The sequence below is a fragment of the Mus caroli genome, unplaced genomic scaffold (genome assembly GCF_978045245.1).
Source record: "Mus caroli unplaced genomic scaffold, Mus_caroli_1 scaffold_1, whole genome shotgun sequence".
Taxonomy (NCBI): domain Eukaryota; kingdom Metazoa; phylum Chordata; class Mammalia; order Rodentia; family Muridae; genus Mus; species Mus caroli.
In genome coordinates, this window is record NW_028227256.1 from 117,559,362 (window position 1) to 117,703,540 (window position 144,179).

Below are 144,179 nucleotides of genomic sequence, written 5' to 3' on the forward strand. Positions count from 1 at the left end.
GGGATTGCTGCTGACCACTTTTAGGGAGACCTTTATGAAAGTAGCTAGCACAAGCTGGGAATATGGCTCAGTCAATAAAGTACTTGCCTTGCAAGCACAAGGATATGAATTCCATCCCCAGAAGCTATGTACAAAATGGGGGGGGGGGGTAGGTCTAAGGCATGCTCTCATGATCCCAGCACTAGGGAGGCAGAAGCCTCAGCTCATTGGTCGATCAGTGTAGCTAAATTGGTGACTCTATCCCCCCCCCAAAAAAAAGAAAATAAAAAGAAAGGAAGGAAGAGAGAGAGAGAGAGAGAGAGAGAGAGAGAGAGAGAGAGAGAGAGAGAGAGAGAGAGAGACTAAAGGCAGGCAGCACCTAGAGAGTACCATATGACATATTGCCTGATGAAGTTGTCATTATGTTCTGCATACACAAGAGGCATACATATCCACACATATAAATACATGCTCCCACACACAAGTGCTAACACACATGTACACACACACACACACACAAACACACAGTTTAGCTAACATAACAGAATACTTCTTCCCTTTCTTACAAGTGTGTTTTTTCTACAAAACTGATTCTATCTGGGACATATTTAGACCAAACTGCATGATTTTGCAATTCCAGCATCTGCACTGAGGATGGATTGTTGTACCACTCTTTACAACATGAATGTGGGAACTGCTGCCACACAGGATATCTCCCAGCTACTCAGAGACCTTGCTGGGACTTGAGCCTGAATTTCCTTGATGCTCCAGGTCATTTGCCTCCCAGAAACCTGCAACATTTTATACACAGCAAGACTGCAGTTAATAGGGCATATTTGCGACTTTTCTCATTGCTGTGACCTAATCGGCAAGAAGTAATTTAAGGGGAGAATTGTTTATTTCGGATCAGGATTGAGAGTAGAGTCCACCATGATGGCAAAGCAATGCTGGCAGGAGCTTGAGGCAGCTGGCCACAGCTGCCCATGGTCAGGAAACAGAGAGAAATGGTGTTGGCGCTCAGATCACTGTCTTATGATTTCTTTCAGTTTTAGGTCACAGTGGTGGAATGATGCTGCCTGCACTGAGTTGGGTCACCCTACTTCAATTTAAACAATCAAGACAATCCCTTACAGACACGCTCATGGGACAACCCAAACTAGGCAAGTCTTCATTGAAAATCCCTTTCATGGTAAGCCCTAGTTGTTTCAAATTGATAAATGATCACCAGTCTGTTGTGTCAGATAAAGCATGGTGGTATGAGTCCGAGGCAGCTGATCACATGGCATCCACAATCAAGAAGCAGAGAGATGGGCTCTGGTGCTCAGCTTACATTTTCCTTTTTATTCAGTCCAAACCCAAGGCTGCACAATGGTGCTGCCCACAGTTTAGATGGCCATGTAATAATTTATTAACTAAACTGAGAATGCTGTGATAGTAAGCTGGAAAGCTATACGTAATTATACAGAGACAGAATAACTGCTCTGACCCAAAGCAGACCTGGTATTCATTACATTTACTGGGGAAAGAAAATTAGGTTGTCACTAGGATCTAGTATACCAGGATTGTTTTTAACAAAATATAAGAAAATAATATCACTAACACACTGAAGACACTAAAATGCATTTCAATGTTTTCTTTTTAAACTTACTTTTTACAAATTTTATGTGTATGAGTGTTTACCTGCTTGCATTCGTGCATGGTGACCAAGGAGCCAAAAAGATGCCATCAGATCCCCTAGAGCTAGAGTTACAGGAAATTGTTCATAGCTATGGTATTGCTTGGAAGTTAACCCAAGTGCTCTGCAGGGGCAAAAAGTGCTCTTAACCACTGAGCCACCCCTCTAAACCCAAAGACAATGCTTTTTATATTAAATTTATTATTTGGCAATTTCAGACACGTGTATAACACATTCTATTACTCTCACCCCACCCTCTCTTGCCATCGCCCCACACCTGCCCTAGCTTCCCCAACAAGTCCCTTTCTTGTGTTCATGTCTTTTTGTTTTGTTTTGTGATCCACTCTGTTTAATTAGATGGCCATGCATGTAGAGGTAGCCTTTGGAAGCCAGCGGGGTTGCTAGTTGGTAAACAACTGAAGAAAATAGCTCCCTCTTCCCCAGAATCCATCAAAAGCCTAGATTTCCCCCAGGGAAAAGTAGGTCTCCATGAGTCCTCCCTATCCATAGCTAACTAGTGACAGGCTCAGTCTTGAGCAGAACCAGTGCGAGCAGGTGCAGCTGCTTCGAGATCATGGTCACAATGGCACTGATGAGAAGGTAGTGCTCCAAACCCTTCTCCATGCTTTTCTCCTCCCTCTTCTGTGATGTTCTCTGGGCCTTGGCAGCAGTGGAATAGACATTGCCTTCATTGCCGAGGACTCAACATCACTGATGCTGAGTCTTGAGCAACCATGATCTCTGCCTTTTGCTTCTCACTGCACAGAGAAGCCTTTCTGACCAAGGCCAAGATCAGTGCAGAGATGAGGACTCTATATGCAGCCAAACTGATCTTCATAAGAAATCTTGGGAATAGTTATTGTCTGCAACAGCTCAGAAAACATAGTTTCCAGGTTACCCAAGAACTGCAAGTGTCTGGAATGCACATGGAATGAGTATCACATGATGCTTCTGGCCACAGAATGGAGGCTAGATAATGCAGATGGAGGCAATGTGGCATAGATTCTTGCTATAATCTGTTCTTGCAGTGGAGATAGAGCACAGACATCAAAATGTTCCAGGTAAAATAAAATATACAGAAAGTGAAATGAGCTTGTTAATTGTCTTATCGGTATCAACTGGGAGTAGAATATTTACTGAGGTGGGAAAGGAGTGTGAATCAGATAGAAGATAGAACTGGCTTGTTTCAATACTTTTCATAGGCAGAGACACACAGATAGCATCTAATAAAAAGGAAATTAAAAGTATTGTATGAAGGTATTTGTTGGAGGGTAATGAGTGTAACCAAAGCGGGGAGTGGGGAACATGTGAGCCTGCTCACATAGCAACAGAAATGTCAAAAAGAGAAAGAAAGCAAACCATTCATATGTTATATGGCACATGCACACATATTCATATAAACACATTGATGCACACATATACACATATAAAGATACATACATACATATACACACACAACATATGTATCATATATGTAACCCAAACTGAGGGAAAAATGACTTTCCAGTTTCATCAGGAATTGTAAATTATCTATAAATTAAAGGAAAAATATTTTCAAATTTACCCAGGACAAAATCCAGCTGAGTGTATATACAAATTGCCTCTAACATTAAGAGATTTTGAAGCTTACAATTAAAATAATGGACAAAGACAATTCAAGAAACTAAAAATTAAAATATTACATCTATATAGACCACAGCATTTCATAAGGAAGAATGCAAGCCAATAGGCATTTTTTTAAAACTTCATAAAATATATAAAAGGTATAATTGAAAATACAAGATATAATTATTGTAGTGCCTATACATTTAATGAAATAGCAAAAACTTGCATAAAACCAAACTACAGGAAAAACAGGAGAAGTGAACAGAAGTGCATTAATAATAGACTCTTTAACATGTTTTTCTAGTCTAAGGATGGTGAAATTTAGTACAGATCAAAATAACACAATAAGCAATGTAGATTTTACAGAAGACACCAAATTCTAAAATTCATTCAAAGAATGAATCTTACTATGAAGTGTGTATGAAGGTGGTTATTTCCTGACTCACATATCTGAGAAATTTAGGGTTAGTCACCCTTGTGCACACTTGAAGTATCCAGCAATATCAAGAGCCTATTGCTTTATCATTTGGCCCAGCTTTGTCTACCTTGGTATGCTTTGGAGGGCAGGCTTTTCCATGAGATCCCATTACCACCAGAAGCTCTATTCTACACTTCAATTATGTAGAGGCTCTGTCTTCTGGTGTCCCTATGAATCCATAGAATTCTGATAGGCTATTTAGTCATGGACCTATCAGACTTATCACTGTAGCTGAGGTACGAGGATGGTTCAACTTCAGCCATATACTAATCTCAAAAGTGAGGAGTCCAAGCAACTGAAGTCCTCATTTACATACAGTACAGTAGAAGAGACTTCTAAAGAAAAAATAACAAAGAGAGGAAAATAAGAGGTGTCTGTCTCATTATCATTTGACTTGGTAACTCAAGGAATACAGAAGCAGGATGCAGGGCTAGAATACATCAAGGACTGAACACTGTTATTCTAAAGAGAGCCAAGGAGAGAGCTTCAGCTTATAATGCTGGGAATTGTGCTAATTGTAAGCACTTTAAAGGGAGTGAGGGTTGATGATCACAGATTGAATGAAGAGCAATGGCTATTCATCCTTAAAACTAGGAAAAAAATGCATTTGGGAAGTTCTGGGTGGCTCACTACGGCTGGGAGAAGAAGCTGGGGAATGGAGAGATTTTTATATGGTTGAGACAATGAAGGTCTTTATCTGCCACTGAACTGTTCATTTCTTCCTGGCCCTCAGTTCCATTTCCACTCTTCTCCTGATCTGAGGGAGCTACAGAGTAGAAACTTTTGTCAATTGGCTTTTTAGGAAAGTTTGTTCAACATGAGTGTGGTGGCTATTCTTGTTGTCAACTTGACCACAGATGTAACTGACTAAAATCCAAGCTGCTAGGTACACTTGTGAGGGGGAGAGGTTTTCTTCAGCGGTATGACCACTGGGAAGTTGCCCATGCTACTGTAAGCAGTCAATCTCATTGGATCACCAAAAGCCATGTAAATAAAAAGATACTCCCTGGGAGGGGCGAGGGTGTCTACATGAGGAGAAAGGGACAAGATGGAGTAAAAGAGGTAAATATGGCCAGAATAATTGTATACCTGCATGAAAATATCATAATGAAATATTATTATTGTATTAAATATGCCAATAAAAAAACTTTACAAAATAATATAGCCAGCACAGTTTGCCAAGCTGACTTCAGTAACTGGAAAAGGGCCCATAGACTGTGTGGACGGAAGTATAATCACGGGTTAGAGACTCGTGAATATAAATGTCCCTGAGTTAATATGGAGGCAAACACAGGTCTCTACTTCAAGAAACATTAATTAGAAACTATCGAGAATCTTTTATAGGCTTTCCTTTTTTCTGAACATCTTAATTAAAAGTTAAAATGACTGACAACCTTGGCCTCCTCAACAACAAAAGGGGGCATCTACAGACGTCTGGCGAAATGTGTGGTGGCTTGCAATTCTTGTAGAGGGCAAGGCAGCCCCATAAAAACAGTAAGGTAGTAACTATTTATTATAGGAGGGAGGGAGGAGCCAAAGGGGCCTCTTTCACGTGAGGAATTGGGTTGAAGTTAGAGGACAAAAGAAATAATATTGAAATGACAGGAAATTGGAGACAGGGACTTTTAGTTTTGGTCAAAAATCATGCTGTCTCTTGATATATGTCACTTGATGAACCTCAGTTTTATCGCAGGGAGCGGCGACTGTCTATAAGCTGACTTAAGATCTATGTATGTTCCTATGGGCAGATAATAAGGTGTCCTTCATAAGCAGGATGATAAATGCCTTTCCTCATTCACAGCTCACAGTCTCATAGATTGGGAACAGTATCCCCCACCAAAGAACCTTACCACGCACACAATGTGTAGAGACCCGAGACATCTGTTCTTGATTTCAGAACAGGGTGGGCCTGCGGGAAGCTGCTCGGGCAGTTCATAGAGCTCTGGGGTCTGTCCCATCTCAGTGAGGATGGACACACGAGATGAAAGAGGAAGGCATGACCATTTTGTGGGAAGGCAGGGTTGACAGACATCATGGAGTCCTCTGTAAAACCAGTAAGTGCTCTTTAACACTGAGCAATCTCTCCAGCTCCTGATTCCCCCCCCCTTTTTCCTTTCAAGACAATGTTATATATAATCCAGACTGTCCTTCATTTCTAGAGTTACTTAGATTACAGGTATGCGCACATGCCCAGTTCATTCAGTGCTGGGGATCAAACCCTGGGAGAAATAACCTTAAATTCTCATTGATGGTCAAAAACAAGTCATGTGATGTTGTCTCGAGTGCTCTAAAGAAGACACAGGCCAGCAAGGCTGGGATTTGGACCTTGTTCTCATTGGCCACTGATGTGGTGCGTGACTTTAAGCTGGCCTTTTTAACCTTTTCTCATCTTCGCCTGAAATGGGACCGGTTGCTCACAGTTCCCTCCCGCCCAGGTGTGGAAATCTAATGAGCTCATGTTGTGAACATGATCTCAGGTTGCAAAAGCAGCACACCCTTGCAGAGTCTGTGGGCTATTATTTGAGTGTTTATAGCTCTAGGTGAATGGGGCTCATTACTGCTGTGATTAGTAGTAATTTACTGCACTAAACCACACCATAGAAAGGAATCTTCTCCCACTGGCTTCTTCAGCAGTATCTGTTGTGTAATATTTCAGAAAAATATCACTATAACCACAGTGTAATGGTATATCACTATAAACTAACTTAGAAGAGGAAATTTAGAAGGATGGAATTTGAGCATTAGATGAAGGTCTTCGCCTGTTATAAAAGCAGTCTGTCACATGATGAAGACCTTTCCAAAATATGGTTCTCATCTGGAAAAATGGCACCAAGATTGGCTTTAGCTCCACTGGTGATTCCAGTGGGAAATGAAGAAGACGTATGTCTTAGGATCCTAAACAGAAGAACCTAAAAAGTGTTCCACATGAAGGGCTCCCTGTCACATTGTCACAAGCAGGGTGTAGAGCCTTTGCTAAAGGTCTAGAGTCACAAAGAGTCCCTGGGATCCATACAAAGCTCTAGACTCAAAAAAGGGCTGGGGAGGGACTTGGTCCTTGAGCTTGCTGCACAAAAGTGAGATCACACCTTCAATTCTCAGGAAGGCAGGAGTGGTGTCACATGCTCATAATGCCAGAGCAAGGCAGAGAGAAAAATGGGGTTTGTAGGGCTCATTAGCTTACTGAAATCAGTGAACCCCCAAGTGCTTTGCAGAGACCCTGTCCCAAAAACACATGACAGGTCACCATCCTCAAGAATAATACTTGAAGTTGACATCTGGCCTACACACACACACACACACACACAGAGAGAGAGAGAGAGAGAGAGAGAGAGAGAGAGAGAGAGAGAGAGAGAGAGAGAGAGCAGATAATATTGTCTACCCAGAGGATAGATTGCATGTTCCCCGATTCTCTTCAGTTGTTCTGTCCATATATAGACCTTGTAGACTTTCAAGTTGAGGGTCTTCATCTCCATTGTCAGACAGAAAAGAGTCAAGCATCTCTTCACAAGTTATTGGACCAGATTCATGTCATCATTCCTTTCCTTATCCTTTTTCCTCCCCAAATTTCCTTTTGCCTACATTTGGCAACATACAATATGGACCTGTCATAAAACTAGATAGAATACTGAAAGAGGCATGTGGCGTTGTCACCTGAAATCACTGGCAGCAGTGTGTAGACCCATGTCCTGACACACTGCAGCTGAATGACTTTCTGCCTGTCACGGGCTTAAATGTAGAGTATAAGGCAAACAGAAGGAGGCACTGAGGCAGCTGGAGCAATTGGGGTCTTCAACGGCATAGTAATTAAAGCATAAAACACATGCTTGTGCTGGTGTTGTGTCTCAGGCTTCCACTTGAGCACTTGCTATGTGACCTGAGGTCTCAATGACCTTAACAGCAACCTGATGGTACAAATCATGATGCTGATGGAAAGGACCTGATGCAGTACCTTACACATCAGCAAAGATAACACCCAGCTAGAGGCATCCACCAAAGAGTACGCCCTTCATGTGTCCAGATCTGAAAGTTGCGTGACTACAGGCTGGCTCCTGGCAGTCTGCACAGTCTTGCCCGAGTCACCCCATGAGTCACATAGCCAAATGGCTCCATATTGTACTCATTGGATACTAGGGCCTCCTTGTTAGCACATTGCCTCTAGGGACACTAGGAGTCACAATAGAGCAACATTGACACACCCGGTGAACCCTGTCTGCCTTGATGGTAACAAAGTCATAGCTGGGGGAGAATGTTTCTTGTTTTTCTGAGCCTCCACAATGCAGGGACGAGAGTCTCTGAGTGTCTGGGAACCTCGTGAAATTTTTAATGAGCATATGCATGCTTCCCACCAAGCTTTCCTTAGGCAGTTCTGAATGACTCATCCCCAGAGTCCCACATTTAAGTCAAAATAAAAGACCTAACGAGTTTTAAAAGTTCTCACATCTACTGCTAGCCAGTGTCGTGAGACGGGAGAACCCCACTACACTGCTGTTGGGGTGAGTTTGCTATTCCTTCTCTGCAAAGCAATTTGATGACGTGCCTACTGAAGTTACTTATAAAAATTTACTTTAATAATAGATGTGCATAAAGAAGTTTTTAGGATGCTTGTTGTGCAATCCTTCATAGTAACAAAACTTTGGGAGTGGCCTACATCGTTGTACAATCTCATCATATAATAAAGCCTCACTAGATACATCCTGCTGAAATAGAAACTGGAATTTTACTTGCAATCCCTAGACATGACCTTGTAGGGAAACACAAAACAAAACAAAAATGTGGGTAGTCTGTTTTCATGGTTAAAGAGTAGATAAAAACACATTTTGTAGAATCTTGTAAAAATAGTTTAAAAACTTATTTTTATGTGTGTGTGTGTGTGTGTGTGTGTGTGTGTGTGTGTGTAAGGATGTGCACATAAGGGCAGGTGTGGATGGAGACCAGGCAAAGAGCTGCAGTTACAGGTGGTTGTGAGCCACCGGACATGGATGCTGGGAACAAAACTCAAGACCTCTGCAAGAGCAACATATGCTCTTACATGCTAAGCCATCATCTCTCCAGCCCCTCTTTTAAAAAACTCAGCTGCTTAAAAACAAAGTAGACAAGTTCAATCCAGTATGTCATCAGAAGGCTGAGCAAGCAGCCCAGTAGATAGTGCTAGCCTAGCATGCATGAAATTCAGGGTTCAATCCCCGATGCCACATAAACTGAGTGTGGTGGTACATACTGATACTTCCAACACTGAGTGGGTAGAAGCAGGAAGACTGGAGGTTCAATGCCCTCTTCAACTATATAGTTAGTTTGAGGGCCAACATGGAATACATGAAACCCTGTCTGAAAACAAAATAAACAACAAAGACAAACCAATAAGTCAGCAGTTACTACCTCCCAGGTGTGCGTTTTCTAATGATTCATGTGCTAGCACCCCTAATGTTTTTCATGTTTAGTGAGAAAACTAGAACAAGAAATGTAAAAGGCCAAAGCTTACAGGGCTCTGGGGGTGGGGAGTGAGGTTCAATTCAACAGCAATTTGCTCTGTACCAGTTTGTCTCTGGATAAACTACTAGACTATTTTGAGCCTCGTAGTTTGTTCCATCAATAAAAAATAAATAGTACATCCATGACAGGGTCTGGGGGAAGCTTCCATTAGACAATGTATGTATAAGAACTCAGCAACTGTATCTCATAGTAATCTCCACAGCACTCATGAGATGATAGTGCCAGCTACCTCCAAGGAATGTATACTGGAAAATCTAGGAGTGACCTCACAGGGAATCCCAGTCCTGTTGCATGGTAAGCATTCTAGTTCTGACCTAGCAAAGTAGTAAGACAATAAACTCCACTTCACCGTGTCATCTGCAAGCTGGTTTTCTCCAGCTACAGAGCCAGAACGTAAGGACCACCTCCCTCCTGCCTCTCTGAGTGTTTCAATGAAACAATGCTTAGGGAAGTTCTCTGGGAAATCACTACACAGGCACACCCCACAAAGAAACCAGCATTAACTTCTCTACCAGCCGTTTCTGACACACTCTGCATCGCGCAGAAACACTTACGGGCTTGCTGGAGAGTCGGACAGACCAAGTAATGCATTAGGAAAGCTGTGAAGAATGAGAATACATTCTTTTAAAAAGCTGGGGAAGCTTCCGGACTTTCTAAACACAGGCTAACTTCATGCATAAATCAATGTGTACCTAGTGCCAATCTGCCCAGGGTGGGCCACCTGGACGCATGATGCTTAAGTTGACACCTGAGTGGAATAAAACAAAAATGTTGTGGACTAGGGGACAACAGATGTGACCTTTCCTGGGGTCTTCCTCATCTCAAGACCTTGCTTTCTTCGTTGTAAAGCAAAGTCTGAAGAATGCGACTATCTTCCCCATTTCTTTGAATGTTCCGACAAAAGGACAATATCTAAATGAGGGTCAGTTTTAGGATGAAAGGTCAAGACAGGACCTCTAAGAAGATATTTTCAAGGGCACACTGTGCTCACACTTTGCTGTAGAAAGGACGTAGAATCTCTCAGGTGGCAAGCCTCTGACCTTATCTTTGGATGATCTCCCAGGTGTTAGGTTCATTGAGATGAGAAAAACCCACTCTAAATGTGGGAGGCTGGATTTTACAGGCTGGGATTTTAGATTGCATGCAAAGGAGAAGGGAGCTGAGAATCCATCATTCACCGTTTTCTGTTTCTTAACTGTAGATAAAATGTGGTCAGCTGCCTCATGCTCCTGATGCCCTACCTTCAAACCACACACCTCACATAGTAAACTCACCTCTCTCACATGTTTCACCACAACAAATAGAATAGTAAGTAGTACAATGTTCTGGATGGATATTGTTACTGTATCTTTAGAGGACACCGAGGCAGAACAATAATAGATGAACAGCTCATTGATGATAGCTGTCTTAGTAGGGGTTTACTGCTGTGAGCAGACACCATGATCAAGGCAACTCTTATAAGGACAACATTTAGTTGCGGCTGGTTTACAGGTTCAGAGATTCAGTCTAGTATCATCATGGCTGGGAGCATGGCAACATCCAGGCAGATGTGGGGCTGGAGGTGCTGACAGTTCTACATCTTCATCCAAAGGCAGATAGAAGACTAGCTTCCTGGCAGCTAGGAAGAGGGTCTCCAGGCCTACCCCCACAGTGACACACTTCCTCCAATAAGGCCACACCTACTCCCAACAAGGCTATACCTCCTAATACTGCCACTCTCTGGGCCAAGCATTTTCAACCACAATAGCCTTTGATTTGTTTACAAATTCTAATATCAGTCCTTCAATTTGGCACACCAGACTGTTTTGTAAAATAGCTTTCTCTGGCATGATGTAATATCAGTCTGTGGCCTCACACACACACATACACACACACACACACACCACTTAGAAACAATAGAATAAATCTAAATCACAAAATGCAGGAAGAGGCTTCTGTAATTGTAGATAATGATAAAATGTTACAAAGTACAGAGCACATGAGGTTCAAGGAGATGGGCTCTTGGATTGTGAATATCATCTAATGTAGCCAAGGCAAATCAGCAGGTGGAGATGGAGACTGGGCCAAGCAGAGGTGATAGTGATATACTCGGAGCAGAGCTTCCACAGTATCCTGTACGCACTGAGATGAATGGCATCTACTATAGTAGAGGTAGGATCCACAATTCCAGAACAGTTAAATAGCTTACTGAAGATCTTGGGTTTCAGCTGGTTTCAATTTCTTTAGTATATTCAAGCTCCGTTACCAGAGACAACTTTGGAATACAGGATCTCAGGTCTCTCCAGATGCACTTGAATCAGAAACTGTTTTGAACAAGATCCCAAGCACTTTAAATGTGGGGAGTGCTGGTCTAAAGTATGTACACCTTCTGGGGTGTAAAGCTCTTGCTTGCTGCCAAACATCTACATAAGTGATCTTCTTCTACATCCAAGAGACACAGGACTGCTGGGAAGGTAGCACTTTTGGTAAAGTGTTTACCATGCAAGCTTGATGATCTGAATTTGCATCCCCTGGATCCATGTAAAAATCTGGCACCTTGTAATCTTAGCACTGGGAAGGTTAAGATAAGGGGATCTCTGAAGGTAGCAGCTACCTTCTTGTGGTCTTGCAGAGTCAGTAAGTTACAGGTTCAGTGAGAGACACTGCCTCAGGTGGTGTGAGCTAAGCAGATGGCTCAGTGGACAGGGGTTTGCTTGCTCATATACTCAGCATAGATAAGCCAGGTGGATGTGGAAGACTGTGTAATCCTAGCTCTCAAAAACACAGAGACAGCAGAGATTCCCTGGGGCAAGCTGGCCAAGTGGGCTAGCTGAAAGGCAATGAAAAGCCCTGACTCAGTAAATAAGAGGGAAGGCAATTGAGATCCCTGGTGTCAACCTCTGTCCTCTACTCACACATGCACCCTCATGCATATACACGTCACATACATGCAATCATGTATAACACACACACACACAAATATACACAGGTTAGTCATAATGTAGGGGACAATTGGAGAAGACACATGAGGCCATCCTCTGGCCCAAACATGCACACATCCACATAAATATTCACCATACACACATAAAAAAGGCACAGGGGTGCTACAAGTAGATTTTATTTGGAGGTGACCATGGAAACACCTTCTGTTGTGTAACACTATTCCTGTGGAGATATGAACAAATGGAGATAGAAAACTAATGACTAAAGTACAAATACCACCAAAACCCATCTTGATGAACCAATGAGTTTTATTAGAGTTTCTCACAGGAATATGGGTAAGGGGTTATGTATAGGAGCAGACAGCTACATCACCAAAGCCCACCCAAGCATGGGTGACAGCTCACAAAGCTGAGAAGCTAGAGCACAGTGCATAGCCTACAGGCAGCTCAACAGGCTGGAGACTGTCCTTTTCAGGTGCCTCATGTGAACCCAACCTCTTACAGGCAGTTCAGCTGGTCATTGCCTCTTACAGGAGTGTTATCTAAGAGTGTCTCATCTAAGAGTGTCTCTCAGTATTCCTTACTACTATCTTTGTTTAGATATTGGGGAGACCCTAATGAATCGAGTCAGATTCGGGGACTTCCTGAAGCTTTTAATTTGCCAACTTTCTAAGCTTAACAAGTTGTCCTGCAGAGTGGGTGTTTCAGCTCCCTGTGTCTGAAGGAGATTCCTTCCAAGACTGAAGGTTTTATCTACAAGGAAACTGTTACACAACACCCTCGGCTACTGACTCCATCCCTACCAAAGAAATAATTATCAGCTCCCATGCAGGTGGAGCAAGCCCCCACATGGCCCCACTTGTGGTATAATGCATATGATTAATCACTGTTTCCAGAGACACCTCATCCATCATCACCTCAAAGCACACAGGAGAAAGGGGTCAGGGTCAAGAAGCACTGGGCACCAAGAAGGACCGAGGCTCTGGGTCAGTGATAAGATGTGTTCAGAGAGTGGGGCTGAAGGAGGTGGGAGCTAAAGAGCATTAAGCATTCACCCTGGCCGCTCTGATTGGTAATTAAGTGACTCTTCTTCCTTCGACAGTAGTGCAAGCTCCCTAGGCATCTGTTAGTCCTTCGAAAACCACTACTGACAAAGTGAGCTTTGCCCTTGGTGCACAGATAATGAGACCAAGCTTGACAGGTGTGGCACGATTAGAAAATTTCTCCATGAAGCTCATTCTGGTAGCCATTCCGCAGTAAACAGACTCATTAGAACTTGCGGGTCCCTGGAGGCAAAGCATGTTTGACATTATTAATTGGCTTTTCTGTATAAGGAGTCAAATAGATGAAAAGGTTTATCAAGCTGAAATAATTAATTTTGCCTGAATTCGCTGACAGTTCATTTCTCCTGTAAAAGACCATTTTAAGGTTCCCCCCTTCCTTTTTTTTTCTTTCTTTTTTTTTTTTGAATTTCAAAGTTCAAAAGACATAATAGTGGCAAAAGTGAAGCTTTTTAGTAAATTATAATTAAAGGGAATTTAATTAACTTAGACCTGGGGAAGGGGGAAAAAGGAATTGCTATCTGTGTCTATACAGCAGTCTAGATGGTTGAACGGAACATGACTTAATAATGCATTAATTTTAATCTAATCAAAGTATAATAAAAGAGGTAATTATATGTTTAAAAATTACCAGACTCAAATAGTGAGTTAAAAAAAAAAAAAGAAAAGAGAAAGAAAAAACACTTGCTACTTCCTCAGCTTCCAGTCAGCGAAGTTCTAATTGTTGTTCTCAGACTCTTGCTTATTTAAAGGTGGGAGGGGCCATGGGCAGGAGGTTAATTGAATAAATCATTGTAAGAACTCTTGTTAAAACCAGGATGAACTACAAAGTTTGCATTTCCTGACTGTAAAAGATCCTGCTTCCTTTTTTCTCTCTGTCTTTCTATGTCTCTAAAAATAGCAACTGATTCCCAGTGTTTCTTTCTATGTGTTCCCTAGTGTTCCCACGCCTACTCCTTGACAAAGCCCAAGCTGGGTTTGCATGGGACTCTACAGAGTGTTCTCATCTTCTGTCTTCACCACTTCCATCTCCAGCCAGGCTCTTTGAAGTTCCTTGTGAGAGATTCTGGCCAGATATCCTGGGCATCTCTCCTTTGAGACTGGGGGATTGTTCCAAAGAACACCAGAGCCTCATTAAAAGCATTTATGAACAGGGATAGTTCACTGAATAAAGACTGAAGACTGCAGAGATGGCTTAGTGGGCAAAAGCACTTGCCAAACAAGTATGAGGAGCTCAGTTCAAATCTTCAGAACTCCTGTGGCAAGACTGGAGGTGAAGACAGGAAAATCGTTGGAAATTTGCTGGCCAGCTAATGTGAAGTGCAAAGCAGAAAAATACAGAGGCTCTGTCTCAAACGAGGAAGAAGGTGACAGCTGACATCTGAGGCTGTTCTTCAACCACTGCACTCATACCTTGGCATACACATACCCACATTCACATGCCCGAAGGTGTGGGTACACATGCTCACACTGGCAGAGACAGAGACACATGGAGAGAAAGACAGGGAGAGAGAAAGACAGAGACAGACAGACAAGCAGACAGACAGACACAGAGAAAAACAGAGACAGAGATAGAGAGAGGCAAATTGAGTCTCTTCTGCCTTTTGCATTTTATAAAGGACACAAATATTCTATGACAACGAATAATATAGATCAATCTATTAATATTAAAGTTCCAAAGGTTTCCAAGCCTCCCTGTGGTGCTGCTTACTGGCTAATTTCCCATGACTTGCTCAGGCTGCTTTCTTCTAGAATCAAGGACCGCCTGCCCGGGGTGGCACTGTCCATGGTAGTCTAGACCTTCACCTGTCAATCATTAATCAAGGAAGTGCCGTCAGACTTGCTGTCAGAGGAACTTTCTCAAATGGGATTCCTCTTCCCAGATGACTCTAGCTTGGCTCAAGTTAACAATGAAACAAAACAAAACAAAAACAAAAAACAATCAGGACCTAAGGTCTGGTTAGGGGAGCTGTGCAGAGTAGTTCTACAGTACTTGGTACTTAGTCCTGTTCCTGTTCTTTAGAGTAATCAGGTCCTTTATACACAGAATCAGATTAAGCATCCTTGAAGACCTCCTTGGTTGAAATGGGTCTCCTCACTCAAGTGATAATGGCAATAAGTTCTTTCAGCTTCTGACAGACAGAAGGACGGACAGACAGATGATAGATAGATAGACAGACAGACATATATGTAGATAAATAGATATACATAGATAGATATACATAGATAGGAATACATAGATAGATAGATAGATAGATAGATAGATAGATAGATAGATAGAATTGATATATAAATATATCCATGTATGCGAGAGCAGTGCACAGATGTGCATAATCTCTATTCCAAAAATGCCCTGTGGCTTTTGTTTTTCCCAATATATTATTTTTATCAGGGTCTCATATAGTCCAGGCTATGTAATTGTGGGTAACCTTGAACTTCTGACATTCTTACCTTCATCTCATGCGTGCTGGAATTATAGTTCTGCATTATCACATCCCATTTATGTAGTGCTGGGTATCAAACCCAGGGATTTGTGCATGCTAAGCAAGCTCTCAACAGAAGGAGCTACATCTTCAGCCTCTTCTCCATCCTAAATAGGAAGCAGGAGTTTGACTCCGTAAGATTCATCATCATTGCCAGTCCAAGGAAACTCAACAGGCAAAACCTCTCACTCTTGCTGCATTACTTTTGGAAAGCACAGGGTGATGTCCACCCTACACCAAAACAACTGCTGGCTCATGCTTTGGAACAGAGAGGCCGGCCATGAACCTGGGCAGCTTCATTCACAGGATGGTGATTAAAGCTGATTGTCAATTTGATTATATTTAGAATCATCTAGAAAACAAGCCTTTGTAAGGCACTTTTCAGATTGGGCTAATTAGGGCAGTATTCTGTGTGGTCTAGAGAGTGGTCCACAATAGTCATCCCTTCAGTCTTGAACAAGACAGTTTGAGCATTTGGCAGGCAAAAGTAAGATGAGTAGGGGCTAACAGACAGAGAGAAACATGTTAGATGGCAAAACATCATTGAAGCAGGTGCTTATGAAATCCAGCAGAAGCCCAATTGGGAGAGCAGACAAAGGTGCTCATCGAGGGCTTACAAACATCCAACAGAAACTAGCGAGGGAAACCTGGTTCAGAAAGACAGCTAACGAGGGTCATGGCAAAGTATTCCCTTGAGCAAGGCTCTGATGAGGACAAACTGCAGCAGAAAGGGGACCAATCATCACACCATTGAGAGACAGTGATCTTCCAGCAGAAACAGACTGGGGGAGTTGAGGCAGCTGGAGTCCTGGTTGAGCTTTCTTTCCTGGCTGAGCTCCCCAGTCCTGAGCTCAGCATCTCTCCCCAGCCCCAGGCACTTTTATATCATGTGAGTGTCTTCCTTTGCTTTCTGAACTCTTAGCCCTCTGCGATTTTCTTTTCCTTTTGTTACAGAGTTAGGAAGCCGTCCTGCTCTCAGACAGGGAGTTTTAGAGGAGATGGAGAAGTGTTTCCTTACTTCCCGAGTCACTTCCAACAAGCTTAAGCAGCAAAAGCCAATTTCCCATTGAATAGTAAGGAGACTGTGAGCTAAGCACAGCATTCCAGCTCTCTGCTTCCTGACTGGAGATGAGTGCCATGTAAGCAGCTGCCCCACCCTCCTGCCATCTTTCCTTCCCCACCATAATGGACTCTACTCTTGAACAGTAAACCAAATAAACCCTTCCCCCTTAAGCTGCTTTTGTTAGGTGTTCTGTCCCAGAAACAATAAAAGTGATGGGTCCATACATGGCATCACGATCCTCAAACAAACTGGTGAAATTATCCCCATGTGGAAGATGAGAACCAAAGACTCAGAAAGACAGAGAAAGTCGAAGGTCACACGCACATAGGTTTGGGAGCCCGGCTGCCTGACCTCCAAACCTGCGTCATTTGCACCAGAAAAGAGAAATTCAAAAAAGTAACAGATATCAAATTCCCAAACCATAAATACTTGTAACATTTACCAGAGAGTTAACATTTGGGGTAAGAAATGTCAGAACCCAAAAAGCAAATATCTCCTCCCTTGCACAGAGGAACGCTTGAAAAGATATATTTAAAAAAAAATTCTGGGGAAACTTGAGAGCTTCAGTCGAACACCACCCAAACTTATTGTTCCTCGTCTGTCCCACTGCCCCCTTGCGTTAGCCCCTTGATTAACTAACTATATATTAATGTCCAGGGGCCATCCCGAGTCAAGGGAGGGCACGGCCTGACTAGAGCAGAATAGAGAGGAGGCTCTCTCTGCAGAGAGACTCCTTGGGCCCAGGGCCATCATCATTCAACAGCATTTTTTCTTCTGAAGTCAATACGTTGCTCCCTCTCAAACATGCTTAAAGAAAACACACATTGATTTATTCGCAATTCTGAGCTACTTATCACATGCTAATGACCGCTGTGTGGAAAAACACAGTCTGAAAAAAATCCCTTATGCAGAGCATAGTCACTCTGCCCGCCCAGGGAGCAGAGGGAACAGCTAAGTCCCCTTGCCCTTCCCCCTCCTCTCCCCCAAACCACCCCCATCCCACCCGCCTGCCTGCCTGCCTGTCTGCCCGCTCAATCCTGTAATTCACCAAGACTTAGCCCCTTAGAAGAGGATGTGTGTGTGAGTGTGGTCATTTCCAAAGACTCCAGAGAGAGCACACATCCACCCACACCCCCGCACCCCCTTTCATTCATTAACCCCCCAGGGGCCAAGACTAATTAGATCAGCTTGCTCATTTTGAGCTGATAATTGATTTAAATAGGTTGCTCATTTGAAATAGAAGAAAAGGCTGCTAAACATTTGGTGGTTGGGTCTTTTTTTTCTTCTTCTTTCCCTGCAACTTTCAATTGCTTGTGCAATGTAGCATAAAATGTCGAGGTCTCTCTTTTCTTTTCTGTCTCTTTCTTTTTAAAGGGTCCATAAAATTAATTACAATAAGGAGGCAAGCAGCAGGGGCAGGGGGTTAACTGATGACTCTAATGAGCAGCCCCAGCTTTGGGAAAGCTGGGCCGATGCTCATGCTGGTTGCTAGCTGCAAGGGGCTGGGGCTTCAAGAAACTCTGCAAAGCCTTCCTACAGATTCAGTCTGCATGGCAACCAGAGTAGCTTCTCCGAGCTTCCAACAAAAGGTTCCTGCCTTTCCAGTGGTCAGGATGCTCCAGAATTGTCCCCTTACCATTAAAAACAAAAATACTCTTAAGACACGGTTTTATGATACCCTACACCCCACATCCCCCCTCATTTCATATACATTTGGAGAGATCGGAACATTAAGGAAACAGCTTGACCCTACTCTGAGTTCTGAAGACTTTCTTTGCTCAAAGGGTCTTTCATGACTGGTCCTGCACCACATGGGTGGATTTCAAGTGTGGATCCCAAAGTTTAGACTGGCTCTTTTTTGGAAAATAAATGGTCCCATGAGTTTATGCGGCTTCACTGACTGTATCCATTTGGGCACAATGAAAAGGTCTTTTGTCTGCAGCCTGGAGGGCAAGGGATGGATAGCATTTGTGACTTGCTCTACAAACTGTTCTTGCAGGAATTTACTGTGCCATAGTTGGGAGCTGAGAGCAGTTGCAAAATCATTAAAAGTAAATACAGTTATTGGAAGTTGAAAAATCAACCCCCGGCCCAAGCACATACCAGGTGTATCCCACAAACAAAGCTTGCCAGGGAAGCAGGTGGGAGATTGAGTGTGATGGACAGACCTGGGTTTTCATCTACATGTAGTCCTTCCTGGTGCAGATTAAGTCACTTACCCCTTTGTAAGCTTGATTTCCTTGCCTGCTAAAGGCAGACAATGAGGTCTGTTTGGAGGTCTATGATAAGAGTCGCATCATGTAACAACCCAGCAGTTCTGCACACCCTTGTGTTCTCACAATGGGAAGGCATAGGTCCTTGCACATAGCACAGTGGCTTTAATGCACACTCAAGAATTACAGAATACAGAGCCCAGGAAGGTGGCTCTGTCCCTAAAATGCTTGGTGTACACATGAGGACCTGATTTTGAATCTCTACCCCCTGAGTAAAAGGCTGGGTACATGGCTATGATGTCATTGCTGGGGAAGTAAAAATAGGGAGGTCTCTGGACCCTGCTTGGAGGCTAGCCTTGCCAAGTATGTGGGGTCTGGGCCAATGAGAGGCTGCCTGAAAGAGCAAGGTGAACAGCATTCCTGTAACACCTAAGGGACACACACCCCCACATACACACACACACACACACACACACTCACAGGAAATGCAGTGAAAATCCTTTTTTAAAGGGGGGCAGGAGATGCATTCTTTTTTGAGAATATGGCCACTGGTAGGCTTCCCATGCTCGAGGGGATGCCCCCACCCACACACATATGGCCAGCACTAACTGGACTCAGTTATCAAAGAGAGAGAGAAGATATGAAATTGGGAGGGATATGATGGGGGAGTTGGAGAGGGAAATGTGGGGTGGATCATATTTCATTGAACATCTGCATGAAAGCCTCAAGAATTATTTAAAAATTTTAAAAATGATTTAAATGGATTTTTTTTACTGCACATGGACAGACCCTTTTCAATGCTCCCTAAACAGTACAGTGTAGTGAGCGTCCACTGGCATTCACACTGCTACAATTAACCTGGGAATGAGTGAAATTGCAGACACTCGTGGGTTCTGTATACCCTTTTGGACAAGGTTTTGAGCATCTGCACACTTGGGTGGGATCTCACAAATAATAAAGGGAGAGATCGGAACATAGGTCCAGAACACTGGACCTATGATACAAAATACGTTTCTAGATCACCGAAAAAGGCCTTTTGTCCTGGATTTTTTTTTTTATTTAAACTTTTTGAGAATTCCATGCATGCATTATATTTACATCATCTCCACCCACATTTCCTTTCTTAAGACTTTTGCTGTTGTTGTTCTTTATTTGTGTGGTATCTGTGTACATGTGCATGTAGGCACCCATGGAAGTCAGAAGAGGGCACTGGGTTCCCTGGTGGTGGAGTTACAGGAGGTTACAAGCTGCCTGGCATAAGGGCTAGGAACTGAACTCAGTTCCTCTGCAAGAGCAAAAAGCATTTGCTGCCTAAAACTACTTATTATATTTAACAGAGAGGCCAGCAGTTTCTTGTTGTATCTGGGCCTTACAAATTTGTCTCATCCGTCCTGATTTGCCCACCCCCTCCTCCATACACTAAAGCTGTGAGGCTGCTCTTCAGAGACAGAGAAGCAAGGTCCTGTCCATGCTGGAGGCACAATGCGTTCATATGTACAAATCACATTCTCTCTGCTCGCCAATAAATTCCAATGGCACTGTAGCCCTCCCAGTTCCTGTAGGCCCGGGCCTGCTCACCAAGGAAAAACTGTGAAAGAGTGCATGCTAGTGGGCGAAGGTCAGAATCGCAGCTGCGACTTCCTACCCCAAGCAGAACACTGGCCTTTCAGGTGGATGACAGAGGCCCCACCCAGGAGTTGACAACAGGCTCTTTTAATTCAGCATTCGTGTGGCACAACGTTCTTGGCCTTAATGACATAGGAGTTTAGGTCCAGGTAATCTTTTTCAAACCAACCAGTTGTGAAATATATTGAGAAAACACTGCCAATTTCCAATCCTCCGGACTGAACACCGAAGGTAAATAATAATGAATATTTATGGGACACCTGATTGCCTAAATGAGTTCCCTAAGGTATGAATAATTGAATGTGCATATGCTAATTAATTGGGAAAAGCCAGTAGGTAACTCCTTTTTATTTGCATTAGCCTCATTTTGTTTCATTTCTTACAAGTATTACTGCTCTCAGTTATTTCCTATGCTTCAGTGAGGTTGAGTGTCATTGAGAGAATTCTTAATAGACACCGTGATTCTTAATTTCAGTGACTGCATAAGCAATGGCAGAGTATGAAGGGGTATTCTTAGAATATAGTTTCTTGGCTTTGCCTAACAATAAAAGCTGTGATTCATTGGTACTTCCTGTGAGCTGTCTTTGTGGGTGTGTGGAGTGAGTGGGTAGAGTGTGTGTGTGTGGGGGGGGGTATGTGTGTATATGAGTGTCTGTTTATTCACGCATACACATATAGAAGTCTTCCTCTATCACTCTCCCCCTTATGTTTTGAGGCAAGGTGTGTCTCTAAATTTGGAGTTCATTGATTGACTATTCTAGCTGAGCAGCAGGCTCCAGCCATCCACTAGTTTCCATCCCCAGCCCAGTAGTAGGGTTACAGGCATGAACCATAATGCCTAGCCTTTGAGGTAGGTTCTGGGGATCCAAACTGGGATCCTGATGCTCATGTGGCAAGCAATTAGCTTACTGGGCCATCCCTGAAACCCCAAACATCTTGCATCTGCATCTTCTGTGTTAAATCCTCAGCAACATTTTAAGAAAGAGATCCTAAGACTACAGCTCTTTTATTGGATGGGAGCTAGACACCTGGGTCAGAAAGCCACCCCTGAAGCTTTGAGCTGTGAGCACTGATGCATAGATTTATATTTTTTTTCCTGTTTAAAAGTTGTCTTTCTAGAATAAGATCCCAATCTTTTACCTCAGGCACAATGTCTGAAGAGCATCGTCTTTCTCTAATCATGATCAGTATGGTCCAACTTGGTGTTGGAGACAGGGTCTCTTGTGACCTGGATCTCATGGATTCAGCTAAACTAGCTGGCCAGTGAGCCTGGGATCCTTCAGCACTGAGAATACAGATGTAAACTGCTATAGCAGGCCTTTGCTGTGAGTTTTAGGGGCTGGAACTCTGGCCATGCTTGCAGGCTATTTCAGAGTACAATAATGCAGCTTTACCCTCCTCCAAATTTACTGACTTCAACCAGCACTGATCATTTTGATTCTGAAACTTCATCAGGGCTCAGCAGAGAGCTAATATCTGGGGTTTGCTGAGCTCAGCTGGATGTGCAACGGCTCTTAGCTGAAGTTCATCTAAGGTGCATAAGGTATTTCTTCCAACTTGTCTCTCCAGCGAGCCCATCACCACTCAGTGGCTTGATCCGAGATTCTTTAAGTGGCCACAGAATAAGAAGCTGAGAGCAGAAGCTACATTGCCGCCTAGCCACTTTACTGTGGAATGAATTGCATCGTTTCAACCTGTGATAAACACCATGACAAAAAGCAACATAGAGAAATGAGGGTTCACTGTATCTTATCAGCTAGAGTCTGTCACCCAGGGAAGCCACGGCAGGAACCTGCAGGCAGGAACTGAAGCAAAGACTGCTACTGACTGGCTTGTTTCCTCTGTTCTGCTTAGCTTGCTTTCTTAATCCAACATTGGCTACCAGCCCTGGGATGGCACCACCACAGGGGGAAAAGCCCTCCCATGTGATCGTCCATCAAGAAAGCACCCCTATAGGCCTGCTAGTGTGATGGAGGCAATTCCTCAGGTTGGAGTCTATCCAAGTGTGGTGGTTGTGAGAATAGGTCCTGATAGGTTCATATAGTTACATGCTGGGCTTTGAGATTTCAAAAGCCAAAGCCAGGCTAAGCCCCAATGTCTCTCCCTTCCTGCAGTCTGAAGAGCTGGGTGTAGAACTCTCAGCTATCTCTCCATTACCATGTCTGCCTGCGTGCTGCCATGCTTCCCACCATGATGATAATGGACTAAACCCCTGTGATTGTAAGCCAGCCCCTCCAATTAAATACCTTCTTTTTGAAGAAGTGCTGTGGTCCTGGTGTAGCTCTATGAGTCCAAGTTAGTTCTAAGCTCATCTTAGACCAAAGAGAAGGGAACCCCACTCCAGGAGAATAATGTATGACTAAGGAGATTCCTTGTTGGCAGTCTGTGAAAATGATCTATCAAACTATATGCTCGGTTGACAAAATCCAGAATAGTAACGTGAATTTCATTCCTGACCTGAATCTAATATTTATTGTGGATGAAAAATGAAATCCTTTGGTTCTAAAGAACAAATTAATTTTGAGAGACAAACTTAGCATTATCAGGTTCTGTTCTCCATTAGCTGTGAGAATTCTTGTAGCAGGTGATTTGGAGATTGATTTATGACCTGTATCCTAGAAATAATCAGCGGAAGACCAATTTGTTTATTACATGCAAATCACCTAGGTGAGACTATTAAAGACAAGGTTGGGCTGATATTAAGTGTAATTTGAGGCAAACCAAGAAGGATTAGGGGGCTTTCTGATGGATTGAGGCAGAGAGCTGAAAGTCGGCAGTGAGGCAGATCGCTGTGTTCAGCAGGATATTTTGAACCAAGAGTTGTTAGTAAATACAGATACAGATAAACTGGTTAAAAAACATGATCATGAGCAGAACAATCTGGCAAATTCTTCTAGAAGACTAAGGCAGCTGTTTGCCCACTGGACATTGTTGAAATGAAAGGTAATGCAAATGAGCAGAGTTTTACCAGGGACTGGGGATCACTGGTGATGGATAATCTGCCGATGGTTCCGTGTGCGTGTACATGTATATGTATATGTGTGTATGTACATGTATACACATATGTTTGTCTGTGTATATGTGTATGCAACTGTGTGAGTGAGATTTTTTTTAATGTTTCTTTTGTCTGGGTTAGTTATGAGCTGCCCAACTGGACCCAAACAGGAGCAGCAAGTGCTTTTAATCCCTGAGCCATTTGTCCAGTTCCACCAGCCATTTTGGAGGACAGCATATCATGAACCCCAGGCTGCCCTGAAACTCACTGTGAATCCCAGAACAACCCTGAACTTCCCATCTTCCTGCCTCCACCTCCTGAGTGTGAGGATTGCAGACAAGCCACAAGCACCAGTGCACCTGGGCTCACGCAGTACCAGGGAGGAAGTTCAGGGCTTTGTGCGTGCTAGGCAAGCATTCTGACAGAGCCCCTGCCCCAGCTAATGTCTGAGTTCTGCTGAGACAGACCTGTAGGACACCATGGTAATAAGGGACATGCTTCAGCCTGCAAGTCCCTGACATGAAGGGTATGGCTACTATTTAGAAGAGGATTTCAAGGATCCTTATTAATCAAGGTCCAATTGTATCTAATTACACCCTGACTAACTATCAGAGCTGACTTCTAGACCATTTGCTTTCCAGTCTAAACAAGAATTTCTCTGTGTCAGTAGCTTTAAGCCGTCACCAAGGAGGCTCGTCAGCAGGGTTACCAGTGTACCTTTGCCATGGGCCCTCTCCTCAGGTCTCTTCTCGTGTCTCACCTATGAGGCTCATTAGCTATGGAAAACCAAGACATCTGCTGCCAAGTGAACAAATGTCTTTGTGTGCAGGCTGCCTTTGAGCGCAGCATTGTCTTCTGGCTTTCCTGTAGCAATGGATCCACTGGAAGAAGTCGCTGGTCAAAGCTTTCTGCAACTTCCCCCTAGGTGATCCTCGAATGGTGATCTTGGCTCCACAGTTAGCTGCACTCTTTGCTTTTCTTATTTTTGTGACAAGTGCCAGGAACAATCAGATTAAGGGAGGAAGAGTTTATTTTTCCTCACATTCTTCAGACACACTCCATCATGGCAGGAAAGGCGTGGTGGCAAGAAGGTGAGGCGGCTGGTCGCATAGCACCCACAGTCAGGAAACAGAGAGGGATCCGTGTCAATGCTGAGATTTCTTTTTCTTCTTTATGCATGCTTTTATTTGTGATATGCATGTGGATAGGTCTCTCTTGTGGGACGTGAGTTCGGGTGCTCACAGGCCAGAGGTGTCACATGCCCTCCGGAAGCTAGAGTTACAGGAAGATGTGAGCTGCTCAACATGGGCTCTGGAACCTCTGGAACTCTGGTCCTCTGCAAGAGCAACACATACTCTTAACCGATGAGGCGTCTCTCCATCCTGCTTTCTCCCTTCTAGTCATTCTGGGACCTAAGCCCATTGTGTGGCACTGCCAACAGTTAGGGTGGGTCTTCTCACTTCAGTTAACCCTCTTGAAAATCTTCTTCACACACACATGCTCAAAGATTTGTCTCCTGGGTGATTCTGGACCCTGTTGAGTTGACAATCAATGTGAACCAGCACAATTCCACCCCTCATCAATTCTACACTCTAAACGATCCCTTTTGAGTCATCATTTTCCAATTCTTGTCCCCATAGGCCCGGGACCATCTCATAATACAAAATACATTCAGTTCAAGTTCAGAGGTCTTCATAGTATTTAATACTAACCTAACCTATAAATCAGAAGATATTAGAGGGGTCTGGAAATAAGATCTCTCTTTGTCATATGCAAGACCTGCCTTAGTCTGTAAGACAAAGTATCATTTGGCATTATTGTTAAGGAGGGTAGCCTAGACTGACATCAGCCTCCCGAATTCTGGAATCACAAGCATCACTATCAAATCTGGCCAAACATGTTCTTTTTCCTTTAAAATAATTATCATATAGTAATTCCAAATGCTTTTCATTTATGCATATAATTCATTTTAATCATTTGATCATGTTGTTGTCTCCTGTCTCCTCTCCTGACTCCTGATGATCCCCTCCTCTTCTCAAGTTTTCTCCTTTCCACTTTCTTTTTTCTTTTATTTTTTATATTATTATATTTTTATTTACTGTGCATGTGCATGCATGCCTACATATGTGTGAGCTACATGTGTATGTGTGTGTGCATGTGTGTTGGGGTATGCTGTGTGTGCTTGTGTGCATTGTGTACATGTATTGGGGATGTACTGCATGTGTATGTGCATGTATATGTGTATGCATGTATGTGAGGGGTGTCCCAGTGAGTTTAATTAGAGCTAATTACAGAAACATGGGTGGGGATTAATTACTGGTGTATAGACAATTTACCAGTGGTTTCACTACTGAAGACATGGGTTCACGTCATGAAGATGTGAAAACATGGGTTTATTAAGAGAAAAATAGTACTGTAGCGTCAAGCTGCACTAATCTCAAATGCTGGTGTTCCCTTTACACTCAGCACGTATGCTTCCTCTCAAGTAGGGACGATGGGATGAGACAATGTGCTACAAAGACTGGAGCAGACTCGCAGAGCAGTGCAAACACTGCTTCTGATTATTTTGTTTCTATGCTTTACTATGGGTGTCACTGGAATCTGGAAAGCAACAAATCCACCCCCAGATCAAAAGTGTGCTGAGCTGTATTTTAAAGGTGGGAGCACTGGAGAGATGGTTCCAAGGATAAAGCACCCACTGCTCAAACATTGTCATTAAACTCAGATCCCCATAGTACACACAAGTGCCAGGTGGGCATGGTCTCCTACCTGCAATCCCTGTGTGCCGAAGATGCTCAGAAGGGGGAGAGAGGATCTCTGGAGCAAGCTTCCTAGCTAGACTACCTGAGTCTGAAGGCTCCGAGTTCAAAGGAGAGATCCTGATTCAATGAATAAGGTGGAGAGAGCTCAGGAAAGATACCAGATGTCAACTTAGGACCTCAAAACCCATGTACACAAGCAAACATGCGCACACCATATCCACATAGGCATACACATATACATAGATTAAAAAAGGACCAGCCTGGGGCGTAGTTCAGTCAACACAATGCTTTCTTAGCATGCACTGTCCTGGCTTCAATCCCCAGCAGCACATAACCCTGATGTGGCAGCAACACCTGCTACTCCAGTGCTAAGGATGTGGCAACAGATGAATGAGAAACTGAAGCTCCATCTTGGACACATCATGAGTTGGAAACCAGACTGGGCTATGAGAGTGTTTCTATCACACACACGAAACAAAACCCCACAGATGAAAACCAAAACGATGCCATAATTTCCACTTAATCAAGAGCTGGTTTTCTTGATCCTTTCAGCAGAGAGGAGGTGGCATCTCCAGAGGCAAGACTCCTGGAGTGTGGGTCCTACTGCTCTGCCCAGCACAGCACCCCTGCAGAGCTGCAGGCAGGAATGGACTGGCCAATAACAATCTGCCAGCTTAGGAAGTGGAGCTTCATCGCCCTCCTGCGAAGCTCTGTTCTACGTGCTCTCACCCAGCGCTCACAACTGTCAAGAAGGCTCCTCTGGAAAGGAGAACACAATTTCACCTTGGCAGAATAAGGCATCAACATTCCAGGCAGCTAGCTAGAGATGGGGAGCCAGCTACGCTCAGAGCTTGATTTTGCATGGCGTCAGTTGAAGGGACTCTCCAAGCTTCAACCAGCAGGCTTTGTCTTTTCTTATTTCTCCTTTTGCCCCACGACTTGACACTTTACCAAGTTCAGTCTATAGCCGTGGCAGTATCATTTCTAGACAAATAGAGCAGCTTGGTCTCCGGGGCTAATTAGACCATCACAACCTCGCATTCTGGAGCTTGGCATGGGGACCACTGTCAAGCTGGTCTTGTTCTGCTCTGACATTGTCTTAGCCTGCTCTCCTCCGCTGGAGTCTTCTTTCTCAAAACACACACACACATACACTATTCCTCCGTTTTCTGTTTCCTAGCACATTTGCCAAAGTTTAACTTGAGATCAGTGTTGTTGGTAGGTATAAAGATGAAATGAGAGTTGTCAATTTTTGGACGATCTTGGTCTGATGCTGGAGCCAAGGAAAGAGAAAAGTGCAGTGCAGCCACGAATCCAAGCAGAGTTCACTAAAGTATACACTACATCAGTCGCTTAGGGTGCTTAAAATAGAATACTGGAACACTTCCTTACAAATACCACAGCTTTAATGATTTAAAATTACATTTGTTTTCTCTGTGGATATTACATGTAAGTAATATGTAAGTACCACAGCAATGAAACCTTTATCAGTTAATTTAGTGTTTGTAAAATGTATGAAGCTTTATTCATTGTGTGTGTGTGTCTGTGTGTGTGTATATGCAGTGACAACATGTCAGAGGACAGCCTGCAGGAATTCTCTCCTTCTAGTCTACGGGACCTGGGAACTGAACTCAGGTCCTCAGACTTGTCAGCAGATACCTTTGCCTACAGGGCAATCTGCACAGTCCCAGTATGGAATGTTTTTAGTACTATGACCAAAATATTTAACACATACTAGGAATTCTAGAGGAAGTGAAAATGAACACATAGGAAAGAAAATGAAAGTCACTGAAGGAACAAAAAGAAGTTTCTGGAACACATGGAAGAGTAAAGATAAAAAAATTACAGAACAGTTCCAAAATCTTTTTAAAGATGTATCCGTTTATTCCTTTAATTATTTTATGTGTATGGGTGTTTTGTCTGCATGTGGGTCTGTGCATCACATGCCTGCATGTCCTGAGGTAGCCAGAATTGCCTAGAACTGGGAGTTATAAATGGCTGTGACCTACCATGTAGGTGCTGGGAATCAAATCTGGGTCCCCTGGAAGAACAGCTAGTGCTTTTAAGTGCTGAGCCATCTCTCCATTCCCCAGTGTAAAAGTTCTGATAACGTAGCAACAGTTAACTTTGTCAACTAGATGCAACCTAGAATCACCTAAGTCAAGGGTTTTAATAAGGGATAGTCTATTTTGGATTGGCCTGTGGGCATGTCTGTTTGTGTTGTATACATGGGGGTGGGGTGGGCTGGGTCTTAATTAGATTGGCAGACTTAAGTCACTGTGGGTAGCACCATTCCCCAGGAAGGGGGTCATATGTGAGAGTAGAGAAACAGAGTGGAGCACAAGCAAGCAAGGAAACATGCATGCTTTCATTTCTGTGAGCTGTGGATGTGGTGTAACTGTCAGAAGTTCCTGCCTTGACTTCCCCACAATAATGAGCTATAACCTAAAATTGAAAGGTGAAATAAAATCTTTCTCCGCTAAGTTGCTCCCCGTTCGCGTATTTTATCATAGCAAACAAAATGGAACTAGAACACAGAAAGTAGCAGTGAAGCTGATGGGCAATGGAATGAGTGGGAGACAAAGCCTATGGAAGGGCAATGTAGGGATCTTAATCTACTGAGTACAGGAAAGCTGTCCAAAGAAAACAAAACCAAGGTGGAGATTTCTGCATATTTTTAAAAATTGTAAATATCTAAATATCATCAATAAACACAAAATAACCATAACAACTTCAAGAGCAGCCTAGAAAAGCAGAAAAAGTTGCTAGGAATAAATAAGGGCAGTTCATCTTTCAGATAAACACATCTGTAAGTGAAGATGGCTAGGTATGATTTAATATTTGGATGACAATAAATAGAAAAAGGGAACTTCTAAGAAATGAGCATAGAAGAATGAAAATAACTATTTTTTGGTCACTTTATCCTGTATGTTCATTTTAAATATTTTTCACTTTTAAAGAATTGGGAAAGGATCTTTACCTATCCCAAATCAGATAGGGGACTAATATCCAATATATATAAAGAACTCAAGAAGGTGGACTCCATAAAATCAAATAACCCCACTAAAAAATGGGGCTCAGAACTGAACAAAGAATTCTCACCTGAGGAATACCGAACGGCAGAGAAGCACCTGAAAAAATGTTCAACATCCTTAATCATCAGGGAAATGCAAATCAAAACAACCCTGAGATTCCACCTCACACCAGTCAGAATGGCTAAGATCAAAATTCAGGTGACAGCAGATGCTGGCGAGGATGTGGAGAAAGAGGAACACTCCTCCATTGTTGGTGGGATTGCAAGCTTGTACAACCACTCTGGAAATCAGTCTGGTGGTTCCTCAGAAAATTGGACATAGTACTACCGGAGGATCCAGCAACACCTCTCCTGGGCATATATCCAGAAGATGTCCCAACCAGTAAGAAGGACACATGCTCCACTATGTTCATAGCAGCCTTATTTATAATAGCCAGAAGCTGGAAAGAACCCAGATGCCCCTCAACAGAGGAATGGATACAGAAAATGTGGTACATTTACACAATGGAGTACTACTCAGCTATTAAAAAGAATGAATTTATGACATTCCTAGGCAAATGGATGGACCTGGAAGGCATCATCCTGAGTGACGTAACACAATCACAAAGGAACTCACACAATATGTACTCACTGATAAGTGGATATTAGCCCAGAAACTTAGGATACCCAAGATATAAGGTACAATTTGCTAAACACATGAAACTCAAGAAGAACGAAGACCAAAGTGTGAACACTTTGCCCCTTCTTAGAATTGAGAACAAAACAGCCATGGAAGGAGTTACAGAGACAAAATTTGGAGCTGTGACGAAAGGATGGACCATCTAGTGATTGTCATATCCAGGGATTCATCCCATGATCAGCTTCCAAACGCTGACACCATTGCATACACTAGCAAGATTTTGCTGAAAGGACCCAGATATAGCTATCTCTTGTGAGACTATGCTGGGGCCTAGGAAACACAGAAGTGGATGCTTATAGTTAGCTATTGAATGGATCACAGGGCCCCTAATGGAGGAGCTAGAGAAAGTACCCAAGGAACTAAAGGGAACTGCAACCCTATAGGTGGAACAACAATATGAACTAACCAGTACCCCAGAGCTCTTGTCTCTAGCCGCATATGTATCAAAAGATGGCCTAGTAGGCCATCACTGCAAAGAGAGACCCATTGGACTTGCAAACTTTATATGCCCCAGTACAGGGGAACGCCAGGGCCAAAAAGGGGGAGTGGGGGGGTAGGGGAGTGGGGGGGTGGGTATGGTGGACTTTTGGGATAGCATTGTAAATGTAAATGAGGAAAATACCTAATAAAAAATTTAAAAAAAGAACAGTGTGTGTGTGTGTGTGTGTGTGTGTGTGTGTGTGTGTGTGTGTAGAACTTCCACCATATGTCCAGGGGCTCGAACTTGGATCAAGCACTTTTATCCACTGAGATCACTCATCAGCTGTGGTAGGGTGAAGATGCCCCCATAACCTCAAGCATATGAATACTTGGTCTCTACTTGGTGCCGCTTTTTGATGAGGCTTATGTAGTGTCTCTTGATGAAGGTAGTATGTCAGGCTTGGAGGTCTCAAAACTATATGCATTTCCACTGGGTTCCTTCTGATTCTTGCTTTTGGTCCAAGATGTGAGTTCCAAATATCTGCTGTCGGTTACCTCCACCTCAGCATCATGGACCTTAACCATCTGGAAACATAAACCCCAAATTAACCCATCCTTCTATAAGATGCTTTGGTCATGGTGCTTTATCACACCAACAGAAAACTAACTAATATACCAGCCTTAGTTGTTCTTTTCTTAGCTGTGATCTTTTACACATTATAAAATAGTGATAACAAGAAAAAATATATTCCCCAAGAGATAACCCTTAATATTGCAGAAGGGTTGGTCTCCCTAGTACAGCTTTCATCAGCATACTTAAAAATTATTACATATTTAAACTAAAATTGTGATATCAACTCAGTAATAAGAAAGTTACTAACATCCCACTTGGCTAAGACCAGGATTCCAAGTAAGATACCAGCTACAATAGTCATACTAGGTGACACCAAGTGATATCAGCAAGAGATGGTATCAGGATTTACAAAGTTATATGTCTGTATAATAAAGTTCTGGAGCAGACAAGAAATTATGAAGCCCAGTGGTGGGATGGAATATCACCTGTTCGCACATAGTAAAGTATTTTCTCCCCTGAGTATAACATGGTCACCATCTTGGAGTAGAAACCACCTTGACCAGTATCCATGGCAACTAACTGAGCAGAATAATATAGAGATAGCCAAATCTACAAGAATGGTGATGAGTTGTTGACTCTCTCTAATAGGAAAAGGAGGAGGAGGGGTGAAGAAGAGGAGGAGGAAGCTCACAGGACCTTCACCTGTGATTCTAACTATTGAAGTTAATGAAAGGGGAACTCCATGATGCATCTTCTATGAGGTTATCATTCATGATGGGGTAGGACTTTGTGGTAATTCAGCTGTTTGAGGGTTACCCACATTCCTGTAAGGAACCTCTTTATTAGGCCCTGTAAAAAAAAGTCAATAAGTAAATTAACTGGTGTCAACAAGCTGCACCCTGGTAGAACTGTTAGTCAGGTCTGCTGTAGGTGCCATATTGGGTGAATAGATATGTGCTCATGTCTCCCGAGGGAAGCTCATAATATGCACCAGAGTCATGTGTTACCACTTCTACAAGTAACCTCCCTCCTAGTAACCTTTCCTGACTCTCATCCTCTGATCTGCAATGTGCAGAGATTTATAGTAGGTATTGAATATCCTCTTCATCTGACAGCGCTCAACCCTTCCAGTCCCATCTCCTGCTATTCCCATTGTCAGCTGGAGGCAAGACGTAAAGTGAAGCAGCTGTGTGCAGAATCCTAGGCCATCAGAAGTGCACACCAGACCTTCTTTCTGTACTCTCCAGTGCCCAGATGGCGGCGTTTAAACAGCACTTCCCACTAAGACGAACCATGGCCTCTTGGAGAAATGATCTGCTACAGGTTTAGGGCCAATTGTGTAAAAATGAGCCAAACACATTTCTGTTGTGCTCTGTCTCTTTTCCCTTATATATTAAAAAGGAAAGCTTTGGTTCCTGGAATAACATTTTTTTCCATCCTATAACATATATTAAACAGTTTCTAAAACATTATAACACCAGTATTGCTTTTAACACCAGACTTCTTTTTGTCTTTAGACTATATGTCACTATAGTTGCATAATCATAGGACCCTGCTCAAAAGTCACTTGTTAGTTCCCTTTCATGTCATTGTGTAACTAAAGTGAGTCTTCCCCCGATGGGAAACATTCCAATGTTTGAGTTCGCTTTTTCTTTAGACATATACAAAAATTCAACATCCAAAACTTTACCCAAAGGTGACCTATCTTCATTCTTCCATTTTCATCTCCTAACACCTCGCTAGCAGGGTCCTTACCACCCTTCTAGCATTTGCCTGCCAGTTAGCCTGCCTCTCATCTCTGGTGCTTCATTTACTTAGCAGCATGTCATGGGACTTGTGGCTCTTTTGATGCAGAGAGATCTTTCTAGCACAACATTGCTCTCGAGAAAGTAATCATAACAAAACAGAGGTTTCTAATATTTTATTTTTAATTGCATGTTAGTGTATGTGTCTGTTTGTGGGTTGGGGCACACGCATGTGCTCATGGAGGCCAGTAGATGACATTGACTCTCCTGAAGCAGGAGTTACAAGCAAGTGTGAGCAACCCAATTTATGTACTGGAAACTAAGCTCAGGTCCTCTGACAGGGTATCTAGAACAGCGTCTCCTCAGGTTCTAAATAAAACTTTTAAGTTGTATCCCGATGACAGATAGGTTTCTTCCTAAGCCAACAAGAAGAACCCTCCAGGTTGGCGCAGCTGGTACCTCCATTATAAGACAATGGCATTACATCCCCAAGATTCCTACTGGGAACATGGTTCTCCTTCATGTATCCTACAATAGAGGCATAACCATATTCAAACAGAAGTATCTTTCCTACACACACACACACACACACACACACACACACACACACACACACACAAAATGGGTCATTCTCTCCGCTGTATGACTCTAATCCTGGAAAGACATGAACAAACTAGCTACTTAGCTCAGATGCAGAGCTGAAGATATACAAAGTAAAGATACCATCAAAGGGGCTAGAGAGGTGGCTCAGCAGTTAAGAGCACTGACTGCCCTCCTGAAGGTCCTAAGTTCAAATCCCAGCAACCACATGGTGGCTCACAACCATCTATAATGAGATCCGATGCCCTCTTCTGGTGTGTCTGAAGACAGCTACAGTGTACTTAGATATAATAATAAAGAAAGCTTTAAAAAAAAAAAAAAAAAGATACCATCAAAGACCAACTTGGTAAGTCAATGAGTTTATTGGGGTCACTTACAGAAGCAGAGGTGAGTTAAAGGTGGTAGCATCATTGAAAACCAAGCCCAGTGTGGATGGTGACTCAACCCTGGAAAAGCTAGAAACATGGAGGTTGCTTAGAGTATGCTGAAAAGAAGATAGAGATTCCTCTTCACATCAAGCCTTCTCGACCATGTAACCATAGGAATGGGGAAGCCATTTAGTAAGTTTCAGAGACTTCATAAGGCTTGTTAGTTGTTTACCCCCTGCCTATTAATGGGCAGTCCCCTACTCTAAGTTCCTTTAGAACCTTCTGAGCTTTAACAAGTCTTAATATCCCTCTGAGAAGGAATTTTTCAAGTTGGAGAAAATCATTCCACAATATCATAGCTGACACATAACAGCTACACATACTGACAGTTCATAATGTAGAAAACAACTACAAAGTAGCACAGCAGAAGAAGATGGGCTTGCAGAGCCAACACTTCCTAAGCTCAAACTCCAGCTCAGCCACTGGTATCTGCATTGGTTATCACCACGTAACAAATTGTACCTAAACACAGCAGATTAAACAGATAACATTACTTCATAGCTTCATATAGGTGAAGAGTCTGGTCCAGGGTCTCTCACAGGCTGCCAAAAAGTGTCTGGGTCTGTGTTCCAAGTCAGAGGTTCATCTAGGGGAACATGCTTCCAAATTCATCCAGGAACTTTCTTGTTCTTTTGGGTGGTCTGAATGTGCTTGGCCCATCAGAAGTGGCACTATTAAGAGGTGTGGCTGGTTGGAGGAAGTTCTTTACTGTAGAGGTGGGCTTGAAGTCCTATGTTCAAGCTCTACCTAGTGTGTAAGAGAGACCCTCCTCCTGGTTGCCTGCAGAAGACAGACTTCTTCTGGCTGCCTTCAGATCAAAATGTAGAACTCCTGACTCTTCCAGCACCATATCTGCCTGCACCCTGCCATGCTTCTTGCCGTAATGATAGACTAAACCTCTAAAGTTGTAAGCCAGCCCCAATTAAATGTTGTCCTTTATAAGAGTTGCCTTGGTCATAGAGTCTCTTCACGGCAATAAAAAACAAAGACACACCTTGTTGAAAGGATGCCTCGGTACCTCAGGTAGTATGAGCCGGATGCCTCTTTTGCTTCTTAGCCATAAGAACTGCTCTAGAGAACATGTACAATATGTCACCTGGCTTCATCAGAGCAAGCAAGCAAGAGAAATGCCTGAAGGAGAAAGGATGAGGGAGGGTGGCAGTTACAGTCTTCATTACCCTAACTCTGGAGGACATGCCTCTCTAATGTCTTATAAATCTAGCCTAGACTCAAGTGCTCCCAAAACAGAAGCAATGATCACAAGATACACAGGAGAAAACTGCTGACCACCGCAACTTCTTAACTTTAAACCAATGCTTCCAGCTATTTCTTTATAAGAGGAATACAAAAATAATAAGTGCAGCATGGTAGCATTGTTGTAAATGTGTGTGTGTGTGTGTGTGTGTGTGTATCACTAGAAAGATCAGCTCAGTAATCAGTCATCATTGTAGTGAACTTGGCAATGCTATCTACCCAACAGCAACACCTCCAGGCTGGAGAGAGGGCACAGCAGTTAGGAGGCTTGCTGCTCTTGCTGGAGACCTTAGTTCAGTTCTCATTCGAAACAGACAGTTCCCAGCCACTGTAATCTCAGCTCCAGGGAATACAGCACCCTCTCCTGACAACTGCAAGCACCTGCATGTATACACACACACACACACACACACACACTCACACACACACCACAGATATAATGTAAAATTTTAGAATTCTTTAAAAAGGACCAATTTCTTCCTACCTCTCTGAGCTGGCTTTGTGCCTTTCTGCTCCCAGTCCTCTGAACTTAAATCTGTCTGTGTCTTTCAATATTTCATTAATAACATGTCTCGTGTGACCAGCATGAGAGCAATTACTGAGATAAAGTGTGTTTTGATAGCTTAGATTCACCAGTTCAGTGTGATAAAAATCAATCAATTTTTCTTGTGATTTTCTTTTTTAATCCATTGTAATCAGTGAAAAGAAAACTGCACTCACTGGCATTGAAGAAGATGCTGATTTACAAACTCAAGTGCTCTTTATTTTTCTTATAAACTAAGGTGCAAAAATGATGCATTAGAAATCTGATAAAGAGCCCGTGGTCTTGAAAGGTGTGCTATTATGTTTCAAGACTGAAATATCTCAGGAGATGGTTGCAAGTGTTGAAATTTCTTTTTCTATCTTTCCCCCTTCCCCCTTCTTTCATTCATTTCTTTCATTCTTTACCATGGCAATAAATTTTCCTGTCAAGTTGGGATATTTTGCCGTTGTTAATGTCAGTAGTAACTCTTAAGTAATATATCTTCAGGGCTGGGGGGATGCTCGGTTGGTAAAGTGCTTGCCTTGCAAATATGAGGAACATGGTTTAATCCCCAGAACTCACGTATTAAAAAAAGCCAGGCTTTGTGGCATGCACTTATGACCTCACCACTGGGAAAGCAAAGACTGGAGGGCACCTGTGCTACACCGGCCAGCCAGCCAGGCCTCCTTGGTGAATTCCAGGCCATCAAGAGACCCTGTCTTAAAACTCAACGTATGTAGGGACTGAAAAGATGACCCGGTGGGTAAGAACACTTGATGTGCACACATGAGGGTCTGAGTGTGAGTCCTCAGCACCCATGTAAAATGCCAGGTATGATCATACATGCCCGTGACCCCAGAAATGGAGAATGATACTGAGACAGGAGGATCAATGGGAGTTAAAGGCGACTAGCTTATCTCTAGGTTCAGTGAGAGGCCCTGTCTCTAGGGAGTAGAGAGTGATAGATTCTCAGTGTCTCTTCTAGCCTCTACCCACGTGCATCTACAGTGCACACAAGACAGATAGCACCTGAGAAAAGATAGCCATGGATGACCTTTGACCTCCAGACACATGAACATATACATGCACCTGCATGAACACATAACACAGAGACAGACAGACAGACACGGAGACAGAGAGTCAGAGAGAGACAGAGAGACAGAGATGAACACAGAATGATATCAACAACAGAAAGACAAGAACACACCCACGAAGAAGTAATAAAGTCAGACAAGCAGTGAGATTTGAAATGTCAATCCTTGGGGATAATAAGGAAAAGTGGATAACTCCAGATGTGAAAGCCACATGAAAGACAAGGAAGAAAAAAGAAGAGGACAGTAAGGAAAGATGAGTCAGCTCCGATACTAGCCTGGCCTGAGCTAGGAAGTTTGGCCGCTTGGGCCACTCTCTCCTGCTTCATAGCTCTATGGCAGCCTCCTGGAAACACTTACAGAGGTCCTGGAACAGACACCTCCCACCTGTGGCTGTGGGAAGATTTATTATTTAGATACCTCTGGGTGGGGGGAAAGCCTTGAAAGGAAACATCTTTGAATAACAGCAAGTTGCAAAATTACTTCATTTTGTTCCTTGTCTTTACAAACAGTTGACTTGAAGCTTCCAGAACTCCGTCTTTGAACATCTCCATCACAGCTACTAGAATAAGCCTTGCTGTTCTCTGTATCTATACTGAGATTTTTTTTCTTTTTTTCTTTTTCTTTTTCTTTTTTCTTTTCTTTTTTTTTTTTTTTTTTTTTTTTTTTTGAGCTATGAATGGACACAAAAAGATGTCAATCAAAGCAGTGCTGAAAAGTTCATTTCTCCGTCCCTATTGTGCAGGTCACATCTTTGTAGTGTCTATTGTTTGTGACTGTATTCATGCACACTCGCTTCATGTGCAGAATATCTGCTTTATATTAAAAGTCCCCACTGTAGTCACCCCAGGTCACACCCAACATTTAGAGATTGTATTGTCATTATCCACTATTAAACCTGTGATGATATCATGATATTTATGTCAGAAATAATGAAGAGCTTAATGTGGAGCAGAGACCCATCCCCCTGTCTGTCTGGGGAGATGGCTCAGTGGGTAAAGTACATGAGGATATGGGTTCGACTCCCCTAAGCCAAGTAAAGCCAGATGTTGGAAATCTCAATGTCCTGTGACAAGATGCGAGTCAGAGACAGGAGAATCCCTGGAAGCTCTCACTGGAGTTCTAGTCTGGTATATGCCACTGCAAGAGCAAGAGCAAGAGACCTGGTCTCAAGCAGTAACCAACACCCAAGGTTGACCTCTGACCTTCATGAGCTTATATACTGTGGCTCATATACAGCTGCATGCAGACCCATGAGCATGTGTGAGCACATACACATTTTTAAAAAGAGAAATCGCAGTGTCTCAGTCCTCTGCATTTGGGCACTGAATGATGGGTCACTAGGAATGGCTCTCCGTAGGCCAATGAGAAGTGGGTTTTGGCAGTGACCATCTTGAGGCTTGAGGGGAGTTCTCCAAGTCACTTAGACAGCCACTAAAGTGGTAATTGATTCAAAGTCTTTCCTTTTGTTCCCCTTTTAGAAAACCCTGTCTGTTTCCTTCATCATGCAGAATACCCCATGCTAGGGTTCCTGATACACACCATGGTGGCTCATTTGAAGTGGTTGATCCACAGCTGGAGCTATGGATGGATACAATAAAGGCACTGGAGGAGGAGGAGGAGGAGGAAAGCCATCTCTGCACATGCTGGCCCCAGATTGTAGACTCCAGTTCCTCAGCCTTGAGGCGAGGCACTATCTTGCCTGGCTGCTCTGCAATTTTCCCTCTGGGCTTAATGGGGAATGGAATGACAGTGGGGGTGAGTATTGTGTAAGTGTATCTGACAATGTTAAGCACTTAGTTAAGCACTCTAGACCAAGTGTATCTGATGATGCACATACTTAGTTAAGTACTTAAAGCTAAGAATATCTAATGATGTAAAGTCCTCACCACTAAACAGAAACACCAGGCCTAGTAAATAGCTTAGCAAATAAATAGGTTTCCCACCAAGCCTTGACAACATACATTCAACGCCCAGGACCCACATAGTGAAAAAGGAGAACCCACATGCCCAGGTCACCCTCTGCTCCCCACGTGACACAGTGGGCTGTGCATATGCACACACATACAATAAACAAATTGACAATGTACTTTTAATTGAAAAAAAGGACAGTTAAGGCAAATGCTAGTGTTTCCATTGTGAAAGGAAAGAAATGGAGTCTCGGAATGATCTGTGTGTAGTTGGATGTTAAAGAGTGAGGGGTAAGGGCCAGCAAGATGAATCTGCAGGTAAAGCTACATGCCACCAAGCCTCATAACTGGAGTTCACCCCCGGGACACACAGTTGCACAAGCTCCCTCCTCAAACATTAAGTAGGTGAAAGGGATGGATACATCCTGGGGACTTCAGTCTGTGCTCAGTCACAGTCAGTGACCACTCTGAAGTCGGAACAGAACTTGAATTGCATGTTCTTTATTTTACTTTGCTTTGCGTGTGTACATGCATGCGTGTTCTCGTGCAGAGACAAGATGAAGGGAGGACTTCACGAGCTGTGTGCACATCCACGGGCATGCAGAAGCTAGCGGACAACCCCAGATGTCTTTCCTTAGGAGCTGTCCACCTTTTTGCCCCTGGATCTCTCACTGGACTGAACCCATCAATTCAGCAAGGCTGGCTGGTCGGGGAGTTCGGGACAGCCTCCTGCCTCTGCCTCCTCAGTGCTGGGATTTCAAGCATGCCTCACCCTGCCTGGTATTTTTTATGTGGGTTCTAGGGGCTCAAAGTCAGGTTCTGCTGTTTGCAAGGCATGCACTTTACCAGTTGGGCTTTCTTCCTGCTCTGCAGTCTTGTTTGTTTTGTCCTCATTCATTCATTCATTCATTCATTCATTCATCCGTGTGTGTGTGTGTGTGTGTGTGTGTGTGTGTGTGTGTGTGTGTGTGTAAAAAAGTATACATGAGTGCAATACCTGGAGAACCCAGAAGAGGGCATCAGACTCCTCTAGAGCTGAAGCTATAGGAAGTTGTGGGCCACCTGACTTGAGTACTGGGAACTGAGCTTAAGTCCTCTGGAAGATCAGGACCTATTCTTAACCTCTCAGCCATCTTTCCAGCCCCCACTGCTGAACCTTGTCTCCAGTCTCCAGCCTCTTTAATTTTTGAAATGTTGGTGGGAAGAAACTGACTCAGAAGGGAAGGTTGAAACCAGGACCTTTTGAGAACAGTCATTTACATCTATCAGGTGCTAGTGACCAATGGCAATGAATAGTCTTGGAATAGGTCTTGGAAAATACATGCTGGCAAGAAAATAAAAAATGAACAATACCCTTAATAAGTACCTCTAACCAATAACGTGAAGCTATGGTATTTGAAACTCTGTGGCAGAGCCACAGAATTAGACAAGTGCAGGTATAAGTACTCTCTACCTAGCCTGATGACCTGAATTTAGTCTCTGGGACCTGTGATAGAGGGGAAAACACATTTCTACAAGTTTTCCTCTGACTTCCACACATGCTCCGTAGCACAGCATACCATAGCACGCACGCACGCACGCACGCGCACACACACACACACAGAGACACACAGACACATGTAATTTAAAGATAAATAGATAGATAGAAAGATGACAGAAACACTGCCAAATATGAAGTCTGGGAGAGGACTCAGTTGGTAAGTGCCTGACCCAAAACCAGGAGGGAAGACTTGAGTCAGAATACCAAACAAACCCCGCCCCCAAATAAAAAATTCCAGGCATGGTAGCACACATGTGAAACCTTAGCACCCAGCAGAAGAGGGAACAGGCAGCAGATCTGTGATGCTTGCCAGTCTGGGTACCATGACAGACCTGAATTCAAGAGGCTTGAACTCCATTCCTCGTGCTTGCTGAGCAAGCACCTTAACAACTGAGCCATCTTCCCAGCTCCAGAAATACTTTACAGAGATCCCCCACAGACCTGTGTGTTCTCTTCTGCAGTGAGTTATATTTCAAACTTGCTGATCTCTGTGTCTAGTTTTGGTGGCTGTTTTGGTGTCCTTTAGCTGAAGGACATTGAAACTAATCAATACGTCCCTCCTCTCCCCAGTTACCGTATTAGTCTGTGTTGATAACACAATATTCTGTGTGTGTGTGTGTGTGTGTGTTTATGTGTGTGGAGACCAGAGGACAACAACAAATGTCATTCTTCAGGTATCTGTCATCTGTTTTGTTTTGTTTCTTTCTTTCTTTTTGAGACTGGGTCTCAGTAGTTAGTTATTTATCCAATAGGTTAGACAAGGGCAGGCTGGCCAGTGAACCTCAAGGGTCTTCTTGTCTCTGCCTCCCCCATTCTGGGATTACAAGTGTGCATCACCACACCCAACAACATGGTCTAAAGTTCCCACAGCAGCTTTTGGAGCTGGGCCTTCTAACCCAAAGGTTTAGAAAAGAGAACAGAAGACTAAGACCATACAAGTAGAGATGGTAGGTTGGGATTATTTTCTGCTCTGTGGCCTCCAGAGTTTCTCTTTTACCCCAGTACACAACAGGAGCTCCACATATAGACTCCATCTCATTTGGAAATGATATTATAACAGGGAATAGGTTCAGCAACAATCTGGGAGCTGAAAACCACAGAACTGACCAGAAAAGCACAAGAATGGCTGAGGATGTAGCTCGGGCAGTAGAGTGTATGTATCTAGCAGGCAGGGCACCCTGGTTTGATCTCCAGCACCTATAAAAGCAGGCACAACAGCACTCACCTCTAATTCCAGCACTGGGGAAATGGAGGCAGGAGGAACAGGAATGTTTGCAGTTCCTTTCAGTTGCTGTGTCGGTCAGTTTTAGCTGTCAACTTGAGAGGATCTACAGTCACTTGGGAAGACTATCTCGATGAGCAACGGTCTCCATCAGATTGGCTTGTAGACGCACCTCGTGGTGGAGCAGACTGTCTAAGTTACCATCCATGGGAAGATCTAGCCTGAGAGAGGATAGCACCATCGCCTGGTTTGTGGTCCTAAAATTTGTTTTTTTAAAAAGGAATCAAGATGAATACTAAGGACACACGTGCTCATTGCCCTCTGCTCTTGACTGTTGTGTGCGAGCTAACTCAAGTTTCTGCTGCTTGACTTTCTCCAAAGTGATGGGCTTTGACTAGGAATTGTGGGCAGAGGCGAGAACACTGTAATTGGGGGGGGGCAACCTGGGCTACATGACATTCTGTCTCAAAAAAAAAAAGGAAAAGAAAGAAAGAACGAAAGAACGAAAGAAAGAACGAAAGAAAGAAAGAAAGAAAGAAAGAAAGAAAGAAAGAAAGAAAGAAAGAAAGAAAGAAAGAAAGAAAGAAAGAAAGAAAGAAAGAAAAAACAGCAGTGCTGGGCCAGCTCCCTGGAGATCAAGATCCACAGCTGTTTTTAAAAATATTTATTGTTATTTTTTATTATTATCACTGTCATTATTATAAATGCATGCACGTGCATGTGTACATGAACATCTATGTCCATAAAGTCGGGAGGAGCTTCCAGGTCCTCTGGAGCTGGCGTTACAGACACTTGTAAGCCTGCTGATGTGAGTACTGAGACCTGAACTCTGTTCCTTTGCAAGATCAGTGCGTGGGCTTTACAGCTCTTAATCCCTGAGCCATCTCTCCAACCACAAGACCCACAGTTATTGAGCCAAATGTTTTACAAAAGAATAAGGGATTTGAGGGAATTTTCAATATCTCAGTTAATAAAAGTGAGAAACAAAAGAAGTTAAGTGGGCTGGCTCCAGACCAGCTCCTGTGAAGGAGAGAGGGACAATAACAGCTGGGAAAGCCTTTAGAGCAGCCAACAGGGCAGCCATGCTCCTGCCCCAGGGAGAGCCCAGGAGGGGAAAGAGAAAACAAATGTATTAAGGTGAAGACCATGTTATCAGTGTGAGAGGGCTCCTGGAAGGGCAGAAGACAGTTCCCAGTCACACCTGGGAGGCACATCATTGGGAGTCACCTCCTGCTAGCAGAGGACCCTCCTGTGTGCACCGCCCTGCTGTTTCTGCCTCTGGGGTGGAGGATTCCACAGTCTGAATTTGTTTTCTCTCGGCAATGAGGATGTGTCCTTTCTTGGGAGCAGGGACTGAGCAGTAGAGACAGCCTAGAGCACTCAGTGCATGTCACTTTGCCCTTGAGAACAACATATTCTTTATGAGTGTAAATGAATCAGAAACATGGGTGAGATTTCTCTGCCCGGTTTGAGTAGTTCAGCCTCACTCACATCCCCAGGCACTACCCTCCAAAAGGATGCTTGGAATGTAAAGGTTAGTGACAAGATCCCAGGATGCCCTAGGGCAGGGAGATGTGTCACAGGTGTAGACCTCACCCTCAACCCTGCATCCCACCCCACAGCAAGGCCTCCATCTGAATCTCCCCAGGCAAGCAAGGAGTTCTCCCTGTGCGACCATCTCCTCCCCCTCAGCTGTGTGCGTTCTCATTCAATGACAGGTTGAGCCTACAGGTGTGTACATACATTGTGTGAGCATATCCCTGTTCTCAGAGGATGGTATGAACTAGGAGACCAAGCTATACAAAGAACATAAACAGACAATGTGCATTTTTACTGACATGATGACATCTTCCTAGAGGCAAGGTAACTTATTAAATTTCACAGAAATACTAGTATTAGATAGTTGAACACTTATAGCAAAACTGAGCCACAGGCTTTCAGCATCAAAGTCCCAGGTGTAAGAGAGAATGTTGGTTAAGCACCTGTTAAGGATGGAAGAGGTAGCAGCCTCCTAGTTTTGATGCCGATCTTGCAATCAGCACCTATGTTTCAGGCAGAGCAAGCAACCCAAACTGGACTAGGTTTTATCACTGAATATGGATCAAAAAGGCAAAAGTCAGGACCAGGGAGGCCTAAGGAGATAGCTCAGTGGGTAAATGCACTTGCTAGGAAAGTGTGAAGATCTGAGTTCAAATCCCAGCTCTATGGAAAAAGCCAGGCATGACTACATGTGCACCTGCAATCCCAAAGCTGTAAAGAGTAGAGACAAGAGGATCACTGAGGATCAGCTCCAGCTTCTGAGGAAGAACCTGTGGTGGTTAAAATGAAATGCCTCACCCCATAAGAACACTCCGTCCACATTTGTTTGGGAGGCTTGGAAAGTATGGCTTTTTTGGAGGAAGTGCTTCACCTAGGGTGGGTGAGCCCTCAGCTTGCAGCTTCCAGTTCCAAACCCCATGCTGGCTTGCTGCACCACATGTCCCACTCATGATGAGTGTGGACCCATATTTCTCTGGAACTGTAAGGCCAAAACAATCCTTTCTTCCACAAGTTGCCTTGGTCATGGTGAGTTTTTTCGGTTTGTTTTGTTTTTTCCCTTTTTATTTATTCTTCTTCCATATATTATATCCCTACTGTAGTTTCCCCTCCCTCTCCTCCCCTCCCCCAGTCTCTCTCTCCCCTACCTACCTCTGCCTCATCCCTGTAACCTCTACACCCATCACACACACATCTTCCCCCCTTTATCTCCCCCAGAAAAGAGCAGACCATACATGGATCTCAACGAAATACAGGCTAACAAGCTACAATAAGACCAGGCACATACTCTCACATCAAGGCTGGGCAAGGCATCCCAAGAGGAAGAAAAGGGTCCCAAAGGCAGGCAAAAATGTCAGAGACAGCCCTGCTCTACAGTTAGGATTCCCACAAGAACTCAAAGTCACACGACCATAACATAGATACAAAGGACCCAGGTCAGACCTATTCAGGCTCCCTGGTCTCTGTGAGGCCACTTGAGTCCTAGTCAATTGATTATGTGGGGAGTGTTCTCTTATTGTTCTTGGTCCCTCTGGATCCTCCAATCCTTTCTTCTCCTCCTCCAAAGGACTCTGGGAGCTCTGTCTAACATTTGGATGTGGAACTCTGCATTTGCTGCATGGTATTTTAACACAATAGAAAAGTATCGAATAAAGATCCTATCTCAAGAGAACAAAGCAGAGAGTAACAGAGCAGGATGCATGAGACAAGACTTCAGGCTGATGGCTAAGGTGTGAACTCAGTTGGCACAATACTTGCATTGCAAGCATAAGAACCTGGGTTTGATCCTTGGGTCCTATGTAAAGCTAGGCATTGTCCCAGTGCTGAGAAGGAGATAAGTGGCTTCCCTGGGGCTACCCATCCAGCCATATATCAGTGGTTCCAGGCTAATGAAAGTATCTCTCAAAAAAGTAAGAAATGAGCCAAGAGTGGTGGCACATGCCTTTAATCCTGGGACTCAGGAGGCAGAGGCAGAGGCAGAGGCAGAGGCAGAGGCAGAGGCAGAGGCAGAGGCAGAGGCAGAGGCAGAGGCAGAGGCAGAGGCAGAGGCAGAGGCAGAGGCAGAGGCAGAGGCAGAGGCAGAGGCAGAGGCAGAGGCAGAGGCAGAGGCAGAGGCAGAGGCAGAGGCAGAGGCAGAGGCAGAGGCAGAGGCAGAGGCAGAGGCAGAGGCAGAGGCAGAGGCAGAGGCAGGCATATCCTGATACATTTTAAGCCAGCCTGTTCTACAAAGTGAGTTCCAGGACATCCAGGGCTATACGCAGAAACCCTGTTTCAAAAAGAAAACAATGTAAAAAAGGTATAGCCTAAGGGATGACATCTGAAGTGTCCTCTGACCTCTGAAAACATACCACATACAGAGAGAGAGAGAGAGAGAGAGAGAGAGAGAGCCATTCATACATGTTTACCTACATATATAAAAAATTCAGATTTATTCAGAAGAAAATATTCACAGAAGTCTCTCTGTTGGCAAAATAGCTCCAAATCATTACAAATGCTACATGAATGTCAGGATGAGTACTGCACAACTCATGTGTAAGGAGTAAACCTCTTTCTTGATATTTGCTACCTGTTTATTGTTAGATAAGTCCCTCAACTCCTCTGAGCAATTTTCTAACACAAGATCCCATGTGACCAGTGCAGCTATTGTACCAAAAGCACCCAGCTCAGAAGGAGTCTTACTTGTGATGACCACATGCAGAACGGAGAACTTCTCAATTGCGCTTTCAAACCAAGTATGCTGATTGATTACATTTTTTGCAATCTTCAAACCAAGTTGGAATCATCAAGGAAGAGGGGTCCTCAGATGAGAAAATGCCTCCATCAGATTGGCCTGTTGGTAAGTCTGTGGAGCATTGCTTTGGCTAATGATGAATGTAGGCATCCCCAGCCCAAGTGTTGCTTGTGCCACCCCTGGGCAGGTTGTCCTGGAAGGTATAAGAAATGTGGCTGGATGTGAGCCAGGACAGCAAGCTCGTTGGCATGGGTCCTCTGTGGTCTCGGCTTCCCTCAGTGATGCACCACGGCATAGAAGTATACATCACATACATCTTACTTTCCCCCAGGTTAATTCTGGTCATGGTGTTTGTCACAGCAACAGAAACCTACTTTAAAAATCAGACCTGACTCTTCCCAACTCTGAGCTGAACTTCTGACATATTCTTTGGGCTTAGATATAAAGGGTCCATCCCATATGCCAGGATAGAGTCTCATTCCTTGTCCTTGAGTCCTTATCTCTGACTATGCTACCGTGTCAGTCAGTTCTCTGTCACCATGAGAGTAGATAGCTGTCTTGAAGGCTTTTCTCCATGGTCAATTGGCCCTATTGGTGTGGAACCATGGCATCCAGGAAGTAAAAGAAAGAAACAGGAAGGAGACTAGGTCCTAATACTCACTTCAGACCACACTCCCAATAAACTAACTTCTTCTCACTGGGCCCCAGCTTCTTTTGTGCGTGTGTGTGGTATATGTAGTGTGTGTGCATGTGTAGGTGCACTTGTCCGTGAGGGTGTATGGATGTCAGAGGTCACGGTCAGGATCTCTTTACTACTCAATTCCCCACCTCATTTTCAGGCAAGGTCTTTCAGTGAGCCTGAGGCCTGATGTCCAGTAATCTCCAGGGACCCACTAGTCTCTGACCCCTTGAGCTCTGACATTATCTCTTGGGGAGTACCAAGCCAATAGCTTATATTCCAGAAACTCAACACTACCCCACACTCAATGGGCCTCTTTTCAACGTTTTCCTTATCTTTGTTTTACTTAAGCAAAATAAATCAAAATTATTTGTTCTACATGGTACCCTCCCAAAAGTCTACCAGTTCTAGCTAGATACAATTTCCTACATTTTTTTTCCAAGCATGCCCAGTTCTGACCTACCCCCAGTGTAGTCCTGAACTGTTTTCATACTTGTCTTCTTTTGAATATTCCCAAATTCTAGCTTTCTTTCACGATGCCAATGCCCTTGGACTCATTAGGAAGGTTAATCTTGACTTTTAACCTACACAGGATGTGCCATCACCTCAGAGCATGTTTGTGAGCAAGTTTCTAAATTGAGTTAGTTGAGGTGAGAAGAACCACCCTAATCTGAGGAGCACCTCCCATGGGCTGGGGCTGTGGAGTGAATATAAAGGAGAAAGTGAACTGCACACCAGAATTCATCTCCCTGTGCTTCCTGACTGTAGATGTCCTGTGGCCGGCGGTCTCACAGTCTTGCTGCCGTGCCTTCCCCACCATGATGGACTGACTGTGTATCCTTAGATAAAATAAACCCTTCCTTCTTTCAGTTGCCTTTCTCCTGTTATTTTGTTACAACAAGAAAATAATTCCCAGCATACTCCTTCCTATGATAGTCCCCCCTTTTATGATTACTCCAGCACACCTGTCACCCTACCATACTACTGTGTGACAGCATCAGAGCTCACTATGGCTTCACACTCTGAGAACATAAGCACCGTGAGGGTAGGAACTATGCTGTGCTAAACATACTCTGAAGTGAGAAACAGGTCAGTGTTTTATCATCAAAAAAAGTAGGAAAGAGTGCTGGAGAGATGACACAACAGCTTTGTACTGTTCTTATGGAAGACTGGAGTTAGCTCCCAGAATCCACATCAGGCACACAGCAAGCAGAAACTTCAGATCCAGAGAATCTATCTGACTCTGGCTATTGCAGGAACCAGCACACACACACACACACACACGTACATGCACACACACACACCGCACATACAAACACATACACAGAGAGAGAGAGACAGAGACAGATGGAGAGAGACAGAGATCAAAATAAAACATTTTAGAAACATTAGAAAGTGGGTATGTAATCCAATTTTACTCATTTTAAAAAGATTTTGCTGCTGGATAGGTTCTTAGGCTTCGTGAGCCTATAAACCCCTTTGTTTCTGGCATCTTTGGTGAACAACAATGGAAAATGAGGAGTAGGGTCAAAGGAACACACACATGGCCTCAAAGAAACACAGTCAGGTGCACCCTCAGAAAGTGTCTCCTCGTTTCCCTCTTGTGCCAGACCTTGGTCTCAGGTGATGTTGTAAAATTGCTAAGGACAAGGAGGCCACAAAGAGCTGGAAGGTTGAGCATGAATCTCCTAGCTGGGAATTGTGTGGCTGAGTCTGGATTTCTGAAGCATGACTTGTTTTCCTTAGATCAGTGCTCCTCAACTTGTGGGTCCCAACCCAACCCTTTTGGGGGTCAAACATAAGGCCCATTCATAGGGGCCACCTAAGACCAAGACCATACACACACAGGAGCTTTTAAAGGCCATGTATGACATGATTTCATTACTATGAAATGTATAGGATATGCCATCTATATCTGAAAGCAAAATTGTGTTTCATATAGATAAGGGTATAGTTTTTTGGGCAAGGGGTGCCTATAAAAATGTTATTTAATGACATAAGCAATGGTTAAACAACTTGTATACCTTTTTTGTAAAGCATTGACTTTTAAATTATTTTGCATATTTACTGTGTGTGCGAGCAAAGGCCCAGATGTCAGGTGTCAGACAACTTACAGAACTCTGTTCTCTGCTTCTACCTTGTGGGTTCCGGAATCCAATTCATGTTCTTAGATTGTAACAGGCATGTTTTCCAACTACTTCATCTCACCAGTTTCTCAACTGTACACTTTTAAAAGGTAAATTTTATGATAAACAAATTAATGCTATGTTTTTAAAGAAAATAACAAACATTGAATTAGCACGAAGCCCAGTGGATATAAATGCTGTGAAAATTCTACTGTGACTGGATTTACCATTATTGAAAGGTGTAGGAGAGAAGAAAAGCATTCAGTGAGGGGTGAAACTCAGGCTATTCACTTGTGTTTGTTTTTATTTATCTTGTGTGTATGTGCACATGTGTGTGGGTGCCTATGATGGTGATGCACATACACCTATGTTGATGGGTGGGTACGTGTGTGCATGTATGCAGTGGCCAGAGGTTAACTTTGGGTGTCTCCTTTAGTTACTCTCTACCTTGATTTATTTTCTTATTTCTTTTATTAGTGTGTATGTGTGGGGTGTCTGTACACATTTGGTATGTGGATTCACATGCCTGTGAATATACACACGGAGGCCACTGAGTGTCCTGTTCTTTCAATTCTGGCCCTAGTTCTTTGAACCAGAGTCTCTCATTCTGGGGGTTAGGCAGGCAGCCAGCAATCCTCTTGACCCTCCTGTCTCTGACCACACCCCACTCCCACTGCAGTGCAGGCATTACATATGTGCATCCACATCCGGTTTTTACATAAGTGCTGAGATCTAAATTCTGGGTCCTTATGCATGCACAGCAAGAGCCTTTATCCACATATGCTAGGCCAGCTGGCCACCTAAACATAGGATCCAGCCTCTCTGGAGCTAGCGTTATAAACACTTGCCACTAGAGCAAGGTTTTGTTTGAATGGGTTCTGGGGAAATAAACTTGGTCTTTATTTCTGATTGAGCATCTTCTTAGCCCAGACCCTGAGTGCTCAATTCACCGATTATGCTGAGTGACCTTGGGCTAGTTATTTCAGCTCTTTTTTTTTTATCCAGCTTCTGCAGAGGTTAGCCCACAGGGAGCCCACACATCCTGCAGACAATGCCAGGTAGCAGCACACACAAAGCTTCTTTGCACGGTGCTTCCTGGCCTGTTGGAAACAGCCAATAAGCTAGAATCCTCTTCCTATTAAATCTCATTCCTGCAGTAATTCTCAGAACCCAGCTGGAGCTGGCCAAGAGTTGGGCTTGCATCCCTGGAACTAATGAGAACCCAGCAGGGATTCGGGTTGGGTCCTATCTTGTGAAGGATGCCCCAGAGAGCCCCTGATGCAGACTAAGCAGGAAGGGGAGTGAGAGTCACCAGAGGAGGAAACACAGAGACCAGGGCAGCAAGGCACACCATGCAAATGCATGAAGTAGGTCTCAGCAGCCAGACTGCAGTCTGAGTGAAGGGACAGGGACCATGCAAAACAAGCAAGGTCGGGATCTGGTACAGAGACGGATGATGGATCAGAGTAAAAGGTGAAAAGACAATGGTGGAAGGGCTCAAAGCAAGGCTCTGCCTGTCTATTAAAATATGCTAAACTACAGCTGGGATGATCTAGTAAAGTGCCTGCTCCACAAGCAAAGGACCTGTGTTTCGATACCAGCACCCACAAATAAGCTGCTTTGTAGTGGAATCTGTAACCGTAGACCTAGGCCTGGTGGGTGCCAAAGTCAGGTGGTTCTCTAGAGCTAATTGCCTATCCAGTCTACCTACATCAAAGACCCTGTTTCACAACATTGGGTGGATGACTTTGGAGATTATTCAGTGGGTAAAATGATTATTGTGCCAGCATTGAACCTGAGTTCATATTCTCAGAACTGGATCAAAGCCAGGTGTGATACTGTGCATCTATAATGCAGAATTCCTGCAGGAAGATGGGGAAGGGGTGTGTGTGTGTGTGTGTGCAGAGATGGGAGAATCTCCAGCAGCTCACCAGCTAATTAGCCTGACTTACGCAGAAGGAAAACAAACAAACCAAGAGACATGGTAGAAGGTGAAGATCTACACCTGAGGTTGTCCTCTGAAGTCTCCATGTATACCATGGCATATGCATAGCTATACTTGTACACATACACACACACACCACACACACTGAAAACACTCATAGATAAATGGTAGAGATAGATAGATAGATAGATAGATAGATAGATAGATAGATAGATAGATAAAATATAGAGACATAGAAGATAGTTAGATAGATAGATAGATAGATAGATAGATAGATAGATAGATAGATGATAGATAGATAGATAGATAGATAGATAGATAGATAGATAGATAGATAGATAAAATATAGAGACATAGAAGATAGATAGATAGATAGATAGATAGATAGATAGATAGATAGATAGATAGAGGGATTGATTGATAGATAGAAGATAGATGCATGGATAGAAACATACATAGATACATAGATGATAATAATAGGTAGATACATAGATAGATAGATAGATAGATAGATAGATAGATAGATAGATACACAGATAGAGAATAATAGGTAGATACATAGAAGATGATAGATAGATAGATAGATAGATAGATAGATAGATAGATAGATAGATAGATAGATAGATAGCAGGAAGTGATGGAGATGGAATCTTGACATTGCCTCTGACTTTCAATTGCATGTGCACACCACACACACACACACACACACACATGCATAAAGACACTAAACTAGATTGGATCTAAGACCTGATATCTGTTACCCTCAACTAGTCTGTAAACCATTCCTCCTGTCATAGAAGCCTACGGAATGGGAGAGGGGGAAGGGCAGAGTAGGTCCTAGGGACCTGGACATCATTAATCATCACCATCCCTCCCAAGACAATGCAGTTCGGTGTGCAGCAGCTGGGAGTGGGAAATCCTTCCCTGGACATTCTCCATGTCTTATCCTACAGCCCAGCAGTGCTGCTGCCAAAAATGTCACCAGAGTAAATTTAAGGACAAAATGCACTGATTTGTTAAACTCGCAATCTTTGAAAGGTGCATCTTTACTCAGAGCTGAAATTATTGCATTGATAAATGTCTGTCTTTGCCTGCCAGCCACAGCCCAAAGGGTGGGGGCAGAATTTGATCCTATGAAGAAATCCTCCTAGCTGTCTCTTAATCTAGTCTGTGATCAATATTCATGCTGTTGAAATACTTAAACTCTTCCTCTGATTTGTAATCCATATACATATGAATTCATTCCAAAGGCCAGATGCAGGACAGTGCAGTATCCCCAGATATTATCAGGAAAGATTGCAGCTAGGGAGGTAGTTCAGTGGGTAAGAACATTTGCTATGCAAGCATGAGTATCTGAGTTTGAATCCCCAACACTGTTGGGCATGGGTGCATGCATGTCTGTAAACCCAGAACTGTGAGGTATTGAAATACAAGGATCTTTGAGGCTTGCTAGCTGCCAGACTGACTTCAGTGAGAGACTGTATCAAGGAAATAAGATGCAGAGGGATAAAGAAAGACACTGTATATCTCTACACACACACACACACACACACACACACGGTCTTCATAAGAACACAGGCATATTTGAGCACACACATATACTACATGGACTCACACACCATAGTGTCAGGGAGAATGAGAGGGTTTATTTTATTATGATATACACAGAAGGTTCTTGGTCAGCATAATAAATGACACCAGGCTCCAAACAGGGGGGCATAATTCAGATTTTCTTCCTTCATTCTTCAGCAGAGCTCAAAGGCCATTGGATTTCAAGGCTGAGCAAGCACATGTGTTTTTGTTTAGGACTTGCAACTGCAGTGATGTCCAGGCTGTTTCTTAGGGACCTGGCCTGTAAAGCCCAGCCGAGCTTGGGTTTGCAGCAGTGTTTCAATAATTTCTCCTTTCAGGAGAGCATCCTGTATCCCCAGGCAGAGACTAAGGTTTAGAGCCTGCTGGGAACCAACTATAACAAAGCCTTTGGCAACCCAGAGGATGCTGGGTCCTCTGTTGGCAGCCGTCCATCTCCTGATTTGCACATTCGTCCACTTCACTGGGTGACACATATGCCCACTTACCTATTCAAATTTAGATCCCACTGTGCAAGTCTGTTGGCACACATTTCCCACACACTCCCTGAACACACATCCACACATACTCAAGTATGTCTGCACACATATAGTTGAAAATACTGGGGCTGGAGAGATGGATCAGTGGGGAAACTGCTCACTGTGCAAATGTGAGGACTCAAGTTCAAACCCCAGAACCAGTGTGTGTGTGTGTGTGTGTGTCCGTGTGTCCTTATACTCTCATGAGGGAATAGAAAGCTTTCTGAACAGTAAGCCTGGTCTACTCCACAGTGAACATGAGACCTTCTCTTAAGCAAGATGGAAGGAGAAGGCTGATGATAACCTAGATTGTTAGCTGACCTCTACATGGGGTGGAGAAGTTTAAAAGCCACAATAGACAACCCTCTCCAAATATTCACACACAAGCACACACACACACACACACACACACATGCTGACATGACCATGTTAGTTCTCCCACCAAAGGCATGGATTCTATCATGATTTTGTGGCATTCATATTATATTACAGCTGTATAAATCATCCTGCAGACAGTTGCACCGTTATTGAACTGACAGTTCTTAGGAGACATAACGAAAGCAATACCAGCATGTGTTTCACCAGGGCCGCTTAGACACTGCACTTTACTCTTTCACAATCGGGAGAGGCAAAGTGTTGTTTGAAGTGTAACTGCAGTCTGACCAGGTATGGAAATGGGAGGAACCAATACTAAGTAATGCAAGCCAGTGGATAAAAGCTGATTTGGACACTAGCAACTTCTTTATTTTTTAACCTCTATGTCTGTGTGTGGTGAATTTGCATGTGCTTTGTGTGTGTGTGTGTGTGTGTGTGTGTGTGTGTGTTAGTCAGAAGATAATCTATGTCCTCCACTTCCTCCTAGTTTGAGCCAGTATCTTTTTGTGATGTCTAGCCTTGTAACATGCCAGGAAAGCCAGTCCACCAGCTTTGGGGGATTCTCTTGTCTGTCTCATGGCTGGTTATACAAGTACTGTCCAGTGACTTATATGGGTCCCAGTGATCCGACCTCGGGTCCTCACACTTACACAGCAAGCACTCTACCAACTGAGCCATCTCTCCAGGCCTCTGGCAACTTCTGAAGGTGAGAGTGAAAGACATGAGGATGTGAGGGTCCTGTTGCATCAACCTTGCACAGTTCTGGGCATTCATGGGTGCCTTCTAGTCTGAGGGTATTATTTGCTAACAGGCTTTCAATGGTTCCAAACGAGCCCTGTGCTTATGGATTTTCTAGGTTGATGAAACCACACCTTGGAAAAGAAACAAGAATTTTGAAGCCATTCACCAAAGACCAAACACCCAATTTACAGACAGCCAGGGCAAGTCTTAGTGGGTTATAAATAGTTGGCAGTGGAATTTATAATTTTCTTCAAAACAGCATTGAAGAAACCTTTCTGTTTCCACTTACTCCTACTCCTAAGTAGGACCTCACATACCTGCTTCTGTCCACCGTCCACCTTATACCCTAATAGGCAGACTCTTCTACCTCTGACCCCAGGAAACAGGAAGCAAGTGGCAAGTGTAGTCTGGTTTTTTTTGTTTTGTTTTGTTTTGTTCAAGGTTTCTCTCTCTCTCTCTCTCTCTCTCTCTCTCTCTCTCTCTCTCTCTCTCTCTCTCTCTCTCTCTCTCTCTCTCTCTCTCAGGCTCCATTAACTGGTGAGAGCTATCCCTAGCCAGAGAAGTTGGAGTGGGAGATTAGGAGTGGGTTGGGATGTGGGGGTGGGAATGGAGAAGCCTAGTGCTGCCTGGAATTCCAAAATGGGAAAGAGACCTCAGCTGCTTTCATATGGAAATTGGCCTGGAAGCTGACTTTGTCTCTGCACAGAACCCTAGCCAACACCAAGTTCAGTGAACCTAACACACTGTTCATTCAGCCATTGAAACCCAGCAGAAGAGCAGGCAGGGAAGGGAGGGTGGAGGGGCAGAGGCTCCCCTTTCTTCTGGGCTTGGTTCCGGAGGAGGCCAAAAGAAAGTTTACCAGGGAAGCAATTTGAAGGCAAAAGTCCACTCTAAAGTGAAGGTGAGTTTGCACTGGCTGTAAGTGGAAGAAGGGGAGAAAAGAAATGGGGGTGAGGTGGGGGGTGTCCATGATCTGCAGCTGACCTTGAATGGGTTAATGTGCTCAGTGTGTCCTAAAGAAGGAGAGGCCTTGCTGGAACCAAGCTCCCGCAGAGGCACAGCCGCACCCTTCAGAAGACTCTTAATGCAAATGTTAATGGAATTTCTCAGGTTTCCTCTGGATCTGCCTTTGCGGCTGGTGTGTTTGTTCCCAGCCTCACTGAGAGTCAAGGAAGCACCTGAATCCACAAGAGGCTAATGCACTTCTTAGATACTTTTGGGGGGGAGACGAGTTTCCTGTCTTTTGTCCTTGATTTATTATTGCTTTTATTTGTTCTCCTCCATTTAGTTCATTTTATTCTGATTTTAAAAGAACAGCTCGCAGGCCCTCCTATTTTCATGGAAATTGCTCAGCAATAACAATTTCAGATAGCTCGCAGAAGAATAGTCATCATGCCAGGGCCAGTTCACCCAAGATGCTTTGCAGGCATTTCACATAACAATTTACTAATTAATGGCAAATTAAATGGAATTTAGTAAGAAGAATCAGAGGTTAGAGTGCCGATATATATTATGTATAAAAAAAGGTATGCAAATATCTTCAGCCCATTTGTGGTTCATCAGTGGGAAATAATAGCTTTTCTGCTCAGAGCCCTCACAGACAGAAGGGCTGTTGCATAGAGGCAGAACTTCAAATTACATATAATTCTAATTTTCTAACAGTTTCTTTGATTATACTTTGTGCCTCCATTTTCCAGATACAATGAACTTCGTCTTCCTTGTTTTAATAGTTTAGAGTTATGGAAAGTCACCTATACTTTGCTGCTTATATTAACTGCATATTGAAGGCTAGAAGTCATGTTTGGGAAAGTTTTTACTATTGACCTAGTTAGCTTTGATTGTCGACTTGGCACAACCTAGGAGCCTCAGTTAGGATTAGCTTATGGGAGGTCTGTGGGGGGTTTTCTTGATTGTTAATTGATTTAGGAGGGGCAAGCTCACTTTGGGCAGCACTTTTACCTGGGCTGGTGGCCTTGTGCTGGGTAAGAAGTCTAGCTTGCGAGCCAGCAACCAGGTTTTCCAATGGTCTCTACTTCAAGTTCCTGTTTGAGCTCCTGTCCTGACTTCCCTCAGTGATGGACTATGACCTAGAAATATAAACTCAATGAATCCTTTCTTCTCCTAAGTTACTTTTAGTCAGAGTGTTTTACCACAGTGACATAATAAAACTAGAACAATCACTGATTCCAATCTCCTACAGTAGATCCAGTACATACTGGAAAACTACAGGCTTTCTGCTTTTGTAAATAAAGCTTTATTGGAATACAACTACATGCATTTATTTGTAGATTGCTTAGGGTTGCTTTTGAATCACTAATGCCACGTATATTTGAAGCACATAACGACTGCAACATTTCTAATCTGGCCTTTAGTATACAAAACTTGCAACTTGTTTCATAGGTAAAAGTGGAGAGAGAGAATATTTATAATGAAGAGCAAATAAAACATTTTAATAAAAATATTGCAAAGAAATTAAAAGACTTACTATTATCCATAAAATTCTATAAATGCTTATCATTATTCCAACAAATCTCTCAAGCATTAATGCACGTGCGTATGTGAGTCTCTCTCTCTGTCTCTCTCTCTCTCTCTCTCTCTCCCCCCCCCCCCCGTGTGTGTGTGTGTGTGTGTGTGTGTGTGTGTGTGTGTGTGTGGTGAGAGGGGTGACTTTCTTCTCTCTGGTCCCTTTCTGTAGACCAACCAATAGTCAGCTCCTCTGAAGTGAACACCAGCCACAAGAAAAACCCACTTGTGCATCAGTGGCATAGCTATTATGGGGCTAACCAATTACTTTGCATTTAGATTTGAAGTGGCTCCATGAGAAGGAGTTCACATCTAGTACTGTAAATTCAACCTGGTCGAAAGTCCATGGCTGGTGAGGTAATAGACCCTAAAAAGAGTAAAAAGGGGGGGGGGGACACAGACCACACTAATAAAGAAGAAAATTTTTATCAGGAGATTAAGTTTGTCTCATCTGAAAGCATACGTTTCCCAAGTCAAATACGATGATTAACTAAACATACATCAGTTAATACATGTTTACTATGTACTATGTCTAACTTTGTGAGATAATGTATCTATTTGGATTTCCATCATAGATTTTGTTCTACCATGGCAACCCCATGGCAGATTATAAAAAAGAGAGGCAAATTTGCCAAGCTCTCTAAGCCCTCAACTCAGGCCTCTTAGCAATCTCTCCTTCTCATTTCACAGGACTTGCTGACACAAGTTACAGTCAGTTCATAGTAGAGTCCCTCAGTTAGTTAGTTAGTTAGTTAGTTAGTTAGTTAGTTAGTTAGTTAGTTAGTTAGTTTTGGTTGGTATGTATTAGGGGGAGTCACTCAACTCTCTATCAGGCACTACAAGTACATGACATAAAGCAACCCCTAAAGAACAGAGGTTTCTTTTAGCTCATTGATTTGGAGAGTTTAGCCATGATCCAGGTCTCTCAGAAACTTTATTTAAAAAGAAAAGATTTATGTCATTCCAGACCCGGGATGAGGCAGTGTATACCACTGGGGAGCTGTTGATGGAGAAAAGCTGATCACCTCATTGCCAGGAAGCAGAAAAGAGGGGAAAAGACTGATATACCCTGCAAAGGGCACACCTCACTCAGGAGTACACCTTAGAGTTCCCACCACCTCCAAATGCCACAGTAGGGATTAAGGCTCTGGTGTTTGGGGGAAATATTCCAAACTCTAGGAGTGAAGAAGCAGAAATCCATCATAAGGAGCACACACACAGAAAGAAAGGAGGAGCACACACACAGAAAGAAAGGGAGGAGCACACACAGAAAGAAAGGAGCACACACACAGAAAGAAAGGAGGAGCACACACACAGAAAGGGAGGAGCACACACAGAAAGAAAGGAGGAGCACACACACACAGAAAAAAGGGAGGAACACACACAGAAAGAAAGGAGGAGCACACACACAGAAAGAAAGGAGGAGCACACACACACAGAAAAAAGGGAGGAGCACACACAGAAAGAAAGGAGGAGCACACAGAGAAAGAAAGGAGCACACACATAAAGAAAGGAGGAACACACACACAGAAAGAAAGGACGAGCACACACACAGAAAGAAAGGGATGAGCACACACACAGAAAGAAAGGGATGAGCACATACACAGAAAGAAAGGAGGAGCACACAGAGAAAGAAAGGAGCACACACACAGAAAGAAAGGAGGAGCACACAGAGAAAGAAAGGAGCACACACACAGAAAGAAAGGAGGAGCACACACACAGAAAGAAAGGACGAGCACACACACAGAAAGAAAGGGAGGAGCACACACACAGAAAGAAAGGCAGATTTTTGCCTTTATTTGTTTGTGGTAGGATCTCATGTAGTCCATGCTGGCCTCAAACTCACTATGTAGCTGAGGACATTGAACTTCAGATCCTCCTGCCTGACTCTCAAGCCCCACACCACTCTGCCTGGTTTAATTTAATGCTGGGCCGAAACTCAGGGCTTCCAACAAGCTAGGAAGGCACTCTATCAACTGAGCCACACCCACAGCCTTTTATCTTTAAGTCACACCAGTACTTGTTTCAAAGTTGCTGGGGAAGGAAGAGCTGGCTAGCTGATTGATTCATAACTCACTGTTGAAACCCCTCCTCACACCCAGGCCCTAAATCCCGACTGCTCAGTTGTCAATTGAAAAGGCTAAAGAAGCTCTAATCTGTGCCTTCAAGTGCAGCTTTCCAACGAGGCTAGCCAACAAATATAAACCTTCCATTTCAAGGGCTGAAGAGATGGCTCAGCTGTTAAGATCACTTGGTTTTTGCAGAGGACTGGAGTTCTGTCCTCATCACCCTCACTGAGAAGTCCACAAATGCTTGTAACTCCGGCTTCAAGGAAGCCAGTGTCTCAGTCCTCCTTGGACACCAGCATACACGCATACCTAGACATAAGTAAAAATAAAAGTAACCTTCAAAAGTCCTTGTCCATTATAAAGGGCTGATGTATTGCTCTGGTAACATCAATGACCAATGGCAGTTTCCTGACTGGCTTACTGCCTGAGTACCTTATGCTTATGAAGTACCCAGTGGTTTTCCTTCATTCACTGCGTATCTGTTGTAGCCTGCAGAGTTTGTGCTAATTGTTGTTGGAAAGGCTTGGACTCAAGACAGGCAGAGTTGACTTCCAAATGCATCGAGTACCAGCCTGTTTACCTTGAGAAAAATCTCTTTGTCTGTGTGTCTCCATCTGTTCCATGGAAAAAACCTCAGAAGTGCTATAAGAATGAGCAGAAATAGGGGCTGAGGAGAAGGCAAGACATTAAAGTGCCCGTCATGCAAGTATAAGCCCATGTAAATGGTGGATAGTTGTAGCAATCTTCCTGTAGTTCTGCATTTGGAAAACAGAGACAAAGGGATTCCCACACTAGCTGACTATCTAGATTGATGGCTCTAGGTTTGATTGAGAGACCCTTCTTCAATGAACAAGGTAGAAAAATAATGGAGGATGACTCCATACATAAAACCTGGGCTTCCAGACAGGCTTGTGCACGCACATGTACTCCCATGTAAACAATCATACACATATATGCACATCACACACATGCATACAGAAATAGAAAGACAAGTAAGAATTGAAATAAATACAAAACTGGATCGCTGACTTACACTGAGCATTCAATAAATGTTAATGGCTACTACTGATGATTTTAGAAGATTATGATCAGACTCACAATGGAGTCTGGCTTGAACTTGAATGTGAGGGATAAATAGAAATTGGGGAGCAATCTCATAGAATACCAGACAAAAACATACAGCACTGTGTATCATTTGGTTGAAAACTAACTAGACACTTGGCTGGGTTCTTTTCTCTTTAAATCCAAGCCCTCTTTCCAAAGATTCAGGAAATAACGTAGGGAAAGACCCTTAGGCAGAAGTGCAAAGACTTTACATGTCTCTCCCAGGAGCTCTCCAGTATTTTTCTAGCATACAATTGAAGTCATCAGGAGAAGAGGACAAAATGGAAACCAAACAACACAAAAGGAAACCTGGTTGTGTAGCATAATGAATGGACAAGAAAGAGTCCAGAAGGAGGGGACCACAGGGCATGAGAGCTTGAGCCTGTCTTGTACACTTGAAGTGACTTGAAATTCCAAGCAGTGATTCTTGGGTTTCATTATGACATTTGCAAGCATGTAAATAATGTATTGTGATCATATTCACCTCCATTACCCCCTATTCTCTCCCTTTTCCTCCCTCTGATCCACTTCCTATTTCCAGCTAGTCCCCCTTTACAGTCTAGGTTTTTTACATGTGAGAGCTTACACTTTTATTTAGGGTTAATTAGAGGAGTATCAACAAGGGTTATTTATAGGACTATGAGCAACATACCAATCACTGCTCCACTGAAGAAACCATCCCCCTACACTCCCACCCCTACCTCTATAGCCACCATTGACTGCCTGTGAATCCCAAGGAAAGGGCTGGGTCTTGTGAGCCCCTCCCGGACTCCAGCGGGAGAGTCTGTGTGCCCAATGTTGTGCTGTTGACCACAGATTTTAACACTCCTGCTATGGGAACATGAATACTTCCCATTCCCTTGAAAATGCTTCCATCTATCTCAGTGACTAACCTCTAATGCAGGACTGTAAACAGATACGTCATGACAGGACTTGCAGGACTAGGACAAGATAAACAGCATTATCCCTTGCCTGCCCTTTCTCTATTAGGCTTATGACTTGGAACTCAGGTCCAAGCCATGAGAAAGCCAAGTTACCCGTAGGTAGACCATGTGGTGTGTTCACCCCAGCCCTAGCTGCAGTCCTAGCTGATAACCAGTATCAACCTCAGGCACGTGAATAAGACAGTCCCTAGAGGACCCCAGTTTCATCTGCAGTCAGCCCTCGCTTCCTCCACAGCAGAGGGCACGTGAAGCCAGATGAATGCTATTCAGTAAGTTCTGCCCAAACTGCTGTTTTCGAGTAAAATGAATATTGTTGATATTTTTAGTCACTGGCTTTTGGGGTGTTTCGTTACACAGCAGTGGTTAACTAGAAGCAGCTGTTTTAGATGCTGGGTAGGCATCACACAAGCTGTTTATGCTTATGCGTTTTCAGAAGGCATGATCTGGAAATCAAAATATTTGGATGGAACGTTCTCTACCCATCACCCTCTCCGTTTTCTTCATGGCGTTTATCTCGATTTGCTATTGTAGTCTTCATTTGCTCCTGTATTGATTTATTTGGTGTGTGTTTGTTTTATTTCTTCTTTTCCCATTAGGATAGAAGTCCCTTAGTCCCCCAGATCTTGTTTGTCTCACTCACTGCTATATCTCCTTACCCATCCTAGGGTTTGGCATGTCAGGATCACATTGTAAACATTTGTGGGATAATGAACAAGCAGATAAACACCATGAAACTTGGACGTGTCCAATTTCATTACACAGAAACCACCACGTTCACAAAGCATGTGCTCAAGTTTTTAAAAAGAGAAAGAAAAAACAAAACCCATACAATTTAGGTCGGCAAACAGAGGGGGATGCTTTTCCCTTTTTGTTTATTCGTTGCATATGTATGTAAACGTGTGGTATGCATGAGTGTACGGGTGTCTGAATGTGTGTGCATATGGGTAAGTGCACGAGTGTGTACACAGGTGTGTACTTACATTGTGTGGAGTCCCCAGGTTTATGTTTGGTGTGTTCCTCAATCACTTTCCACCTTCTATAGTGAGGCAGCATCTCTCCTCTGACCCAGAGTGTCCTTTCAGTTAGCTAGCTGGCCAACTTGCTCTGGGAACCCTTATCTCTGACTCCTGTGAGCTGAGATTACAGGTAGACCATTATACCCACCCAGCGTTAATGTGGGTTCCAAAGATACTAATCCCAGCCCTTACCTTGTGTAGGAAGTACTTTTGCTACTGACCCGTCTCCTCATACTGTGTGTATTTTTTCTTGTTATGAATTGGACCTAAGCAGTCCATGTCCCTGTGTTAATATGCCCACTTTAGCTGGATTCACACCTTTGCATGTCTCCCCAGTTTTCCTATATCAAAAAGCACAGAAATTTCTCATCATGTCAAAGTCTGGAAAGTTCAGGATCAAGGTTACTAGAGGATTAAAGTCCAGAGAAAATCAGCTTCGATTTACATCTCAGAATAGACCAAGTTCTGGGGCCTCTTACAAAGGCTGGGATTCCACTCACCAGGGCTCCATCCTTGTGATCTTCTTGCCTCTGCCTCCTTCAGCAAATCCTGCAGGTTCGTGCCACCACAACCTGCAAAATCCATTCTCATAAGCCAATCATTCCTAACCAGTTTATCTTCTAATATAATCATACTTGTGATCGAGTTTAAATAAGTGTATAGTAGCAGAGATTCAAACTATAGTTTCCACTCCTGTAGTCACTTAGCAAACTCTTCTTCTCTAATTATGTATATGTATGTGTGTGTATATATATATATATATATATATATATATATATATATATATATGTGTGTGTGTGTGTGTGTGTATAAAATATTATGTATACATGTACAGATATCTATGTTATACATAGATACACGTGTGTATATTATGCCTCACAGAGATTTGCATATATGTGTGCATGTATGTGCATGCAAGCATGCTCACACGTGTGTGTGTGTGTGTATGCACACGTGTGCTATGACACCCATGTGGAAACCAGAGGATGACTTTTAGATGTTGATCCTCTCCTTCCACCATGTGTATCCCCAGGATTGAACTCAAATTGTCAGACTTGGTGGCAAGCATCTTTACCTGCTGGGCCATCTTACCTGCCCTTCTACAATCTCTTATGGAACACATCCTATATGTAATAAGATAAAAACTATGAGCAGATGGGAAGAGAAAGGGGTCATTTACCTGAGAATCTGGTTGAAGCCTCTACCAGCTGAAAATCAACAGTTCTACAATTAACAACATTTTCTTACAGCCTTTCTTCTTTCCCAGCTATAGATCTATAACTTTCTAGAAATCTCATTAGAAACCCCTTCTGCAACCCTTGTGGCTCTTGGTTTTATCATATCAGACTGATAGATACCTCATCCAAGGTACCTCCCTATACTCTCACTTTCAAAGAGAGAAAAGGCAAGAAGGACAGGTGTTTCTTAGCAGCCCATTTGACATATCATCTGAAGGTCATGCAAATGTGCCTAACGCTAAGGCACTTCATTGTGACTCTCCTTTGAGAATCCTGTACCCACACTTGGATGTGCCTTATTCTTTCCCTTAACCCTTGTGCTTAAAACATGTGTTTCTGTTTTGTTCTATTTTAAAATAAGCTGTGCCTCTCTCATTGAGAATCCCACACCCATGCTCCAAGGTTGGCTTTGGTCTTTCATTGGACCCCATCTTCCTATTTTTAATAACCATCAATCCAACTTTATAATGGCTCGTTCTGAAATGCTTTTCTGGAAGCCAAAGATCCAGTTTTACCTAGGAAACTGTCCCTAAGAGAATAAAGGGAGCCCACCTGTACTGAAGCGGGCTCCAAGGTGGAGCCGTGCTTCTGCATGTACTGTCCAGCCTAGACTACGGTATGCACAGTCGTAAGAAAATGGGAAGGACAAAGGCCTCTCTAAAGAGAAAGGCAAAGGACTTGGAAGTCTCTGGGGTGTTGAGCCTTGTTGAGCCATGCAGCCAAGGCATTACAGTCACATAGAGGCCTGTACAGCCCCATGGCCCTGTGGGCAGGCCCCACCATGAAAGTCATTCTTCATCCCAGCTTCTTCAACACAGAGTCTCTCTCCTCTCCAACTTTAGTCATCTTTCCCTTGAGCCCCAAAAGAGTACTTAAGGCTAAGAAGGAAGCTCTCATTAGCTAGGCCCTGGGTAGACAGCACCATGCCTTTTGGGAGCACATAGCTTTCTCCTCTGTGGTAGAAAATGCTGAGGTTGAAGCAAGGAGTTCACCAAGGACAGGCCCCAAGTCAATTTTAACTGGATACCCCCGGCAGGATAAAATGTTTTTGTTGTAATATTGTTACCATAAAAGGTACTGTAGTATTTAAAAACTAGCATCGATCCTTCAGTGAGTGTCAGAAATCCTCATGGGATTTGAAACCCTGACCACAGAGGACATGGCAGGATGCTATCTATCTTTCTGTTTCCTAGGCCACCCACAGGAAAAGGGCTCAAGGTCCCACCAATGTCTAAGAGAGATACTAGAATCCCCTAGTGTCACCCGAAGAACTGAAGAAAAACTGTTGGAACTAAGGAATTGAAATACGAAGGGAGATCACCCTCTTACTTTTATTAGGCCTTGTTCAGAATCAATATAAACCCCAGGGCCCAGGATGCTTCACACTGAAAGGGAATACAGGCCTTCCCTCCTAAAAGGAAATCAGGTCCCTTAAGTAAAACAGATGTTAGCACTGAGCTCCCAGCCCGCTCTGGCTTCCAAACTCGCCCCAGCTCATCCTCAACAGCACAGAAAAACTGTCTCCCAGAAACCCAAGATTTCCAGTCTGGTTGGAGAATTGTGAGCCTTGTCTCTTTCCTTAGCTCACTGAAGTTTTCCTTTCTGTTTACCAGGAAGAGAGCTAGGGGGGTTCGGGGGGGGGGGGGGCGGGGGGAGTGAGGGGAGTGAGGGGAGGAGGCAGCCAGACTGTTCGCAGAGGATTTGGAGATACAGTGGAGACTGAATGGAGAAGATTTTCATTTCCTGTGTTATGCGGCGCAAATAATATCAGTATGAAAAACCTGGCAGGGAGATGGGAGATAGCAGTTTTTACATTGATAAGTATTTGTTCATTTCCTAACAACAAAAAGAAATAGAAATCTCTCCAGAAATTAAATAGCCTGGCTTGTTGGAGCAGTTTTTTTGTGGGGCTGCTGCGTGCGGGGCCGGCTCCCTTTCTGGGCCCCCGCGCAGATAATCGAGGTAAGGCTATCACCTGGGATCACGCGGGCTGTGGGGGCCCAGCTCGCAGGGCCCAAGTCTCCTACTTTTTTTTTTTCCTGTCACTTATTTTCTCGGCGGGCCCGATTTGCATTTTAATGGAAGTAGTTTATAGACTTCTCTGCAGCCTTTGCCGAGCCACAAGTGGCATCATTAAGTGAGCTAAGCCGGATTAATGCCGATAGTAAAGTCAGATAATACAATAACAGCGGCCTCCATTCCATTTGCATTAGGTGAGGAACGCCGGGCTGCCTGGTGCCTAGCGATAATTTGTAAGCGCGATATGTTGTACTTGAGAGGATAAGATTAAATTTAGTGGGTTTAACTGTCATCCCGGTAAGTCAATTACTTCATCTTTTCAGCCTTTGAATTTCTTTTATAAATAAAATAAATGGAATATTGAGCTGCTCCCGCAGCCATTTCGAGCTCCCATGAAGAATTACACAGGCTGGGCCAAATAAATAAATAAATAAAAAGGCTTCGGATTGAGCTCCATAAACAAAATATAAACTCCATTCAGGTGCCGACGTGGCGGCAGCCCCGAAATATTGTCCGTCTCTCATATCACAAGCATGACGGATTCCATTGTGGCTTCAGTTTTTCCATAATAGGAAATATTTATGTCGCGCCTGAGTCTTTTCTATCCCTATCCTTCCATTGTAGGAGGCAAACACAAGCAGACACAGCCATGGGCTTCCTACCTACCCCTCCTTCCCTCCCCTGCCTTCTCTTGCCCCAGTGCTAAGTATTTAGTGATCTAGAGGATAGGAAGGAAGCCCCATGACCCAGGGACTTGCATCCAATTTCCAGGGCGCCTCAGATAAACGGGGACAACTTCCTTCTGATCTTCCTCTTCCGGACCATGGACTAGGGCCCTGGAGATGGATTTTCTGCTAAAGAGTTGAGCTAGGGAAATCTTGATAGGTTCTTACAGCAGAGATGCTGGGAGGAAGGATGAGGCTATGGGACAACAAAGAGAAAAAGAACTGTCAAAAGGTAGGAGGAAGAAAGGAAGGAAGGAAGGGAAAGAGCGGGAAAAGAGACACAAAAGAAGAATGGGAGGGAAGGAACAGAAAGAAGGCAGGGAGGGAAATACGGGGATGGGGGCACAGAGACAGGAAGGAAAGGAGAAAGGGACAGAGAAAGGAAGGAAGAAACGGAAAGAAGAACCAAGCATTCGAAGCCTGCTGGCAGTTACCAATCAATAAGAGCCATCTTTAAGACATGCAGAACTATTGGCCTCCTAGTACACTAAGAGACATGCTCACTAAAAACACAAAAGAAGACACAACAAAAATAAGTACATAAATGAGCAAGTAGATGACGAGCTAGAGAGTCAAAGGGCAGAATCTGTGTGGGGCCCCTATATACTGGTGACTACAGAAATGTAGCCCAGGTTGGCCTCCAATTTGATATGCAGCCAAGGATTGACTGTGGACTTCTGATCCTCCTTCCTCTACGTCCCACAATACTGTTAAAACACTGACGATAATATTGTCTGTATTTAAAGCATTGTCTGTTGCACTGTGTTATGTGCACACATGCGCATTCGGATGTGCTCATGCACATGGAGGGCAGAAGGGGGTGTCAGATGTCTTCTATCTCTCTTTAACCTTAGGTTGGGAGGCAGGATTTCTCACTGAGCCTGAAGCTCGCCGTTGTTTTAGTTCGGTGTTCTGACCTGAGGTCCTGGAGACCCTCTCCGAAACGCCTGCATTGCAGACAGGTGTGCCTATGTCTGGCTTTGATGTACCTGCGGGGGCTTTGAACATGATTCCCTCTGCTTTCATAGCCATCTCTCACACAATACGCCACTTGGCCAATCAAATGTCTATTACATTTTTAAAACATTTTGATATCTAATGCACCACGTTTGTCAATGCAGATTCCTCCAGAAGCCGTCCACGGAGGCCACGATCAGGAAGCCTGGGCCAGTAAATAGCAGTCATAATGAGAAGGGTCTGTGTGTACGCAAACATGCATGTGTGTTTCTCTGACTTCATTCCAAAGCCAAAGATATAAATGACTTTTAGATTGTCCCTTGTTTTGTATTATCCACGCCTCTGCCCTTCACTAGTGCAGATAATCGAGAGCTCACTGTACTGTGATTAATTATATGGCCAGGGCTGACAGCCAAGAGTCACTGAGAGCAGAGGGTTTCAGGCCCTTTCAAAGGTGGAAGGATTCTGTTTGCCTGTTCAACTGTTTCGTTGTTTCTGGCCTCGATCAAGTGTTCACTCTGTGCTGGGCTTCCTGCCTTTTACCTGTAACCTTCCGTATAACCCTCTGTGCATGGTCTGTCTGGACACTGAACACTTGTATTGTCTCTATCTCAGAGTGAAACAAACAGAGGTCAGAGAGGTAATGATCTTCATCATCTCCCCAAGTTACAGAGACTCACAAACATCCAATAAAACACCATCAATGAATTGACCCATGTATTGTCTAAGAATCACAGACACTACATGTATTTTCACTTTATTACCGTAGAGTCCCCTTTAATGGCTTCAACACTGAACCTCACATTGCTTTCTAGGTTTTCCATATAGAGAGCAAGAGGTCTGTTGGTTGAACAATAAAGCAAACTTTGATCATTCGGGCCTGTGTTCAAGCACAAGCCTTAGCTGACAGCTAAGGATGCTGCTAAAAGCAGTGGCCACATGTTCTCTTTCAACCCTCTTTAGTGTGTGTGTGCGCGCAGTGCATGCTCACATAGAAACCAGAGGTTGGACTTCAGTGTCTTCTCTGTTATTTCTCTGCCTTATTTTATTTGGAGACAGGGTCAGTAACTCACCCATTGGTTGGACTGGTTAAGATTAGCCGCTCCGGCACGCCCCAGAGATCCTCCTATGTTCATGCAATGCTGGGATTAGCTCCCCCAAGCTTGGCTTTTCACATGGGTGATGCAGATCTGCATGCTTGTGAAGAAACCACTTCACTGGCTGAGCCATCTCCATAGCCCACACATCCCTGATGAGTGCTTCCGCACAGCAAGGGGGAGAAAAGGCACCAGCGGAGGTGGCAGACTGTGAGCAAAGATACTGGGCATGCCCAGCCCAAGTCCAGACAATTAACAGTGTTATTTTCTTGGTACAGGGTCCCCAAGGAGCCTGGGGACCAGGAAATAAAGAGTGCTTGAGTCGTCTATGCTATGTGGGCTTCAGAGTTCACACTCCCCAAGCTCCATGGAAGCCCAGATTCTCCACCACAGATCTACTGTAGTATTTACACAATGCCAGTGAACTACACAAGATATCAGCCTGTGTCCATGATATGTCACAAAGCCGGGCAGTGGGTTTCTAGGCCATTGTCTCAAGAATAATAATTCAGGTCTTCTGTGAATTATTCTTCATCTGAGTCAAAACAAATAAATAAGCTTTTGTGTTACTTGTTTAGGGCCTAAGTAACTCTTCACTTTTTGTCTCTAAATGCTACCATTTCACGTTTTCCTGTCTCAGTCTTATTCCTATTTCTATACTAGTTGTAGGTGTGGTTTAAAAGCTATCCCACAGAAGAAAAGTTCCCTTAAGTCATCTTTAACTTCCTGTTTCTGTCTCTCAATGTTGTGCTCACAAGTTCTTACCTGTATTCACACACACACACACACACACTCTTTTCATTTCTTTTCAGTTATATTTTATTCACTTGCCAAGGGTGAAGTGTATGAGCATACCAGGGCCATGCGTGAAGGTTAGAGGTTAGCTTGGGGCAGTCTCTTCTTTTCCTCTCCCACTTGAGTACCCCAAATCAAACTCAAATGATCAGGTTTGACAGCAAATGTCCCTATCCATTGAGCCATTTCACCAGACTTGTATTTTTCAATTTTTCTTTATTTATCACTGGGATTATGTACTCAAGGTGTGTGTGAGGGTGGGTGCATGTGTGACATGGTGCATGTGTGACATGCTGCATGTGTAGAGATCTAAGGACACCTTCTGGGAGTCTGATCTCTCCTTCCATCGTGATATCTGAGAATTAAACACAGGTCAGCAGATTTATTTTTCAAGTACCTTTACCCATTAAGCTGCCTGGGTAGACCTTACTATTATCATTACTACTTAAATTTTGTTTTCCCTGCAACTAATGAGAAAAATCTCCTCACCGTGTACCCCATTGTAGAGTCTCCTCGTGAACTTGAGGAAAATTACTAATTTATTTTTGAGTACACACACACACACACACACACACACACACACACACACACACACACACACCGTGCCACAGTGAAACAGAATTAAACGGACTCCATCATTTCGGAGCTCGGTTCCCTGAATAGCTTGCCCCCCTGGCTGTTTTATTACCACTCCGTCTCACGAAACCCTCCTAAAGAGCTGACATTACATTTTTTTCATCTCATCCTCAGGAACATTCTTCTAATAATAATATTTCCCGATGCCGACACCGTTTTGAGGTTTGATTCTGTGAGAGGTGGAAGTGTTAATCCGCATCCCAAGCCTGCGTGTGCTTGCAGATATCAGTGTCCCATTTTCTCTAAAATTAGCAATGTCACGCAAGCTTTCAGATGCTGTAATTACAACAGCAACAGACCAGAAAAGCTCCCAACACCCACCCTGTCTTGGGACCAGCCATCTGCAAACTCAGGTCTTCCTTTCTTTTTCTTTCTTCATGTGTGTGTGTGTGTGTGTGTGTGTGTGTGTGTGCGCGCGCGCGCGCGCGCGCGCACGCGCGCGCGCGCGTGCGCACAAGCTATGTATAGGTGCACACGTTTGCATGTGTATAGGGGGCTCATGTTTGTCCATGTGGAGTCCTCAGACTAAGGTCAGACTCTCTGCCTTATACACTGAGGCACCGTCTCTCACTTAGAGCCTGCAGATTCAGCAACTCAAACGCTTCAGTTTGCAGTGGGGTCTCTCTGTTTCCACCTCCTGTGTGCTGGAATACAGTGTGGCTGCCATACCTACCCGACACTTAGGTAGACCCCGAGGATCAGAGCTCTAGTCTCCAGTGCTTACACAGCAAGAACTTCACCCAGTGAACTGCTGCCCCATCCCCACTTCGCTCCCTTTCACTTCTGCCTCTCACAATTGGCTTTTGCTTGAGTTCTAGCCTCCTAATTCCCCAACACAATGCAAGTTAGCCCCCCTTAATACGTCATTACTGTCCACTGACTGAACGTGTCAGTATCTAAACCAACATTGACTGACGTCCCACCTTCTCTTAGAGGTACCAGGTCACAAACTGAATCAGTAGAGACACTGGACTCAGGAAGACCAGCTGAAGTCTTACAGGAGGCAAAGAGAACAGCCATCTCTCTGTACAGATGTGGAAAAAGCTCAGACGAACCCTTCCCTTAGATACATGCCCTGTTTCTCCCGCTTAGAATGTCCGTACTACCAGCTCCTTGGGTTTAAAGCCATATGGTTGAGCAAATGGACAGCATCCTTTCTCATAAAATATTCCTCTTTAGTGTCTACCATTTCCTGGTAAAGAATAATACTTCCTGGTGAAATCAAAGACCCCTTTCTCCTCCCTCAGTCCCAGCCCCTGTGAATCCTTTCAGTGATATAACCCTGGATAGCTTAGTTCTGTCCACCCTTAGACACATTACATTAGTTTTAGTTTAGGAGTTTTTGAAATGATTTTAATTTTAATTTCAGCTAAGTGTGGGAGTGGGAGGGCTTGCATGTACGAGTGTGGTGCCCTAAGAAGCCAGAAACAGGAAGGAGAACTGCTGGAGGTGGAGTTACAGGTGAGTGTGAGCCACCCAACGTGGGTGCTGGAAACCAAACTTGGCTCCTTAGCAAGAGCAACAAGCACTCTTAGCTGCTGATCCACCTCTTCGGGCCCTTGTCTTTGTTACTTTGAGAAAAAAAAGTTATCATTTTAGCCCTGACTGACCTAGAACTCACTATGTAATATGCCTCAGTCTCCCAAATGTTGTATACATACACAGATATCTGGACTTCCGTTCCCCCCACCCCCACAAGAGTTAACCAGAAACCACTTGTTGCATCTGCTCAAAAGTGTCACCAGACTCTCGATGTACCCTAGGACATCACAGGAACTCAATAAAGGTTTGTTGAATGAGTAAACAAACTACAGTTCTTTAATGACCTGAAGAAATGTCATATGTAGTGAATAAATATTTAGTGAATGAAGTACATAAATGTAGTTAAGAAAAATATCTGTTGGCAGGGAGGTTGAAAGGATAGTTATAAGGATTAAAAGAAGTTATCTGCTTAATATAAGATTGTTCACACCTCCCCAAAACAAAGACTGCCTTCTAAATGTGTGTGTCACAGAGCAGCAAGTAGGATATTTTAGTCCATTCTTCCTTCTTATATTTGGATGCCATTGTCTTGGTTATTTACAGAGAGAAGTTAATTGGCTTGTTGTTCTGGTGACCAGGACATAACAGGGTTGACATTTGAGGGGGCCCTTTAACCTGAATTATCACACCATGGAGGGAAGCACAAAGCGAAGTCAAGAAAACAATGCTCTCACAGCACAGCTGCCTGGTCCCAGCTCATAATCCACTGCTGTGTGGTTGTTCTCTTTCAGGAACTTCCCCTCATGGTCCTACAGAGACTCATGGGATAAAGGAAAATAAGGAAATACACTAGGCTCTGTAAACTCAGGATGCCACAAGCTTCTTGAGGCCCCTCCCCAAGATTATAGATAACAGCAATGGTTGCCGAGGAGAGTAGATTCTCCAGTGAGTTTCGTGGGAGCTGTGCAGAGCCCTTGAGGGATGAAGTTTATGGATGCTGTCACCTATGCTAATGTAGCTTCCCCATGCTGCTTTAAGTCACACTCATTGGTTCATCGAGCTAGACATGTGTGGAATCATTTTGGAATGAACAAGGTACTTGTGCACATCTCTGAAGGAAAGGTCATGGGATAAGTCTGTCCATGTACATTGCCTTCGTCTCTCCCTATGCCAAATTTCTGCCTCTCAACACTGCTGTGTTGAGGCTGGTTCTAGTTTCATCCTGTACTGTTATAAAACACTCTGAACAAACAAACAAACACAACAAAAATAAGTGGGAGATAGGAAAGGGTTATTTGGCTTATAATTCTAGGTCATAATCTATCATTGAGAACATTCAGAGCAGCGACTCCAGGCAGGAACCTGGAGATAGGAACCATGGAAGGGACATTGCTTACTGGCTTGTGCTCTGCCTCATTCACAGACCCGTGCTTAGGTAGTTTTCTTATATAGCCAAAGACAACCTGCTTAGAGATGGTGCCACAGTGGGCTGGGCTCAATTAATAATCAAGACAACCCCCTAGCGCCCCCAGACATGGTCACCAGCAAGTCAAGGCAATTCCTCAATCAAGGCTTTCCCCTCAGATGACTCTAGGCTGTGTCCAGTTGTCAATTAAACCCAACTAGGACAAGGACCAAGTTTTCAAGACATGGAATTAGGAAATGCCTTCAAACCACAGCAAGTGAAAGAAGACTTTGAACTCCCTTATGTCTCTCTAGCAAAAGAAGGAAATTTTAACTGATTTTTTTTTATGTCACACTGTGTTTGATAGTCATAACCTGTCGATAAAGGTCATTTATCTTTCCTTCCATTAGCCTTTTATTTAAAAAAACAGACAAAAGAAAGCATTGTCCAAAGGTTGAGTAATTCAAATATCCATCCAGTGGTTTTAAGTGTCCACAGATTCTTTTATACCCTTTTCCTCAAGGGTATAGCCTAGTTATCATCCCCTTGAGCATTCTGAACTTTGTTTTAATATGTGAATTGGAAGTTATGATTTTCAGTCCTAGAAGCCAGGTCATAAAAGACTCCGTGGCTTCTAGCAGCAAGTAGCTGACTCACTCTCAGGCAGCTACAGCTGAGTTCTAGAGAAACCTAGCCTGATGAGAAGCATAGACACCAAGGCGACATTCTGCTTAGAAGTGGTTCCCGCCACCTCAGGAAGGTCTTCTCATACCTGTATCCCTGGCCAACGTTTGGTCTGTCCCCTTAGAAAGGGCCTGGAGCCAATGTCACTCAGTTAACCTGCTTTTAAACTTGACCCACAGACCCTGTGGGGTCATCAGTGCTTGTTTTAAGCCAGCACATTTTGCAATGATGTAGAACCTTCAGCTCCACGGTGAGTGCAGCCCTATAAAACCAGAGGCCTGATCAGCACTCCTGGGCTCCTAATTCCTTTGCTTCCTCTGACAGGTTCAGTCCTGGATTACTGGGGTTTGGTCAGGTGCAGCAGAGCACGCCTACCTTCTTCCCCTGCTGTCCCTCTCATTCCATCTTCTTTCCTGTCTTATTTGCAACCCCACTTTTCTTTGCTTCAGTGGCTTCATAACTTTTGCCTGCGTGTTTTCATCATGGCAAGTCCTTGAGGAGATTAAAACACCCTCAGGTCAAACAGGACCCTTCTTGCCTTTCTTTTCTTTATTGGCACTGTGTTTTAAGATGTGAGCTGTGACTGAACAGTTGGAAAGCTAGTTGAGCTGTTCATTGATTCACTTTCCTCCTCTGCTCTTTATTTTCATTTTTGTTTACCTAATAGATGGTTATAAGAAGCAATTGTCACATTAGATATGCAACATGTAAGATATATACACTTGTCATGTATAGTAATGCATATGATAATGAATACACACACATTGATGTATTTGGAGATAAGCATATGCCCATACAGCCATGAAACCACCTTCATGATCCATGCTGTAAATGTCTTTATCACCTCCAAAAGTCTCCTCCCACCTGGAAGGCTTCTTTTAATTAACATGACTGGCAATATGTATTTAATTTTTCTCCCATCCAATAAAAAAACTGGAAAGGTGCTAGTGACCTGTAAAGATGGCTTATACATAAACCTGTTTGTCATGGAGCCTGCCAACCAGCGGGTGATCTCAAGAACTCACATGGTGAAGAGGGAGGCTGATTCCTGCAAGCTCTCCCTCTCTCAAACCCCGGCATAAGTGCTGTGATGTATCAACAGTTATCTATCTATCTATCTATCTATCTATCTATCTATCTATCTATCTATCTACCTATCTACCTATCATCTATCTATGGTCTATCTATCCATTTCTTTCTCCCCGTCTCCCTCTTACTCATACACACAAATAAGTAAATAAATAAACATAATTATTTTTTTTAAAGTTGGAGCTGAGAGATGGCTCAGAAGTTAGGAGCATTTGCTGCTGTTCCAGAGGACCTGGATTTGTTTTCCAGAATGTACATGGTGTCTTACATCCAACTGTAACTCCAGTACCAAAGGATCTAACAGCACAAGCACGCATATGGTGCATGGACATACACATAGGTAAAACATTCCAAAAAATTGAATTAAAAATTCAATTTTTAAATTGAAGTTAATAGGCCTCAAAGACAACAATAACTGCAGAAGTTGCAACAAAAGATGTTAACAGACTTTTGGAGTCACGAAGAAGGGGAGCTTTTGGGGCAGCAGCAGCCCCACTAGAGTACCTACAGAGGAAGAGCAAATAGCAGCCTTAATGTTCCCTAAACACTCATGAGATCATCCAGGGACTTTGGGGATGAAACTTCACAAAGACATAAAATATATTCTAAGGCTCTCTGGAGAAAAAGAACCATGAGGATAACTGAGAAGACAGTGCATGGATAGATGGATGGATGATAGATGATTGATAGATACATACATACATACATACATACATACATACATACATGATAGATAGATAGATAGATAGATAGATAGATAGATAGATAGATAGATAGATAGATACATAGATACATAGATACATAGATACATAGATACATAGATACATAGATAAATTGATACATACATAGTTACATATAAATACATAGATAGATGTTAAAGTTTGAAAAGGGAAATGAAATAACCAATGTTCTTGTTTTGAATAAGTTGCTGCATCCTTAAGTGGCTCCAAAGATTGACTTAACCAGGGTGACAAGGGAATGAAGAAATGGCAGACACATGGACATAGGAAAGCTGGCATTGGGTAGTCTGGGCTCTCAGATGGAGAAGCTGCCGTACCCCAGAAGCTCAGAATGTTTATTATATCCAGTTGAACAGGGAGGAAGGATCAGTCATACAGTGAACAGGGAGGTGGGGCTATGAGAGTGCAACATGTTTATTATACACTGTTGAACAGGAAGGAGGGGTTATTCCATACACCTGAGCAAGAAAGCGGGCATATGAGAGCACAGCATGTTTATTATGTATAGCTCAGAGTGATTACTATATATAGTTAACAAGAAGGCATGGTTATTCCATACACCTGAATAAGGAGATGGAGTTATTATATACAGCTAAACAAAGAGGCAGGATTATGATGTACTTCTGAACACAGAGACAGGATTATTATATACATCTGAACATGCAGATGGGTTGAGCTTATCTCATTAGGGACAGTATCTGTAGCAGCACTGTCTTCGGGCTGATTTATATGGGGGCAGAAAAGAAGCTAAAGTGGACATTTTCTGCACGCACCATCAGTGTTCACACTTCTGACCCAAGGAAAGCTTTTCCATCCCTCTGAGCATCACCCAGGGAAGGCTCTGCTCTTCCAGGGTGTTGAGGTCCTTGACATGGCTGTGCCCATGTCAACAGCACAGATTCACTCAGGACATCCATTGTTCCATCCAACAAGCAGTAACATTGCACACAATAGCTATGGGTTTAACCAACAACCGCACCAGAATAGTTCTGAGATAATAAGAAAAGGAGGGAGAGGGGAGTAAGGCATCTTGTGAGCAGTGAGAGGTTGGTAGACACTGTTACAACAACAACAACAACAACCAACCAACCAAACTAGTACATCAAAGCTGGAGAGATGGCTCAGTGCTTACAACATATGTCACACTAGTATGGGGAACTGACTTCAAATCCCCTGAAGTCACACAAAGTTAAGGACAATACCATTTGTAATTGTGATGCTTCTATTGAAAGGGAGGAGATGGACATAGGAGAATCCCCAGCAGTTTGCAGGACAGCTAGCCTGACATACACAGGGATCCTGTCCAAGAAAGGTGCAACTGTCAGCTGAGATTGTCCTCTGACTGCCAGGCACATGCCCTCTGGGTGTGGCCACAGGCACACACACACAAATGTGCACATGCATTCATATCACACACACACACACACACACACACACACACACACACACACAAATAAATTAATCAATCAAGAAGTAGTTTCTAGAAGAAACTCATGAAAATTCCAGAAGTAGCTAGAGGATGTTGGTTTAGTCCAATGCTACTAAAGTTTTGTTGGTTCTGTCTTTTGTTTTTGATTTTTTTTGTTTTTAATCATGTGAGGTGGTGAGTCTTAATTATGAACTGGGGTTGATAATCACCATGGGAACAAATCTCTGGCCATAATATGGAGATTCTACTTTAGGTTAGTTGAGGAGTGACAATCCACCCTAAAAGTGGGCAGCACCATCCTGTGGCCTGAGCTCCTGTATTAAGTAAAGAGGAGAAAGCAGGCTGACCATCATTCTTCATCCTTCCCTGCCTCCCGACCGTGGATGCGATGTGACCAATGAACTCCTCATGCTCCTGCTGTCACCCTCCTGCACAGGGATGTGCTGTGCCCTCAAGTTATGAGCCAAGCTGAAGCTTTCCTTCCTTAAGTTGTTTTTGTCAGTGTTTTGTCAGAAAAACGAGAAAATCAACTCCTACAGCACACATAAGTGAAGCAGCAGTATATTAATCTGCTCTAAACTCCTCCACGGGTGCACGTGCACTCCTCTCTATACACAGACACAGACACACACACAGATACACACACACAGACACACATACAGACACAGACACACACACAGATATACACACAGAGACACAGACACACACACACAGACACACACACACAGACACAGAGAGAGAGAGACACACACACACACAGATATACACACACACACAGATATACACATACAGACACACAGACACACACACACAGACACAAACACATACACACAGACACAGACACAGACACACACACACACACACACAGAGAAACACACAGACACACACACTCACAGTCTTATTTTTAATATGCCCTAAGCAGCTCAATGGCTAGGCCATTCCAAATCTTCCATGTTGCTAATGCTTCCCCACCAATATTCCTGAATTATTATTTACTAAAATCTATCTTTCATCTCTGCTACCCCAGACCCAGTCAGGGGAGAGGACCCTGGGGCCACTCTTCCCCGATTCTTATGTGGTTGTATGCTTTCTCTCCTGAAGCTCACAGGCTTGAGGTTTCTACTTCCCCATCAAGGCGATTCTAAAAAGTCTTCCTCTCTCAGGGTTTTCTTACGTGGGAAATTTAAAGTCCTGACTCTGTCTCCCTGCCCAGCCACTGGCCAGCAGCAACTTTACATATGATTAGAACCAACTGGGTGCAGGGACTCTCAGCATCTAACAGGCAAATACGCGGGTTCCTGAGTGATTTGGGGAGCTGAATAAACACAAATAGCATATGAACCAATCTACAACATGTAAGTGTTCATGCAACAAAAATATTTCAGTAGACATTTTAAAATAAGAAATCCAATCTCCTGGTTTCTTTTGAAAACAAGAGGAAATTACACTGCAGAGCCCACATTCTGGTAGGGAACGATCTGAGGGCTGAGCACGGACAGGCAACCTTCAGTTTGCCTTAATCCCCACCATTCCCATGCCAGCCAATCAGCTGTTCAGACACTTAATGGTCTCCTGTGAAGCTTGTTGTATGTAGTGCATGAAGACATATCTGGAAAAGTACTCAAGAATAAAGAAAAGTAGCTGGAGAGGTGGCCCAGTGGCCAAGAGCATATGCTGTTCCTACAGAGGACCCTAGTTCTGTTCCCATCTCCTATATATGGCCGCTCACAACTTCAGGTCCAGGGTGTCTGGCACTATTTTGGCCTCTGCAGGCACTACATTCATGTGTACAAACATGTGCATGCATGTGCACATACACACAGAGGTGGGGGAGGGGTGTAAAATCAGTTATCGGCAGCCAAAGCAACTAGTATTAATTCTGAAGTGAAAGTCTAGCTGGGCAATGTCCCTGAAGCTGTCCCCAGTGATCAAGGGAGGTGGGGGGTGATCCATGAAGAAATGCTTAGTACCTGCTCACATTGACAAATACTAAGTCACCCTTCTGCTAGTCACAGTGATTTGCCCAGTGGTCTCATTAACTAATGGTTAGCTGTATCAAGATACTCGTGGGGGTTGGGGTGAGATAATTTAGTCGATCAGACAGGATCTGAGTTCACTCTCTAGTTCCCACATTTAAGAAAAGGTGAATGTGTTGGGTAGTAAGGAGCAGGGTGGCATTTGCATGTAATTCTTGAGCTAGAGAGGCCGAGACAGCTAGGTCTCTGGATAGCCCAGCCAGTCTGGCCTACTTGATGAGCTCAGGACTAAGGAGGAACCCCATCTTCATACAAGGTGGGAGCTAGAGAGATGGTCCCGCAGTTAAGAGGGCATACTCTCCTTGTAGAGGTTCATGGTTCAGTTCCCAGTATTCATATCCATTTGTTACTCCAGCCCTAGGGGTTCTGACAACCCTCTTTTGGATTTCCCAGACACTTGCTTTCACACCTGAATACACACACACATCCAGACACACAGACAGACAGGCACACACACACCACACACAAACACACCACATACACACACACACACACACCACACACACAGACACACAACACATACACAGACACACTACACACACATATACCCCATACACACATAGACACACAACACGACACACACACACACAACATACACACTCACACACGCCCCACATACTCCCCCCACCACACATACCCCCACACATATACCACACACACACACACACACACACACACACACACACACACATACCACATACACACACAACACACACACACACACACTATGTTGCTACAGAAAAGTAGCCCAGGCTTTGCCTTTCCCACAAATGGCTAGCTTCTACTTGTAACCTTCACGTGTAGACCATGTATCTCTTCACTAAGGCAGAAGCCACAGATCTGAATTCCTTCCCAGATGTTGGAGAAGCACAAGGCCTTCCCTAGCTTGGGAGTTCCTTAGGATGGGCCAACCTGGGCTGGCAGCAGTGGGTGGGCCTTGAGGACAAGCTGTCCTGGGAGGCCCCTGGTGACTATTACATTGAGAGATCTCTGAGGCCGTAGTCTGCTTAAATTATCCTGGTTTCCCAGAGTGACTCAGAGTCATCATTTTCTGTTCTTGGCTGCAGCGCAAACCTTTCATTTATTGCTGATGGACTGTGTGAAAACAGGAATACACAGGCCATTCATTCCGAGCTCTGTCAGCCAGGAGGACAGCATGCTTTGCAGAGGCCATTCAGAGGGAAGTCTCCTGTTCAGCTCACCAAACAATACCAATTCCTCAGCCTGGGCTCTCATTGTCTTTGCTGTTCTCCCCCTTCTCCAAGGCCAGCTGTTGTGTTTCCCCATCCTTTGATGTAATGCAGTCCTCATAGAGTAATATGTTTGTATAATACCCAGACACAAAATCTAATTATCTCTAGAATCCCCATCTTGCTGTTACAGTTAGGAGAGGGGCCTGCCAAGCTGCCAGCACACTTGTAGACTTTAGCAGGGCTTGGGGCACTGGTAGCACACCACCATGTTCTGTACACTCAGAATGCTAACCACTTTCACAGAGATTTTGGGGGAAGGCATTGCTCAGAAAAATCTTACAGTGCATATTCTTTCCAGATGTGAGGGTGAGCTGGCTCCAACATCTGCCACCCAATACATATTTGTAATACTTTATGGCACTTTCTGTTTACAAGGCTGTGCTTCTCTGGATGGACAGCCCCTCGTGGGCCAAGACTGTCTTAGGCTGAGCAGATGGAAAACAAGCCAAAGCATGTAGAATAAATGGACCATGCTCATTAATTGATTTATTAAGTGTGGCAAGGGTCAGGGTTCCTGGAGAAAAATACTCATTGTGCATTCCTACCTAGGGAATCCTGGGATTTGGAAGGAGGACTCTGAGGTCATCCTCCATTACCTCACCCTTGGCCTTCTAGGAGGGATGATGAGAATTTGGATACACTCCATTTGGATTCCAAAACTTTGGAGGTTTGGTTAACATTGGAAAGAAACAATGGGAGAGGAGCAGGAACTGAGTGCCAACTGCATACCAGTCATGACATGAGACAATGCTGTCATTGTGAGATCTGTATTATCCCTTCCGTTTACACAGGAAGAAAGCAGGGCTGGCACAAGAACTTCTGCAGAGAAGTGGGTACAGATGAGACCATTTGTACTGACTCTTCTGTTCAGTGAGCTCTCTCTCTCTCTCTCTCTCTCTCTCTCTCTCTTTCTCTCTCTAGTGTGGGAGGGGTGTGTCTGTTTATCTGTATGTTTGTGTCTGTGTCTGTGTGTTGGTGTGTGAGCGTGAGCAGAGGGATAACACAGTACTCAAGTGTCGATCTTCCACGTTGTTTGAGACAGTTTACCGTTCACCGTTGCACATTCCAGATGATCTGGCCAGTTTCCAAGGGCACTTCTGTCTCCTTGCCCATCTCCCCATATGAATACTTAGATTGCAAAATCATGCCACTGCACTTGGCTTAGCATGTGCACTAGGGATATGAGCATGGGTCCTCATGCTTTTGCAGCAAACCTAACTCACTGAGTCACTTCCCTACCCCCTCACATGTTCATTCTTATTCCGGTCATTTTGAGGATGATATTATCAGTTGAATCAGACAGGAATCACTATAGTCAAAGTCAGGGAGAGGCTGAGGCTGATGCTCACTAGAAGAGCCATGTGAGACATACTTGGGGAGCTTGGGGACAAGATATCTTTCCCTTTGATTTCCAGAAAGATATGGTTGAGGCATCATAAGTCAAAAGCAATTAGGAGGGCTGGGGAGATGTCCAGTGGGCTAAAGTATTTGCCTCAGAATTCTGAAGACCTCAATTTAGGTCCCTAGAACCTGTGCAAAGCCAAGTGTGGTAATGCACGTCTCTAATCCCAGTCTGCCTGTGAGAGGTGAACACAAGAGATTCCCCTGAAGGTCACAGACTGGCTGGTTGGTGTATGCAAAAGAGAAAGAGAGACCCTGTTTGAAAAAGGCTGAAGGTAAGGTACAATATCTAATGTTGTCCTGTGATGGCCACACAAGTTCAGACACACACATCACATTCATATATACATTATACACATGTCCACCACATACACACATATGCACGTACTAGTGCACATTTGCACATAAAGCACATATCACACAGCATTATCAAACGTGTTTTATATTTCCTATAATGTTGTTCCTTTAGCCTAAATATCCCATTCAGAAAAGATCGGAACCATCAGAGAGGAGTAAGTGGATTTTTTGCCTTCCTTTTACTGGCCCTGATTTTAGCTAGACAATATATTTTTTCCTACTCACATTCAGAAATCTCGTGAAGGATTCTCTAGGGAAACAGCTAAGGACCTCCCCAAACCTCCAAATTTGTGACTGGAATTTTTATCTAAAGTGGTGGCTTTTTCTTGAATCACGTTTCCAGAAGCCACAAATTTCCTATTCAGAATCCCCACCAAACATTTACCACTTTATTGCTTAAATTCAAACTGTACGTGGTCATTCCTGACAAAAATATTGAGTCTGCTTTTCCTTTCCACCAGGGGAGAATTAATTCTTATTGCAACACTGGTTAATTATTAGCTCTGAAAGTCAGACTGTAGTTCAAGTCTGTGGCTTAGGACAGTTGCAAATGCTACTATGCCATAGTCCATCCAGGTCATCCCCCTTCCCCAGCTAGTACTCAGCCAAGGTCCTGTTAATTGTGACATTTTCCAAAAGTCTAAGTCACAGGTGGCAAACTGGTGGACCATGTCATCATGTGACTTTATCTGGGAGCTAAGAACAAATATCTATGCCACACCAGATAAAGCAAACCAATAGCAGAGCAGAGAAATGATTACACTCAACTATAGCTTGGTGAGCCAGTCAGTTTATTAGGACTATTTGCAGGAGCATGGGTGTCTCAGAGGCAGTGACATCACACAAAAGTCCACATAGTATGGGTGACGACGCATGAAAGTTGCATCTCTGGAGCTCCCTGCATGACTTGCTGACAGCTCCACTGGTTAGAGTTTCTTCTCTTCACTAGTTTTTGGCTAACTATATAATTTGAGGAAGGAGGGGCTTTTGTGAATCTTAAATATTTCAGGGATTTCCTGGAACTTGTGAGTTGTTTGCTTCCTGGGTCTTAATGACCCTCCCTTCAAGATGCAATGTTTCCATTTTGGAAGGACGTTACTACACAACATATGGTCTAGGTCTATCCCACTGGCACATTTCTCTTGGTCCTTGGTCAGTACCATATTTGGAAATACTGCCTGACTGTCGAGGCTTAAAATGTTTCTAAGAAATAGTATGAATTTTAGCTTCTCTGAAAAACCTGAACTATAGATCTGAGCAGCTAGAGAAGTGAGGTAGCCACTGCACGTCTGAGTCAACCATACCTCTGGTAACCATGGTCCTCACCATTCTCCATTGTCTTGTAGCAAGTCTGTGCCTATCATCTTCAGCCTTGTGAACTCATATCAGTCCTAGGCTGTTTACTTTTCTTGTGTACACACACAGAGAGAGAGAGAGAGAGAGAGAGAGAGAGAGAGAGAAGAGAGAGAGAGAGAGAGAGAGGAGAGAGAGAGAGAGAGAGAGAGAGAGAGAGAGAGAGAGAGAGAGAGAGAATATGCATAGACCAAAGATCACCACCAGGTATCCCCCGTCATATATTTTTGATACAATGTCTCTCACTAACCTCACCAAGTCACCTAGGCTGTCTATCCAGCAAGTCCCAGGGCTCCTCTTGTTCCCACCTCTCCAGCACTGGGATTACAGAATGCATCATCACATCCAGATTTTCCTGTGGGTCTGTGCATCAGCTCAGGTCCTTATGCTCATGTTGCAGACACATTACAGACTAAGATCTTCTCCTCTGCACCCTAATCGTATTTTGAACAAGATATTTTCAATAATAAACCTTTTAGCTACAGCTATTGAAAGCTGAGATATGCATCTTGTATGCTCTTCTATCTGTCTCCTTCCATGAGATGCATATATGCCTGGGGAAATTGCCCCTCCATCCCCAGCACACAGGTGGCATGGAAAGACGAAGCAAGTGAAATGATTAGATTCTCAAGCACATTTGTACTCCAGAGATAGCAGATAACGCTTAAGCCTAAATATATCCCATGAAACTTTCAAAAATGTTTGTGCCCACACAGTATTAAAAAGTAATACCTTGGTTGTTGATCTGTGGGTAATTTAAATGAAAGTTTAAATTTAAAGTAAGATTTATTGATGATCTGAAACTCGGGGCGGTTATTGCCAACCTGAACATAGAACACTGCCTGGAACTTTACATGTCTTCATAACACTTTGTGAAATGCATGAATACAGAAATATATGAATAATTGACAGCTCAGTGGCTTAAATTGGTTGTGAGTGGCTAGGTTTGATAATTTCTCTGCAATGAGACAAGGGGATGAGGGAAGAAATGGGAGGGGTGGAGGGAGGAGAAGAGAGGAGAGGAGAGTCTCTTGGCATTAGGACAAAGATGATGCCCTAATTAGAATTCATTTCATTGCCAGGGCTCATCTTTGGACAACCAATTTTGCTTCTGTTTATGTTTCTGTCTTCACATCAAAGCACTGGGTTACACAAGGTCTAATGCCCTGATCTGAGGCAGCAAAGACTGTTGAGATTTGAACAGGGAGTTTTTCTACTGTGTGTAGAATAACACGCAGTAACTATGCATCTGGAATGGGGGCCATTCTTCCTGCCTCTCATCAGCTCTTCAGAGGCAGGCAGAACAGGACTGGTAGGCCTCCATTTATTTATGGAGAAACAGAGAGGCTAAATGATTTATTCAAGATTGCACAGCTTGGAACTGATAAAGGAGCACTTTGAACTGAGCTTTCTAGCATCAAGGCCAAGTGCCTTCTACTGGATCGCATTACCTCCATAAATATGAACCCTAACTCCATTCACTAGGCAGAGCCCCTTTTGTAAGCCAGAGAGGATTCACATATGTAAACAGAGGTTCAGTCCACAAGCCTGCCCGGTACCCGCCCTTCCTGGCTGTGGATGTCCGCCAACTCTGGCTCCTGCTATGAAAGATCTCGGATAAAGAGTGCATCCCTTTAAATACTTTGTTCAATGTAAAACACAATCAATTTTACATTCAGTCAGCTTCAAATGCATTTATTTCACAAAGCTGGCTCCACAGCAGACCAAAAAACTGTAGACAGCGTCTAAATTTGGGCTTTAAAATCTGTTTCCAAGTATTAATTTTGAGTGGAAACAATTTTGGTTGAATTCAGGGATTATAAATATTCCCCAAGAGTTTTGGGGCTCTTGGCCGCTGTCTCTAAGTCTCACTCTGGTTTCAACCTAGGGGGCTGTTAGATCAGAAGTAGACAGCCTTGGCATGTAGCTGCTCCATGCGCCTGTAGCTGTCTTTAAAACACGATCTAGAAATGTTGATATTATAAATGACCATTTTTTTTTTCCAAAATAAGGTTTGCTGAGTTGAATGCCAAAGAGTCTTCGAAGTACGATTTCCATTCAGGGAGATCCGGTTACCCAGCTCCTAGAAAAGGAAGAAGACATTCCTTAGGGCAGCAATCCACACACTGTTGGAGCTAAAACAGTGGACACTGTGGAGACACAGGATTTGTGAGTCTTTAGATGGACTAACTTTACCCATCCATGCAGGAGCCATGGATAATTTTAGACAGACAGGCAACTGAAGAAAGTCCCCCAGTGTCACTTACAGTGGGATGATGCTCCAGGTACAACAAAGAGCAAAAGACCAGCTATGCACAGAAATCCTGGTGGATAGTATACTAAGGAGGATTATTTAAAAAACGAACGAAGGTGTATTTTTAAGTCAGTTCTGACTTCTAAGGTAGGATTTCAAACTAAGCCAAATTTCATGAACATATCATCATTGAAACCATGATGGCTGAATTTCTTGTAAAAGGACCTCATGCTTGGAGGACCTCTGTGTGCCTGTGAACTTAACCAACATGTACGAGATAATGACCCCAGGACTGCTGTGTGCAGCTAAAGCATCACAATTTTTATTATGTAATGGTGTGGTGTTTGAGGTTTAGTGGATGGTAAGAATAAGGTAGAACCTGTAAAGACAGGAAGCTCAAGAAGGAGGGAGAGAGAGGAGCAACCCCCTGCAATAAATCTTGGCATCTGAGGTTGTAATCAATGGAATTCTTGGCCAGTCTATCATAAGGTTTCCAGAGGAGAGAACCAACCTGGATACAAGAGGCAGAGCTCAAAGGTCAGAGAGTGGCCCAAGAGCAGCAATACTGTGAAGACAATGACTTAATTGGGAGTGTAACTACCAGTGATTGCCACAAATGGAACTCCAGCTCTTCCTGCAGAGGCCCTACCTGATCACAGAGGAAGCTCTCATCCCTAGGTTGCCCCTTCCCAGTTATCCTTCCTTGAGGCACAGGACCTAGATTTTCCTGCCCATTCCCAGGAAGGACAACTGAGTTCTGCCAACGTTTCTGTCAACTGGAGGAATGCTTTATTCCACCTTAAATGGGGTATCAAGTATTGGGGTTATACCTGGATCTAGTTTTTTAAACCACTGTGTCTTACTAGTTGTTACTAGTGTCGGGGCATGTTGCAAGATGAATAATGCCAGCAGATGTGTGACATTCTATCTAAAAATCCAGCCTTAGTGTACTCATGGAGGCACAGACAACACTCCACTTCTGTCTTCTGTGATCTCTAATCTACAGTTTTCTCCAAAGAAATGTAGTTAAACTGCCTCATCTAAAGATGATAATGATTGAATGTCTTATTCCAACTAAAATGAAAGAATGGATTATTTCCTAAAACAATAGAACAACTAGTAAAATAATGAGTGGTGATGCCCTCCTATGTTCATTTTATTTTACTATGTTATTTTGAAAAAGTCTCACTCCTATGTTTTGTTGTTAGATATGAATTCTATGACATCGTTGAGAGTAAGACCCTCAAAGATCCATGAATCGGAGTCTATTGTTATTAGTCAGAACATTTTATTTGAAGCAAATACGTTAATCCTTGTGACACAAGCCTGTGTATAACCTAAAGCTTCTCAGGAGAATCACAAGATCAAGACCCAACTGGACAACTTAGTGAGACGCTCTCTCAGAAAAGTTTGAAGTGAAAGAGCTGCAGATATAGCTCAGTAGTGCAGTGCTTGCCCAGCATGTGTAAAGCCTTAGGTTTGGTTTCTCTGACTTAAAAAAAAATAGAAGATGATAGATAGATAGATAGATAGATAGATAGATAGATAGATAGATAGATAGATAGATGACAGATAGATGATAGATACATACACATACACATATACATATACACATGCATGCATATATACATACATACATACATACATGCATACATACATAGGTAGTTGATTTATAGAAGATGAATGCTACTAGATTGGACACATTTAAAATTTGTTGACAGTGGTTCTCAGCTTTAGTCAGTCTCTCTCTTGGCTTATTTCCCTCATTTTGCTCAGCTTTTTTTTCTCTAAGTATTTATTATCTACCAGCACATTATACTATCTCCTGTTTTTTTCTCTTCTATGATAGCAAGTTGCATGCAGACAGAGGCATGCCCTGTTTGCTCACAGATACATCCTAAAATCGCAGAACATTCCCTGCTCACACTGTTCCTCTGGTATCTATTGTATAAGAACCACTGTAGTTCGTGCTTAAGACAGAAGCGCTCTTTCATTCCTCATGAATATTCTCTCAGCCCAATCTCATCAGAGAACAGATAATGTTCATCTCATTTTCTTCAGCCCATCCTCAGAGCAGTCCAGAAACCCCAATTCTAAGCCCAGGACATCCCTAGAAGACAACCTGGTGAGGCTCAGAGGAGATTGGACTACTCATCAAAGTCCCCAGTCTGGCTTTTGCTATTGTCTTCATACCCCAAGCTTTGAGTATTTGTTAGGGTTTGAGAAGGAGGCAGGGGCCTCCCTTATCAGCCAGAGGCAGGGAGGTTGATGCATTCCATATGTTCTGTCTTCTAGGACTTTCTCCCTTACTGTGATGACGATCCCAATATTTACTGTCACCAATATTGATCAAAGGTACCAGATCTCCTGTCAAGAGACATTGTACTGAATGGAAGATCTTCTTGATATTCTCCTAATAAAGGATACAAAGTCTTCCCAGATAACCTGGATGGTGAAAACTGTTCCTTCATGGAATGTCACCATGTGACACAATCATACTTCACTTGAGCCATAGAAAATTCAAACACTCCCGAAATAACTAGTACACCATGGAGAGAGAAAAATCTAATGGCTTTATGGTATATTTTGAATGTGAAATACTCCCCACAGGTTCATGTATTTAAATTGGTGATGCCATTTGGGAATACTGTGTGACATGTAGGGGTCACACCTTGATGGAAGAAGTGCATCACGAGGGGTGGGCCTTGAGAAGCCTAGTCTACTTCCTGTTTACATGTTTCACGACTATGTATGCCATGGGACCAGATGTCCTCTGGCTCCAGCTGCCACTCCCTCCATGTTGTGATGGAAAACAGTCCCTTCAACTATAAAAGAGAATAAACAACCAAGTCCCAACTCACCAAAATCTGTTATCAGTAATGACTTGCCCTATAAAAATTTCACTAATAATGTCCATGAAAAAAATGGTTAAAACCTTTAAGGGTATCCATCTTTTGACAGGACAACATGGCAATGTCATCTACAAATGTTCTGGGTAGGATCTGTAGCTATAGGAGAACAGAAGATCCCTGAGATTCACAAGTGGCAGCTTGGACACACCTGCCAAATAACAGGGTCCCTAACTTGAGATGGTTTAACTTACATTCTTCAATTTTATTGTTCTACGAGATCAATAAGCATCCTGTAAGTACTATACTTCAAATCTTTCATCTGGATCTTTTCCAAGGCTGGTCTTGTTATGCAGCTAGCCACATTCTTTCGTTGACTATTTGTAAGTTTGGATGCTCAGTAGGTCATATTATTAAATGCTTTTTGACACAAAGATAATTTATGGATGTTTATGAGGATGTAACTCAGTTCTAACTCAAAGAGCAGTTGGAGCTTCTTTGACAATATTGTTAATTAAACAGGGAGTGTGCACTGTACCTGCCTGCCTACCTTCCTCTTTCCCTCTCTCCTTCCTTTCTTTCCTCCTTTTATCATCTATATCTTAAAGAGAAAAATATACTCTCAATAGAAAAATATGTCTCTCATAGTTGTATTAGATGCTAGCTTGAGTTGAAGCAACAGATTTTCAAGTTGAAGTTGACATGTTTATGGGCATTCTACTTAAGTGTGGCAATGTGCACTGTCTAATCAGAGAGGAAAGAGAACACCCTCACCATTCTGAGGCTTCTGAAATAGTATTTCAGGCATAACCAGAAGCAAAACTGCCTGGAAGTTATTTAAAGGCACGGATAAACATTTGAGAACCTGCAGATACACTGGGGTTTATACTTTTCCCACAAAAGATCAACATTTGTCTAAGTCAACTTGCATGCCTGATGTGGAGGCATGCAGATGGGAAAATGCTGACATGGTGAACAGGGCCAAGAGGTGTAAGATTTAAGGCTATTATCGCTCACTGTCGAGACCAATGACTCGTCAAGGTAGAGGAGGTTGGTACAAACCCAACAGTGCCGTTCCCTGGCAATGGAAGCACAAGAGCAACCTCCACCAGTTATTTAGGATCTTGTTTTTCTGGACAATGCTACTGATTACTCCTTGGCTGTGATGTCCTTATAAGAATTGAAGCTATTGTGTCCCTCTGAAAAGTGCAGCTCAGACAAGGCTTCTATGCATAGCATACACATTTCCCAGGACGGTGAACACAGACAAGGTGTGTGGGAAGAGGCATGTTTTGAAAACCTCTTGACTTACGGAAATACACACATCATAAAACCTGCCAAGAGATATGAACAGGACTAACTCTTTCCCGGAAGATGGCTTAGAAATCTCTCCATGGAAATGGTATCGCTATCAGTTCAAACAAAAGATCCTGATAGGGAAAGGAGCCTCAGATGCTATTAAAGTGAACGCCTTTTATTTCTTAAAAAAATAACAATCTTTTTTATTGTGTGTGTGTATGTGTGTGTGTGTGTGTGTATGTGTGTGTGTGTGTGTGTCTGTATGTGTCTGTGTGTGAGTTTGTTAATGTGAGTGCAGTGATCGCACAGGCCAAAAAGGACGTTGGATGCTCTGAGGCTGGGATTACAGGGCGTTGTGTGCTACCAGAGGTAGGGGCTGGGGCACCGTTCCAACTCTCAGCAAGAGCGGATTCTTAACTGCTGAGCCATTTCTCTAGGAGAACTCTAGAGGAGGAGGAGGAGGAAGAAGAGGAGGAGGAGTGGGAGGAGGAGGGGGGAGGAGGGGGGATGGGGGGAGGAGGGGGAGGAGGAGGAGGAGGAGAGAATGGCTCAGTCAGTAAAGTGCTAGCCCCAAAAGAATAAGTACCCAAGTTCTATCCCCTAGAGCCTCCATAAGAAAACAAGACATGGTGGCTTGTGCTTAGGAGTCCAGCACTGGATAGGCAGAAACATGGGAATCCCTGCAGCTTCATAGATGAAAATTAAGGTGGAGAGGCACAGCAAAAGACACTGAATGCCAACCTCTGGCTTCTACACACATGTGCACACATATACAGGAGTATTTACATACATGCAAATAAAGAAACAACATTTTTAAAAAAGAAAAAAAGAAGAAGAAGAACGTTAAACTAATTTACTCCTAGCATCTGTCAGCCATAGGGTTGCTGGGATAATGAGAACAGTAAAATTGAGGGCACGCTCATCGCTATTGGCGTGAAGGTTCCATTCATAAGCGCTGCTTGTTTTAATAGGTTTATTGCATCGTTGTGGGCATGTGCTATTGCACTGGATGGATATGCTGTGAATATTTTTATAATTGTGGATAGTACAAAAGTCATTTTCTGTTAGATTGCACAAATCCATTCCATTAGGAGACGGATACATTATTGTAACAGGATTAATGTGCCACACATAAACATAACCAGTCATATTCTGTTTGATAAATTATCTCATTTTAATCGGAATGTAAAGAGATTTTGGGATAACTCCTCGTTTGATTTGCATAATTGTATTACAGACAGGAAAATTGCATTATATTCTTCATTAACAATAGATGGCTTGTATAACTATTGTATTTTTGAAGGCACTGCTCTTACATGCGTCCCGCAATTTGTCATTTGGTGGCGTTCCCCGGGAGTTCAGTGGGAAGAGAAGAGGCTGAAAAAGATCACTTGATTTCGGTTTAGTCCAGCTAATGTCTCCTCATCCGACTGTGCCATGGCTGTGCTATTGTTTGTTTTAACAAATTGCAACCCAGTGGCAGAGAACTTCTTTTAAAAATCCTCTAATGTGCGGACAATTCAGCCCTTATAGATTTCCACAACAGAAATGTCAGCGCTCCTAACAAACTCCATGTATAAGAATGTGAATTAAAATTAAATTAGAACCATACGATTGATTTTATGTTTGACTCTGGTAGATGCCCTCTCTGAGGAAGCCTGCCTTTCCTCTCTGCAGCCCAGACAAAAGCTAACAAGTTGTATTTCCTCGTGGGAAGCAGCGGTGTTTACAGTCACTCAGTGGTGATTATTACTGGCTCCAGAAGGCTCCCTAATGACAACTGTCAGCAACCCCTTGAACCCCTTAAAGGCAATTGTGTAGACCTCTTAGCATTTCCACAGCACTGCAATGCTTGCCTTTGTGGATCAGGAAGAGACTCCATTTCTACAATAGCTACCCTCTTCACTGAGGACCCTTCAGCCTTGCAAGAAGAGACTTGGGTCTAACATCTGGGCTTCACTGCCACACCCAGCCCAGAGCTGACAGTGGCACAGTCAGGTCTTAAGCTTGCACTAAACATATGAATGAATAAGTGAGCAGATGAATGGACATAGAAATTCATCAAAATTCCTAAGGTTTCCAGGTGGAAACCTGCCTGGGGGTTGGGGGGGAGGACCTTCCCACTCTAACAAAATCCTTTCTTCTGCCTCCTCCACTAGACGGAAAGCAAGACTCTCTCGACACCTCCTACCAATTCCCTCCCTTGCACTCGGGGGCGCTTGAAAGCTTCCAAGACACCTTGATCTTTATTTCATTAGTGCCTCAGAACAGCCCTGTGACACAGGTAGTAGAAGCAAAGAGCTACACTAAAGAAATAACAGTTGCCTGGAGGATGCATGCAGGCTTTGGGGGGAATTGTGAGGGAAGATCACAAAAGCTGAGTCTGTCTGTCTGTCTGTGGGGGTATGTCTCCATGTGTGTATGTGCACGCTCGCACGTGCACGCTCCTGTACATGTATATTTGCATTCCCGTGGAAGCCTTAAGTGTAGTTCTTCCTCAATTGTTTTTGAGACAGTCTATCACTGAACTGATTATGCTAGACCCATATGACCAGTGGTCTCCAGGGCTTCTCCTGTCTCTGCCTTCTAAGTGTCTGGATTATAGGTACTCAGGCCACCCCAAAAAAAACTTTTCACAAATGTTCCAGAGAGCCAAACTTGGGTCTTCAAGCTTGGGTCAGCAAGCCCTACTGAACCCGATCGCCCCACAGCTACCTTCTTTGCTCTTGCCATCTTTCTGTCCCCACTGAGAGATGTGTTCTATGCTCAGGATCATCTTCTTTCTCCTGCTATCTCTCAAACTCCTACGCTGCTTGGGACCCAGGGCTACTGACCAGTCCTGTATCTCTGTCCTTGCAGGGAGTGGTTAGCTTCTCATTACTCCCCTGGGTTCTATCCTTTTAGAGGGGACTACCCAGCTAGCTAGCTTGGTTATTGGAAGTTGCATATATACAAGCACACTCATTCGAGCTGACAAGACGATTTTTCTCTCACTTAATAAACACCCATGATGTGGTAGTTCAAAGATGATGCCGAGAGGCAGGTACTGATCCTTGCAGGGATCCCTCTCTTCTCCATTCCCCGGGCTCTCAGGCTTAGAAGGCTTCTGAGGCAACCTTCTCCACATGGTATTTTCTGACCCAAGACCCTACAGTTTCCTGGAAGTTGGTGTCTGCACATATTGCTGCTCCTTTCTCTACATATCCTAGATATTTTCAGCGACCTTCTGGTCTGCAGCAGCTCATTCAGTATATGTCAGGGTGCTGAGGGGGGCTAGAGCCCCACCATTTTACAAGCTCTGGGTGGTGTGATATATGGTGTGTTTGCTCCAACTTTGGACCCTTTCAAACTCCCTCGAGCCTCCGTGTGAAGTTCCCATCCCCAGATGCTTCCCTAGGGGTCATTCCACCACCGCTGAGGCTCTGAGCACTTGAGGCAGGCCTTGAGGGGGTTACAAAGACTTCTGCACGGATGAGTTAAGTCAGGGGTCCAGAGAAACCACAGCCTGGCAGGCTTTGTACAGTGAGCCCAATCTTTAAAAGAGGAAAGGAAAGGAGAAGAGGGAAGGGGAAGAGACAGAGAGTAGGAGAAGAGACGAGAGTAAAGAAGTAACGGAGTGTACAAAGGGGAGGATAGAGGAGAAAAGAGAAAAAGAGGAAGGAAGGAAAGGAAAGAGGAGACAGAGCACAGAGGAGAAAAGAGAGGATAGAAGAGAAAGGGAGGGGAAGATAAATACAGGAAAGGAAAAGAAATACAGTCACATAACCAGAAAAAAGTCCCTCTTCTAACCAGTCACACAGGGAGACAGAAGATAAATATGCTTCGCTGGCAGAAAGACCACAACAGGTCAGGGTTTGTCTGAATGCTCTAGAGACAGCACTTAGGAACATCTTCTCTGTGGATTGTGATGAATCCAGAGAATACTTTGCATGCCTCTGAGGATTGAGAGATTTGGTAACGCTAGGAAACACCACCATTCCAGGCAGGAGAAAAGCAATGCTTCCATGAAGGCTCTGGGATTAGTACCAGATTCTGTTCTCAAGCTCAATTGAAAATGGGTGGAAATGACCAGAGACAGTGAGAGGAGAGGCAGTGGAGGCCTGTGCAGGCCTGGTACACAGATTCCCAAAGCATTGGCCTTTAGCTCAGCCACATTCACAGGATACAGAGGTGTCCTGGGGCTATAATACAAAAGCTGGTGATGAGATTATCTTCTCTCTGGGGTCTGGTAGCCAGAAAGACCCAAGTATCTACTGCTGTCTGTGGAGTGTGATTAATTATGGTGAGTGAGAGTCTAAGTCCTAAGTATGCTCTGGGATTGTGAACTCAGCATAAGTCACTCAGCATCTGTAGAACTCAGTACCAACACTGAACACACTGGATTTCATCTGCCTCACGTCTCTGAAGAAATCACTCTGCTGGCCCCACCTGCTCCTGAGACCCCTGGCTGCCAGAGACAAATACTCTAGAATCACTGTTTATAAGCCAGGGGCCATAGAGCGCTCACAGGACACCCTTAGACCTAGGAGCTCCAACCTTCTCACTGAGGGCTACAAGCTGCTATTGCTGTAACTGGTTTAGGGTAGTATCGCAAGATTCACAGAAGCTCTTGTAAGTCTTTGATTTTTATCCAGGCACAGGCATCTGCTCCACAATGACCATTCTGTTGCAGATAGACCACGGTTCCACACATTTATGTAATAGAGAGAGCTGGGTAGATGGCTCAGTCACTGAAGAGCTTGATGTAAAAGCAGGGAGACATGACTGCCGAAGCTCAGCTAGCCTTCTCCTTTTAATACTGTCCAGGGCTATAGACTATGGAATGGTGGGGGCTGCCAGTCGATCTTCTCACCTCAATTAACCCAATGTAGAAGCTCAGAGACATCCCCAAAGGTGTGTCTGCTAGATAATTCTAGGTCCTGTAAAATGAACAGTAAATATGAACTGTCACAATTATCTAAGTCTCTTTTGTGGGTGATAGGGGTATCACAGACGGTACAGAGGATGCAGCATAGATAGAGACGGCCAACCCAGATTTAATAATCTCTGGAATAAAAGGGGGAAAGAAGGGAGAGGTGAATGGAGAGAGGGAGGGAAGGAAGGAAGGAAGGAAGGAAGGAAAGATGGAAGAAAGGAAAGAGTGAAGGAAGGAAGAAAAGAAAGGAGTGAAGAAGAAAAGAAGGAAAAAGCAGTCAGATAGAGGAAGAATGACCAACCAAGTATTGAAAATACCCTGACCTGTGTAGGTGGTGGGGACAGGGCTCTGACTTCTGAATCTCCTATCTTCTGGTTCTTCAGGCTGAGTCCACAGAGGGGCAGTTCAGATGAAGAGAGGAAAGAGAATCCCTAACGCCTTTTCTCTCCATAAGCCCCAAGCAAGAACAATGCAAATGAAATGTAGTCTTTCCTTTTATCATGCAAGGAGCATAATTAGGAGACAATGAGGAATGACAACTAATAATGAACATCTTTTCTTCCTAATTAAAATTTAACGACTGTATTTCTTCCATTATTGCCCAGAGCTGCAGTGTGAAGTGTGTGTTAACAAGACCAGCTTTCAAATTGTGCTGCCGCTGCTGCCCATGGCTAGGCCCAGCCCTGTGGTTGCACACTCAGAATGACCTCACCATGACTTCTCTTTAGCCGTAGTTGTGGCCTCAGAGCCCATGACATTGTGCAAAATAAACATAAACAAGTAGTTGTAGTCTACTTTCATGGTGTTCTCTAATATGTAATGATTGACAAGTATTATAATTCCTTGGCCTCCATGGAGAAAATGGGCAGGATTTAATGATAATTCAGATACCGGCAACTGCTTGCTGAGTGATGTTGGGCAAGCTGCCTCATGGCTACATCCATGAATCAGCTTCACCTATGAGACAGAAGAAAATATCACAACCATGTTATGGTGTCTGAACACAGGGCATAAGATGCTCAGTATTGGGGCGGGGGGTCAGAAAAGGTTGTAGATGCCTTCATCTGCAGAACTTTTGTTCATCTTCTTAGCATTCTGGTGTGTGTGTGTGTGTGTGTGTGTGTGTGTGTGTGTGTGTGTGTGCTAGTATATTTAAGTGTGGAAGGCAGAGGTCAACATCTGGTGTCTTCCTTAATTTCTCTCTGCCTTATTTTTTTGAATGAGGATCTCTCATTGAATCTAAAGCATATTGATGCAGCTAGACTAGCTGTCAAGAACAGGGATTAGACAGTGACAGCTGTGCCCAGCATTTTAACACAGGTTCTAGGGGAATCAAACTAGATCTTCAAGCTTCTACGGGAAGCACTGTATCATTGAGCCATCTTTTCAACTACTATAGAAATTCTTTACCACTCTGCATTCAGATAATTTCCTTGTGTATAAAACCTACCTTTGCACACGAGATTCACTCCTACACTACATTTCCCAGATTTCATTGTCCTTAGAGGGCAAAAATGGCTGAACATGGAAAAGAGGCTTTGATTTGAGACAGAGTGATAGAGTGACCAGAGATCCACATGTCATTGGAACAGAGTGTGGCATGCAGGCTGTCAAGGGGACAGCTGAAGCTAAAATCTCTTGATGGTGCCAGAGGACAAAGTTGCTTTGGGAAGCTGGTTCTCCTGAGAACTCAGCTAGATCTCCTTGTGAGTCTGACTTCTCTAGCTATATAAGTTCCTACAACAGCCACAGTAAATTGTGTTATTTTATGTATCTGCATAGATACACAGTAGATTATGAACCTGCAACTTCAGGCTCTGGTCCTTACAGGAGGTGGTGTGAACACAGACTCTTTATCTGTTGTAGGAGAAGTGTTGGCAAGAAGAATATCTAGGGATTATTTTGTAGTTGGAGGAATGAGACCCAGGATCTACATATAACTTGTGTTAGTTGCTTTTTGCTTTACTGGGACAAGATACCTACCCAAACTCACTTAAGGTAGCAAGGGCTTATTTTGACTCTCAGTTTGTGGGTGCAGCCCATAATGGGGGGGGGGGAGTCACTGCAGTAGGGGTGTGAGGCAGCTGGTCTCATGGCATCTGTCCTCAGGAAGCACAAAAAGGTGGATGCTGAAGTTTAGCATCATTTCAGTCTAAGACCCTGGTCCATGGCAGGATGCAGCTTCCAGTTAGGAGGTAAGTCTTCCTACCTCAGTTAACCTAGTCTCTCACATAGATGCTTGAAGGTGTGTCTCCTTGGCAATTCAAATTGGCAATCAGCATTAACCACACAAAGGTATGTATACGGAGGTCTACCACCCACAGGTATCTGCCAACTCCCCTCTTGTCCCATCCCTCTGCCAGCACACCAGGTTCCAACCTAGAGTCTTCTAATAAGACTGCCACAGTAACTCTGGGTCACTCTCCCACAGCCAAGGTGAGCCTCAGCATAGCAGTCACCTCCCTTTCTCTACCTACATGCTTCCTAGACCTTGCTTTGTCTTTGACAAAATCAGAAATTCTTGCCATGACCCACAGGAACCTACATGATCAACAACCTCCTGTCTGCCTTCCACCACTCCCCTGACACACACTGACCACCATGTACCTGTTCTATGCAGTGCTCCTGAAAGGGCCTCTCACTATCATACTTGCTTCCCAATTGGGAAGATGCCCAACCAGATACCCTCTCAACCCACCTTCTTGTACCTCTTAAGTCTGGTGTGCCTTCTGCAGACACCTTGAATATCTTTGTTGGCCACGGGTTAGGGAAGGGCTGTTGAAGTGCTCTCACCACTTCCCTTCACTGTATCTAAGCCCCTTATGGGAAGTTGGTCTGCTGGATATTTGTGATCAGTGGCTACCACCCATGCTGTCCTTAGCCTTGCATGAGTCTGGACATAAGTGTAGACACATGATGTAACAAGTGTTACTTCTGTGCTAAAACAGCTCTATCCACCAACCAAGGAGAAACAAAGGGCAATGTGGCCCGCTAGGGAAGAGTTTTGATGGGGTCGGAAAATGAGAGCGTCATAGGACCTGAAATTCTGCCCTCTCAATACACATATTGAGTTGATGTTATGTAAGGAGAGAAAAAGAGAGACAGAGAGAGAGAGAGACAGAAAGAGAGACAGAGAGGGAGAGGGAGGGGTTGGGGGAGGGGGCAGGGGGAGGGGTGGGGGAGGGGGAGAGAGAGAGGCAGACAGACAGAGAGACACACAGAGAGAGACAGAGAGACACACAGAGAGAGACAGAGAGACAGAGAGAAAATTGGGACTGGTTCTATGGCTCAGTGGATAAAAGTCATAAAAACCGAAGTTTAGATACCCATGGAAGTTCACATCTGTAATACTAGAATTTCTTTGATGAGTTGGGATCCAGTGAGTGATAGGATAAAGCTGAATGCTCACTGTTCAGATTGTCTGATATAGATAGTGGTGGGAAAGACACAGAGAGAGAAAGAGACAGAGAGACAGGGGGAGACAGAGACAGAGAGACAGAGATATTTGAGTTTCATTATGTTAAAATACCTAGATTTAGGTCTCCAAGCACACACTAGCTAGAGAGCCCTGTTGGCATGCTGAGGGAGTAGACATACTGTGATCCCTCCTCTGTATCCCAGCCCTGAGCACCTCCTAGCCCACTGGCAGCATGACTGCATCACTGCACGACTGACAGAGAAAAATTGACAGGGCAGGAATACAAGTCTAAATGTGGTAGGATATTAGCCAATTCAAATACCAGGATCTGTGTCAGGAACAGAAATGGACTATCCTTCAACAAGCTCATAGTTGCAAAATCCAGACCTGGTGGTTCCTGGAAATGAACGACCAAAGACACAGTATTTCCACACAGCCACCCTGCATGTGCCAACGTCTTCTTTCCTTCTCCCACTGGGAGTCCGCTGATTTCCCAGGGAGATCCTCTAGAGAAGGGAACACAGGGCCCCATTTTCCCCTCCATCGTAAATAGCTGAGTAACTTGATGGCTCAATTGGAAGCACTGGAGTGTAGGCACGATTTCCTCTCTCCATGCCTGTGTGTGCTTCAACTGATGTGTATATTTGTACTGTGCATGCAGATGTGGAGAATGAACCTCACAGTGCAGCTAAACTGAAACCAAATACACAATGTGGTCCCATTTCCTGGCAGGGGGGACTATAAAAACCCTTCTTAGGATTATAAAATTTTAGAACTGAAAAGAACTGTAGAAACTGTTCTGCTGCCACCTCTTATTTTATTGTTGGGGAAACTGAGACGAGGACAGCCAAAAGGGACAGCCAATAGACTAGCTCCTAGTTCCTACCAAAATAGTTACTTCGTACAAAGACCAGACTGGTTTCAGAGACTCCATTCCAGGGACTTCTTTAGTTTGAGATTTTTGTTTTCCTATCGTTTAAGGAATCTAATAAAGTAAGGACCACAAGAGTCTATAGAGTGTGGTTGTGAGTGCTCACAGGACTTGGCCACATAAGAGTCTGTTATAAACAGCAAAAAGGATGCCCAGCAGCCTCTTGTCTTGCCTTTGGGCTCATATCCAGATTCCTTTTCTCTTTGTCCTGTCCCTGAGACCTACGTCCAGCAACCCCAGTGTAAACTCTCATTATAAATACCATTTCGTAAATACTGATGTATGATCCAAAAACAAATGCAAGAAGTGATTTCACACAGTCCTAATTACCACACTGCATAGTGGTATGTTTGCTCAACTTCAAGTGAGAGAATGGAGGCTTAAGGAGGCTCAGGAGGAGAGAAGAGCAGTTTAGTTGGTAGAGTATTTGTCTTGTGGTGAGATGTTCTCATTGGATGCCATTAACAGCTCAGTACTCTGCCATCTCTTCCTCGATGGTACATGGTCTCTTTTTTTGCCTGGACTTCTCTCTCCAGATGTGATGGCATGCCTCCACACATAAATTCACGAGTCTAGGTTAGCCACAAAGCTCATAATGTTCTACTGTGGAATGCTGACACTAGAAAGGGACACATGAAGTACTGTGTTCAGCCCTGAAAGTCATCTGCATGTTAATGCTGGTCTTTCCTTAACACCCATATACTTCCTAGATACAGTTCTGGACTCATTTTAATTTTCTGTCATAGAATACACACCACTATGACTGGAGAGAGTATAGGAAATAAACCATTTAAAAATATTATATACATAATTCATGTACATTGTATATAAATTCACATATAACATTTACCATGTATATGTATGTTTAATATGTATTGTGCATATGAACATGAAATATATATACATACATACATATATATATATGTATATATATATATATATACACACATTCTATATGAGGTATATAAGTGGTGATATATTTAGCCTGTATATGTATTCAGCCTGTGTATATGTGTATGTGAGTGTATCCAACATCCACACACATTTATCCCAACTCTAATTGTTCAAAACTAATTGTCTACAATACATGAAGACTGAACAACTACTTATTTTTTCCCACCAGGGTATGCTTCAATCAAAGGAGAATGTTATCTGCTTAGCACCATAGGCTTCCTGTTCTCAAAACTCAGTCCCTCCCTCCTGTGGGCTCCACATGGCCCCAATTTCTTGAGTAAGACCAACCTACTCATACACCTTGTACTTCCAACCAACCAACCAACCTTTTCCGGCTTCCCAGGTTTCTGATGAATGATAGTTGCATCTTCCCACACTACACCAGCCTTCCAATAGCAACTCTTAATTTGCAAACATATTGGCCAATAAACCATGTGTAGAACTAACTCTGTTTCCCAGAGTCCTCCGCACCGTCCTTGCTATAACACCTTTCCTTTTTTATGAATTTACTACCCTGGTGACACTCAGGAGTGGCCTGAAGAGTGTGCTTTTCTCTACACAAATGCATGCACACACACATACACACACACACACACACAGAGAGAGAGAGAGAGAGAGAGAGAGAGAGAGAGAGAGAGAGAGGAGCCGAGACCATATTCACTTCACTCCCTTCTGACCTTCAGCTGCTTTGTCCTACTCACTCCAAGGAAACAGACAGGGAGGACAAGGGTCTTCTTTTTTTTTTTTTTTTTTTTTTTTTTTTTTTTTTTGGTTTTTCGAGACAGGGTTTCTCTGTATAGCCCTGGCTGTCCTGGAACTCACTTTGTAGACCAGGCTGGCCTCGAACTCAGAAATCTGCCTGCCTCTGCCTCCCAAGTGCTGGGATTAAAGGCATGCGCCACCACCGCCCGGCTACAAGGGTCTTCTAAAGATCAGTCAGTTGTCTGTGACACTCTCAGATATGCACGCCACTGAGGAAAGCCTGTGTTGGGATTCTTCCACTGTGGTTTGGAAGAAGGAGGGAAGGACCAGGTAGAGAGCAGTGGACACAGACAGGAACTATTTAACCAATGCTCTTCTACCAGACCACAGACACTTTATTAATTTGTCCAGTGTGACACATGATCACATGAGGATTGGTGCAACCCATCTCCATGCAAATGAAATAACTCAGCAACAGGAGTTCTGTGGGTCATAGCATAGGAAGCATATTGTGGTAGGCCAAGAGACTGGGGAGAGGATTCAGTAGTTAAGAGCATGCACTGCTCTTGCAGAGGACTGGAGGTCAGTTCCCAGAAGCCAGGTCAGGTGGCTCATAACCACCTGTAACTCCAGCTCCAGTGGAGCCAGTATCCTCTTACTGCCTTCACTGAGTACCTGAACACACACACACACACACACACTCACACACACACACACACACGCATATAACTTAAAATGAAAAACACATCTTAAAAACAGGTGACCACCCAAACAACTACTGTGGGTGAGCACTACCCAGTGCTTAAGGTATAGTGCCAGGAGCTACTTGACACATATTATTCTCTCTCTCTCTCTCTCTCTCTCTCTCTCTCTCTCTCTCTCTCTCTCTCTCTCTCTCTCTGTGTGTGTGTGTGTGTGTGTGTGTGTGTGTGTGTATCTCATACTTTTTAAAATTACAGTCTTGTGGACTGGAGAGTTGGCTCAGTGGTTGAAAGCACTGCTGTTCTTGTGAAGAGCCCAGGTTTGATTCCCAGCACCCACATGGAGGTCCATCACTTCCTCGGGCACCAAGCATGCATGTGTTGTACAGACATATGTGCAGGCAAAGGACTTCTATGAATAAAATAAATCTAAAAAATTTTAAACACAGTCTTGCGTATTCCAAGCTCACCTTGAATTCAGTATGTAGCTTAAGATGATAGTGAATTTCTGAACCTCCTGCCAGTACCTCCCAAATGCTGAGTTTACAAGCATGTACCACTATGCTCAGTTTGCAAATTCCTGGGGATGGGGCCCCAGGGCTTTATGTGTGCTAGCCAAAGGCTCTGCCCACTGAGCTCCATCTCCAACCTAGTGTGCACTATCCTAAGCTTCACAGTGCTCCAAGATGAGCACCGCCATCTTCAGAACAGGATTCCAGTAAGAAAGGCTCAAAATGTTCAAAAGAAGAAGTAGTCAAGGTCTTTGAGGTGAGTTGCATTTCTGTTGCTGTACACCTTGGCCAAAGGTAAATATAGTATTGAGAGCTTTGGGGGTCGCTTCTAGGAATTTGGCAGGAATTTGATATCAGGCTCGGACAACGAAGTAGGCTCAAGGCAAACACAGCCGAGGACTGTGTTGTGTTCCTTGTATCTGGACCATCCTGATAAACCCAGGGCATAGTGACCACAGGACTCTGTTTATTGCCTTGATTTTTGCTCTGCTTATTCCTTGACTACTTTGTTTATGTCTTAAGGACTGACCACATTCTTTGTATGTACATTGATTGATATAAAAGCAGACTGGAAAAAATTAAACTTGCCTCAGCAAGAACTGGCTGGGGTCATGATACAATGGTGTCTAATTGTTGTTTTTCCTTTTAATCCTGACTCCTGCACTAGAGAACCTGTTGACTGGCTGAACTGGCTTGGTCAATAGGAGGAGGAAGAGACTGACTTACAGTTCCCACCTCTGAAAAGAAGTCAAGGCAGGAACTCACAGCAGCAAATCACATCACACAGTCAAGATCAGAGAAACAAACGCATTCTTACTTGCTCCCGCTTCGTACCTAGCCAGCTTTCTCCTCTCTCTTACTGTTTGGGAATCTGAGCCAGGAACAGTGCAAACATAGCTAAATGGAACTTTCCACACCAATTACCAATCAACACAACCCCCCCCCCCACACACACACATATCAAGCTGATAAAAATAATTACTCAACTGAGATTTTCTTCCCATGTTCTTCCTAGGTTGTGACAAGTTGATGGAAATAACCAGCATAGAATCAAATTTAAGTCCCTGGCTTCCTGAATCCCATTCTTTGCCCCACACTGAGTCTGCATCTCACTCATCCCAAAACAACCAACAGTGACGATTGTAGTGAGAAAGCCAATAAAGGTAAGGGCATGTGGCATATCCCAGGGGTCTCTCTCCAAAGAAGAAAGAGTTATTCTCCTCTGTGTGTAGTTCATACCTGTCAGGCTCCATGCAAAGAGAAGTTCCATCCCCTGTAAATGCTGTACAGCATACCCAAATGACAACCCAGAGACTGCATGAGCCCCAGGCATCGTAATGAATGTGACCTGACCCAGAAGCATAAACTTATTGAAAACATGAGCTCTATTTGCAGGCATTTTTGCTTTTAAATTAAGTATATTTTTATTTATTTATGTTGTGGGGTCGTATATGTGTGCATGTGTGTGGTGTATGTGTGTGGTATATGTACATGGCTGCTTGCAGGTGTTCACACCTACGTGTGTGCATGCAAAGGCCAGAGGATAACACCAGGTGTCCTGCTGTATCATTCTCTACCTTATTCTTTTAAATGAGATCCCTGGAGCAGGACAGGCACTCAGTAATTCGCAGTGATTCTCCAGACTTCTCAACCCCTGAAGAGTTGGAGTTATAGGCAAACACACACTCACACACACACACACACACACACACACACACACACACACACAGAGAGAGAGAGAGAGAGAGAGAGAGAGAGAGAGAGAGAGAGAGAGAGAGAGAGAGAGAAAGGCCTAGCTTTTACATGGGTGTTGGGATCTGAATTCAGGGGCCATTGACAAGGCTCTGAATTTCAAGATGGAGGACCTGGGGTCCAAGCAAAGGAGTGTTCTGCCCAGCTGTGTGTTATGAGCAGATCTCAGAAAGAGCTTTCTCATCTCATTCGTCCCTGGATCTCATAGCCTCTGTGGATTTCTTTTCTGTAGCTATGTCAGAATACCTGGACAAACTTTAACATAGAGAAGAAAAGGGTTTATTTCAGGCTACCAGTCTAGATGGATAAGATCCATTATGACAGAGCAGAGGAAAGAAGAACGTGGAGGCAGGAGTGTGAGGCCAGCCTAGCAGTAAGAAAGTAGTGAGAACAGGAAGTCAAAACAGGCCACAAACCCTCAAAGTTTGCTCTCCAATGAACCTCTTTCTCCAGTGAGACTCCACCTCCTAAAGGTCCCAGACTTCCCAAATAGCGCCACCAACTGGGGACACTTGAGCCTGGGGGGCGCGCAGATTTCACTTTCAAACCATAAAGGTTAAAGAAAGGCCTCTTATGTGTATTTACGTAGGTGGAGGTGTACGCCTCTCCCTGAACCTGGAGCTTGCCTACCATTTCAGTCAGTCTAATGAGGCTGCTTTCTCTAGAGAGTCCATGTTTCTGCCTCCCACATGTGGGGATTGAAGGCTGGCTTCACATGGCTTCTGACCCAAACTCTGGCCCTGATACTTGCAGGGCAAGTGTTACCAGAGCTGTGAGGACAGAGAGGCAAGCATATGGTCACATGTCTTTCTTGACCACAGCCCAGCCTGCTGAAGAGGTAACACTGGAGTCCAGGAGAAGGCACATATTGCTACGTTGTGAGAAGAATTAATAACCAGACACCCTTCCCACATTGCCAATGTCATATCACGCTGGCACCTAATCAACACTTCGAAGCATTAGCATTGTTTTAATCATTCTCCTATTGGAGAACAAATGTTGCATGTATAATTACACTACTGCATTGTACTGTACAAATAACCATGTAATGACATCGTCAGAATTTCTTGGTTCTTCATGGTAATGCCAAGTATAATTACCATGTAATCTGCCTAGAGCAAACAAGGTTGTAATTATTCTGTAATCCAATCTAATTATGGGGCAACGGGATTGTTATTTGTGTTTAGGAGGAAAATATACTTGCAAAGAGAAGGAAAAGAAATGCATTCTCCTTAGTTGAAGGAATGAAAAGGATGGGGGAGGGGTGTGAGTAAGTGCTGTGTTCAACATGCTACCATCTGTTTTGACAGTATAGACTTCCTTAGGAGGTTAGGGTTTGGAGCCATTTTGAAAGGTCAAGGATTGGAGTCATTTGTAGATGGTCAAGACTGTGAATCATCTTTGGAATGTCAAAGTTTGGGACCAGTATCAGAAGGACAAGGTTTTGGATCATCAAGTTTAGGGGTCATCCTTTGAAAGCTAAGGTATGGGACCAACATCTCCAGTGTAGATCACAAGGTAAAGACAGCAAGGACGAATCAGAAGAGGAAGTAGAAAAGCAGATGTGGGTTGGGGGATGGGATAGGCCAAGTTTTTCATGTGTGTCTCTGTGCCTCTGACCCAGGCCTAGAACAAGAAAATCACATCACTGGGAATGACCCCACTCAGTTCAATGTAACTCAGCGGCCATATTTCCCCACGCTAGCCTTCTCTAGTGGAAGCAAGATTGATACAAGGTTGTGTCTGATTTGACAGAAACAAGAAAGAAGACTGAACTGAAGGAAAACTGGGAGGTGTCATGGAGTGCTGAATGAAGGCATGCGAAGAACTGATGGCTTCCCAGGGCTTCTGTCACGATGGGGTGGCCTGGAACAAGAGAAATATATTGCCACTCTGTTCTGGAGCCTGGAAGTCCTGAGTTGAAATGTCAGCAGAGCCATACACCACAGAAGGTTCTAGTAACAAATCCTTCCAGCCTCTGGCCTCCTCTACACTGGTCTGTAGCCTCTGGGGTCCTAGGTTTGTAACTATGGAGCCTGGTTTCTGCCTCTGTCTCCAGGACACATTGTGTGTATATCACTTCATAGGGCATTCTTTTATTTAAACCTTATAAATTTTATTCAGTATAACTGAGTGCATATGTGTGCGATGTGTATTTGGGCTGTGCATGCCATGACAGTCAAAGGTGGTAAGAGGACCCCTACTCTTCTTCCACTGTTATGTGGGTTCTGAGGGTGACATGTTTGTACAGCAAGTGCCTTAACCCATGAAGCATCTTATTTGCTCTTTTTGAAGTAAAAGGTTTAGTATAAGTTTTAATATTTGTGTTTTCTATGTGGGCATTGGCCATCTCAGACTAAGAGCATGCTTTTGTTCAAATTAAGCTCAATAATTGCATATGTCACAATTATATTCCATGAAGCTTATATTTAGACATCCTGGGCACTAGGACATCAACAACTTTTTTTTAGACAAAGTCTCACAAGACTCAGGTCGTCCTCAGGCTCACAGTGAAGGCAAGAATTGATCCTCCTGCCTCTACTACCTGAGTGCCTGGATATAAATGTGCACCAAAACATCTAGTTTATAAGGGGCTGAAGGTCAAATCCAGGGCTTTGTGTCTGCTCGGCAGTCACTGCAGCAGCTGAGCCATATCCCCAACCCAGGACACCAACAAAGCTACTTGAAGTGTGCTATAGTTTAGATCCTACTGATGGCCCACACCCCTGTTCAATATTGAACACATTAGCCACCATCCTGACACTGTTTAATGGTTGAATAACCTTTTAGAACAGTGTTTCTCAACCTTCGTAATGCTTCAGCCTTCTAATACAGTTCCTCATGCTATGGTGACCCTCCCCTCCCATGATTTCCTTTGCTACTTCATAACAGTAATTTTGCTACTGTTATGAATCTTCATGTAAATATCTGTGTTTTCTGATTGTCTTAGATGAACCCTGTGAATGGGCTGTCCAAGACCAAAAGGGGTCATGCCCTACAGGTTGAGAACCAGGAGGGGTCACCAGCAGTGTATCCTTATAGAAAATATTGGGACTCTATTTCTTCCTTCACTGAGCTGCCTCAGAATCAAAGCAACAGGACCAAGTAATGGGCTCAAACAACCATGGACTAGCATTTCTGAAGCCATAAGAACAAACAAGCACCCTTCTTTCTAAATTTGTTATCTTGCCTACCTTGTTATAATATAAAGCTGCATGGCTTAAGGGCATGTAATTCAGCCTGTGACAGGAGCCGTTCATTAACACCCAGATTCGGCACCCATCTATTAAGCATCTAATACGTACCTTGGAATGTGCCATCTGCTGATCTTTTCTTTTGTACATGTGTGCGTTTATGTATGTACATGTATGTGTGCATGCATGTGGAAGCAGGCATCACTATCAAGTGTCTTTCCTTGGATTTCCTCCACCTTGGTTTCTGAGATAAGAACTCTCACTTGCCAGGGGCTCACAGTCTAAACTAGCTGGGCAACAAGTTCCCTAGGTTACCTGTCTCCCATGTCCTAGAGATTTTCCAAGCATGGCTTTTATTTATTTTTTAATGTTGGTTCTATGAGTCTGAACTTGACTGTTAATGATTATCCAGCAATGACTTTCCAATTGAGCCATGTCCCCGGACCCGTCTTCTATATTTTAAAAAATAAATCTTCTTGGGATGGAGAACTTGCTCAGTGGTTAAGAGAACTGGCTTTTCTTCTAGAGAACCCAAGTTCAAGTCCCAGCATCTACATGGCAGCTTGCAACTGTAACTCCCAGGAGCTCTAATACCCTCTTCTGGTCTCAGTAGGCACCAGACACACGTGTACATAGACATTCAAGAAAAACACCCATAGACACACAAAGTAAATAAACAAACAAATATTTTTTTAGTCCTTAAAATAAATCTTCTGTTATTAATTTCACTTTTTAAAATATTTACTTATTTCCTATGTATGCACGTTTTGCCTATATGTATGTCTGGGTACCCAATGCACGTCTGTTGCTTATGGAAGCCAGAAGAGGACAGCAAATCCTTGGGATTACACACTTGAGAGCTGTCATGTAGGCACTAAGAATTGAACCCAAGTCCTCTTGAAGAACAACCAGTGGTTCTAACTGCTGATCCATCTCTCCAGCCCCAACCACTTCTTTACTAAATTGAACATTTATCATATAAACAGTTTGTATGCCCTCCCTTAAGCCTTTTGCAATTCTGCCAGGTAGGGACTACTACATTATTTTACATGTGAGGAATCTGAGACTAAGCTTAATTGACTCAGGGTCAAGCTTGGACCTGAGACCAAGTAGTGGAACTGCAAGGTCTGTGCTGTAAGATTCATAGTGAACCTTGCTAGGCACAGAACTGCACTGAGACACCTACAGACAGATAGCAAAAGGGGTGGAGAAACTCCAGCTCCTGAGAAAGGTTTAGGAGGGCAACACTGTACTACAAAGAGTTCTCTAAGAGGCTTCTTCTGACAGTAGCTGGGAATGGCTGCCCAAACTCACAGCCAGACATTACTTGGAGTAAGAATCTAAACTGGAGGTCTCCATTAGATGTCTCACCTCCCCTCAGAGATATCACAGAAGATGGGGAAGAAAGACTGTAGGAGTGAGAGGGATGGAGGACATCAGGAGAACATGGCCCACTGGATCATCTAAGCAGGGATCACATGGGCTCACAGAGACCGAAATGGCAAGCATGGTGCCTGCATGGGTCTGTTCAGGTCCTCTGCATATATGTTATAGCTGTTAGCTTGGTGTTTTTGTGGGACTCCTAATTGAGAGCAAGTGTATCTCTGACAATTTTGCCTGCTCTTGGGACTCTTCCTCCTATTGTGTTGCCTTGTCCAGCTTTGGTATGAGGGCTTTGCCTCATCATGTATCGTGTTTTGTTCTGGTTGGCTGTAGTTTTTTTTGGAGGCCTGTTCTTTTAAGAAAAGGAAACCTAGTGGGAGTGGATCAGGTGGGGAGGGGAGGTGGAAAGGCGCTGGGAGGAGTGGAGGGAGGGAAACTATGGTTGGGGTGTATTGGATAAGAGAAAAAAATCTGTTGTTTTTAATATTTTTAAATTTATCTATTTGTTCTTCTCTCATATCCTGGTTACTATTTTCCTCTCTCCTCTCTCCCTACCCTCTCCCATCATACCATTCCTCTCCCCCAGATCCACTCCTCCTCCACTTCACTTCAGAAAAGAGCAGGCCTCCTAAGGCGATCAACAAAACATGTCATAACAAGGTACACTAAGACTGGACCTATATCTCCATATTAAGGCTGGTTGAAGTAACCTGGTAAGAGGAATAGGGTCCCTAGAGCAGGCAAAAGAGTCTGAGGCAGCCCTTGCTCTCACTGTTAGGGCACAAGACTATAGGAGTCAGAGAGGTTTGAGGGACACTGCTCCCACAAGAACTCCAAGCTACACAACCCTAACAGATCCATACAGGCTCCCTAATTTTTGCTTCAGTCTCTGTGAGACCCTATGGGTCCTAGTGAGTTAGAGGAGAATCTATTTCCAATTAAAAAACAAAAACAAAAACAGTTCTCTGAAACTGGGCATCCAGGAAGCAAGTGAAAATTGGAGGGAGAAAGAGTAATACTTACTAGAAAGTTCCAGATGCCAGGGACCCAAGAGGCTCCCAGGACCCAACAGAGAGGACATTAGCCAAAACACCCAACAGAAGGGAGATATAACCTATAAAGACCATATCCAGTAGATAGGCATGGCCCCCAGTTGAGGGACGGGGCCACCCCACCCACCCACCTCAAAAATATTAATCCAGAATTCCTCCTGTCAAAAGGAAATGGAGAGACAAAGAGTGGAGCAGAAGTGGAAGGAAAGGCCATCCAGAGACTGCTCCACCTAGGGATCTATCCCATCTGCAAACAACAAACCCAGACATCATTGCCGATGCCAAGATGTGCTTGCTGAGTGCTTGCTGACAGGAGCCTGGTATAACTGTCCCCTAAGAGGCTCTGCCAGAGCTTGACCAATACAGATGCAAGTGCACACAGCCAAACATTGGCCTGAGCATGGAGATCCCAATGGGGAAGTTAGGGCAAGGACAGTAGGAGCTGAAGGGGTTTGTAATATCATAGGAAGAATAAAATATCAACTAACCAGACCCTTCAGAGCACCCAAGGACTAAACCACTAACCAAAGAGTATACAGGGGATATTCATGGCTCTAGCTTAATATTTAGCAGAGGTGGCCTTATCTGGCACTACCAGGAGGGGAACCCCTTGGTCCTGTGGAGGCTTGATGACCCAGGATAGGGGAACGATAGGGCACTGAGGCAGAAGTGGGTAGTTGGGTCGGGAGAACCCTCATAGAGGCAGGGGAGGGAGGAGAGGAGAGGAGGCTTGTGGAGAGAAACTGGGAAGGGGGATAATATTTGAAATGTAAATAAAAAAAATAACCAATACAAAAATGAAAAAAAAAAGGAGTTGGAGAAGAAGAGGGGACTGAGTTTCATCATGGGAAACCCTATCATATCACACCAAATGTTTCCCGTCTAACCCAGACCATTCACTGAGATTTGTATGAAGAGCAGAAGATTCTATTTCAGCTTGCAAGTTGCAGTCCATTATTGAAAGAAGTCAAGGCAAGAACTCCAGGCAAGGACTTGAAGCAGAAGCCATGGAGTGACACTGCTTTCTAGCTCACTCCCAGGCTTATATCTAGCTAGCTCTTTTATAACCCAAGACCACATGCCCAGGAAATGGCACTGCCCACAATGGTCTGGCACCTCCAACAGCAATTCAGGATCAATAGAGACACCAGCAGGCATGCCCTCAGTGACTCTGATCTGAGAAATCCTTGAGTTGAGAAGGATTCTCAGGTAATTCCAGGCTGTATTGAGTTGCTAGTTTAATCTAAGTAGGACATTAGTCACAGGCCCCTCTGATGACACCCATGGAGAAGAACTAGTCACACTTTCTTTTCTTCTTCATTTCAGGGTCTGCCTGTGAACCTCATGACCCCCCCCCCCCCCCCCACACACACACCACTCAGAAGCTTGCTTTGGGAAGAAGCTATAGTTCTATAGTCTTAAACAGAGTGTAAATTCTTTAGGGACTTTCTTGTTGGGTTGGTTGATGCTGGTGTTGGCTGTTTTCTAATCTGAAATCAAAGAATCCTCACTGCTCAGAAATTAATCTCCTGTAAAACAAGTTGAAAAGTTGCTTGGTGAGGTGATATTTAAAGGCCAACAAACAGAGACATGCCTTCGCCCCCACTTCTGTAAGTTTGTTTCTGGAAAAAGTTCAAACACCTGATTGTGTGAATGATGTGAAGGAGTTTCATGGCCAATCCTGTGAGGTGATGCTTTTGATGAAAAGTGTAGAAGTGTTTACACTTTAAGGCAGGAGGCACCGGGTATGAGCACGTGTGTTTATCAAACACAGCACAAAAGGCAGATGGCTGCCTGTGGTGCAATTTCAAAGGGAGTGGTAGGGCCAAAAGAGATTGTTTAATTAGGAAATGTCAAGGAAAGAGAGCCAAGAGCCCTTCACCAGAGTTCTCCTATAAAACTGGTGTTAGTTGTTAACTAGTACAACTTGGCACTGATTTCATTTGGAATATTCTGCAAGACTTGAAGGGCTATATAGCCCTTCCTCTTCCTCATGATGACTGTAGCATGCTACGGTACAAGTTCTCATTTTGACAGAAAAGGAAATGAAGGCTTAGAGAAGTTACATAGAGGTGATAGTTGCTTTTATCATTGCTGTGAATAAAAAGCAACTTAAGGGAAGGGTTGATTTTGGCTCAAGGTTTGAGGATACAGTCTATTATTATAGAGAAGTCATGACAGCAGAATTGTAAGGCAGTTAGACACGTTGTATCTACAGTCAGGAAGCGTAGTGGTGAATGCTTGTGCCCAGCTTGCTTTCTTCATTATATTCAAGACAGGACCCCAGTCCATAAGATGTGCCCTAGTGTGTTTCTTTGTTGCTATAATAAAATACAAACCACAACCAGTTTGGGTTCATGTGGTGGTTTGAATGCTTGACCCATTGGAAGCGGCCCTATTAAGAGGTGTGGCCTTGTTGGAATAGGCATGACCTTGATGGAGGAAGTGTGTCGCTGTAGTAGTGGGCTTTGGGGTCTCCTAGTGATCAAGCTCCACCCTGTTCAGAAAAAAGCTTCCTCCTGTCTGCCTCCAGAAGAGACTTTATTCCTGACTGCTTTTGGATCAAGGTGTAGAACTCTCTGCTCCTCCAGCATCGTGTCTCTGTGCACGGCTACCATGCTTCCCACTACGATGATAATGGGCTGAACCTCTGAAACAGCCATCCCTAATTAAAAGTTTGCCTTTATAAGAGTTGCCATAGTCACGTTGTCTCTTCATTTTCCTTTATACCTCCATGTAACAGTTTGTTGCTAAGGAAAATCAGGGCAGGAACCTAGAGGTAGGAACTGAAAGAAGCCACAGAAGGATTCTGTTTCTTAGTTTGCTTTCCACGGCTTGCTCAGCCTTTTTCCTTTTTTCTTTCCTTCTTTTTTTCTTTTTTAATTATTTCAAGTTTTTCCAAATAATGAAAAATAGAACAAGGTAAGAAAGTCAAGAATAGATTTCCTAAGGGGGAAAAAAGCCAAAGAAAATTCAGTGAAGCTTAAACAATGTTCCATAGATTCTAGTAGGATCTTCCAGAGAGAGAGAGAGAGAGAGAGAGAGAGAGAGAGAGAGAGAGAGACTACAAAAGGAAAGAGGAAAGAGTACAGGGAGAAGAAAAGTGAACTAGGAAGCTCAGAAGAGTAAAAGAAAAACCAGTAGCAGTGAAAGCCCTGTCAGAAACAAACAAGACCAAAACCAAAGGAGCAAAGATGACGTCAAGACTGGCGCATGCCTTTAATCCCAGCACTTGGGAGGCAGAGGCAGGCGGATTTCTGAGTTCGAGGCCAGCCTGGTCTACAGAGCAAGTTCCAGGACAGCCAGGGCTACACAGAGAAACCCTGTCCCGAAAAAAAAAAAGAAAAGAAAAAAAATATGGGTGTGTTGGGGTTGGGAGTATTTCTGGGATGAATCCTGGGGCTTTTCGCAAGTTCTCTACCATTACTTGCTGCACACTTGGGAGGATCTGTGTTTGTATGTCCAACATCTACATCAAAAAAGTCACATGGGCCTAGTGCCGGAGCTTGGAAAGCAGAGACAGGGTATCCCTGGAGCAAGCTGCTAGCTGGACTAGTTGAATCAGTGTGCTATGGGTTCAGGGAAGGACCCTTCCTCATCAAACTAAAAATATAGAATGATCATAGAAGATACCCAACTTGAACCTCTGGCTTCCACATGCACACTCACATTGTAGGTGCATATGCTTCAGCCTTTGTGCTTCCTTACATGTGAGCATGTGCACTACACACACACACACACACACACACACACACACATACACACAGGAGTATACTCTGTTAAATAGTACTACAAAAATGAATCTCAACCATTACATCATACCATATGTAAAATCTCCTTAAAATGAATTTTTAAAAAATCTCAGTGTACAAAAGCTGGGAGTGAGAGTTCTAGTACCTTGTACTTAGTACCTTGGGAAAGTTCTTAAATATAAGCCCAGAAATACAAACTAGGAAAAGTAAATACATTCATATTCAAATTTTTGAATTTTTGCTTTCCAAAAGACACTAACCAAAAATGAAGCCATAGCCAACAGATTGAGGGGGGAAAATGTGTGCAAAATGTGTCTTACAAAGAACTTATATATCTAGACTGTATGAAGAGCTCTTACAACTCTTAAGTTAATTGTTGCTTTTAAAGTGCATGAAATATTTGAACAGAAACATTGCTACATACAATGGCAGGTAGACAAAAGGATAATCCTTTTATTTTAGTTGAAAATAGATTATTCTCTTATACAACACATCCAGACCACAGTTTCCCCTCCCCCATTCCTCTTAGCTCCCTCCCACCCACTATCTCTAAGTCCTACTCCCCTCACCTCCTGGACCTGCAAGGGTTTTTGTTTTGCTTTGTTTTGTTTGTTTGTTGGATATTTCCTTTTTTTACATTTCAAATGTTATCCCCTTTCCCGGTTCCTGCCTCCTGGAACCCCCCTATTTCATCCTCTCTCTCCCTGCTTCTATGAGGGTGTCCCTCCACCCACCCACCCATTCCCACCTCTCTGCCCTTGATTCCCCTACACTGGGGCATCTATAGAGCCTATCCATCTATAGGACCAAAGACCTCTCCTCCCATTGATGCATGACAAGGCCATCCTCTGCTACATATGCAGCTGGAGCCATGTGGACCCCTTTGTTGATAACTTAGTCCCTGGGAGCTCTCGGAGGTGGGTGGGGTCTGGTTAGTTGATATGCAAGGGTTTGCACCAGGTCCTTTACATGTACCTAAGGCTGTTAGCTTGAAGTTTCTGTGGGACTCCTAACAGTGGGAGCTGGTGTGGTACTGACTCCTTTGCCTGCTCTCTTCCTCCTGTTGGGTCGCCTTGTCCAACATCAATATGTAGGCTTTTGCTTTGCCTTTCTGTATTTTGTTTTGTCATGTTCAGTTGTTGTCTCTTGGAGGTCAGACTGCTTTCTTATGTAACTCAAGAGCATCGGCGTGAGTAACCTACTCACAGTAGGTTGAGCCCTCCCACATTCATCATTAATTTAAAAAAAAAGAATTCCCACAGATACACAGAAAGGCCACAGTGATGGAAACACCAAGGGAAGCCAGGGCAAGAAATCAAGACATGAACTTGAGGGCAGGAACTGAAGCACAGACCATGAAAGAGCACTGCTTGCTTACCTGCTCAGCTTGCCTTCTTATATAATCCAGGACCACCTACCTAGAGGTGACATGACCCACAGTGAACTGCATCCTCTCACAGCAATCAATCAAAAGAATGTCCCACAGATAGGCCCAAAGGGCAATTACATAGACGCAGTTTCCCAATTGAGGTTCCATCTTCCCATTTGACTCTAGTTTATGTCATGTTGATTAACAACAAACAAATACAAAAACTAACACATAAAACCATAAAACAAAGAAACAAAGAAACAAACAAAAAACCAACAACTAACTAGCACATGATGGTGCCGCCCACCTTCATTAACTGGGTGCAGAAACTCCTAGACAGACTTGCTCAAAGATTCCTTTCCTAGGTGATTCCAACTCCAAACAAGTTGGCCATAAAGATGATCCATCATACTACTGAAGGTCACCAGGTTACTGAGCAGCAGAGGCTCAGATGACATGGAAGCCGAGTTCTACCAATCCCTGGATTCTTGCATCTTTTTCTAAGAGAACAGGCTAGAACTAGATACCCTCACTCGGACAACTGTCTCCCTTTCTGTTGTCAGGTGGCCTGTGCTTTGTCACCAATAGAGGTTGACTCAGATCTCTTTGCTTTTTAGACTAGATAAAAGAATTGCCGGGGGACCTGCCTCACTGAATAAAGTGCTTAGTGTGTAAGCATGAGGGCCTGAATTTGGATGTCCAGCACCATCATGAAAAACAGGCATAGTGTTGCATGTGTCTGTAATACTAGTATTGGGGGCAGAGATGGGCAGGTTTGGAGAGCTCACTGGCTAGCCATTCTAGCTGACCCAGTGAACTGTGAGTTCAATGACAAACCCTGTCACAAGAGAGTAAGTTAGAGATTTGGTTGAGAATATCCCAAGATGTCAACCTCTGGCCTCTGCATGTGCCTGTATGGATAGGTATAAAGTGTGCAAGTATACACATACACATACACACACACACACACACACACTTACACAGTGAACTCTCAGGTCTAAATGCTAGAATTTATGCAAATCTTACCTCTCATCTTGTTCAGTGTTTTATTCACTCTCAACCTCTTTTGACCTAAAAACAAAACAAAACAAACAACAAAACCCTTCTCTGTGAACCTGGGTGCAGGTATGCAAAATAGGAATGTGAAGTAGGCTTACAAATCAAACATTTACTGATAATAAACCATAAGAAAATTTATTTTAAAACAGTTCTTTGGTATGTGTGAAATTTTAACATTTATTAAGGACAAATGCAAATTTGCATACTAATGAGATGGATGTGTTTGAATAATTTTAGATAAATAATTAGAGGAATGAATACTTGGTACTGCAGGCAAGAGAGAATCCTCAGTGTTTGTCAGGGTTGGCCAGTGTTTTGATTTGATAATCGGTGATGCTGAGAACACTACTTCATAAAGTCTGTAATATAAATAGGCAGAAGTATTTTAGGACCATTTTAGAAATCATTAGAAATTCTGTTCTACCCTTAAGTCGAAAGTCATTGAACAGTTTTTGGTAAAACACTGGCCACTAACTCAAACAGCAATTTTTAAAATGAAATGTTCTAACACAATATAATCCAAAAATATACTAATTTCATACATGTTTAAGAGATAACTGTAGGAAAATATGAAAAGTCTTTGTTTCCTGTAACTTAAGGATTATTTTTAATACTTTATGTTCTAAATTTATGTCTTAGTCTATTGCTGTAAAGGGAAACCGTGACCAAGGCAACTATTGTAAGACAAAGCATTTAACTGGGGCTTGTTTGCAGTTGCAGAAATTTATCAACATGGCAGGAAGAATGGCAACCCACAGGCAGACATGGTGCTGGAGGAGCCCAGAGCTCTACATCCACATCCACGGGCAGCAGGAAGAGAGAGAGAGACACTGGGCCTGGGTTGGGCTTTTGAAACCTCAAACCCCACCCCCTAGTGACATACTTCCTCCAATAAAGCCATGCCTACTTCAACAAGGCCACACTCCCATTCCCCCTCAGGTAGTACCACTCCCTAATGACCAAGCATTTAAATATATGAGCCTATGGGGGCCATTCTTATTGAAACCATAATTTCTGTGTATGTGTTTGTATGCATGTGCAATGGACCCAGAGTCCAAGGAGGCCAGAAGAGGCCCAGGTCTGCTAGTGCTCAAATTTAAGGTGGTTGTAAGTTAGACATCATGAGAACAGAAAACTGAACTATGGTCCTCTGCAAACATGGTACATGCTTTTAAGAACTGATCCATCTCTCCAGTCCCAAAAGATCATGTTTCTATATAGATGCAGACAACTTTATATGTACAGTAAAAACACCAAGATTCATAACATTGAATAGTCTCGAATCTGCACTGAAGTGTTTCAGACTGCATTTGTTGGTGTTGTATGAAGTAGCAGCATGAACAGGGTAAAATACACACGGCTGTGTGTCCAGATACATGAGTGAACACTGCCAGACACACTGTGGATTTATGTTACATAAATGATTTCAGATTAATCTTTGCTCATTGTGTGTTCAGAAACGTTTTACTGTTCCCAGATACTTCATGGTTCCTACATTCATCCACAGCTTAAGACACTGATGGTTAGATGATGGTCACGAGTTATTAAACCTCTTGTCAGTGACAATAAACATATTGCTTACAAAGCAGTGTACAGTCTTTGGAGAGCTGTAGGTATTGCACTGAGTCAATGGTTATCTAATTATATATTCAAAACCAGCTGGATATGCTCTGTCCCTCTGATTCTAGCCTGAGTCTCCTTGATGTGTTTTTGAAGAAATAGCAGGAAACGGAAACTTCCTCATTGAAACTCAGCTCTCTCTCTCTCTCTCTCTCTCTCTCTCTCTCTCTCTCTCTCTCTCTCTCTCTCTCTTTCTCTCTCTCTCTCTCTCTCTCTCTGTCTGTCTGTCTCTCTCTCTGTCTCTGTCTCTCTCTGTCTGTCTCTCTCTCTGTCTCTGTCTCTCTCTGTCTCTCTCTTTCTCTGTCTCTCTCTCTCTGTCCCTCTCTCTCTCATGCACACACACACACACACACACACACACACACACACACACACACACTTTTCCCTTCAAGTTTCCATCTCCTGTTGAGTTCTGTGATTTTTTTTTCAAAAAAGTCCGAATTTGTGCAAGCATGGTACGTGTGCACACATGCATTCATGGATTCTGTATGTACAAGTACACATGCAGGTTAAAGGTCGAGCCTGGATGTTGTTCTTTAGGAACTGTCTACTATCTTTTTGAGCCAAGGGTTTCTCACTGCAACCTGGCTGACAGCAAGTCCCAGGGAGCTTCCTCTGTACCTCATAGTGCTGGGGTAGTAAAGTGAACCCTGGGCCCTGACTTACTTCTGAGGATTGAACTCAGATCCTTGTGCTCATGAGGCAAGTGCATTACCAACTGAGCTAACTCCCAGGCCCTTCATGGCAAACCCCTGTTCTTCATCTACAGTCCTTTGTTTTCCCACCTAGAGGGAGGGAAACTCAGAGTTCTTGTCATGACCTGGTCCTATTCCTTGAAAACCATGACCTTCCCAGCAGCAGCTTATCCTGTGCCCAGTATGCACTAAATTTAAAATATTAGAGGTTTTTGAAACTCTTGTCTTCAGAGATAAACCCTCTTCAAATAACAATTTTTAGCACAAAGAAGAAAGCCAGAGAGGAGAGAGCAGGAGGCCACAGCTTGCCTCTGGATTCTCTTGATCTGGAGTGCTGTGGAGAGATTTCTCTTTTGTTTTTGAGCCTTTGGTTTGAATGGAGCTCTCTGCTTCTCTCACAGGGGATCAGGAGGGAAGAATGAAATAACATCAATGGCTGGCTTGATAATCCTACAGCCATTGACTTGAAGAGCATACTGAGCAAGGGGACCCTGCCTGCCTAATGCTCTGTGTTGATGCACATTTTTAGCAGGCCTTAATTGATGGATTATTGACAGGGAGCAGGGATGCAGGCTGAGAGGCTGCAGTGTAAGGGACTACAGGGGAAGATGTGGGCTCCTCCCAAGCCCTTATCTGATATTGGGTCACGTGTTCGACAGGCTCCTCTAGAGGACCAGAACCAATAGAATGAATTTACGCACTACAAAGCAGATGTATTAGATTGGCTTGCATAGTAGGAACTGGGTAGTCCTACATGGACCATCTGCACACTAGAGAGGCTGAACACACAGTCACTGCTCAGTCCACAAAGCTAAAGACTTGGTAGTCCTAATTTGATGCAGAGGGTCTGAATGATTCGTAGAGAATTAGTAGTCTTCAGCCTGTGTTGGAAGACTGAAGAATTTTGGTTCTGATGACAGCAACAGCAGCAGCATCACCATCTTCATCACCATCAACACCATCAACAGCACCACCATCATTATCAGTAGCAACACAAACAGAGAGCTAGATAAATTTATCAGTAAGAAGTAAAGGCAGCTATATCAGGGTCCTTTCAGCAAAATCATGCTAGTGTTTGCAATGGTGTCAGCATTTGGAGGCTGATTATGGGATGGATCCCCAGGTATGGCAGTCTCTAGATGGTCCATCCTTTCGTCTCAGCTCCAAACTCTTGTGAGGCTATGCTGGGGCCTAGCAAACACAGAAGTGGATGCTCACAGTCATCTATTGGATGGATCACACGGCCCCCAATGGAGGAGCAAGAGAAAGTACCCAAGGAGCTAAAGGGGTCTGCAACCCTATAGGTGGAACAACAATATGAACTAACCAGTACCCCGGAGCTCTTGACTCTAGCTACATATGTATCAGAAGATGGCCTAGTCAGCCATCAGTGGAAAGAGAGGCCCATTGGTCTTGCAAACTTTATATGCCTCAGTACAGGGGAACGCCAGGGCCAAGAAGTGGGAGTGGGTGGGTAGGGGAGTGGGGGGGTAGGGGAGTGGTGGGGGGGGAGGGTATGGGGGACTTTTGGGATAGCATTGGAAATGTAATTGAAGAAAATACCTAATTAAAATAAAATTAAATTAAAAATTAAAAAAAAAAGTAAAGGCAGGCAGGCAGCACTGTTTTTTCCTTGGTCTTCTCTTCATCTGAGCAGGCCCTTGGAAGTTTGCTTGGGGGGGGGGTGGAAGGGATTTCCCTCCACCCACATTTTACCCTTCCTGAAAATGACCTCAAAGATCCTCTCAGAGGTATATCTCAAACTCAATCAAAATTAACCATGATAAGTCAGGACCAAGAAAACCAGCCCTGGAAGATATCCCAATCCACAGCTTTTCTCCTGCTTGATTAGTCGAGTTCTTCTGAAGCCAGGCATCTTCACACTCCCCTAAGCTCATTGATAGACCTATGTCCCGCGATACTGTACAGCCCAAGGAGACTCTCATCCCTTTATATCTTCAACTGGTAGGAGATAGGATAGGGTGGGAGGTGGGCAAGAAATCTAATCACTTTTATTATAGCTACTATTTCGTCATCCACAGAGGCCTCGAACTTTCCCTGGTGAAGAGCCAGAGCTGGCTGCCTTCCTAAAACATAAGACCAGCCTTTCACGCTCACTTAGCTTAGCTTTAGGAGAACATGAGCCAGAATTTGGTGAAAGCGATAAAGAAAAGACTTTAGTGATGGGTGGTCAAACATGTTTTAGATTCAGTGGGTACCAGTCTTAGATGAAGGCTCCAAAGAGGGCAGTGAATATATGTACCCACGGGGAATGAATTCTGTGTAACGTTATTTAAATGATCACAGCTCAGCCTTGGGTGGACAGAAAACCAACTGTAACATTGACTGTATTGCAGGCTCCTGGAAACAGAGGAGATGATAAATTCCTCCAGAGCCAAACAAGCTACGGGTGGTCATAAAATGGCTCTGGCTTGGGAGTTGGGATGCTAAGTTCTGATCCTTTCTGGAATCAACTTTCTACCTGATGTTAAACAAGTCCTTTACCTTTCAAGAGTAAAATTAAGGTGTAAATTAAGAGTAAAAACTAGGTGTCCTCAAGAATCTACTAATTTCTATTATTCCCAAAGAACTCTATGTCCTCCTGCAGAAACATTTGTGCATGTGTTCTTATTGCTGCATTAGCCACAGTAGTTAGGAAATGGAACCAGCCTAGATGTCTGCCAGCAGATAGATGGATAACGAACTGTGCCTATGGGCAACAGAATCATATTCAGCCATGAAGCAAAAGGAAATTATGAAAATTTCAGGAAAATAGATAATTAAAAATATTAAACACTGTACCCCAGACTCAAAAACACACTGCATGTTCTCCCTTGTGTGTAGATCTTAATCTTTCAAAGTGATTTTAGGAAGGACCAGAATGCAGAGCTCTGACTTGCAAATCACCCTTAACTTCTGGGGATACAAATGAAGATATGCCTCATATAACCAGAAATGAGTTCATAGGATTGAGGAAACAGAGGTGTTGAGGACTGGAGGGTGGAAATATGATTGAAAGTGGGTAAGGATTGTGGGGCTGGGACTATCTCAGTTGTGAAGAGCTTGCCTTGCAAGTATGAAGACATGATATAGATCTCTCAAACCCATATTAACACTAAAAGATCAGGCATGGTGGCTTCACACACTTATCATCTCAGCACTGGGTAAGCAGAGACAAGTGAATTCCTGGGGCTCACTCATTTAACATAGCCTGGCAAGTTCCAGGCCAGTGAAAGACCCTGTCTCAAATATAAACAAACCTAAACAAAACAAGAAGAAGGAGGAAGAAGAGGAGGAGGAATAGGAAGAGGAGAAGCAGCAGCAGAAGATGAAGACACTGAAGATGCAGAAGAGGAGGAGGAAGAGGACGGGAAAGTGGAAGGGAAAGACGAAGACGAAGATGAAGAAGAAGGAGGAGGAGGAGGAGCAGGAGGAGGAGGAGCAGGAGAAGGAGAAGAAGGAGAAGAAGGAGAAGAAGGAGAAGAAGGAGAAGAAGAAGAAGAAGAAGAAGAAGAAGAAGAAGAAGAAGAAGAAGAAGAAGAAGAAGAAGAAGAAGAAGAAGAAGAAGAAGAAGAAGAAGAAGAAGGTGGTGGTGGTGGTGTTGAAAAAGCTTGAGTAATGACACCTAAGCATGTATGCATGCAGGCACCCACACACGCACATACACACATGCACATGAATGCACACAAATGTATGAACACATACATGAATACACACACACAGAGTGGGGAACTAAATGAAGTCACTGGGGGTGGAAGGCCACAAAGAGAGGCCAAGGGATAGGAAGAAGAGAAGGAGGAAGACCAACAAAACCTAATTGTTTTTTTAAAAACTCCATAATGAAAACTAAAACTCTGTATGCTAACAGAAATGTTCAGTTGTCAAGTGATGTATAAATTCCCTCCTGGGAAGAGAAGAGAGCACTGGGGTGACTCCTATAGCTGCTCTTTGTTGAGTCCTGAGCCCAGGGCTCCATAGCATTGAGGACTGAAACTCCAGAAGAGGTCTCACAAGTTGATACTGACTTCCCAGAACCTGAGAGTCAAAAATTCCATCCAAAGCTACTGAGACAGAAGATAAAACCTAAGGCTCCATCCTGGGACTTTGGAGACTCCAGATAGCTCCCTCGGCTTACATCCCTGTGTCCTGTCACAGGCTACAGAAAACATCTGGGCTTTTCTTATTTGATTTGGTAGTACTGAAGACTAAAGCTACAGCATCCACGTGTGAGGGGAGTGCTCTACCGCCAAGGTACAGCCCACATCCAGTAAAATCATCCATGTCATTTCTTGGCTGTTCTACCTCATCGTTGCTCAATGGGAAGCACTTTGCCAGACAGCACTGTTTGTATGCCAAGCACTGAGCAAGACACAGAAGGAACATCAAGATAGGTCAGCCAGGAGAACATCCTGACATTCTGCTCATCCCTTAGAAGTGGCTGTGGGGAGGACTGGAAGTTAACTCAGCCAGTGAGGCGCTTGCTGTGCAAGTGTGAGGAGCTGAGTTTGATTTTCAAACCCCCTATACAAGCTTGAGTGTGGTGGTACATGCATATAAACCCTCGTGCTGGGGAGGCAGAGACAGGCAAATCCGTGGGGCTCACTGCTCAAGCAACCTAGACAAATAGACAAACTCTAGGTTTAGTGAACACAGGGTGGGAAGCCAATAAGATAGTTCTTCAGGTAAAGTAGCTTTCAGTCAAGCCTAACAATCTGAGTTCAAGACCTGTAAGCCAAACAGTGAAAAGAAAAAAAAACAAAAACAAAAACAAAACAAAACAGCTCTCACATTGTCCTCTGGTTACCATGTACATGCTTTGGCACACACAAGCTTCACACACAAAATAAACAAATAAGTAAATAAATACTAAATAAGTAAATATATTAGGGGGGGAAAGCAAATTAGATGGCTCCTGAAGAACACCCAACAATGACGTCTGACCCCCAAACACATGAACGTGTACATGCACACACCCACACACACACCTACATGAAAATGCACACACACACACACACACACACACACACACACGCATACCCATGAGTGTTGGAATAAGGGCACACCCTGACATTTCCCATCTCCCCCCTCCCCCACCTACTCAGAGGAAATCTTCAGTAAGAAGAATCCAGAAACTTCTTGTCCCACCATTAAATGTATGAGGCACCCTGTCTCTTCCTCTGCTTTTCCCTTTTATCCCTGTAAACTCAGTTCTGGTTGGGGATACGTGTGGGAGTGTGCAGAATTAAAACCTCCCCGTGTGTGCATGTTGAAGTCCAGAAGCAAAAATAATTAAATCCCTGGCTCTCTATCTCCCATCTCCAATTCCACTCCATTGTTCTGAGAAGGGTTTGAGCGGTGCGCTTCCCCTGCTGTGTAATTTAAAATTGAGTTCACACTTAGCTAAGGTTCTGCTGCCCTGAGTGTTTCAGCAGCGCTGCGGCATTGCAGGCTCCCTCACGGGCGCAGATTCTCATCTGGGGCTCAAAGAAGAGCCACGGGCTGGTATTGTAAGGATGTGTTCCAGCCTTCTGCATTAGTGGCTTCCTGGAGGCTGGGCTGGGCGGGCCGCTGCAGATGGAAGTCTTTAGGTGCAATGCTAAGACTCCGAGCCACCACCGCAGAAAGAGTGCGGGAGTGTAAACAAACCGATGACACAGAATTTCTTTTCTTGATGCTGTTTGTTGGACTCAAAGCCACTATTTGATGCACACAGTGGTAGCGCTAATGAATCTATTCAATCTAATCTTCATAATCATGGCATCTCCAAGGTAGAAAATTAATTGGATGAAGTTAAATATCCCCTTTTCATGTCAACAAAATTGGTTTTTCCAGGGATTAAAGGATTAACGTGGTGTTAAGTCCCTAAAGAGGTTAAAATACTTTATTATTCATTACAAAACACAAAGATAGGGCTGTTATTTTTCTTCCTTCACCTCTGTCATTCATCTCATTAAAATGAAGCACTGAGGAGCGCAGCTCAATTTCAGGGGCCCTCCGTGCCCTTCAAATGCAAGGCTTCCCCATTTGCTCTTTTGAGGGGAAATGACCTGAACTGTGCGGTGGTGAAGCCTTTTCCAGCTTATTGATAGATCCAAATAGCCAGCAGGTGGGGGTGAGCCTGCTGTGAAGTCACAGAGGCTGTAAACTGTGCCTCTTCACATTGACTCTCTTGTTGCTTCTAACCAAAAAGGCTTAATTCTTGCTCAAACCCTGATACAGTGTTTTCAGTTTGGGCCAAAGAATAGAGAAGGCAGCAGTCTCTTTTCAAAGTCAGGGGTAGGCAGATAAAAAAAAATGAGTGCTTTCAGCTCCTCCAGCTGCTCCTTCATGCTTTACATAATTCTGAGTTGGAAAACTTCTTTTCTGTGTAAGTGTGTGGATGAGTGTGTAAGTGTGCGGGTGTGGGAGGGTAGGTATGAACGTGAATGTGTGTATGTATGTGTGAGAATGTGTGAGTCTGCATGGATTGACTGTGTATGCAGATGTGTAGGTGCAGGGATGTGGTATGTAGATGTCTGAATGTGTGGGGATGTGGGTATGGATATGTGTGTATGCACTCGCGCAGGTGCACATCAATGCCTATGCGTATACAGGTATGTATAAGTATTTCTAAATCAGATGTCAACCTCAGCTGTTTTTCCTTGGGAACTCTCTCCATCCTTCTTGGTTTTTGAGACAGGCTTTCTCACTAGCACTTAGAGCTTGTCAATTACACTAGTCTGGCTGCTCAGCCAGTCCCAGGGGTCCTCTTGCCTTTGCCTCTGTGCTGGGATAGCAGGTATAAGCCATTGCATCCAGCATTTTAACATGACTTCCAGGCATTGAACTCAGGTCCTCATGCTTGCATGGCATTCAGTACCAATGTTTTGTACCTAGAGGTGACCTAGGAACATTTCTGTGATGTAACTCAACAGATAAGCACCAATGGCCCTGGATCCCTCAAGTCCTAGCTCAGAGGTTTTCTTACCTATTTATCCATCACTCCAACACTCTCCATTCTCCCATAGCTGTGGACTTAGTGATCAAGAGCTTACACTTGGAAAATGTATGCTGAGAGTCAGATATTAGACTGTGACCAGAGTTAGATCTTAGACTGAGACCAGAGCACACGTGACCAAGGTCACTAGCTCACAATATGGTCATCCATGACTCCAAGTTTCAAAACCAAGTTTCTGGATTCTCGGGACACATGTTCTTCAGGCCCAGCAGGCCATGGCTCCATCCCCCATTGAAGTCTGTCCTGGTCCTTTTCAAGGATCAATAAAGAGAAAGCTATTCATTCAGACACTGTTGGGACAATGTTGAAAAGCTCTTTGCTGAGGAAAATATGAATGGTGACACCGAGCTTCTAGTGTGAAATAGTTATGATGAAATCAAAGCATAGACACATATTCACAAACAGTAGGCATTCTGGACAGACCAGGAGGCAACAACTGTCAATGAAGACATTCAATCTAGAAGAAACACATATACAGGAAAATGTAGATATGATGAAGGTGTTCAGCCCAGAAGAAATACATATACAAGGAGGCAAGGAGGGTTACCTAGGAGACAGTACAGGCTAGCTTTCCTCAAAAGCAACTGACATATCTTCCCATCTAGAACCCAGAGTTCTCTAGGGAAACAGAACCTCTACAGTAAGTATATACTTAATGAGTATATATTTATTAGATTGACTTGCATGAGGTCTAGGTAGTACAACTATGGCTATCTCACACCGGAACTTGGCAATTGATCAGTCCATGAGGTTGGATGCCTTGGTTAGCAATGGAGAACTTCTGGAGAGCCACCTTAAAAGCAGTGAAGTTTCCCTTCTTCCACGTCCCTTTTACAAGATTTCTACCAGAAGGTGCCCCCACCCAAATTAGGTTAGGGCTTCTCATAACATTCAATGTAATCAAGATAATTCCCCTGCAGATACACCCGAGGCCAATCTGATCTAGCCAACCCTTCGCCTCTCCTCTCCTCACACCATTCTAGGTCATATGAAGTTGATATTTTAAAAGCCAACATTTCACTCTTTTCCCATTCCAGCAATGCTTCCTTGGCTGCTCATACCTGTGACTTGTGCCTTCTCTAGTGTTGGAAAGGAGGTTTGCGGCCTCAGGGGAGCTTGATTTCTGAGGTAGGGGTTCTGTGCTCTATTCAGAGGATGATGAGAACCGAGGAGGTTTCCAGAACAGGAATCCACGTGACAAGAGATGCATGTTGAGAAGACTATGCCAAGTGGGGAGTGAGGCACAGGCATAAATGTGGAGGAAATTCAAGCAGGTAAAGGAGGTAAAAAAGACACAGCTGGGCACAAACTTCCTGGGCCACACAGGCAGCTGGGGATACAGGAGAACTGAGATGGCTTTTCCACCTATCTTTATAGTATGCTTTTTGGTAGGCAAGGTGGGCAAGGTGCTTTCTAGGTGAGATTATGCATAAAATATATCTACTGCTTGTAGAACAGGAACAGTAACTGTAAGTGTGTGTGGGGGGGGGGAGGGGCTCATTTCCAGACTGTCCCCAAAGAAAGTATCAGCTGGAGATGCAGGGGATCCAACTAGGTAGGCACTACTCAAATGGCCTTAGGGACAGGGGTGCTCATGTTGAACATTCATGAGTCCAGGTACTCACCAAAGCTGACATTGCATCCCCAAGAGTTTGTTATAAACTTGGGCCAAATTCTAGGGGTCTTCCTAACCATGTGCCTTAGTATATCATGCTTAGCTAAGATGCTAACCAGAATGAGTCAGATATCAACTTGGTAACTGAGTAACTAATTGGCCAGATCCTACACACACACACACACACACACACACCAAGAAGAATATCAGCTTGCAGTGGACATTAAGGCCTTCAACATTGGAACTGGAGTGTAGATGAATAGATATAGATAAGTGTCTATGAGGGTTGAGGTGGGGCATGGTGCACATGTAGGTGCCCATGGAGGCAAGAAGGTAATGGATTAAATTCCCTCAAGTTTGAGTTACAAGTGGTTGAATGTAGGAGGCTGTAGCCTCCCCCTTAGGCTGCCCAAGCCGCATCTTAAAGATGGAACCTGCTGGATGCAGAGCTAGTAGTTTAAACAAGTCTATATTTGGTGGAGACATGCCCCTGCCCCCCTGATTGGCTGAAGCCCCGTGCCTGGTGAGGGGACGTGGCCTGCCATGAGTGGATGGGGGCTGAGAGTATATAAGAGTGAGAGGCCCGGGGTTTGGGGGAGAGAGATGAAGACTGAAGCTTGCTGAATAAACTGCTGTTAAAAGAACTGGTGGTAGTGTCGTTCTTGCTGGTCGAGGGCGGATGCGACAGTTGAAAGCTGTGTGATGTGTGCTCTGGAAACCAAGTTTGGATCCTCTGCAAGAGCAGCAAGTGACATGTCTCCAGTCCTAAAACACTTTTCATATTGACATTTCTGTCCCTTGCTTTAAAAACCAAAACAGGACGGAAGGTAAAGGATCAAGTTCCTGATCTCTTCCCCTAGAACAAGCCAGTTCTGAGATGAAAAGATGTATTTCAAGGCTGGGAATCCTTTTTGAGATGGGGATTGAAATCCAAGGCTCTCTGTAGAATGCGGTATCTGAAAGACAGAGGTTGAGGGCCAACTATCTTGTGTCCTGCCTTGGAGTTCCTCAGGTGTTCTCTTTTCAACATAAATGATCATGAAACTAATGCAATTGGGCTTTATCATCTTAGTTGACCACAGGAAAACCTGTGCTGGAATTGGAAATAATGCATGTTCTTCCTCTTCACTGAGAGCCCATAGGAAAAAAGTTTGAGAAGTGGTTCTTTACCCGTACAAGTCCCAGTGAAGAAATCTGTCCTCTATGCTCCCTGGTGTCCTTACACAGCCCCAGAACAGTGAATGCTCTCTCCACGTAATGCCAGGGCAAGTTCACCTCTTCTGGTTTGCCCTCTTTTTCTCTTTAAATCCTCCAGGTAAATGTTGTGCATCCTTTTCTTTCTCCTTCACACCCAAGTTCTCAATATATGCTCAGCATTGAATGTGACACTCAATTGTAATAACTGATTATTACAGTGGTCAGTAGCATTTATCAGCACTTGATGGATATGTATACCCGTGTGTGTGTGTGTGTGTGTGTGTGTGTGTGTGTGTGTGTAGGCAGGTTGTCTATGCATGTGTGCTCAAGTGTGCATACATGTGTGTGTGCTCAAGTGTGTGTGTGTTTATGTGTGTGTAGGCAGGTTGTCTATGCATATGTGCTCAAGTGTGCATACATGTGTGTGTGCTCAAGTGTGTGTGTGTGTGTGTGTGTGTGTGTGTGTGTGTGTGTGTGTGATATGTGAGTAGGGCTCTGCTGGCTGGCAAGTGGGCCCCAGCAACTCGCCTGTCTCTTCTTCCCTGGTGGTAGGATTACAAGCTTGTGTTACCACACCCTATTGCTTTCCTATGGCTCTAAAGATTTAACTCAAGTTCTCATGCTTGCAAGACAAATACTTTACCGAGTAGGAAAAAAAAATCTTCCTAGCTTTCTCTATTTTATCTGCATTTACCTACTTTAAACATATCTCACATATGTCCAGTTCTTTAGACTTTTCTCCCACTTACCCAAAGAAAAATAAGAGGTGGATGAATTTTAAGTAGAGATGCCTTAGATCATAAGTAGGCAGGTCTAACTAGCTTTTGGTGAACAGATGTTGGGATGGGTGGTAAAAAGATTGATCTGAACTTCAGAGCACATGGTTAGCCACAACTGGAACCAAACGTGCAGGGTCAGCTCCACTATTGGCCCAAATTTTCCATTCAATCCAATTTAGCCAAAATAAATACAATTTCAATAACCAGACAGCCAATCTCTCCAGCATAAGAGTTCATGTTTTATTCACATAGAGAATGCACAGCACCCTGCTGTATACTAGGTGCTCACAAAATGTCTGAGGCAGGTTGAATTTAATCACAGTCGAAATGTGCCTGCCAGCTGCAATCCACAGTACCCAGAGTCTACCAGACCCTTGGGGAGGTATAGCTCATGGACCTGAATAGATAGGAATGGCCACATAATCAATACAGCCTTCCTAGACTGTCCAGGCTGATCTCCCTGGGCCCTGCTTACTTCTGCTGTGGGTATTTCCCATGCTGGCTGTCTCCTCTCAACAGCTACCCTCTTCTCATTTCTTTAACCAGCTCCCTCCAGCCTGGAAGCCTTAAGTCAAGTCTCCTCACCATAACACTTGTCTCCAATTCTGGCTAGCCCACATTGATATCCCTTTTCTCGTTATCCACAGCACACCAAGATCCTCTGGGGTGTCCAAATGCCTGTAACTTCCCCACCCCAAGATTGTATAAACACTGTGATTTTAGCTCTTCCTGAGAAGACCCCTCCCACTGTTGTGCGATCTGAGTCAGAAAGTGTTCAGATACTGGGATGAAAGAGCCAGAGGTCAGGTCCTCCCTGCATTACTGAGGAAGTGTTACACATTGACCAAGTTTAATACCAAGAGCAAAAACCACTAAGAGATATGGATGGATCAATGTACAGATAAAAAGATAGGTAGGTAGATAGACAGACAAAATGGATACATACATGGATGCATACATACATGCATATATATGCAAAGATCTACACATATATGCATAGAGTAGACTAGATAGTGGTAGTTAGACACATACACACATACATACATCTATACATACATACATACACTGACATGCATCTGTAAATAGACAGATATGTATATGTACATACACATGACTCATAGATAAAGATGATGGTGCATAGTTTTACATATATACAGGTGCTTTTATAGGGCTTTGGCCCTATACAGTTGCAAGAGCTTGCCCTTGTATAAGGTGCTCTATGTCTGACTCTAGAGCTGATAGCTTCTGAACAGGTACCTCGGGAAGGAGATAGACATGACTCATCTGGGATTCACACAAAGAACTAACTAGGGCCCATGAGGATAGGCTAAAGCCAGGCTGGCTTTTGCTGCCTCTAGTCTGGCGATGGGAGTACCCTGTAGAAGCTGGAGGATTTTTTTTTTAACAGACTCCATGGTTGGAGTCAGGAGATCAGGTGATTCAAGTGGGAAAGGCTTGGCTTGCAAGCGTGAGAACCTGAGTTCAATTTCTAGAACTCCCATTTTGAAAAGAACAAAGGGAGGCATTTTGAAAAGAGTCATGCTTATAACTACAGCACTGGGAGAGGCAGAAACAGGCAGATCTCTGGAATTCACAGACTAACAAGTTTAATCTACTTGGCAAGTTCAAATCCAGTGAAAGATATTGTCTGAACATAGAAGTGAAGGGTACAGCACACACACACATGCACACATACACACACACACACACACTCACACACCACTACCCTACACAAAAGGTAAAGAGACCCAGGCCAGGGGAAGGTGAGCCAGGTCCAACTGCTGTCCAACGATGATGAACTGATCTCTCAGAACAGCACCCACATGTGCCAGGTATAGAATCTCCATTACCTGCCCCCACCCTCAATTCTCCTTGCTAAACCTTACAAGCAAGAATGGGGTTTCCCCCTTTCATTTACAAAGTTTGCTTATTCTAGCCAACCTGAGACATTTCAAATTCAGCACAACCATTCAGGGTTTTGTATCTTGGACAAGTGGCTTTTCAGAGAGATTCAGTTCTCCTATGTCCAAAAGAGATATAACACAGCAAAACCTGGTCATGAAAATTAAGCAGGATTTTAATTTACTACATTCCTAGCACTCAACTATGTTGACTGTGCTCAAAAATGATAGCTATTGAGATTAATATGGATTCCCTTCTTATTCTTTTAGCTCAGCTGGAGGCCTTAAAACCCCATCTTTTCAGGTTGGGGAGGGAGATGGTTTCAGGTTGGGGAAATGGTTTCAGTCTGTTTCAAGCATGAAAACTTGAGTTCATTACACACACACACACACACACACACACACACACACACACACACATGAGTGGTGCTGATTGGCTGCCCAATGTAGCCAATCATCAAGCTCCAACATCAGTTAGAGATCTGTTTCAACAAATAAGTTACCAATACCCTCAGGAAACAAGCTCATAGCTGACTTCTGGCCTCTACATGCACACATATCCCACCTCACAAGTCTACCCTTCATCCAGGTTGATTCCTTTTGAATTAGCCTTGAGCTCTGCCTAGTCCCCCTGTCCCCCTTCCATGCCTACCACCACACACCAGTGTAGAGCTCTTGCTTTGTGCCTAGCACAACAGTTTAACTTCCGTCGTGTTCCTCCAATCCCATGTGGTCTTGCCCCTATGCTATCACAGTGAAGTATTCAAAGCAAATCAAAGGCAAACATGACATATCACACTTTAGTTTGCAACTGGCTCCCCTGCTCATAGCTGACCTCTGGCCTCCTGCTATTGAGGCCAACTTTCAAGAACCCCACATGTTATCCTGTCTCAATGGCCAAAAACAGATCAGCCATGGTCCTTGATTCATGTGACATTCTTATCACTTGTCTGTGTATGGCACAGTTACATTTTGACTTACTGTGTGTGTACTCAGGTGAAGAAAGAGGTCAGTGTCAAGTGTCATCCCTTAGGCACTAGCCACTTTGCTTTTTGAGATAGAGTTTCTCACTGGATTGGAACTTACCAAGTTAGCTGGGTTGGCTGGCCATTGATGAACCGGGACTGCCCACCACTGCCTTTTCAGGCCTGGGATTGTCACTGCTTGCCACCACACTCACTTTGTTATTTCTCAACATGGATTCTAGGAATGAAACTTGGATCCTCATGCCTTCCAGGCAAGCACTTTATAGATCAAGCCACCCATCTTCTCAGCCCCTTCCAAGAGACTTTTCTCCAGGGCCCTTACTGTTTTAAGTCCCTGATGAAGTATTATTGCACAGGAGATGAGATTTCTGAGGTTTGTTTCAACAATGACATAGGTGGCCAGGAAGTAGGTAAGGACATTGGTGAGTCAAATAGGTGTGTCATTTCAGCAACACGGTGATGGGGACACAGAGATTCACAGTATGGTTTCTTTTTATGTGTTCTTGAGTGGTCCCATAACAAAAAGCTTACATTTGTGGGGAGAAAGGAGAGTCTTAAGTGTGCTTATTGCACACGTATATGAAAGAGTGTGCATGCACATTATGTGTGGAAGCCACAGGCCAGCTTCAGAAGCTCTCGGCCTGGCCATTTTGAGTCACAATCTTTTACTGGAATCTGGGGTTTACTGATATAGCTAGGTTTGCCAGGGAACATGGAGAATCCACCTGTCTCCATTTCCCAAGCACTGGAAGCACAAGTATGAGCCTCATCCCCAGTGTAAAACTGGCAGACAGCCCTGGCCAGAAACATCACATGCACGCGCGCACACACACACTATCCTCAAGTGCACAAGGAGGACATTGTCATTTTTGTTGTTGGAAGAAATGTGAGTTCTGTGGAGAAAGGGGTTATATGAGGAGCCTACCAACAACCCCATAACTCTTCCAGTGACTTTGCTATAGCTGAGTTTCACTGTCAATTCAAATGTGAACTAGCTCCTGAGAGCCCTTCCAGTGAACCTACAAACATGAGAGTGGACTCAAACCCCAAAACATAATAACAAACATTTTCAAATGTGATTTGTACAGTAACTCTGCCTTTCTGGTTGAGAATTGAGGAAGATGGCAAGCCTCCACTTTCACATGGAGTTGAGCTTGGTCTCTCCATTGGATCAGTCCTGGCCAGTTTATCATTGATGGCTATACTCTTTTCTTATAGTTACATCCTTAAGCAGGAGGAGGAATCTTCCTGGGTGTATCTGAAACATGGTTCTTAACCAGGCCTAGCTGCACACCATTGTCACCACAGCTATGCAGAAGAAAACTGTGAGTTCAAGCCCTTTCTGAGGTACAGCAAAGCTCAAAACCAGCCTGAGAGACTTAGCTGGATGTTACCTCAAAATAAATGAAAAAGAGGACTGGGAAGGTAGCATAGTGGTGGAGAACTTGTCTAGCATGCATGAGGGCCTTGGTTAAGGAAGGGAGGGAGAAAGGAAGGGATAGCTGGAGGGAGGAATGGAAAGAGAGAAGAAAGAAAAGAAAGAGAGGAGAAAGAAAGAAAGAAAGAAAGAAAGAAAGAAAGAAAGAAAGAAAGAAAGAAAGAAAGAAAGAAGGACAGGGGAGGGGAGGGAGGGGAAGGAAAGGGAAGGGAAGGAAGAAAGAAAGAAAGAAAGAAAGAAAGAAAGAAAGAAAGAAAGAAAGAAAGAAAGAGAGGGGAGGGGAGGGAGGGGAAGGAAAGGGAAGGGAAGGGAAGGAAGAAGGAAAGAAAGAAAGAAAGAAAGAAAGAAAGAAAGAAAGAAAGAAAGAAAGAAAGAAAGAAAGAGAGAGAAAGAAAGAGAGAAAGAAAGAAAGAAAGAGAGGGGGGATGAGGTAGGGAGGGAGGGGAGGAAGAAGAAGAAGAAGAAGAAGAAGAAGAAGAAGAAGAAGAAGAAGAAGAAGAAGAAGAAGAAGAAGGAGGAGGAGGAGGAGGAGGAGGAGGAGGAGGAGGAGGAGGAGGAGGTGGAGGAGGAGGAAGAGGAGGGGGAGGGGGAGGGGGAGAGGGGAGGGGGAGGGGGAGAAAGGAAGGAAGGGAGAGAGGTAAGGAAGGCAAGATGTAAGGAAGACAGGAACAGGTTTGAGAGTCTGTGTTCAACAAGATTTGATTCAGTTTGCACTTGAGGCCCTTTAAGTCCAAAATGTTTAACAAATATTTACAAAGATGTGGGTTTTATCGGGTTTTGTGTTAATTATCAGCCAATAATAATACCATCAACTTGTTTCCACTAAGGTTTCCTTGCCTGGTTCATAATCCTGAGAACACAAATAGGTAGAGTGTAGAGCTACCATTTCCTAAGTCCTTCATTCTGTGATTATTGGGCATCAGGCACAGACATGTTTCCAGGCAGTGGGCACAAGGGAGTCCCTACTTCCATGGCTTTACAATTTTATCAGCAAAGACAGCAGACAAATCAACAAATGACTCAGGGTGTGGTGGGGGAGGGTAATAAGAAGTGTGGAGGGAAATCAAGGCAGCAGAGGGGGCAGAGAAAAAGGGAGCTGAGTCTATAGGTCTCAGAAGGCCTATTCCGTGGAGCTAACATCCAACCTGAATGAGGTCACAAGGGGCCCTGGGCAAAGGCTCAAAGGAACAGTTTCTGGGGACTGGAAAGTAGGCTTGCCAATGTTCTGGGCCACCAGTGAACTTGGCTGATCTGCCTTGTTAGAGGCCGTGAGTAAGAGCTTGCTGAAAGGCCAGCAGCAGGCATGGGATGAGGGCCCTGGAATCATGAGGAATACTTTGGATGTGATTCAGGACCAGATGGAAAAATATTGGAGGATTTTGAGCAGTAGGCAGAAGCAGAGTTAGATGAAGCTTAAGAATAAATGTGACATTGCCCATAGAATCTACAGGAGCATGCTTACATGTAAGCAAACACCCAATCCTTTCTTATGGGCTCTAACAACCAATTATAGCTCTATCCCCCCAAAGCCCAACTTTGGGCATAAATTACTTTATTGGCTTGCTTACAGAATATGGGTAAGAGATTACTTTCAGGGGCACAAGTGACCTCACCATAGCCATACTACCAGATTCTCACCCAGAGTGCATAGCTCCAAAAAAGAAGTTCCTTTCCCACTTCAGTTAACCCTTGACCCTTTACACAGTCTTACACTTCTGGAGACCACAGAACAACACACAGTTGGGGTGGCATTGTATACAAGTGGCCAAGAGGTGCAGGAGGAAGCAGTAGAATCTCCAACTACCCTTGGTGTCTATGAGGAATAGTCAACAGTCCACAGGCATACTCTACGGCATGTCTCTCAAGATGTCACAGGGGCTCTGATGAGATCATGGGTGTTATAATAACCAGTAACAGAGTCAGAGTTCAGTGCTAGAGATGCAGGGTTCTTGCCTCTTCAGGGGCATGGCATGGGAATCTCCCTCTTCCCATCAATGGTCTCTTCATGGCATGCATGCTTCTCTTTGCCCAAGAGGCCCACTCCCATAATACCATGATGGGAAAAGTGTTCCAAACTAAGGATGCACATCTATTTTGTGCAGCTCTTTGGCCAAGATCAAGAATGTATGAATGCTCCCTAACGATCATTCAAACCTAGGAGCTGAGGAGAAGCCTCAGTTGATAAAGTTCTTGCTGCACAACCATGTGGATATGAGTTTGATCCCTAGCACCCAGGTGAAAAGTTAAGCATCATGGTCATTTGCAATCCTGGGGCTGGGAAGGCAGGAATTAGAGAATTCCCAAGGCTTGCTTTTCAACCAGTATAGCCAATGAGTGAGCTCCTGTTTAGTGTATTGAAAAATAAGATAGAGGGAAAGTAAGAAAGAGAGACAATATTGACCTGGGGCCTCCATGTGCATACACACACACACACACACACACACACACACACACACCAAAGAATTTGCTCACAAACTCAAATTAGTAATAAAAATACATACACCATATGAATCCTACCATAAGAGCTTTGTCAACCAAATTACTTGACAACCATGAATGTGCCTGCATTTAAAAGAATCCCAAAGAAAACTTTATTAAGAAAAAAAAAAAAACTTCTTGTAATACAAATCACAAAAAAAAAAAAAAAAAAAAAACATTTCCTATTCACCAAAAAAATTAGCATCTCTGTACATGGAGTTTTTAAAAAGTAATTCATATTCAATTGTTACTGGCAACACCATTGCAAAATACAATTACCACCAGTGAGATAGATACATTACAAATAGCACAATAACTATTACATATGGTTACTACACCATCATCTCAGACAGAGGTCAATAGCACCAAAGAGCACCGGCCCATAGAATCTGGAGTGTATACAACCTGTGTAGGTTTTTCATTTCTCTTCTTTCTGTCATGTTAAAATACTCCCCCAGGGATGGTGGGGTAGGTTTTTTTTTTTTCTTTTTGTCCTATATATGAGTTTTATTTGACCAAACAGAACCAGCCCCCAGCTCCCTGGAGAATTCCCACAGGAAGCAAATGTAGGTGTGTTCTGAGCGCGGCAATGATCAAAGAGAGAAGCCAAGTCTTGTGCCAGCCACTCTCTTGATTATTCAGGGAAGGATGATCCAATTTGTGGATTAGCTGGGCCTCTTGGCCTTTTCTGATTTCACTGATCATTAGCCCATGCCCCCCTCGGGCCAGGAAGATAAAAGGAGCCCGGCAAAGCGGTCCACTGGCTTCTTGGCTGGTGTGGTAAAGGGGCAGAACTAGAGGCAGTCATTTGCAGTGGGGAAAATGAGGTCTGGGGATTATCTGGCTTTCAGTAAGTTAGCTTTTCCATAGCTCCCTAGACCCCCACCTGAGTCCCTAACATTGAGTAACAGGCAGTTTGCCTTAGATGAGTGGTCTACAGAGGCAGCCTATGGGCTTCAAATGTGATCATTTAAAAACCAGAGGTGTGCTGAGCTCTCAAAGGCTGAGTAAACATGGCTACACCAAACTCCCACTACCTCCATGGCCGGTTGGAGTGTCAGAGCAAATGTCAGGGAGCAGGTGTTAGCTTTAATACCATTCTGCACCTGGGAACAGATGTGCTGCTTTAAGCCCTGGAAGGGAGAGGCCCATCTCTAACACAGCACTTTCTGGGATTACAAAAACTGCAAAGGGGGAGAGAGTGAGGAAGGAAAAGAGTAAGAAGCAGGGGATGGGATACAATAGAGAGGCAGAGGAAATAGAATTGAACCTAGAATGTAACCCCAATGAGGTTTTGGTTCCTTTGAGTAACTCCTCGGGGACCAGGCCAGACTGTGGAACAAGGGGTATGGAGGTTATATGCCTCGCCCTTCATTGAGGCCATGCCATTGGGAAAGAGGTCACCAAAGCCTCAATGGAAGCTACTGTGGGTCTTGATAGGTAAAACCTGCCCATCATCCACTTGGGTGGATCCATCTCAGAGCCTAGTTTTTCATAAGACTAGCACAGACAACTGGAGTATGGAAGATTGAGAAAAGCAATTGAGATTCCCTAGTTCAAAACCCAGTGGGGTGTGGGCCTACAGAGTGTTCTGGGGGGGATGGTGGATAGAGTCAGGAGGGAGCAGTGCTGCTAAGCCATACGTGCAGGACTAAGCCTTCATCCTTGGTACCTTCCCCATCATTCTTCATTGATTTAGCATCTTTTGTGCTAGGGAAGCAGGGCATATGTCAGCTTGTTCCAGTTTACTAGCCTCATATACCACAACAAATATCTGATCTAAAGGAAGTTGAGGCCTGGATCCTTGATGACACTGTCCAGCACGATTAGTTCAGAATTTGCAGAGGATCTGAGGAAGACCAAGGGGCACCATCTCGGAACATCTATGTGGAGAAGCCACCTTGAGAGAGAGCTCCAAAGAGTGCTGCCCAGGTGCCAGATACATTAAGGAATGAGCTTTTAGACAGCTTTAGTTTCAGAATCATCTGACCCTCGCTGTCTAAGAAATCCAAGCAAAAATGGCCTACTTGATGAGAGCAATAAAATGCTTATCTGAAAGCACAAGGACTTGGTTCCACACCCCAGTACCCACATACATAGACAGAGTGAGGTAACAAGTATCTGTCATTCCAGTGCTGGGGACACAGTGGAGAAAGCAGGTCCCTTCTACTTTCTGGCCAACCAACCTATTCTAATCATCACATTCAAGGTCAGTGGGAAAATCCATTTCATAAAAAAACAAACAAAAAACAAGACAGATGGCCCCCAAGGAACAATACTCAAGTTTGACCTCTGGACTCCTCACATAAGAACCACCCACAATGAGCCCAGTTATCCCTCTGATCTAAATGTACAATGATTGTGAGCCTTGTTTTGGGTGTTCTTATTGCACAACCAGAAGGGGATGAATTTAGCTGTCTATTAATCACAGGATTAAAATTCCAGAGGTTAGGTCCAAACAAGAAGACATTGAATAAAAACCTAGTTCCTTGGCTCTTCGTTTTGAACCTGCTGTCTCTTCATAGGTTCAAGAACATACTACCACTGTAGAGTTTGAAAACTGTCATTTCCATGAACCAGCCATCCCAAGGACAGCTCAGCATCCTACCATCCTGTTAAGGTGAGGAAACTGAGGTTCGAGGATATTGAGGAAGGACTTCAAATGATGGAGCCAGGCCATTTAGTATAGGGAAGTTTGGCATTATTTTTTTTTCCTGGAAAGGTGAACAAATGCCTATTCAACAAAGATAGGGCTCCAAAGACAGACCAAAGAACTCATCCTACCAAAGTCCAACTTAGACCACTTTTCTTCTGGTGGCTTCACTTACATGAGTGAAAAATTGCTTCCCATGCACATAAGTGACTCCCGAATGCTTATGTCACTATGATGCCATAGGTCATGGCCTCGTGGAAGCTGAATCACTCAGCCTCTTTTAGTCAATCTTCTACTTCCTAGGTATTCCCTAATGTCCCAAGATTACTTGCGTCTAAGAGAGGAAAGAGGAGCAATGGCTGGAATTCCAGGTGAGGTGTGGAACCCTTCCCACTTCCATCTACTAGGGAGTATAAACAGCTCTGTTTCTGTTACCGTAGAACCATACCACCAAGGTTTTCCTACTCAGTTGCCATGGCCCCCTAGACAAGGTGTTCTCTATTTCAACATGGCAAGTGGATGATCATGATTTTATCCCCAGAGGGAAAACAGGAAGAAAGCAGGCCCTCAAACTGCTGTACCTCCTGCAGGCTCTATGCGACACTGGGTCTCCCGTACCAATGCATCATATAGGAGAGCTTTAGAGAATTCTCACCACTGTGAGCTGTCATGAGAAAGAAGTTCAATCGTCGCACTGTCACAGGAGCAGAGTGAAGTTTGGTGGCTTCCGTTAGATACCAGATACAGTTCTTTCTTGGGCATAGTGCCGACTTCATTGGCTTCTGTGATTTTCAAGTGTAAAACCTTTAAGGAATGAGAGTTTCCTAAAATTTCTTCAGGATCCAGAAGACTATGATTAGCACTCTTTGTTTTCAGTCAACATTGTTGGCAGCTTGCCTGTTTTATGTGTGTGTGAGGGTAAGGGGGTAGGTGTGGGTGCGTGAATGTGTAGATACGTTCCTGTGTATGGAAGTGAGGACAGAAATAATAAACTCAACTGTGGTATCTAAGGTACTGTCCACCTTATTTTATATTCATTGAGTGAGTGTGTGTGTGTGTGTGCAGATATACATTTCTGGCATATATGCAGAGGCCAGAAGAGGTGTCTCTTTGTATGACTTTCTACCTATTCCCTCGAGACAAGGCTTTCTCACTGAAACTAAAGGTATCCTTGCATGGAGCAAGCCTCTGTCTCCACAATTCACAGCTCTGGGGCTGCCAAGTCACGTACAGCCAGGTTCAGCTTTTCATGTGGGTGCTGGAGTTTTAAATTCCATTTTTATCTGCTGAACCATCTCCCCAGACCCTACTTTGCTTTTTAAGACAGACTTTCATTGGTGAGGGGCTCTCCATGTAGACTAGGCTAGCTGGACAGCAGTCCTCAAGGGGATTACAAAGGTACATCACCATATCCAGCTTTTTTTTTTTACGTGGGTTCTGGTCTAGGGATTTGAACTCAGATCTTCATGGTTGCAAATTTAATGCTGTAGACTTCTATTTCATATGGAAGGGCACAGAGAGCTGCAGTGACTGAGAGCTTTCTGTAATGAGATAGAATCTTAAACTACACAAGGAACAGTGGTTAAAGACAGAGGCACCTTGTCTGGCAAGCCTTGGGGGACTTCTTCAGGATTTAGAAAGCATGGCGTTGTGACACATGGGTTTGAATTTGAACTCAGCCATTGAGTTGGGGACATTCTCGATAAAGTAGTGTGACAACATCCACGAGGTTGAGGTGATTCAAAATGAATTTAATGTAAGGCAGGCATTGACATGTAGAGATCCTCTGTAGACAGAAATGATTATTACAGTTATACATGAATGGATAAACTCCCTGGATTATGCCTTTTTCTTTGACAATCCCGTGGATCAAATGGGAGTGGACTGGATGAAGCTTTCAAAATATTAATAAAGTTCAATGCAAACAAAGTTGTTAAGAACCAGACTAAAGGCTGGAGAGATGGCTCAGTGTTTATGAGAGCACACTGCTGTCGCAGCAGATCTGAGTTCAGTTCCCAGTACCCTAGGCTGGCAGTTTATCAGCGCTGGTAACTCCATCCCCAGAAATCAATCCACTCTGGACTCTGTGGGCCTCTATACTTGCATGAACACACACACACACACACACACACACACACACACAGATACATACCCATAAATTTAAAAAGATGAAAGTTTACCAAAAATGTAAGAATCAGACTAAAAATAACCTGCCAGATGTAAATATTGATTCTGTTGATTCAAGCGAAGCAGACAGGGACTATAAGAAGCTTGGGCTGGGAAGCTGGCTCAGTTAGTGACACATTTGGAGTGCAAGCATTGAGATCTGAGTTAGATCCCCAGGACTCAGGTCAAAAGCTGAGGAGGACGATGCATACGTTGAATGCTAATGTCAGGTAGATTCCTGTATTCCTTTGCTGTAAAGGGACACCCTTACCATGGCAACTCTTATACAAGAAAGGATTTAAGTGGAGCTTGATTACAGTTTCAGAGGTGGCAGAGAGCATGGCAGTGCACAGGCAGATGTGGTAGCTGAAACTTCTACATCCAGTTTGGAAAGCAGCAGGAAGATAGTGACACTGGGCCTGGCTTGAGCTCTTGAAACCCCAAAGCTCACCCCCTGGGACGCAACTCCTCCAAAAAGACCAAGTCTACTCCAACAAGGCCACACCTTTTAATCCCTGTCATGCCGCTCACTCCCTAATGAACAGCATTCAAATATATAAGCCCATGGGGAGTCATCCTATTCAAACCACCACAGTGTATGTAGAGGTGAATGTGTGTTTGTGCACTTGCATGTAGAAGCCAAGAACAACCTTGTGTGTCATGGCTCGGGTGCCATCCATCTTTTCTTTGAGACAGTCTCTGGCTGGCCTGGAATGCACCAAGTAGGCTAGGTTGGCTGTCCAGGAAACCCCGGGGCTTCCTCTTTCTCTGCCTCCCCGGTGCTAGGATTACAAACACATGGCTCTACCTGGCTTTTCCCACATGGATCTGAAGATCAAACTTAACTCCTCACTCTTGTAAAGCCAGCTCCCAGCTCCTAGCATTTGAAGTCCAGCAGAGGTTCATCTGCAAGGCCAAGTATCCATTTATTTGACAAAGAAAGGGCCTATGCTGTAAGAAAGCTCATCCATATAGAGTGTCATCTGTGTCATCATGAGGACCAGACAGTCTGTGGGAAATACTGCATTCAAAACATTAAATAATATTTAAGTTCTTACATCATTCTCTAGTTATCCTAATCACCTTTGTCTGCCTATTGGCTCATAGCTCTGGTTCCTCTGGCCATCAGCCTGTGATGGTTAATCCCAGTTTTCAACCTGAGATTAGGGGTTCCTGAGCTGCGTACAGTAAGCAGCTGCATGTATTCATTCCTCTCTGCTTCCTGATTGTGGGCCTGATGTGACCAGCTGCTTAAAGCTCCTGCTGCTTTGGTGTGATGGACTGTGAGCCAGAAGAAACCTTTTCTCCCATAGGTCACTTTTGTGAGAGTTTTCCCTGAGCTGGTTTGCAACAGCACTCATCATATTACATCTTTACCACAGCCATAGCACCAAGATGTCAGGATCCAAGTCTTCTCTGGTGTGATACTATTTCTGGGAAGACATTAACAAGTAACTGCTCAACCCAGATACAGACCAAAATAATGATACAGTCAAGGTCTAACTTGGTGAGTCAATGAATTTGTTGAGTTTATGGAGTATGCATGAGTCATGACTTGTAGGACATGGGTGACTCAAAGGCAGCTGCATTGCTGAAAGGCCACCCCCACATTGATGATCACTCAGAAAATCTGGAGACCTGGAGCTCTCTGCATGAGCTCCAAGCAAGTGGACAGATACCTCTTCCAGACAGCTCAGCTGCTCTCTGGCTTCTCATCAACCCTTCCTGCTTATATAAGCTTGGAAGGAAAGTGCCTTGTGCATCCAATCACTTTCAGGGACTTCCTGAGACTCCTGAGTTGTTTCTTGTGTCTTAATAAGTTTCCTTTAGAATACCCAGAGTTTTACAGGGTTATGAGAGAAAATGCTACATGAGAGGTTTATAATCCCACATGTGGCCATCTAAAATATCCCCATGTCTGTTACCTCAAGGCACCATATCTTAGCTGCCTCTTCTTTGATTCCTACCTTGGTCCCCTTGGTTTGCTGACTCTACTGTACTTCCAGAATCTCTCTTCTATGTTTCATCAAAATCTGAGATACTCTTTATAACATGGCCATGGTTGTGGCCCACTTGGTGGCCATGCTCCTTTGTCAGAGTCCCTTCCCGTGACCTCAGAACACATGTCCACACACTTCTGATATCAACCTTCTTGCCTCTCACAGATACTTCCAAGATAGATATTCTCTGTGTGCAGAGAATCCAGTGGTTTATATGTGTCCAACCAATGGTCCAGAGACCATGCGCACCCCATGATAGCAACCCATCCAAAATGATAAATTGAATTTAAAAATGATGAGTTCTTTTGTGATTTATTTTTTATAACTTGATTCTGTAGTTCTCCAGGGTGAACTTTGTAGATGACAGTGTTGTCTCACAAACTCCAAGAGGTAGACATGTCTACAGCTGAAGACAGAATTGTGTGCTTTGATTCTTTCCAGAGGGTCACTGAGAAAGTCCCCATGCCTCAGTTTCCCCAACTGTGACCACATGACAAAGCCCATTTTCCTCATTTCACATGACTACTTGTGTTCACTTACAAAGTAGTAGTGTCTTGCTGATCTTCTTGTGTGTGTGTACATGTGTGTCTTTTAATACATTTATTTTTTATTTATTTGTTTCATTGTGATCTGTGTGCCTATGAGTGAATATGATCATATGTGTGAGTGTGGCACGCATGTGAGAGTCAGAAGAGAACTCTGGGCATCAGTACTCAAGGTCTACCACTTTGGGAGCAGGGTCTCTTTATCATCCATCACCAGGTAGGCCAGGCTAGCTCCTTCTGACCCCAGCTACCTGGATTCTCCCTTCTCCATCTCCCAACTCACCTTGGAGGTACTGGGATTAGAGTTTGCACCATGATCAGCTTTTTAAAACTCTGGGCTTTGAGGATCCAAGGTCACATAGGCAAGTGCTATACCCACTGAACCATCTCCCTAGACAGGCCATGTTTTGTTCTTAAGCAAATCAAACTATGTACAAAGACCTGGGAAATGCTGTTTGGAAGAGAAAGACCCTAGAACCCCTTAGTTTAGAATTCATTGCCAGCCCAAGGGAGAAAGAGAAAGGGTAAATCAGCCAGAGGAAGGAAGAGAGAGAGGGAGGGAGGGGGATGGGAGGAAGGGGAGGGAGGAAACACACTGTGTGTGTGTGTGTGTGTGTGTGTGTGTGTGTGTGTGTGTGTGAGAGAGAGAGAGAGAGAGAGAGAGAGAGAGAGAGAGAGAGAGAGAGAGAATTTCTCTCCCCAATCAGAAAGCAAACAAACATCTATGGTAACAGATGTTGGTGACCCTGATTATTCCAAGGTGGTTAGCATTTAGGTTTCCCAAGTAGTCTCCCTCTCCCCCTTCCTCCTCCCCCTCCCCTCCTCCCCCCCCCCTCTCTGCCTCTCCTTCTCCTTCCTATTCCCTCTCCCTTTTCCCTTCTCCCACACCCTCTCTCTCCCACTCTGTCTCATTCTTCCTACTCCAGTTCAACTGGCTCCCAGAGTAGAGGCTTGAAAAGAAAACACTCTCTTTGCGATGTGGTTTCTTCTTTCTACTCTGCCAATGTCCACACCAGGTCACCCACCACACCCACAGGCTCTTGTGCTCTCCTTGCTTCTCTCTGAACACAGAGAGCAGGAGAGAGAAGACTTTCATTCTCTGCCCCAGGTCCGTCTGTGCTTTTTGTTTCTATGGGAAATCACATTCAAGGTCAATGTCTCCCAAAGTAAACTTCTGAGCCCACCCAAGACTTTATCTGAATACTAAAAAGGGGATGCCTTTGTTCCCTCTAAACTTACTTCAAGATGGCTAAAAATGAATTAATGATATCACACCTTCAGGGGTTTGAGGATTTTTTTTTTCCGGGGAGGGGAGTTGGTGAGATCCGGAAGAGTCCTCATCTCTTTTCTCAAATAAAGGGAGAAGATGAGCGGCTAAGGACAGGGAGAAGAGGGTCTGTCCGGTTCTCTCTAAAGTAGACCCTGCGGAAAATAGGCCTGTGATTCTGGGATTAAAAGTTGTCTGCCGAAACTGTAAGGACCATGTATATGCAAGCAGTTAGGAGTTATTACAGGGCCCCAAATAGGAAACCGTTCGCTTGATCTTTCTCTTCAATCCTATTAGGGGACCCCTGTAGCTCAAGAGAGATACCAGCCTGTCATGTCCCGGTTGCTGTGACGACCCTGTCTTTATAGAACAAGAAAGGGAGACGGTAGTGATTGGCAGACCTTGCTTGCCCCCGTATGTACAACAAAGGGCGACAAAACGAAGAGGAAGTGAGGCCCTTCTGGGCTTCTTAACCCGACCCCACCTTCCACCTGGCCATCTCGCCCCCCTCCCCTCCTCCGGAAAGGACAGCACCACCGCCTGTGTACAGATGTCAAAAGATCATTAATCGCGGGGTGGTGGGGGTGGTGGGTGTTTCTAATTGCAAGGAATACATTTTTTTTTTTTAAAAAAAGTCTGTCTACCATCAAGTTCATTTAGCTAAAGCGATGTGGTGGGGACTTGAAGCAACGAAGGGGGTGCCTAAGGCGTTGCCCTGCGGGTGACTGCCACACAGGGCCCTGTTGGTGTAAGGTTTGGGAAACCAGGAAGCTGGGGGGGGGGGGGGTGGCCTAGCCTGAAAGTCCCACCATCTGGTGCCACAGTACAACTCGCCAGTCATAAATAACAGCCTGTCTTTTCACGTTTTCTCTCTGTCCTCCCCCCTCAGATCCCTCTAAAGGGGCTGCAAAATGGAAGATGGAGTTGGGGTTCAATTTCCCCTGCCGTCTGCGCGGGAAGGAGAAGGCGCGTCCAGGGGCGGGCACCAGGGGAGGGGACCACGAAGCCTGAAGAGTGGCAACGACAAAGGCCGCGGAGTCCTAGGGCCCTGCTTTTCTCCTCGAACCACCCAGCCCCAGCCGGAGCCTTGGATTGCAAAAGAAAAACCGAATGAGTTCTGCCGAGGTGGCATTTTCGTCTCTTTCTGTCCCTTTCCCTAAAGCCGGCAGCCCTGCGGGGACGCGTCCCGGGTTAGAACTGCGCGGTACGCGGGCAAGGGGTGCTTCCGGGCGTCCCTGGAACCTGGAACTCGAGGATCCTGGCTCCCAGTCTGTGGACACAATTGCCTCTTTTAGGTTTGCAACGCTCCCGGGCTCTGCGCACACACTCACTGCTGCCAAAACATTTCTCAAAGGTCCCCAAATAAAATCAAACCCGAGTAGTGGCCGAGGCCCGGGATTGCCCAGATAACGCACAAGGAACAGAAGTGAAGTCTGTTCTTTGGGGAGTAATGGACAATAAAAACAAAGCCGGGTTAAAAATTTTTTTCTTTTTTTCCCTTTTCTTTTGGAGGAATCGAAGGAGGCAAAAAGACCAAAAAAAGAAAAAATGTTAAAGACGAAAGTTTTTTTTTTTTTAAAGAAAGAAATAGTGAAATAGGAAATGAATACCCACCCTGTAGCGTAGCTGCAAAGTAAGGAAGTAACAATGTTTAACTTTGACATGAGCCCCACTTAAAATAAAACTCTTTTATTTCCCTGAGAGCCGAGATCCCCAAACCTTGTTCGGACAGGGAGAAAGAGGTGGTAAATAGGCGAATTTTGTTTCCTTATGGGTCTCGCT

At 43.9% G+C, this 144,179-nt stretch overlaps 1 long non-coding RNA gene across 1 annotated transcript; it reads left to right on the forward strand.

Annotated features, from left to right (window-relative positions):
- Positions 1-54,407: 54,407 nt before the first annotated feature.
- LOC110305353 (uncharacterized) lies at positions 54,408-104,479 on the forward strand. Its single transcript, XR_003837617.1, has 3 exons — positions 54,408-54,513; positions 101,515-101,662; positions 104,007-104,479. It is a non-coding gene; the product is annotated as an uncharacterized LOC110305353 (long non-coding RNA).
- The last annotated feature ends 39,700 nt before the right edge of the window (positions 104,480-144,179 follow it).